The 110,683-nt window shown below is 30.0% G+C and overlaps 8 protein-coding genes across 9 annotated transcripts; 3 read left to right on the forward strand and 5 right to left on the reverse strand.

The window, feature by feature from the left end:
- Window positions 1-13,732: 13,732 nt before the first annotated feature.
- SdhBL (Succinate dehydrogenase, subunit B (iron-sulfur)-like) lies at window positions 13,733-15,029 on the reverse strand. Its single transcript, XM_065508814.1, has one exon. The coding sequence runs from the start codon at window positions 14,938-14,940 to the stop codon at window positions 13,996-13,998; it is 945 nt and encodes a 314-aa protein (XP_065364886.1). The 5' UTR covers window positions 14,941-15,029; the 3' UTR covers window positions 13,733-13,995.
- Window positions 15,030-39,078: 24,049 nt separating this feature from the next.
- On the forward strand, window positions 39,079-40,374 carry LOC135956920 (rab-like protein 3). Of its 2 annotated transcripts, none has more exons than XM_065507530.1 (3): window positions 39,079-39,216; window positions 39,271-39,762; window positions 39,985-40,374. In XM_065507530.1, the coding sequence occupies exons 1-3, from the start codon at window positions 39,168-39,170 to the stop codon at window positions 40,320-40,322; spliced, it is 879 nt and encodes a 292-aa protein (XP_065363602.1). In that variant the 5' UTR covers window positions 39,079-39,167; the 3' UTR covers window positions 40,323-40,374. The 2 variants fall into 2 exon arrangements, with proteins under 2 accessions (XP_065363602.1, XP_065363603.1); XM_065507531.1 differs by having other exon boundaries at window positions 39,271-39,756.
- A 3,017-nt stretch (window positions 40,375-43,391) lies between these two features.
- HINT1 (histidine triad nucleotide binding protein 1) lies at window positions 43,392-44,075 on the reverse strand. The gene is made up of 2 exons (XM_065507293.1): window positions 43,973-44,075; window positions 43,392-43,906 (listed from the first exon to the last, which is right to left on the reverse strand). Exons 1-2 carry the CDS (start codon window positions 44,023-44,025, stop codon window positions 43,492-43,494), a joined length of 468 nt encoding a protein of 155 aa, XP_065363365.1. The 5' UTR covers window positions 44,026-44,075; the 3' UTR covers window positions 43,392-43,491.
- Window positions 44,076-44,920: 845 nt separating this feature from the next.
- On the forward strand, window positions 44,921-47,351 carry LOC135959034 (uncharacterized). The gene is made up of 3 exons (XM_065510027.1): window positions 44,921-45,485; window positions 45,550-46,651; window positions 46,722-47,351. Exons 1-3 carry the CDS (start codon window positions 45,024-45,026, stop codon window positions 47,114-47,116), a joined length of 1,959 nt encoding a protein of 652 aa, XP_065366099.1. The 5' UTR covers window positions 44,921-45,023; the 3' UTR covers window positions 47,117-47,351.
- A 3,204-nt stretch (window positions 47,352-50,555) lies between these two features.
- LOC135959035 (uncharacterized) lies at window positions 50,556-53,059 on the forward strand. The gene is made up of 3 exons (XM_065510028.1): window positions 50,556-51,146; window positions 51,254-52,358; window positions 52,459-53,059. Exons 1-3 carry the CDS (start codon window positions 50,688-50,690, stop codon window positions 52,851-52,853), a joined length of 1,959 nt encoding a protein of 652 aa, XP_065366100.1. The 5' UTR covers window positions 50,556-50,687; the 3' UTR covers window positions 52,854-53,059.
- An 826-nt stretch (window positions 53,060-53,885) lies between these two features.
- Window positions 53,886-70,116, reverse strand: Peritrophin-A (Peritrophin A). The gene is made up of 4 exons (XM_065507850.1): window positions 69,775-70,116; window positions 54,777-54,992; window positions 54,507-54,701; window positions 53,886-54,402 (listed from the first exon to the last, which is right to left on the reverse strand). Exons 1-4 carry the CDS (start codon window positions 69,815-69,817, stop codon window positions 54,176-54,178), a joined length of 681 nt encoding a protein of 226 aa, XP_065363922.1. The 5' UTR covers window positions 69,818-70,116; the 3' UTR covers window positions 53,886-54,175.
- An 11,877-nt stretch (window positions 70,117-81,993) lies between these two features.
- obst-A (obstructor-A) lies at window positions 81,994-89,642 on the reverse strand. Its single transcript, XM_065508604.1, has 4 exons — window positions 89,456-89,642; window positions 84,113-84,307; window positions 83,839-84,042; window positions 81,994-83,768 (listed from the first exon to the last, which is right to left on the reverse strand). The coding sequence occupies exons 1-4, from the start codon at window positions 89,508-89,510 to the stop codon at window positions 83,512-83,514; spliced, it is 711 nt and encodes a 236-aa protein (XP_065364676.1). The 5' UTR covers window positions 89,511-89,642; the 3' UTR covers window positions 81,994-83,511.
- Window positions 89,643-106,022: 16,380 nt separating this feature from the next.
- On the reverse strand, window positions 106,023-109,915 carry mmm (missing minor mitochondria). The gene is made up of 7 exons (XM_065509268.1): window positions 109,851-109,915; window positions 108,980-109,782; window positions 108,750-108,915; window positions 108,354-108,544; window positions 107,182-108,282; window positions 106,745-107,123; window positions 106,023-106,662 (listed from the first exon to the last, which is right to left on the reverse strand). The coding sequence occupies exons 1-7, from the start codon at window positions 109,913-109,915 to the stop codon at window positions 106,023-106,025; spliced, it is 3,345 nt and encodes a 1,114-aa protein (XP_065365340.1).
- Between the last annotated feature and the right edge of the window lie 768 nt (window positions 109,916-110,683).

Raw genomic sequence — 110,683 nt, forward strand, 5'->3', positions numbered from 1 at the left:
ACAATTCGTGATTTACAATAGATGGCGTATCTGTTGAACGCTGTTTCTTTTTTGCTTCGAAAATTTCGAATTTTATACCCACAAAGCGTCATATGCGAGAAGTTTTGCTTTACTTCTTTATTAAAAAACAATTTGGAAAAAAAAATTTAAAACATTAAAACAAAATTTTGATTTTGTTTAAATAAAAATATTTAAAAAAAAAAATATTTTTAAGTATAATTTGGTGAAGGATATATAAGATTCGGCACAGCCGAATATAGCTCGCTTACTTGTTTTTTTGTCCAGTTGTTTTTAATTTTTCGAGAAAATGTTTTTCCAATTGTTTTTTTAAATTTTTTTTTACATTTTTTAAATTTAAAATTTTTTTGTTTTTTCATTTTTTTTTAATATTTAACAAAAAAAAACTTTTGGTGAAAAAAAAATTCGGGTTAAAAAATATGTTTTCCGATTTTGACCCATTGTAGGTCCAACTACTATGTTCTTATATACGTCACTGCAAAGGTCTTTGAAATATCTATCATTAGATATCCATATTGTCTATATTAATGACTTAGTAATCCAGATATAGGTCAAAAATAAGTTTGTGTTTTTTTCTCGATTTTAAATAGCAACCGAGCCGGAAGAATTTCGGAGATATTGATATATGAATCGTGTATGTAAGTTATTTGGGGGCCTCGGAAATTGATTTTAACAGACAGACAGACGGACATGGCTTAATCCACTCTGCTATCTATAAGCATCCAGAATATATAAACTTTATAGGGTCGGAAATGAAAAATGTAGAAATTACAAACGGAATGACAAACTTATATTTACCCTTCTCACGAAGGGTATATATGGTGTGGTGAGCACACCGATAGCTCACCAAATCTTATGGTGAATGACTTCCACCGATGCATCGGTGTGATTTTGACACGGAAGACAAAAATCGCCCTGGCCAGCCAAACAAGTTTGGAAACCAATAATTGGAGGCAAAATTATTGGAAGCTACTCATTTTTAAAACGTTTGCGAGCAGCTGGATTCATCCAAAAGCAGGGAAATTTGGTGTCATACGAATTAAAGCCGAGAGACCTTGAAATACGATTTGAATGATGTTTGAACGCTATCAAGAGAAAATCATTTTTGCATTGAATCATTACTTGCGATGAAAAATGGATCCATTACGATATCCCAACCCGTCGAATCGATACCAAAGTCAAATATCCATGCACCTAAGGTATTTATCTATATTTGGTGGAAACAAAAGGGTCCCATGTATTATGAGCTGCTGATATCTGGCCAGACCTTCACAGGGAACCTGTACCGATCGCAACTGATCCGCTTTATAGCCCAGACCTTGCCCCGTCCGACTACTATTTGTTTCTATCGATGCAGAACGCTCTCTCTGGGATACGCTTCACTTTGGAACAGAGTATCCGATATTGGCTTGATTCGTTATTGACCTCAAAAGATGAGCTAGTTCTTTTGGCTCGGAATCCATATGTTGAGAAAATGTCATAGCTAACAATGGGCAATATTTTGAATAAATTTTTATTGTACAAATGTTTCAAAAAAAAGCTTAAAATTTTAAAAAATCCCGCATTTTTAAGTCATACACCCAACATTTTCCACAAAATTGTAAAATTTCACATTATTTTTATAGCCATCATCATTCCGTTTCTAACATATCGAAATATTGGTCGTAGAAACAAAAAGTATATATAATCTGGGTCCTCAAAAGATTCTAAGACGATCTAGCTATGCCCGTGCGTCTGATGAAAACACGATAGGACCCAAACAAAAATTCTCTCTGTTGATATGGTTTGTTTGGTACTGAAAATGAGGTTTTAGGTTTTTGACAACTGCGTTTGACAGGAGAGTTTCTAATCTATGTGTAATTATCTATAGTTTTTCAGTGGTGTTTCTGAATCAGACTCTTAATTTAAAAATGTCTGACATTTATTCCCTAAAACCATCCCCAACAAAACAAATTCTTCATCTTAATCTTTATTCTAAGTTTTTTAGTTTTTTGTTAATATGCAAACTTTGAATGTCTAATTTTTTTCTAATTCAAATCTAATTCCAACTGAATGCAAATATTTTATCTATTAATTCGTTATGAATTGTTTAATTGAATGGTGAAGAGATACAATTAAATTTTGAAAATACATACATATACATATGTATGTAATTTAAAATAAATCCATTCGAATGTTTGTTACAATTTTCAACACCAAAAATTCAATGAAGACTTGAATTTGCCGACATTTTCGCAGTAAAGTACAATTTGACAGCTGACAAAAATGGAGCATTACATGAGAGAACAAATTGTTGAGCAATATTTCAAACATAATGAAAGCTTGGCGGGAAATTTTCTTGCTAAATAATCCTAAGCACATCTTTACCTTAATGGCTTCGTTAATCGTCAAAATTTCCGCATTTGAGTTTTCCGATTGGATTTGGTTTCAAGAAGATGGTGCCAAATTTTATTCAGTTACTGCATTAGTTTCGGTGCTCGATATCGCGACATCATAACATACTTTATTCTGCCTAAATTACATGATATTGATGTGGTTTCATCAAAACGATGATACATGCCATACACTCCTGATGCAATTCAATTACTGCATGAGTAACTTCCTGGTCGTGTTCTCTCTAGTTTTTGTGATCTAAATTTATTCCCTAATTTATATCTGGTTATTTGTAGTGAAAAGTATATGGCAACAAAACCAAGGGTATATACATATGTTTAAGTTTGTAATTTCTACATTTTTCATTTGCGACCCCACAAAGTATATATGTATATTCTGGATCGTTATAGATAGCGGAGTCGATATAGCCATGTCCGTCTGTGTGTTGAAATCAACTTTCCGAAGACCCTAAATAACTTACATACACGATCAATATCTCCGTAATTCTTTCGGCTTCGTCATTAATATAGACAATATGGATATCTAATGATAGATATTTCAAATACCTTTGCCACGACATCAAAATCGGAAAAAAATATCTTTTTGCCCGAATTTTTTTTTTTCACCAACAATTTTTTTTCACTAAATATTTAACAAAAAAAATTTTTTTTTTAATTTAAAAAAAAAATAAAATTGAAAAACAATTTGGAAAAAAACTATTTCCAAAAAATTAAAAAAATTTTAATTTTGTTTACCTAAAAATATTTAAAATTTTTATTTTAAAGTGTAATTTGGTGAAGGGTATATAAGATTCGGCACAGCCGAATATAGCTCTCTTAATTGTTTTTATTGAGTTTTCTAAAGAAATTAAATAATTTAAATAATATCGCTGCAAATTTTTAATGGTTACCTAAAACTTGTACAATATTTAAAGTGACTAGTTTTTGACATTTTAAATAAAAATGTGACTATCATTAATATTTTAATTAAACAAAAATAATATGATTAGATTAAACTAAATATTATATAGATACAGTTTAAGAAAACAAAAATAATTTTCAAAAAAAAAGTTATACAAATTTAAATGGTTACTTAAACGATTTCAAAAAGCCATCATTCCATATAATCCAATTAAAAGTAGCTGTTGAATTAGTTTGAAGAAATCTGTAATTGATTTCAAAACGGTTTTTTAAAAAGTAACCAATACCACAAACTAAAATTCTATCATACTAGAATCTGTGTGTTATTCTTCATTTTGATTATTTTGATAAATAATCATTTCTTAATTCAATTATGTTTTAAATAAAAATGTTTACTTAAATTCTCTTAAAAAGGAATCGGTTAATAACCAATTGTTTACAAAAACTGATCCTTTAAAAAAAAAAAATGATTTCTAGAAATTTTATATTAGTTTTTAGAAGACACATGTTTAATACATATCTACTGTTTTCAATATTTTTATTAATAAGAAATACTTTTCATTATTGAATACTGTCTTTAACAATATTTATTGTTAGTTTTAACACGGTTACTTTAAATGTAACCATTTAAAAAGATTAATATTAACATTATTTCTAATATATTTTCATTTTCTTGGTTTTATTAAATACAATTACATTATAAAGAAATCGTTTGAAGAAATTTCCAATTTATTTCGAAACGGTTACTTGAAAAGTAACCTATACCAACAACTAAAATTCTATCCTTGCTGTGAGACATTCTTAATTTTGTGTATTTTTTGTAAAGATAATAAAACGTTTAATCAATTTATGCCTTAAATATAAATGGTTACTTAATTTTTTTTTGAAAAAAGTAACCAATTTTTTAAGAAAAATAATTTTAAGACATTTCATATAAGCTTTAAGGTGGTTACTTTGAAAGTAACCGTTTAGAAAACATAATTTGAATACATTTTTCAATATATTTGATGAAATGAAATAATTTTAATTATAAAACAGTGGTTTTAAAAACATTTATTATTAGTTTTAAAGTAACCATTTAAAAAACCTACAATTAACATTGTTTCTAATATTTTTTTATTTAATTTCATTTGGTTTTATTAAATAATGAATACTATTTATATTCATTATTTAAATTTCGCTAATTTCGAAATTATTGAAAATTATGAAATCAAAAAGTTCTACCAAACCACTGTTGCCATAAATGTTTTGTTTCATTTCGAACACAATCTCGTACAGAGGAGTTTGATTTTGTTTTTTTTTTTGCACACAAAAATTGTGACGTAGTTTGTTTATGGAAAAAGCTTTTTTTCATTCACTTCTCACACTCTCATCTAATTGTTGCTTGTTTCTGTTTCAGTTTATTATATATTTTGTTTTTTTGCAACATTTAGTATACATCCACGTGTTTTAGCTTTCCATTAGTAAAATAGCTTTTTCTATCACAACAAGAAAAAAGAGCTTTAAATACCAAGCATTTGACAATTCGGCATTAAACTAAATAAAGCTTTTATTAAACAAAATTTCTTTCAGACATTTCAATACAAACGTTTATAATAATAATAAACACTGTAGGCGTCATAATCCACAGTGAAGAGCATTTTATTTTCCATTTTCTTTTTTAAACAAATAATGTTACTCATACGTCACACTGACTGTACTCGTACAAGGTTCTTGGTTGTTGTGGTTCATGTTTTGTTGCCTCATAATAAGTATTTTGATTTTTTTCGTTTATTTATTTCATTTATAATGATTCACATTTATTTCATTTTAAATACTGTCGTGGTTTTGTTTTTCTTTTTCTTTTTTTGTAAATTTTGTTTTAGAATATTGTTTTAATTTGCTTTTCATGGTCATCATTCATGAATTTTCATTCCATTTTCATTTAATGTCCTTCGTTTTCTATGTTCTGCTCTCTTTCTCTTTTTGGAGGTTCTTTCTCCATGTTTTGTTTGTGGTCCGTGTGAATTTGATTGTCTATGTATTTTGTTTGCCAAAAATGTTGGTGTTGTAGTTGCAGTTGTTGTTATATTGATTTAGTTTCTACCAGATTACGGCGTCAACGAGTTGTGCCACTGACATTGTTTTCTTTATCTTCTTTAAACTATCATTCGTTCATTCGTATGCGTGTGATAGTGTTGGCATAGGTCTGCTCTTAAAATGCACCTTCTTATGCTGAGAAGTTCAAGTATCAAATATTTTATCTTCTCATTTTATATATGACATTTTTTTTTTTGTTAATTATGATGATAATTTAAACAGATATGGTGAAAAATATAAGGATAGTTTGTGGCATAGCATCAATTCCATAAGACATAACAAATAAATTGATCTAGAGTCTTTCGATTTTTATCATATGCAGTAGACTGGTACTATTTACAGTCATTTGGGTATTTTCATTTAAATTTTTAAAATTAAAAACAACTGTAAAATTTTAAATATTCGTATCTTGTGAAGCTGTAGTCTGATTTTATTGATTTGAAAAATCATTATGTTCTCTTTGAATCACATTTAAAGAAAAATATTATTTAATGCATTTACTATACAAATGCAGTTTTGTAGAGAAATGTTTAAAGATGAAATAGTTTTAAGAAAAATTTTATTTTATTTTTAAAAAATTGAAGGGTGTTATATGTATAATTTTCCTAATAATACCATTTACCTTTAACATATTTGAAAAATATAACATTTCACCATAAATACTTTTCGGAAGTTTTCGGAACAGGATGAAAACTTAACATTTGTTGTCGAATAATATACGAAATATCCAAAAAATTCTTATCTATGTATGGGTTTCGTGGGCGGTGGGCGTGACCGATTTTACTGAAACTCGGCATGCGATCCTTTTTTGTTTCAATAAATGTATGTAACTAATTTCTAGACTTTTGCTTGGATATAAACAATTTTATGCGAAAAAATCGATTTGGATTGTATGGGCAGTGGGCGTTGGGCGTGGACGATTTTGATAAAATTTAATTTTTTTCTTAATTTAGTGCATATAATTCTCGGTGCCAAAATTCAATGCTTTACGACCACTCCTTATAATTTTTGCAGAAAAATGTATTGCATTTGGATTGCATGGGCGGTATGCGGTGGGCATGACCGATTTTAATAAAACTTAGCATACGTTCTTCTTTTGTTTCAGAAAATATATGTACCAAATTTCTAGACTTTTACTTGGATAGGAAAACATTTTATGTGAAAAAATCTGTTTGGATTGTATGGTCAGTGGGCGTTGGGCGTGGTCGATTGTGATAAAATTTATAATTTTTGCAAAAAAAATGTATGAAGCTATCCCTCTGTGCGACGCACAGTGGTATAGAAAAACAAGTAACAAAGCTATATTCGCCTGTGTAGAATCGTATATACCCTTCAACAAAGTATACCTACAAATATTTTTGCAGAAAAAAATGTTTCAGAAAATCAACATTCCCACGACAGCCGGTTCTAAGCACCGGAATGACCCGAGTTCACTCGGCCAAGGGCTGTCAACTCAGCAATCACTGCTGCTACAACAACAACAACAGAAAATCAACAAAATTTTCTATAAAAAATATTGTGTATAACAACAACATCTAATACGGAACAAAAATTCAATTTTCTATACCTATAAATTTAAAAAAAATAGAAAATCTTAAAACAAGAGAACACAATTTTATAAAAAAAAAACTCAAATCGTCAATTTCTTTACAATAAATTTGTGCATTTTTATGGTTAAAGCTCGATATAACCCTTCATAAACCCTACATAGTAGCAACAACAACAAGAAAAGTATAATCTCATAGTAGATGTAATTGCAATACACCCGCGAATAAAATACATTGACTTTTCGGTTTTTTGCTTATATCTCGGCCTTATGCTTATATTTCGTTTTTCTCGATTTCAAATATAAACGCAGCCGGGAGAATTCTGGAGATATTGATGTATCAATCATGTTTGTAAGCTATTTAGGGGATTTGGAAAGTTGATTTCAACATTCAGACGGACATGGCTATATCGACTCCGCTATCTATAACGATTCAAAATACTTTATGGGGTCGCAAATGAAAAATGTAGAAATTACAAACGCAATGACAAACTTATGTTTATATACCCTTGTCACTGTCATGGAGAAGGGTATAAAAACTTTTTATCTCTTTTATCCCTCTTTATTAAAAAGAGGGAAACAAATCTGTAACCTAAGCCCTTAGTCAGAAATTTGACATGCGCAAAAAAGAAGTGGTGTCGAGTTTAATTTTTGAATTTGGATCTCATGGGCTCACTTGCGGCACGGTCAGGGGTCACCAAAGTCGGACACCTCTGATATGTTACATTTTTAAAACGATCCTATTTCTTCGTTTGTGTTCCGATTTCAAAAAAATAAAACCTCGCATATATTCTTCATAAGGTAATTTGGTGGTCCTTAAATAGATTTATTTTATTTAATTTTTAAAACTTTTTTTATAAAAACTTGTAATTCATATATTAAATTGTATTTAGAATTATTTATGACACTAAAATATAAATTTTAAAATGTTTTGTTTTGTTTATCCATTCGAATAATGATCATTCGATTAATCAAACAATTTCTTAATAATAATTCTAATTATTGTGTAATCTAATTATTCGAACAAGTTGAAATCTCTTGTTCGAATTATTCGTTTTATTTGAACAAAAGAAAAATCGAATAATTTGGATATCGTAGAATATACCCAGCAAATGCAAAGTCAAACGTTTGAAAAACTATACTATGGCTTTTTCATTTGATAACAAATGTAATTTCAAACATCACATCAAATTTATAGGAAAATTTCAGATAATCCACATCTAATAGTTAGGAAAGACGTAATTTTGAAAGCATTTTCAAACGTTTACATTTGATTTAAAATCATTCTCAATTTTCAAATAATCCCAATTTTACGGGGTATTTAAAACTTAAAAAAAATAGGTCATTAAAGACAACTTTAAATCTTCTTTTTATATTTTGTCTTTCAAAATATAGCATTTTAACTACAATTTTATGAAATGTGTTTGTGTATGTCAAATTTTACAATTTTGTGCAGCAATAAATACCTAGCAGTTCTGTGTGACTACTGGTTACAGAAACTAGTTATTTTTATAAGAGTTAGGCTGAAGTAAATTGACCCCTCCTAGATTACAAACAGACTGTCTGATAGCTGCTCCAAAGTAGTCAGCATAGGGGATTTCAAATACCAGTTACTGTATTAGTTACCTAACTGGTTACTATATAACTAGTTATTTAAAAATGTATGTGTCCTAGGCGAACTCCTAATATTCCATCTAAAGAACAGACCAACCTCACAGCTACAAATAGTCTAATAGTCTGTTCTTAGTAGTTGACTCATTCTTGAACTCACATATTAGTTACATAGAGACAGTCTAATAGCCAGTATCTTAAAAACAACTTATGGGCAAAAGTAATACATTGACTACTTGCTAAACTGTTGGGTATTTAAAAAGAAAATACCTAATTTAACTAGTAAATTAATGAACTGGCAATTTCCATGCTCATCATTGTCTCTATAGCGGTCGGTCACTGGATTAAAAACAATTACTACTTTTTCTTTTTTCTAAATAAAATATCTAACAAACAAGCAAGAAACCGTAGGAAAATGTCTTAAAAAAAATAAAAAAAATTAATTTTCTTTTTCGATTTCCTGTTTCCAAATGTTTTTTTTCTTAATTTTTTGCTGCTTAGGCATCTAAAAACAATTGAAAAAGACTCCATAAAATAATAAAAATAAAAAAGAAAAAAAAATTGGCCACAAATCGTAAACAATTCCACATTATCAAAGATCACGATATTCATTGGATTTTTTCTTGATTTTTTTCAGTTTTACGTTCATGATTTTAGCAAATTAAAGAAATAAAACTTATTTATTGTTAAAGTAAAGTTTGGTTTGGTTGGTGGGTTAGTTGGATAGATGCTTTTCTCATTTGTTTTTTTTTATTTTTTTTTTCGGTTTGTGACTATTGGTCGTTCATTTGTTGTTTGGCCTCATCAGCATGAGCATCATCATCCTTTGCCACAATTTTACTTTAAAAAAAACGAGTATGTAACTGAAAGATTCTTCTACTCTCCCTCATAACTTTAACGTAATTTATGGCCAGACAATTGAGCTCTTGTTGTTGGGTCATGAACGCGAAATAATAGTCAAAGAGGAAATATCGAAAAAAAAAACAAAATAATAATAAAAATAAAACTAACTGCAAATGAATTTAGAATAAAACTAAAGTATTTACACATACATCCCAGCAGTTCTAGGAGACTGTCCCGAATTAGTGATTTCTCCTATCATTTAGGGTGACAACTAGATACATAACTGTCTACGTGCATGTCCTAAACATGGGGTCAATTGGCCCTTTTGGATTACAGTGAGACTGTCGGATAGCTGGTCCTAAGTAGTCAATGCATTGGATTCACATACCGGTTACATAGAGTCAGTTACCTAACTGGTTACTTGATCAGCTACACTTGGCTGACTACTTTGGACTAGCTGTCAGACAGTGTCATTGTAATCATTGTAACTGGACACGCAGCTAGTTATGTAACTAACTGTCACCCAAAATGATAGGTAAATTTACTAGTTCGGGAAAGTATGTCTCCTAGAACAGCTGATAAAGTATGCAAATAAAAAATCTCTATTGAAAAAAGTAGTAGGCCAAAATATTAGTCCATAAATTGAAGTTCGTAGAGGACTAATATTTTGTCTTCTTTAGGATTATAGACTAAGTGTAGTCTATGAGATATTCAACACACTGTATTTCCTCAATATAAGTACCAATGGCAGTCACCACTAAAACTGAAAACAAAATTCCCAAAAACTACTAATACATTTTGTATATATTGTACTTTGTTCCATAGACTGTGCGAAATTTTAAGTTGTGGGTAAATCTAAATTGTTAATAATAAGAAAATTCAAACAACAAAAAAAGAACATAAACCACAATTTGTTATTTGCACTGATAACCATGAAAAGAAGGAATAAGTATCTTCTACGAATTAAAAGCGAATGCTTCTTACTGTGCCACCAGAAATGGCGGGAAGACTTATGAGCAGACATGGGAAATAGAGATTTTGAAATCATACTAGACAATAATGGCACATTTTTTAATTCTTTTTGGAGAATTTACTTTTCCAAATGGCAGGAAAGAATTAATAAAAAGTTTACAATTCTAAGGTTAAATGAATTTTATTATGAATTAATTCAATTATGAATAAATTTTATTCACTGCTTTTGATGGATGTTAAAGCTTTAGTTTTTTCTTCTTCTTGGATCAGCACTCAGGGGATGACCCCTACTCATGCAAAAAATTGTGTTGAAGCTAGGGAAATAGGTTAAGGAAGGGAGGAAAGAGGGAGTAGTGTCTGTGGGCATTCAATTTGAAGTTTCCTACATTAAAAATTACAGGATCATTTTCAGCGTGTAATTTGTTACATCTTCGGACAGTATAGATAATCGACCACAAAATGATGTGTTCTTGAACACATTCCATTGTAGTACCGATAGAAGAGTGAAACTCCACGTACATTACGTTGGTGCTCCAGCGAATCAATAGAGTTTGATATCCTAATGTCACAAATAATCACCTTCTCCCTCTCCTGTACGCAGTCGAGAAGCTCCAAAGTAGACGTTGAAGCACCGGCCCATACGTGGGAGTTGTATACCATTTTCGGTCCGATATAGGTGGTGTAAAATTCCTACACTTAAATACTTCTTTCGACACTTGAAAAATGTGTTTAGACCAGCAGACATCACCTTGTATTCTCATGCCCAGAACATCAAGAGCGTCTGATTCCACAATATCAACACCACCCATAAATACAAGATGAAACGACATGGTCTGTCGTTCGTTTCTGTAATAACATGCGACACTGAGTCTTGCGAGCGTTGAAAGCGACCCAATTCGCACAGAGATTGTCACAAGGGCCCGATTAAGGGAATCATTCGTGTTTTGCCTCATTGAAGTGAATGAATATGAATGGCAAATATAGCTGTCATTTGCAAATGAATATGAATGTGTGTAGATAGGGTTGGAAGTTTGACATAGAAGGTCGGTTAGAAAAATAAGGAATAGAATAGGAGAAAGAATGGAGCTTGCGGTTCTCCTGAATTTATCTTGAAATCGTATGATGATATCCCATCTATAACTGAATGAATATGAATGGCAAATGTTGCTGTCATCTGCAAAAGAATATATAGGATTGGCAGTTTGACGTAGAAGGTCATTTAGAAAAATCGGAGAGAGATCGGAGCTTGCGGTACCCCTGAATTTATCTTGCAATCTTGAAATTAATCTGAATCTATCTTGAAATCATATAACAACTCGTTTAGTGCGATCTCTGAGAAATCCCGATATAAATCGAGAGAAGCAATAAGTTTTGATAAAAGTGCACCATGCCACACTTTATCGAACGCCTTGGAAATATCTAGAGTCACCACTTTACTTTCGCCAAAAAGGTGAATTGAACAATACCATATTTCTGATAGGAAGGTTAGCAAGTCTCCCGTAGAGCGTCCTCTACGAACTGCCGGTCGCTGATTAGATTGTTGAACTCTAAATATTTCACAAGATGGTAGTAAAACATACTCTCCAAAACATGAAAAAACCACCCCATTCCAATGGTTTTTGTGGAGTGAAGTGAAGTGGTTAGTTTACTAACCACCGTGGTGGTTGGCATTAAAAATAACTATGATACAAATGTTTGTTTCGTATAAATTTTTTTGAAACCGAATATTTTTGACTAAATTTTCTGACCAAACAACTGAAATATCAAAGTCATAGAGAACATAGAGCGGAAACTAGAAAAAAACTCAAACAAAAAAATTACTCAAAATAATCACACATACGAGTGTTGTTTTTGTTTTCACATATTTTTTTCTACTACTACATTCTCACCACTTAGGTTTCTGACAACTGAGTTAGGTCTTTGACAGGAGAGTTTCCGCTCTATGTCTATTCTCTATGATCAAAGTCACACTGAATTCGATAAACATTTCGTGCCATAGAGAATAGACATAGAGCGGAAACTCTCCTGTCAAAGACCTAACTCAGTTGTCAGAAACCTAAGTGGTGAGAATGTAGTAGTAGAAAAAAATATGTGAAAACAAAAACAACACTCGTATGTGTGATTATTTTGAGTAATTTTTTTGTTTGAGTTTTTTCTAGTTTCCGCTCTATGTTCTCTATGCTTTTTATACCCTACACCACCATAGTGGGGAGGGTATAATGCGTTTGTGCAGATGTTTGTAACGCCCAAAAATATTAGTCTAACACCCACCTTAAAATATACCGATCGACTTAGAATCCCTTTCTGAGTCGATTAAACGATGTCCGTCCGTCCGTCTGGTCGGCTGGTTGGCTGGCTGTCCATGTAAACGATGAAAATATACATAATTGTTTAGCAAAATGGCAATAGATGAAAATAAACTAACTATTTTAAAGACTATAGAAAATGTGGTTAGTATACTAACTACCAAACAGCAAAGAGTTAACATCATTCCAACATATAGGAAATTTGCCGGACAAGCTAGCGCCGAAGAATATTGCTTTAAGAAAAGTGCTGGTTTACCATCTGGCCCAGAGGACTTATTTACGTTGAGATCCGATAAATCCCATTTAGCAGTACGAGCTCGAAAGAATATACTTGGCATAGTCATTAATACTCTTTCGAGTTCGGGCACTGAGAATTACTTGCGAATAATTCAGCTAAAAGGTTAGCTTTATCAACCGGGTCAGTGAATGTTTGGTCATCCTTTAAAAGAGTCAGAATTGAGGAACTAGCACTATCGTTTACTCTTTTAACGAATGACCAAAAGCTTTTACTACCCCGGGAGCAGTAAGAACTTTAGTACGAAAAAGCTCTCGTATGGAACTTTTTCGCACCTTAGTACTTTAGCAGCGAATCAGTTTCTGAGTTTTGTTTATTGCGCCAAGTTCTGAATGCTTCCTCTCTGGATATGATTGCTGTTTTGCACGTCTGATTGAATCAAGATTTTTGTCTAGGCCTAATCGAAGATTTCTTTGATGTAATGAAAGTCTTTATTCCCAACATGATTACTTTCTCAATAGTGCATAATTTTCCATCTCTGTTACTGAGTGCTTATGTCTCTTCTTCTTTTTGTTCTGAAATGAAAAACCAGAAAACATTATTATGACAATAAGTACCGTTAAGTAGAGAAATTAATTTTGGCCTCATGATTGTTTTCATGCTCTCTCTTTCTTCCTCGCTGGATATTTCACCAAAATAAAACAAATGAATTTAGAGTGATTGTTTTAATTTATTTATTTTCTAAAGTAATTGCATTAATATTGTTCAAAAATACAGTTTTTGGTTTAGATAATTTGATGAGATTTTGCAGTAAGATATTTAGGGCACCTCTGCAATTATATTTAATTTTTTGGTTCAGGATTGTTAATATTTTTCGAAAAAAAAAAATTTCTTTCGTAAGTTGGAAATATAAGCTTTAAATGGAAATAGTATCATAACCTAACTCTACTGCAGAAGCTACTTCTTATTAAAATTCCATAAAATTGTACCAAAATTTACTAAAATCCCTTCAAACTGGATTATTTCACAACCAAAATCTTTATTTAAAATATAAAAAAGTCCAACCCAAACCTTAACCAACCCAAACCAAACTTAGGACTTGAACAATTTTCCCGTCTCCAACTTGGGCTTCTCTTTGCTCTTCAAGCCGGCCAACAACTGCTTCAACTTAACAATGGCCTTGGCCGGATTCAAATTCTTCGGACAAGTATTGGTACAATTTAATATAGTATGACAACGGTATAGTTTATATGGATCCATCAAATGTTTCAAACGTTTTTCGGTGGCCTCATCACGTGAATCGATGACCCAACGATAGGCTTGCATTAAAATAGCCGGTCCCAAGTAACGATCACTATTCCACCAGTATGAAGGACAGGCGGTTTGACAACATGCACACAAAATACACTCATACAAACCATCCAAAACATCGCGATCTTCGGGATGTTGCAAATATTGGGCACAACCCTTAATTTCATTCTTGGTATCTTTGCGCTGCAACCATGGCTGTATGGAACGATATTGCTCGTAGAATTGTGAGAAATCTGTTACCAAATCCCTGATAACATACATATGCGGTAAAGGGTAAATTCTTAAAGGTTTTGAGAGATTCGTATCAGTTTTATAGATACAGGCCAAAGTGTTAATGCCTCCAATATTCATTGCACACGAACCACAAATACCTTCACGACACGAGCGTCGAAAAGTTAGAGTTTGATCCATATCGTTTTTGATTTTGAGCAACACGTCTAAAACCATGGGATTTATGCTGCTCAAGTCCACTTTATAGGTTTGCATTTTGGGTTTATCACCCGGTTTCCAGCGATATATTTGTACGGTTTTAATTTGTGGTTTCTTTTCTTTGGGTGGTGCATCCTTGCCGGGGACTTGCTTTTCCTTTTTAGTGGGAGTGGCGGGTTTGGCTGGTGGAGGTCTTGAAGTGGGTTTTCCAGTTTTAGTAGCAGCCAAATGGCGTTTTAAAAGGTTTCTTAAAATTCCAGAGGGTTGGTTTCGAGGTTTCGTAATTAATTGAAACATTTTTGTTCTGTTCCTTTAATAGAGTCTTGGATATTTAGATTTGTTTATTTAAAATAAAAAAAATATTTTTTTAAAAATTGACATTTATGAATTTTCTTTGTGGAAATGTTTATTTAAAAGCTAAGTTTAAATAAAATTGTAACGGTACCGTATTTCCTTATGTTTACTCATTTTTAATTATATTCAAAAAAATATATTAATTAAAAGGAAGAATGCGTGACAGAATTCAAGCATATGATCGTTTTTACATCATTCTTGGTTGTTTTCTTTTTTAATTGTCACTCATGGTTATAAAAACAACAACTAAAATAACAAGCTAGAACCCAACCAACCAGTCAGCCCAAAACATTCAGTCCATCATCAGTCATTTTGCCCGTTACGAAAGATAAAACTTGATTTTTTGTGTTGTTCTTTCTATCCTTGTTTTCTTTAGCGCCCAACTTGAAGACAAGTGACGCGTGTCAATTTCAATACGAATTGTCATCAAAAAAACAACACCAACAATAACAAATAACAACCAGCCTATATGCCTCTAAAGAATTTCTGCTGCTCCTAAGAAACAAAAACAATATTGGAATTTTATATGTATGTTTGTTCTCAATAAGAGATAAAACGAGACGAGTTTTGAATTTGACATTTGTAGCACTTTATCCAATTGCAGTTCTACATTCAAACATAAATATGCGAAATGTCTCTAGAGAGTCTGGAACGATGCCGCTGATACTCCCTGTGTATTAACATGGATACACAATAAATGCATTGGTATGTGTGTTCTTGTTTTTATTAACTTTTTTTTTGTTCCTTTTATTCGCTCTTAATACATCATTAACACTGAATTTGTAGCATGGTGCTGTTGTAGCATTTTGCTGTTTGGCAAAAGGCCCTTTAGTGGCATGAATGTAATGAACAACGATTTGTAATTTACGACATCTTTCAACAAACTGATATTGATGTTTTCCTGTTGTTTTTTGCGCCCAACTGTAATTTTGGAATGTTGTCGCAGAAATTGTTTAGTTCGATGTGTTTTTTTTTTGTTCCTTGTATTTAGTATGCAAAAAATTTAAGGAGTAGTTAGTTTGAGAATTTATTGGAAGAATTTAGTTGCCCTACAACCGACTTTTTTAACACATACATGGTTCCCACCTACCCAGCCAGCATAGGCTGTTTGTTAGACGATTGTGTTTAATATACAACTCTTGAAAGAATTCTAAAAGGTGACCTGACGAGTAACAATAACATATACTTTTATTACTGTGTTGTGAAAGAATCTAACAGAAGTATAAGCTCGTGAAACATCTTCTCTCGTGCGCTCGTCGACGATCAAAAACGATTCCCAGTAGACTTTTCAATGATTGGGGTATTGTAGATTATATAGCAATTAGCGTTCTTCAGTATGATTAATTGCAAATTAAGTAGTTGTATATAATTTTTAGGATGGATTAAATAAATAGGATATATAGGAAAGATAGGATAGATAGGATAGATAGGATAGATAGGATAGATAGGATAGATGGGATAGATAGGATAGATAGGATAGATAGGATAGATAGGATAGATAGGATAGATAAGATAGATAGGATAGATAGGATAGATAGGATAGATAGGATAGATAGGATAGATAGGATAGATAGGATAGATAGGATAGATAGGATAGATAGGATAGATAGGATAGATAGGATAGATAGGATAGATAGGATAGATAGGATAGATAGGATAGATAGGATAGATAGGATAGATAGGATAGATAGGATAGATAGGATAGATAGGATAGATAGGATAGATAGGATAGATAGGATAGATAGGATAGATGGACATACAGGATAAATAGGATAGATAGACATACAGGATAAATAGGATAGATAGGACAGATAGGATAGATAGGAAATTATTTAAATGTTACTTAATGTACAATAGGCTTTTGGCTATTACTTTAAAATAACTTTTAAAACCACCCTCTCATGCATACACATTCACCAATGCTATTACACACAAAAAGCACATCAATGTGTGCCAATTAAAGATTTTGATTAATTTCTGTTAAACGTTTTCTGTAGTAACGTGTCACTTTGTGTTACATGTCAAATCGTCAAAGAACCTAAGCAACGAATGCAAAGTACATGCTAATTTTACTACATACAAATTAAAATTAATTGATTTTGAAGTATTTTTAAATATTTTTGGTCACAAATTAAATAAATGCTAATACGTACAATACGCCTTCGTAAATGAATTCCTGAGAAAACACAGGAAATATGGGTATTATGTTAATATTTTTTTTAATTTTTTAGCTAAAAACAATTTTCACAATAGAAAGAAAAACAAAATAAAACACACATATACTTAACTTCGAAGGAAATATATTGTCTTCGTAAAACATGACAGGCGAATGACAATAAAAAAATGTATTTTTATGTCGCCCTAATTCCAGCACAAATTGAACAGTACAACTTGTCTTGTGTCTTCTTTTTTAAGCACCCTTCTTTAGCACCGCCACTTAGATATGAAATTCCATTCGTACATCCATCTATTGTAGAATCTAGACTTCAATGAAAACAATAGTAGCAACAGCAATAATAATCTTCACACAAATTATGTCAACATGTGGAAAAAATAATAATTACACGTGACATTCAAATGGATGGACAGACAAATCCCTAACAGAAAAAACAATTTACATTAACATCATTTATTTGTTTCCCCTTAGTCTGGCTGTGCGTCTACTTTATAATTTACACTATACTTTTTTTTTTGGTTGGGATTTATTTATTTAGCTGTAGCATAAATGTTTTTAAATCATGAACTACTACATAGTATGTATGCAATTGCTGGCTTTGTATTTTAGGATACTGCTCCAACAATTTGATGTCTTTCAAATATTTTTATTGACAATTTAAATTAACGCTTCATTTAAACAGAGGCCTTAACTCTGCACACATGTTTAACAATGACACTTTGCGTATGTTTTTATACCCTACAAGAGTATAAGTAGGTAGGATATTGTGCGTTAGTAATGATGATTATAACGTTTTGAAATTATGTTTCCACAACTAGTACTCGAATAATTTGTAGTTTTTGAGGTTTTTTTTCAAAAAAAATATGACCAGTATTACAGTAACGAACTCTGAACACAATTAGATGAGATACCTGTAAAATACAATACATTCTAAATGCAGATAGGATAGATAAGATAGATAGGATAGATAGGATAGATAGGATAGATAGGATAGATAGGATAGATAGGATAGATAGGATAGATAGGATAGATAGGATAGATAGGATAGATAGGATAGATAGGATAGATATGATAGATAGGATAGATAGGATACATAGGATAGATATAGATAGGATAGATAGGATAGATAGGATAGATAGGATAGATAGGATAGATAGGATAGATAGGATAGATAGGATAGATAGGATAGATAGGATAGATATGATAGATAGGATAGATAGGATAGATAGGATAGATAGGATAGATAGGATAGATAGGATAGATAGGATAGATAGGATAGATAGGATAGATAGGATAGATAGGATAGATAGGATAGATAGGATAGATAGGATAGATAGGATAGATAGGATAGATAGGATAGATAGGATAGATAGGATAGATAGGATAGATAGGATAGATAGGATAGATAGGATAGATAGGATAGATAGGATAGATAGGATAGATAGGATAGATAGGATAGATAGGATAGATAGGATAGATAGGATAGATAGGATAGATAGGATAGATAGGATAGATAGGATAGATAGGATAGATAGGATAGATAGGGTAGATAGGATAGATAGGATAGATAGGATAGATAGGATAGATAGGATAGATAGGATAGATAGGATAGATAGGATAGATAGGATAGATAGTATCAATACGATGGGTTGGATCTATAGCAGCCAAATTTAATTTCTATATTAATCACAAAGTATCGAAATATATAAGTTTCCACCTCTAGCACACAAGTGTTAAGAATTGCTTCTATTTAACACTCTACTTTTTAAAGTGTAGGGTATATTTTGTTTGCTATAGATTAGACTGTAACATTCTTACATTTCTTGTTACAAATCAAATGTTGTATTGAGTTTTATTTTTATTATTGTGCGAGATTTGTAGATGTTTTTACAATCTGTCACCAAGACACGTACTATTTGTTTCACTCACTCACAGTTGATGCAACATTCTCCTTCATGCTGCATGTTCTATTGAATGCCACACATGTAAGTGGAGATTAACGTTGAAATTGTAAATCAATTTTAATCGATAAGTATTTGAAGCATGTTTTAGTTAATGTTCTATGTTTTTATTTTAGAGAACTGCTGAATAAATAGTTTTATTTCATTAAATTCTTAAAATCATGTTGGTATTAAGCCATTCAGCTGCGTGCAAAATCAAAAGATAATAAATATGTACATATATTCTAAACTACTGGTCTCAAAGATAAATAATATGTGGAAAATTGTAAAAAATAACTTTCGATATTTACAGATGTTTTTAAATGTAATATATTGAAACACAAAGAACTATGTAGACAATAGACCTTTTGATATTTGAAACATAGGATGTGGAATGTAACAAATAAAATTTTCTGATAGTCTGCTGATAAACTCTTTTGCATATAAGCCCTTGATGTATTATAAAACAGTTGATATAATTTCCAACAAAAGTAAATCTTTTATAAAACATAAAAGCTACTCTTCCATAAACGAAAATCTGCAAAAAATCCCTTGTTAAACCTTTTACATCCTCATGGATTAAACACTTCAAACGAATTTATCGTTTTCAACAAAACAACAGTGCAACTGGAAGCAATAAAAGATCAAGAAATTATTATTGTATAAGTAAATTTAAACATCTTTTTGAAAACATGAATTTAGAAAAAGACTATTTATTTAAAAATAGAAGAGGAACAAAACATAAAATCCATTTTATGGAAATAAAAACTGTCTCCGTCTCCTATATTGAAGATAAACATAATTGGGTATTAAAATTGACATGTGGTCTATGTTTTCTACATAACGACAGACAGAAAAGACATTCTGTCATTACTACATTCATTCACTCTATTCATTCATTCATTCAATCATTCATTCAAAGGTGGCACGTTGCCATCATCATAATTGGTTGGTGTAAATTTAAAATAAAGCTGGTTTCTTTTTTTAGGAGCAATAAAAGAAAACTGTTGGCAGTTTTTTTTTTTTTGGTTTATTGTTTGAAATTGAAATTTTAACAGCAGGTGTTTGGAAAATTCTTAAATTCTTTTTTATTTAAGGTGTTTATGACTATTTCGTTTAACGACTGTCATGGCATAAATGCATCAATCAACAATGAATTTTAGTATTCTTATCAAGTTGTAAAAACAAATTTGGTTGCAGTGGAAATTGTGTGGTTTTGACATAAAATGCAAACAGAAATTATCCTTAAACTCAAACAGAAGTTCTGCTAAATAACTCAATTCCCTTTAGAAGTCCTGTAACAGCTGTTTTATTTCCGTAATAATTCTCGTACATTAGGTTTATTTAACAGGAAGTTTATATATTCAACAGTCTGTTAAATAAATTTCTCCTTTATACAGCCAGGATATGTTTAACAGATCTGTTGCTAATGTTTTGAACAGTTTCTGCATAACTATGTTAGAAGTGTTTCCAGAACTGTAAAAAAATAACTGTTAAGTACAAATGTCTGTCATTTCATCCCCAATTTATATTTTAGCTCAAATTCTGTTCTGCAAACAAATGAGTTCTTTGCAAGTTCTCCTTCAATACTTTAATATCATGCTATAGAAAATGTTCGTGAGACTTCCTACAGAATTGGGTGGAGAAAATTATTTTAGACATACATAGTTTGTGAAACCAGTAGCAATAAATGTTTACCAATATCCAGCTATATCTGTGATAAAATAGCAATTATTACGCTGATAACAATTTGACTTCTAAATGAGGAGGTCCATAAAAAAAACGAAATAATTCCACTACTTAATAGAAATGTTGCGTTTTGGTCCGATACACAGTACACGTATTTATTTAATTTTTTTATGAACCTGATTTGTGAACTATTTTCATATATAACATACAACTTTAGGACATCCGGTAAATTACATTGTATAACTATTAAGTACTTATATTTACATGCATTCATATTTTAAATAATAGTAATAATTGTTTATCAAAAGTCTGGCTCCATATTAATAATATTATTTTTATTCGTAAACATATAAAAATGAACACAGTTACATTAATTTTATGCAACTCAAATGTTTATGACTTTGGACACCATATAACTCTGTATTCAAATTTAAAATGTTGCCTCTAAGAGTCACCCACCCATCAACATCAACCAACCATCATTATTGTACTTGAATTGCACTGCAGCGTTGATTAATTTAAAAACCATAAATCTTATTTAAAATAAATAATGAAAAAAAAAAATTTAAATGCAGCTCAGAAATATGTGAAGCGTCCGTCCATTCATATAAAATTACTCCAGTTTAAAAGGAAGCATTCTGGCATCATTAATGCATGACAAAATGATGTGATTTTTGGTTTTGAGATTTTTATTTGTGATGGTTTTATTTTCACACTTGTACTTATTACAGCTTTTTTGAAAGAATGTCATTGAATGAGAAAAAAGTGTATGGGGATATGATGTTTATCGTGTGTTTGTAAATGACCTAGGAACATACTGACCACACCAAACAAAATATAAGTAATGCCTAATAGACCCTCTGCAGAGTGGCTACAAGTGGAAGAAACTGTGGAACTAGCTCTAAAGATTTTTCTTCTTTTTAAAGTATTTTGAAGAAAAAAGATATTTCAAAAACTATTTAGAGCAAAATCATCCCTTTGATTACTTTGCTAATCACCAAAAATTGGCACATTTGGAGTTCACATGAGTGCCTAAAAACAAATGCATCAATAACGTAAATTCCCCTTGCTCCCTATACATATAAAAAATTAATGAATTTTTAAAATCTTCCTGAATTCTCTATTGAATTAGGACGCAATTAGCAACATGACACATAGTGGGATCAATCGCAAAGAAGTGATTTTAAATCTAAGTCTTCTAAACTAGGGGTCCGATTGCAAAATGATGTATGAACGAATCGTAGAGTAAGACATAGGATTTAAGAAAATAAAATTTTTGACCACCCTGTTAGAATACAAGATGAGATACAGTTAACCTCCTCGGGTTTGGAAAACTTTTGATGTCAAGTGAAATTTAAAAATTGTACCAATCAGCATTAAAAATTATACTTTTTGGAAACATATTGTACCAAATCAATTTTTTTCTTAAACTTTATATGCAGTTTTAAAAATATTAATGTGCTTTAAAATGATATTGAAACCGAAAAATCGAATGTTCATTGAATATTTCTTTTTTATTAACATTACATATTTAGATATCACAGAATATTGTTGTGAAGTTTCATAAAAATTCGTCCAACAAATTTAATGCTGGGTATACACGATACTATTTTTCGTACTAATCGTAGTATGTGTTGAAGTACGATTTTGTGATAGACGTTACTACAAATCGTACTATTTCCTTTGAAAAAAATGACAATTAATAAAAATATCACAAAAATCAAAAATTTTTGATTTTCATACTTCGTTAGTACGACAACATGATACACGTTACTAATTTCATACTTATACGATTTATCGTACTACTTATCGTAACGTGTATACCTAGCATAAGGGCTTTTATTTGAACATATCCACTCTCGTATGTTTAAATAAAGTTTTAAAATTTTCAATAAGTCCGTGACTTGTGGATTTCTCTCCTATTAACTGAAAGGGCAACACTGCTCCTGTCAATATTTGTCAGTTGACTCCTGTCAAAATTTGAGGAGAAATTGGAAAAAAATTAATTTCGTGTGCTGAATAAGCATTATTTTTTTGGGAAAATTGAATCAATAGAGTTGGATACCCTACTATCACCTTCGCCCTCTCCTGTTCGCGGTCGAGAAGCTCCAAAACAGACTTTGAAGCACCGGCCCATACATGAGAGAAATTGTGAGGAGATCAGTTGGAGTGAAGTAATTCCTACACCGTTTCAGAAATCCGAGACACTTGAATGCTTCTTTCGACACTTGGAAAATGTGTTTAGACCAACTTACATCACATTGTATTTTCATGGCGAGAACATCAAGGGCGTCTGATTCCACAATATTTACACCATCCATAAATACAGATGAAGCAACATAATCTGTCGTTCGTTTTTGTGTCAACATGCAACACTCAGTCTTGCGAGCGTTGAAAGCGACCGTATTCGACCCCATTCAGAGAACGTCACAACGTCCCGATTGTGGGAATCATTGATGTTTTGCCTCATTGCCCTAATCTCCGACAGGCTTGGTCTATAACTGAATGAATAAGAATGGCAAATGTTGCTGTCATCTGCAAAAGAATAGATAGGGTTGGAAGTTTGACGTAGAAGGTCGTTTAGAAAAATAAGAAATAGAGTAGGAGAAAGAACGGATATTGAAAGTGCGAGAGATTGTGGAAACCATAGACATCTCACATGGCTAAGTGGTTTCAATCGTGTGACAACTTTGCAGGAGTGTTTGGCGTTGTACAACCGCAATATGGACGAGTTTTTGCGCCATTTCATAACCTTGGATCCACCACAATACACCAGCGAACAAACAGCAGTAAAAACAGTGGATTTGTAGGGGTGAATCGGCGCCAAAGAGGGCCAATGTGGGTTTGTCAAGGTGACCGTTTTTTGAGATGCAAGCGGTGTAATATATATTGAATACCTTTAATGGCGAATGCCATTGATTGTTTTACCCGCATTTGGCCAATGTCATTACTGCCATTCTTAGCTATGGCCTTTTCCCATCTTTCTGGAAATATATGGATTCCGAGCCAATAGAACTGCTCATCTTTTGAGGCCAAGAACGAATCAAGCCAATTTCGGATACTCCGTTCCAAAGAGAGTGTTCTACATCGATCCAAACAAATAATAGTCGGACATGGCAAGGTCTGCTTTTGGATGAATCCTGATGCTCGCAAGTGTTTTGAAAATGCAGCTTGAGTAGCTCCCAATTATCTTGTTGAGTTTGACAACAATCTTCATAAAGTAATGCCTTCAATTCATGGTATTCAAACTTTCTTGGCTGGACTCTTTCGTGTCAAAATTCCCACTTCTGAACCGAACATATCATCTCTCGCTCGTAATTAACCGATGGAACACATTCATATAAGCTTTGATGAGCAATCGGTTTGCTTTAGCGGCACTTTTTTCAAATTAAAGAACTCAAGTAAAACTTCCCGCACAAAATTCAACATTTTCGAAGCAAAAAAAACGTTGTTGTTTACTATAATGATCAATAACTAAGTGAAAACAAATGACAGATATGTATCCTTCAAAATGACATATAAGTTATTAAAAACACCCAATATTTTTGATCCGCGGCTGTCCTTACCACTCTTGGTGAAAGGTATATATAAATTTTTGATTTCAATAATTGAGTTTTTTGAAATCTTTCATATTTAAAATATAAAAACTTCCACCTTTATCAACTTATTTTCTATTACTGTAAATTTTATTAATAATTGTTTAATACGGGATGACCATTAACATTAAAATACCCATACCGAAATAATAGCAATTACTGTTACAGTTACTGAAATAACCGTGAAATTACCGTTACCGTCGAAATACCGTTATTGAAATAATAAAAATTAGCGTTGCCGTTACGTTACGTTTTAACAGTTTGGAATCGGTAGCCAACTTTGCTTTGAATTAATTCTTAATGAATTCTTTAATGGAATGATTGGGAGATCAAATTTAATTTGATTTTGAAAATTGTGTAAGGAATTAGGAATTAATTCTGTCGAACCTTTGACCACATAATTATTTTGATGTGAAACGTAAACGATTTTCCATAGATAAAATTAATGCCAACAATTTTCCCAAAATCCGCAGAATTCAAGTTATGAAAGATATACCATAATTAAGGTGGACCTTATTTTTTATTTTCGATTTTTCAAAAACGAAGGGCAGTTTTGTGTTAGGTTAGGATACAAAAATGTTGACAAAAGTTTGAGCTCGATCGGTTAAAAATTGGCGTGCCGCACGAGGGTTAAAGTTCGTGAAAACATTTACAAGGGTAAAAAATGCTTTTTTTTAGTTTTTGTAAAAATTTTGCCACTAAGTAATTACTTTTGCAATTTAATATAAAAGAATCAAAATGTGTACGTAATTTTCGTTGTAATGAGGTATAAAAAACAAAAATTGGTTAAAAAATTTTAAAGTTATTAAAAATTCACCAGGCCATTAATGTGTCTCAGGCCACTGGAACAAGAAATGTATGAACAAAATTAACATATTTTGAGAAATATTAAAATAAAAGGTAATTTTTACTTAAAATATATCCGTAGTTACTTGTATATGAGTTTTTGCCTTAGTAGGATACCGTTAACCTATTCACAAGGTATGACCAACCAAATTTAATTTTTCTAACGCAGCTTCAAAACTGCATTTTCAAATTTTTAATAATTTTATTAAACAAATTTCAGAATTTGTTGATCATTGCAAAGCGATTTATTGAGAATATAATAGGGAATAAAAATATGAAAAAAACATGTCAATACCTCCCACAGCTTTTCCGTACCTGCGATTTAAATTTTGGGATTTTCGGGAAAAACTAATTTGTTCTCCATATTTTGACTAATGATACCAATTTACTTACTGTTATGAATTTTAAGTAAAACCTATACATAATATTATATGCAAGATAATTATAAATATACTCTGAAAGTTTTACTAAAACTGGGCAACGTTAACCCTTAATCGTGAAGGTCAAAAGTAAAATTTTGCAATATTTGGAATTTCTAAATGAATGATAGCGAAATATTATATGTTTTTGTGGCGATTTTAATGAAAGTTGCGAAAAATATACCTTAAGGTCTCAGGTTTATAATAAGAGTGGAAACATAGAAATTAACTATTAAGAGTACTAGGAGTCAAAATTATCCTCAATTTGAAAACATTAAATTTATTAAAGTTTTATAAAACACATTTTGTATGTAAAACTTTATAATTTCAAATTATATTTACAATTTTCACTATATTAAAACATACATATTTAAATGATCAAACAACACAGGTTAGTTATACCTACATAGATATAGCTCATGACATGAAATCAAAAGGTCCGCTTTAGCCTTTAAAAGATTACCTCATATGAATAAATATCCTGTCCAACAATAAAAAATATACAAAACATTCATTTGTAAACTAGCAGTATCGCAAAACAAGTAAACCAACAAAATATCGCATTACTTTGTATTTCCGATTCAGTTCTTCAAGTCTTCTTCCCTATTCGTCGTCATCCTTGTCTGTCCCTTTATCGGTGTATTATTCCCAAAAGGTAATTACTGTGAAATCGATATCGCTGTTTTTGAAAATACTCGTAAGTATAGTTTGTTTTACGTTTTAGCGATTTTCACATACCAAATGCTTTGAATGAATGAAAAATAAAACTACAAAAACTAATTCCGGGTTAATTACCTTTGTAAGCATTAAGTTTTGTATTTTTTTTCCAAATTTTATTAATACTCGTACAATAAAGGTATAAAATGTGAATGAATTTAATTCTTTTGTAGGTTTTCAATCATAAGTATTTTTTTTTTGTTTTCATAATACTACTTTGAAATATGATCAGTTTGTTCGTGATAGTTGTAGTAAATCCTTATAAAACAAATTAAGTGTATTAAAGAAAAGGTTTTCTTTAAGAAAATTTTGAATTTTTTTTTAAGATAATTAGGAAAAAAGAATAAAGAATGATTTATGTAGATATGTATATAAAAATAAACACCATTTTCTGGTTAGTACTAGTAGTACTTATGTAATAAATAATAATAAATCTTTTTATATATAAAAACACACAAAGAAGTCTACCCCCTTTTTACGAATTACAGCTGCATTTGGAAAAACGCCCTTTTTTATTTTGCATTCAATCAAATTAAATGCAAATTTGTTGAAAAAAAAACCAACATGAATTCAAAGAAACCATATCAATTTATTTTGTACAAGTACGATTGAGAAGAGTATTAATGCACCAAAAAAACCCTTTTAAAAAAATTCATCATTTACAAAATATCGTATAGTAAATTAGCTTTAAGTTTATTGAATGACTTTACAATTCTTTAGTGATTGGTATGACAAATTATGTATGAGTTTTTTTTTGTGCATTCGTGGTGCTTTTTACTAAAGGGTCTTCCAATAGGATTTCCAAGCTTTGACAGTTAAAAGCGGCCATATTGTAAAAGTTTCATCTGTCAAATTGGCTGTCATTTAATCAGTTTGTTTTGCCAAATCACCATTGACAGATATAAAATTGTTTTATCAAAATGGTTGTTATGTTCAGGCAACTTTCCGGGCGATTCGCCCATTTAACAAACAAAATTATAGAATTTGCGACGATACCAAGCCACATGAAATAGTCACTGTTTGGTGGTGATTTTGGGCGTATTCGGTCCATATTTCTTTGAGAGCGACGTTGGCCAGGTCATCATCGTCAACTGCGAGCGCTATACGTGGATAATTACCAATTTCTTTTGAACTGAATTCTATGATATGGACACCAACGACTTGTGGCAAATCTGAAACTTCTAAACGGTTAGTCCGGTTTAATTGAAATTTGATTTACGACAAAATCTTACCCCCTATATTTTTGAAGTTATTAACAATTTTGATATTCTGAGAACGCTGAAATAAAATCTTAATTTCTGCAATAAAAAAAAAGTTGAAAATGTCGCTTACGATAATTTGGCGCTAAGGGCTCGATATAAAGAATCTCATCGTCGAGCACTAAAAATATAACATATTTTATAGCTTAGGAGATATTCGCATTTGAAAATTAAATTTTCAACATTTTTACCCACCCTACTCCAGTTTTTTGATAACAGCTGGTCCAAATATTTCCCGATTTTCTTTTTATTGGACTAACAACAAATGTACATGTCAAACAAAAAATAATTGTTTAAAAATCATGACTGACTTAAGAACTAGCGATTTTCGCCAGTTTTCAGCCTGATTTATGCGGCAGAGTCATGGAAAATTGAACATTTCTGAAGCCGCTGGGCATTTCAAACGAATAAAAAATTTCAATGACACATTGTTTTACTTCAATTTAAAGATAAATAGAAAGCGCTTAATGAAAGACCCTTTTTTTAAATTTTTAAAAAAAAATTTATTTTTTTTTTGTTGAGTCCTTTAGTTTTTGTGTGTGGGCTAATTTGTCCACCCCAAAAATATAGTTGACAAAGAAAACCAAAGGTTGTCAAACATTTCATATTGTAATGATTATTAAATTCAGCTATATTGATTTCAGTTTTAAAGGGTTTTGTTTTGAAAACGCCCTATTCTAAGTAGCTTGTGTCCGTTACCGATAAGCTGCCGTTAACACTAAGATACCCTTTCAGCTCGACTACCGTTAAATATCAGACCGAAGTTACTGTCATCATTAAAATACAGTTATCGCTCAAATTAGCATTACCGTTACATTTAAAATTTCGAATCGGTAGCCCAACAGGCAAGAAACGTATTTAAGTTCTATTTAAATTTTGAAAAGTCCCCTGGTATAATAGTTCTTCAATAAACATTATACGTAACTTTATGCACTGCTTTACATTGTTTTATATTATTTCGATACATTTTCGGAGGCCAATATCGAAAATGTATCGAAATAATATAAAACAATGTAAAGCAGTGCATAAATTTACATATTAAGGGTACTCATTTAAACGCTTAAGTTTCCCATTTGTGCTAATGTGCAAAATTTGCGCGACGTGTTTCATGAACTCACCTTTTCAATTTTGTGCAAGTTTATACAGAAAATTTATATTTGATAAAAATGTCAAATAAAAATAAATTCAACAAAAGCTTTTAAAAAAATTTGTTCAAATTGCATACATTTTAATTTGAAAAATGTTGAATGAAAGTTAAATCTTTGGAACAAATGGTGGTATACATAGTTTGGAAGATTTTGTTTATATTCTATTTGTTGGTTAATGTTTTCAGACACAATGCCATTTAATCCAATCATTCTGTTCCAAAGTTACACAATTTTCACATGCACACAATTTTTATATTTTTTGATTTTTATTTCTTATACATAAATAAAAATAAACAAAAGCAGCTGATTCATCAAATGCACAATAAATTCAAGTTTGACGCGCAAACTTATCGGAGTTGTGCAAAAGAATTTCCATACATTTTTTGACAGTTCATTTGCGAGAGTGTAAAAATGCACAGATTGCACAGTTTGCGAGACATATAAGCGTTTACATGAGGACCCTTATTATGTTCTCAATTATTCTAAAGAGATAGCTTATTTGTATACCGATATTGAAAACGAAATACTGCAAACTGAATTCATAATATAAAAATATTATTCCTTAAAACCATTCCCAAATAACTAAATCTTAAGCATTTATTTGAACATAATTCATTCATTGTTAAATTCATTAAAATCATGATTTAATTCACAATAAAATTCAATCTTTGATCTTCAAAACCAAATTCAATTAAAATATTTTTGTCTTTATTCATTTATTACCCAATAAGCATTTTTACTGGAATTCAAGTTGAAAGCAAGTGCAATTCAAGCCTTTAATTATAGTCAAGCAATTGAATTATAGTTGTATTACACTTTTTATTAATAGCATATATTTTTTATTTGAAAAATATTTAATTTTATCAAATATTTTTCAAGTTAAAAACACAATTATATTTGCATTCAAGTTAAATTCCAACAAAATGTTCAAGTGCTTGAATTTTTGGGGCTTTAGTGCTTAAAATTAATAAAAAAAATTATTTGAATTACAGAAACATTTAACGATTCACTAAAGAATTAGTTCTTAAATAAATTAATTCAAATTGTTTAAAATACTAAGAAATTACGAATCAAAATAAGTGTTGAATGCTATAGTGGAATAGTTTATTTGATTTTGAAAATAGAATTATTAATATTTTCGATCAGTTGATTGAAAATGTGCTCGCTATAATTTCTGATTATAATGATCTAGAACAAAATAAATGTAAACTCAACCTTTCATTTTACAGGTCAAACTTGGGAGTTTCTTAAAAATATTATTATAAAAAATCAGACAGAAATTATTGGGTGTATGACTTAAAAATGCGGAATATTTTAAAATGTTTTGCTTTTATTTTGAAAAATTTGTACAATATAAATTTATTCAAAGTATTGGTCATTGTTAGCAATGACCATTTCCCCTCTTTCCGAGTCAATGCTCATCTTTTGAGTCCAAGAAATAATCAAGCCAATATCGGACACTCCGCTCCAAAGTGAAGCGTATTCAGAGTGAGCGTTCTGCATCGATCGATACAAATAGTTGAAGGTCTGGACTAGGGTTTTTAATTTCCCGAACTTTTTTGATTCCCGGGAATCGGGAAATTTTTTTCTACATTCCCGGGTACCCTGCTATTCTCGAAATATATAATCATACTGTAAATTAGGAATATTAAAGCCAAATTTCATATAAATACTTAGTGTTATAATTATTAAATATCAGAGCTTCGAATTAATTAATAAAATTTGAACTTAATTCACTAGAATCTTAAGCCGTAATTAAAGAATGTCAGCCTTTCATTCCATAAATCCATTCCTAGTATTTAATTTTTTAGATTCATTCCAAAGCCTTTGTTTAAACTGAATTAATTTTAAAGTTAATTAATAACTTTGAAAGATTAAATTTTTTGTTAAATCAAATCATTTACAAAATTAATTGAAAAAATTGTCTTAAGCCTTTTTGTACTAGATTTGAATTGAAGAAAAATTGAATCACTTAATAAATTGTTGAAGCTATTTTGTTATGGATTTGAAGAAGAAATTTAAAGAAATTAGAATGATTCAATAAGAAATAAATTCTATAAATAATAAATTCTCTTTTTAAATTTTCATACGAAAAACCCTAAATAATAATAATTAACGATCTATTATAAACTTTTCACTGTTTTTTTGGTGAAAAAAATAGAGTTCTAACTTCTTTTCTATGTATTTTCGTCAGTTTTTAATTCTCGGGATTCTCGACTAAAAATCCCGGAAATCGGGTAGTGAAAAATTGGCAAAATTCCCGGGAAATTTATACCGGGAATTCCCGGGATAAAAACCCTAGTCTGGACTATAAAGCGGGTGAGGCAAAAGTTCGCCACCACTTCATTTTGAACAGTTGTCATAATGGAATATTACGGTTTCATATCTGACCGCATATCCTGGGTGTTTTTGGCCAATTCTTGCTTCAAACGAATCATTTGTGTTCGGTACAGGTTCCCTGTGATGGTCTGGTCAGATTTCAGCAGCTCATGATAGATAGGACCCTTTTGTTCCTATCAAATACAGAGAATTACCTTAGTGCCATGGCCATTTGGATTTGGAGTCGATTCGGCTGGTTGGCCGGGCTTTACATACGATCTCTTATGCTTCGGGTTATTGTAAAGAATCCATTTTTCATTCGGTGCAAAAATTATTTTCTTTTATAGCGTTCAAGTTTCATTTCGGACATGCAAGGGCGTCTTTCATGGTATATCGGCTTCAATTCGTATGGTACCCAATTTCCCTGCTTTTGGATGAATCCTGCTGCACGCAAACGTTTTGAGTAGCTCCCAATAATTTTGCAAGCTATTGTTGAGTTTTACTTCAATCTTCATGGTGTAATCATTACACTGTAATGCCACCAATTATTATTCAACCTGGGCGATCTTTGTCTTTCGTGTTAAAAACGCACAAACCATCTATCTCGCACGTTGAAACCGATGGAACACATTCATCATAAGCTTTGACGAGAAATCGGTGTGCTTCAGCGGCACTTTTATTAAAATAAGAGAAATAAAGCAAAACTTCCCACATATGACGATTTGTTGGTACAAAATTCGACATTTTCGAAGCAAAAAAAAAATAAATCTCGCATTTTTAAGTCACAAACCAAATAAAAAATGCAACATCTGTGAGGTTCAATTACGAAGAATTATATCCCTTACCATATTTTGTGAAAATAATGACAATAATATGGGTATAAATTTGCTTATATACATAAATACATACATTCTGATTTGAAAACGAAACCAATTACGCATTTTTCAAAGATTTTACTTTTTCGGACCTCTTAAATTCTTGAATAAAACTTGACTGGACTGGTCATATCCGGGATTATTTTTATTTGGTCAATTCACAAGGTCTCTCTCTTATCATGTCATAATGTCCTAATATTTCACAATGGATTTTATTGTTTTCCAAGTAAAAAGTTTCCAAAAATAATAGTACTCTGTGTTATCGTAACCAACCAGACCTTCGCCGAATGCCTAAGTGTCGGTTAAGCCGAGCTGCCGAGTCGAAGAAGTCCTAAGTAAATTAAATTATTTTTATCCGATTTTATTCATGTTATATCTTGTAAAGTTAATTCGTTAATAAATGAATCTGTTAAGTTCAAAATTTATATTGAAAGCGAGATAAAATTCGTTAATAGATGAATCTGTGGAGTTGAAAATTGAAAAACGAGATAAAATTAAATCAACGCTGATCCCAAATTGTTGGTACCACAACATTTATATCATCAAGTAATTATGGTGAAAATAAAGATTTTTTTGGCTACATACAAATGCGGCCACTCTATTAAAATATATCTACTTGCACCCCCATCTTCTTAAAAAATAATATCTTCTTTATTACATTGCATTACAAAGAAGAACGCTTTTTTTCATATTTAATCGTAATTGCATTTAAATTCTGTTGTTGACGTCGTTCAAATTAAATGAAACGATTTGTCACAAATATTGACATGAATATCACACCTTTAAATATCATTTCATATCCTTAAAATATACAAATTGTAAACTTAAACGTTTTCTTACCATGCAAAAGAAATCTACGCACATATGCAAATACTTTGAGAAAGGCCTTCACTTGTAAGGCCTTCTTTTCCAAGCGAGTCAACTGTTGTATTTGTAATTTAAACTGATTTTCTTAATTGCACCCGCTAAAGTCTAAATTCTATAAATGTTCATCCTAATAAATCTAAAGCTAAATTTCAACTTACCTTTTTTGAGAAAGCAAAGCTGTCTCTTTTTAGTCTTCTTCAAAATGGTGCTTTATAAGGATGTCATATCAAAGTTAGGAGGCCCTGTGACTGCAAAGGCCTTACTTTGATACTTCATGCATATTTGCATTAAACATATGTATGCATATCCCTTTTGCTCGCGCAATGTTAATTCTTCTCACTCTCACGCAACGTACATATTTACAATAGATTGTGAACTGCATTAAAATCATACTCTGCTATTTTTGACGCTGCCTTCTGCATTTGAATGCAGAAAATCTAGAATAAATTCATAAAACAAATCATTCCATACAGAAATACATACATTCAGGCAAACAAAGCACAGCGACTGACTATAATTTGAATTATTGCATTTGTCAGGAAATGACAGCTTAGGAGACACAACAACAAACACATTATCAGCGACAACATCTTATTGCAGAGGAGTTCAGCTATATACGGCAATTAAACCGAATTCAGAGCAAAATTACTAACAAGAAGATTAAGTATAAACATGGGTTCGTTGGTAAACTTTTAAAATGCTAGTGTGAACTATCAGTTTACAATGTAAACTGATTTGACCCATTTTGCCCATGCAAGCAAACAGTTTAAATTTTTATATGAAAAATGGATTTTTGTCAGAAATATGAGTGATACCAGATTAAACCCTGGGGGTGATCACAGATGGAGACAAAGTTATTGAGGATTTAAAGTTTTTGATGTTTTTTATATGAAAAATCGATTTTTGGTACTAAATATGAGTGATCACAGATGGAGCTCCTTTTCTCGATTCAACGCTTATAGACAAAGCTATTAAGGATTTTAGGTTTTTGAAGTTTTTCATATGAAAAATCGATTTTTGGTAAAAAATGTGAGTGATCACAGATGGAGCTCCTTTTATCGATTAAACCCTTATAGACAAAGTAATTGAGGATTTTAGGTTTTTGGTGTTTTTCATATGAAAAATCGATTTTTGGTACTAAATATGAGTGATCACAGATGGAGCTCCATTTTTCGATTAAACGCTTACAGACAAAGTTATTGAGGATTTTAGGTTTTTGAAGTTTTTCATATGAAAAATCGATTTTTGGTACAAAATATGAGGGATCACTGATGGAGGTCCTTTTCTCGATTAAACGCTTATAGACAAAGTTATTGAGGATTTTAGGTTTTTGAAGTTTTTCATATGAAAAATAGATTTTTGGTACGAATTATGAGTGATCACAGATGGAGGTTCTTTTCTCGATTAAACGCTTATAGACAAAGTTATTGAGGATTTTAAATTTTTTATGTTTTTCATATGAAAAATCGATTTTTGGTACTAAATATGAGTGATCACAGATGGAGGTCCTTTTCTCGATTAAACGCTTATAGACAAAGTTATTGAGGATTTAAAGTTTTTGAAGATTTTCGTATGAAAAATCGATTTTTGGTATGAAATATGAGTGATCACAGATGGAGGTCCTTTTCTCGATTAAACGCTTATAGACAAAGTTATTGACGATTTTTGGTACTAAATATGAGTGATCACAGATGGAGGTCCTTTTCTCGATTAAACGCTTATAGACAAAGTTATTGAGGATTTAAAGTTTTTGAAGATTTTCGTATGAAAAATCGATTTTTGGTACTAAATATGAGTGATCACAGATGGAGGTCCTTTTCTCGATTAAACGTTTATAGACAAAGTTATTGAGGATTTTAAGTTTTTGGTGTTTTTTATATCAAAAATCGATTTTGGTACTAAATATGAGTGATCACAGATGGAGGTCCTTTTCTCGATTAAACGCTTATATACAAAGTTATTGAGGATTTTAAGTTTTTGGTGTTTTTCATATCAAAAATCGATTTTTGGTACAAAATATGAGTGATCACAGATGGAGGTCCTTTTCTCGATTAAACGCTTGTAGTTATTGAGGATTTTAAGTTTTTTATGTTTTTCATATGAAAAATCTATTTTTGGTACAAAATATGAGTGATCACAGATGGAGGTCCTTTTCTCGATTAAACGCTTATAGACAAAGTTATTGAGGATTTTAAGTTTTTTATGTTTTTCATATGAAATATGAGTGATCACAGATGGAGGTCCTTTTCTCGATTAAACGCTTATAGATAAAGTTATTAAGGATCTTAGGTTTTTCATATGAAAAATCGATTTTTTTTACGAAATCTGAGTGATCACAGATAGAGGTCCTTTTCTAGATTAAACTCTTATAGACAAAGTTATTGAGGATTTTAGGTTTTTGAAGTTTTTCATATGAAAAATCAATTTTTGGTACGAAATATGAGTGATCACAGATGGAGGTCCTCTTCTCGATTAAACGTTTATAGACAAAGTTATTAAGGTTTTTAGATTTTTGAAGTTTTTCATATGAAAAATCGATTTTTGGTACGAAATATGAGTTATCACAGATGGAGTTCCTTTTCTCGATTAAACGTTTATAGACAAAGTTATTGAGGATTTTAAGTTTTTGGTGTTTTTCATATGAAAAATCGATTTTTGGTACGAAATATGAGTGATCACAGATGGAGGTCCTTTTCTAGATTAAACTCTTATAGACAAAGTTATTGAAGATTTTAAATTTTTGATGTTTTTCATATGAAAAATCGATTTTTGGCACAAAATATGAGTGATCACAGATGGAGGTCCTTTTCTCGATTAAACGCTTATAGACAAAGTTATTAAGGATTTTAGATTTTTGAAGTTTTTCATATGAAAAATCGATTCTTTTTACGAAATCTGAGTGATCACAGATGGAGGTCCTTTTCTCGATTAAACGCTAATAGACAAAGTTATTGAGGATTTTAAGTTTTTTATGTTTTTCATATGAAAAATCGATTTTTGGTACAAAATATGAGTGATCACAGATGGAGGTCCTTTTCTCGATTAAACGCTTATAGACAAAGTTATTGAGGATTTTAAGTTTTTGGTGTTTTTCATATCAAAAATCGATTTTGGGTACAAAATATGAGTGATCACAGATGGAGGTCCTTTTCTCGATTAAACGCTTATAGACAAAGTTATTGAGGATTTTAAGTTTTTTATGTTTTTCATATGAAAAATCGATTTTTGGTACGAAGTATGAGTGATCAGAGATGGAGGTCCTTTTCTCGATTAAACGCTTATAGACAAAGTTATTAAGGATTTTAGGTTTTTGAAGTTTTTCACATTAAAAATCGATTTTTGGTACGAAATATGAGTGATCACAGATGGAGGTCCTTTTCTCGATTAAACGCTTTTAGACAAACTTATTGAGGATTTTAAGTTTTGTATGTTTTTCATATGAAAAATCGATTTTTGGTACAAAATATGAGTGATCACAGATGGAGGTCCTTTTCTCGATTAAACGCTTATAGACAAAGTTATTGAGGATTTTATGTTTTTGGTGTTTTTCATATCAAAAATCGATTTTTGGTACAAAATATGAGTGATCACAGATGGAGGTCCTTTTCTCGATTAAACGTTTATAGACAAAGTTATTAAGGATTTTAGGATTTTGAAGTTTTTCATATGAAAAATCGATTTTTTTTACGAAATCGTAGTGATCACAGATGGAGGTCCTTTTCTCGATTAAACGGTTATAGACAAAGTTATTGAGGATTTTAGGTTTTTGAAGTTTTTCATATGAAAAATCGAATTTTGGTACAAAATATGAGTGATCACAGATGGAGCTCCTTTTATCGATTGAAGGCTTATATACAAAGTTATTGAGGATTTTAAGTTTTTCGTGTTTTTCATATGAAAACTCGATTTTTGGTACGAAATATGAGTGATCACAGATGGAGGTCCTTTTCTCGATTAAACGCTTATAGACAAAGTTATTGAGGATTTTAGATTTTTTAAGTTTTTTCATATGAAAAATCGATTTTTGGTACTAAATACGAAGAAGTTATTGAAGATTTTAAGTTTTTGGTGTTTTTCATATGAAAAATCGATTTTTGGTACTAAATATGAGTGATCACAGATGGAGGTCCTTTTCTCGATTAAACGCTTATAGACAAAGTTATTGAGGATTTTAAGTTTTTGGTGTTTTTCATATCAAAAATCGATTTTTGATATGAAATATGAGTGATCACAGATGGAGGTCCTTTTCTCGATTAAACGTTTATAGACAAAGTTATTGAGGATTTTCAGTTTTTTATGTTTTTCATATGAAAAATCGATTTTTGGTAATAAATATGAGTGATCACAGATGAAGGTCCTTTTCTCGATTAAACGCTTATAGACAAAGTTATTGAGGATTTTAAGTTTTTGGTGTTTTTCATATCAAAAATCGATTGTTGGTACTAAATATGAGTGATCACAGATGGAGGTCCTTTTCTCGATTAAACGCTTATAGACAAAGTTATTGAGGATTTTAGGTTTTTGAAGTTTTTCATATGAAAAATCGATTTTTGGTACAAAATATGAGTGATCACAGATGGAGGTCCTTTTCTCGATTAAACGCTTATAGACAAAGTTATTAAGGTTTTTTAAATATGAGTGATCACAGATGAAGGTCCTTTTCTCGATTAAACGCTTGTAGACAAAGTTATTGAGGATTTTAAGTTTTTTATGTTTTTCATATGAAAAATTGATTTTTGGTACAAAATATGAGTGATCACAGATGGAGGTCCTTTTCTCGATTAAACGCTTATAGACAATCGATTTTTGGTATAGACAAATCGATTTTTGGTACGAAATATGAGTGATCACAGATGGAGGTCCTTTTCTCGATTAAACGCTTATAGACAAAGTTACTAAGGTTTTTAAGTTTTTTATGTTTTTCATATGAAAAATCGATTTTTGGTACAAAATATGAGTGATCACAGATGGAGATCCTTTTCTCGATTATACGTTTATAGACAAAGTTATTGAGGATTTTAGGTTTTTTAAGTTTTTCATATGAAAAATTGATTTTTGGTACGAAATATGAGTGATCACAGATGAAGGTCCTTTTCTCGATTAAACGCTTATAGACAAAGTTATTGAGGATTTTAAGTTTTTTATGTTTTTCATATGAAAAATCGATTTTTGGTACAAAATATGAGTGATCACAGATAAAGGTCCTTTTCTCGATTAAACGCTTATAGACAAAGTTATTAAGGTTTTTAGATTTTTGAAGTTTTTCTATGAAAAATCAATTTTTGGTACGAAATATGAGTGATCACAGATGGTGGTCCTTTTCTCGATTAAACGCTTATAGACAAAGTTATTGAGGATATTAAGTTTTTTATGTTTTTCATATGAAAAATCGATTTTTGGTACAAAATATGAGTGATCACAGATGTAGGTCCTTTTCTCGATTAAACGCTTATAGACAAAGTTATTGAGGATTTTAAGTTTTTTATGTTTTTCATATCAAAAATCGATTTTTGGTACAAAATATGAGTGATCACAGATGGAGGTCCTTTTCTCGATTAAACGTTTATAGACAAAGTTATTGAGGATTTTAAATTTTTTTATGTTTTTCATATGAAAAATCGATTTTTGGTACAAAATATGAGTGATCACAGATGGAGCTCCTTTTATCGATTAAACGCTTATAGACAAAGTTATTAAGGATTTTAGGTTTTTAAGTTTTTCACATTAAACATCGGTTGTTGGTACAAAATATGAGTGATCACAGATGGAGCTCCTTTTCTCGATTAAACACTTATAGACAAAGTTATTAAGGATTTTGAACTTTTGAAGTTTTGTTATTAAGGGAGTATAAAAAATGTTAAAAATAGTAGGACTTCCCGTCACATAGAAATTGTAATTGTCAATTTAAAACATCTTAATGTTATTTGAAAACATTTTTATTTTTTTGCATAGTTTATGAATTATGTAGTCTTAAGAGGACCTTAGCATCTTTCAAATGCATCTTAAATCAATAAAATCATGATATATTATAAAAAACCAATTTTACCAGTTTCAAATTAACGGATTTTTCATTTGAAACAAAAAATAATTACTAGTACCTTTAAATTAGTAAATATGGCAACTATTAATTTAGAAAATATGGCAATCATATCTGTCATCAACACCTAGTGAATGCCAAATGGTGTTGTTGTAAACAAGAAGAAGTCATTGTTTACATTTTTGTTTTTGCTGTTTTCTTTATCAGACCCAGTATTAATTTATTTTTATTTTACAAAAAACATAAGAAACTAAACTTAAACTAATTGATTATACAAAAAATATGGCAAACACTATCGATAAAGTACGCATTATTATAGTGGGAGATTCTGGTGAGTAAAATATTTAAATATGTAATATTTATATATTTTTGACGCAATCCACAGGTGTGGGCAAAACTTGTCTCACACATCTTATAGCCCACGGCGAAAGTCTTACCCGGCCCGGCTGGACGGTGGGCTGCAACATCGAAATCAAACTGCACGAATTCAAAGAAGGTACGGCCCAACAGAAACCCTTTTTTATAGAATTATTCGATATTGGTGGTTCTCTGAGTCATAAGAATACACGGGGTGTGTTTTACACACCAACTCATGGTATTATCTTGGTGCATGATTTGACAAATCGTAAAAGTCATGGCAATTTACGTGATTGGTTGTTTGAAATTCTCAACAAGGAAGGAAAAGACACATACAAAGGCAACAGCAATAGTAGTAGCGGTCCAAGTGCTAGTTTAATGGCAGATGCCAATGGTTTTGATCCCGAGGAATTTGTAGGCGCTACTCAAATACCTATTTTGGTAATGGGCACAAAACTTGATTTGCTAGATGAGAGGAGACAACCGAAGACAGTGCAAAAAGCCGGCGGCATAGGTAAAAGTAAATATAGTTTTTCTTATTTTAACCCATATTAACAAGTAGTTTTTAAGAGGTATTGGGATTGGGTGAAGGGAGTAAAAAATTCAAGAGCATTTTGATTATTTAAATAATGCCAATAGCTCCCTTTAAAGAAATTTTTAAATTAAACTAATAACCCATACTTACAATACAATTATAGCAAATGTAGTTTCCAAATAATAAAAAAAAAATACATTTTTATAGCCGAACAGTGTGGTGCCGAAGAAATTTGGCTTAATTGTCGTGATCCCCGCAGTATCGCAGCCGGTACTACAGATGCTGTTAAACTTTCACGATTTTTTGACATGGTCATTGAAAAGAAGCAACAAACAAGAGACCAGGGTTTTTATAGTTCTGGTTCTTTAACAGATCGTCGCCGTTATAACACAGCTTCATCTTCGCCTCAAGGCAGTCCCACCATAATTTCAACGGCAAATATCTGTGGAAGTGGTAGTTTACACAGTCCTCCAATTGGAGATACCAGACCACCAGCAAGATCCATGCCAGCATATGGTAATATATTAATGGATTCCAATTCTTAGTTTTAAATAAAATATGATTTTTATTCAATAAATTTAAGATAAATTACTTTAATTGATGCCTTTTTTGTTTGTCAAAAAATATTAAAATTAAGGTGGGGGCTTTAGTTGTCGGAATCAAACCACTTTTAAATAGATAGCTAATTACTTTTAGGCGTTAATTTTGACTTAAGTTATATGAAAAAAAAAAACTAAACAGATTTCTGCGAAAGGCTGATGTAAAAAAACTCCAGACAATACAATTTTAAACAATTGAAACAGTTGTTCTGAAGATTAAAATTAACAGTTTCAGAGACCGTATCATATAGGGTGAATGCACCAGTAGTCGGCAGTTTAACTTTTTTTCAGTTTTTAAAGTGATACCATTATGAGTGCGAACATGGTATTGGGATGTAAATGGGTTATTGTTGTTTAGTAATTTGTATAGTTTTAGACTCAATTAATTCTTTTCAAGCAGTTTTTATTAAATTTGAGCAATTTACGTTTTTTTGAAAAAACACGATTTGTGCCCGAAGTCGGCACCCTTGATCCTAATGTCGGCAATTTGTGACCCAATTGTCGGCATAGCATTTTTTATTAAGAAAAGAATAAAATCATAAAAGAATTCAAGTTATTTTTTATTTAAAATATCAGCCATTTAAATAAATACTAATAAAAAACATAAATTAGTGCATTTGAGGTGAAACCACTGTGGGCAAATATCATATCCTACGTTTTTAGACCATCATCCTCAGGATCTGTGTCTAAATCCTCTTCACATGTGCCCCTAACTGGTTTTATCTTCCTTTTTTAATTTGTTTTGGTTTATTTTATTTTTCTATTATGGTCACTGTAATTATGTATATGTTTGCGGTAACCATTTATGTTTATTTTATGTTTAAGTTACCATTCACATCATTGTAGCAATCATATATACATATGATTGTAGTAAATATTTATGTGTTTGTGGCAACCATATTTATGATGTAATACTTCAACATATTGTGTTGTTCTAGGATTATGGTTATCATATTCTGAGATCAACATATTATGATAAATCATTATCATGAAAATGATTGCCATAAATATATATTTATTTACAATCATGTTAATGGTAACGTAAACATATTATGGTTACCGCAATCATATACAATATCCCAGTGACCATAATATTATTAAAGAACTTTGAACAAATTTTAAATGTACAACTACAACTTGTTGGGATTGGACTTGAACAGTTAAAAGGCTGAAACCAAGTATTTGAATAATTATTTGATAAAGTTGGAGATGAGTAGTGAACAGGTTTCAACGTTTCATTGTGATTTTCTGCAGCTAAAGTTGGCGATACTACCATATTTTCAACTTTTCCTTGTTAATTATGAACGTGCCTGCCTCTATGGTAAGATTACTCACAATTTCAATAGTTTGATAATTTATTTTTAAGTTATTGTTCTCTTCGATAATGTCATCGGAATCAATTCTACGCTCATATTAGGAGCTAGTCGGTTGACTATTTCAAAAGCTAGATCCAAATCCGTTTCTTTTCTCATTTTCAGGCCGATCACCTACTAATAACTCCAACTGATTTAGTAAAGAGCCTGTTTATTAAGGTACCTTACATGATTATTTTAGAGAGAACAGTTTAACCTTTAACTTATGAGGTGGTGGCAAATTTTACACCCTCTCTTCATTTTTTTAAAGTTTTCTCAAAAAGGCTTGCGAAATAAAGTGCCTGCATTTTTGTTTCAAATAACATTTTGCTTTCCTTTTTTAATTTTTTTAAATTGAAATTGTTGTATCTTATTGTTAAAAAGCAAATATTAACGAAAAAATGTTTTTTAAAGTAAAATTTTTTGCAAAAATTATAAGGTGTAAAATTTACACCACATCTGTGACTATGTCAAAAATTTTCACGTCATAAGTTAAAGGTTAAAAACCCCTTTATACCATTTCTTTCCGGGTAGATCATATACAAATGGTGTGGTTTGCTGCTCTTCACGATTGATTGAACCGTGTTAAGTTAATCCTCACTTTCTTTGGAATTAGATAACACTGTTTGCGGCCCCATTCTCATAGGACCTTCGGAACCGTATAATTTGTCCTATATTTTTGAACGCGGAACTCCATATTGTTTACTGGCACCTAATACAGAAATCGGGCCTTCTCTCGCATAGAAAATATTTTAAGGCTTTTTCAGGATATTGGTGCATGGGTATTTTTTCTGGATTGTCCATATTTGGAATTCTAAGATGTTAGAATTAATAATACCTACTGAATCTCTAAATATTACTCTGTTTAACGATCTCCAGTCAAATAAAAAGCTGCTGCCGAGTTCAGGATGCTTGGTCTCCTATACTCGGCAGTTCTTAAAATTCTCAATTAAAACTGTGCCGACTATTGGGTAAACTCATTGCAAACTCATTTTCTTCAACACTATTGTCAAGAGAGATGAGTAATAAACAAATTTGTAGAATTTGAGCTTAATACAAAAAATTAACAATTTTCCTGAAGTCGGCATCACTATGCCGACTATTGAAAATCATAGAAATTTTTGTTCCTAATGACGGCATCAATTAAAAATAACCAAAAAAAATATTTTTTGTGAAAACTTTCACATTGTAGGTAATATTTAAACAAAGTTTTATCTGTTAACACCACTCTGGTAAAAATATTACTGAAATTGATATGGTTACTAACTTGTTTTAGTTGGCCTTGCCACTAAAAAATTTCTTAAAAAACAGGCACTTCCGCACCAGTTGAAAGATGGTCACTTAATGAGGACAAAAATAGATGAAAATACTCATCTCACCTAAATTTAAACATTACATAAAGATAAATGAGTGTATGTTTAATTAAAGTTAAATCTTACTTTTGTATAAAATTATCGTTATTCTTATTTATTAAGCTTTTAAGTCAAAAATGCCGACTACTGGGTCATGCCGACTATAGGAGCGTTTACCCTATATTGAATCATATCATATTAAAACGTAATAAAAGTTATCTTATTGCTCATCTTATCTAAAATTTATGGAATGACGCAAAACACTAACATATTTTCTTTATCAACTATGTTTGAAATGAAACCACTTTCAATTTAAAGCTTTTTAACTCCTTTGGAGCGTTTTAGTACAATTTTTTATTTAATAAAAAATGTTATACATATTAAATCATTCACCATCAAACCATACTCCTCTTAGCCTGGTGGCCATTTCATTTGACGACCGCCCAAGAAATGCAAATGTAAATGATACACTGACTGGGCACCATGTTTGCCATTGTTGATGACAACACGATAACCATCATCCAAACCCAATTGTTTGGCTACCTTGCTGCCCACCAACATAAGGTGACCCAACAAACTGGCATCGGCTTCCTCAGCCTGAGACAGCATCAGAATGGGTTTACGTGGTATAACCAAAAAATGTGTTGGTGCCTGAGCACTGATGTCGTGGAATGCGACACATTTATCATCTTCGTAGATGAAATTACATGGGATTTCCTTGCGTAAAATTTTACCGAAAATTGTATCTTCGGCCGGTGCGGCCGATTGGGCCTTATCAACTTCACTTGCCATTCCGACTTTGTGCGTGGCTGGCAGATTATAAAGACTAGAGAAATGTATAGTTAATAATGTAATACTTCACTTATAATCCCATATTTTGTCATATCCTTACCAGTTTTTCCTTATAATTAACCGGCTTCGTGAAAGTAAATTCAATAGACTCATTTGTCAAATTGTTCTAGATTCATTGTTGCTTATTTTAGTAGTAGAAATGTATGTAAACTTTTAGGGTTGCAAACTTAGTATTGAATTGGTTATTGTCTTTGCTAGTATCAATATTTTAGTGTTGTAAAGATAATATAGACTGTTAAATTTTTTACTTTAAAAAAACGTTACATTTTTATAATTCGGACTCTTTTTATTACAATTAAACGTTTATCATACATCATAAATAAATCGAAACAGCTTGCATTACTAATTTGTTGGTGTTAAGCATACAATATTAAATTTCTCATATATTTGGAAAATAATCTGATCATAATGGGTATCATTGAATAGTGTTTCAAAATACCTTTAATATGATATATAATGCTACTGTTTATTAACATTATAAACCAAAAATTTATATGACAGTACTTCAGAAAATTTTGATATACAGAAAAAGTAATTTTAGCGAAGCCGTCCATAAACGTAACATAAAATTATAAAAATAAAAATTTTTACTGGGATCTTGATTTGTTCCGGGGTATTCACTTCCACTCGGAGACTGTAAAGTCCATTATTATTCCCTTCAAGAGTCATATACAAAAAAGGGGACATAAACTAAAGAAAGAAGTCACAACTAAGCAATAATACTAATAAATAAAATTGACAACCATTTTGAAGTTTATCGTGACAAAAACTTACCAGGCAAATGTTTCATTCCCTACAGTTTTGTTTGAACGATAATTTCAGATTGAAATTTGTCCATTTGATGCTTTTAATAATTAACTTCACCATCTGGCATTATTATATACTTTTTGCTTTGTGGCATCACTGCATTGCATTGTTTTTCTTCAATTCCTTTTTGTGATTTCGCATTTTTCTACGCATTTTGTTTTGTGTTAACAACACAGCATAAACAACACACAAAAAAAGAAAATTTTCCGTATAAATCTGAAGAAAATTTTAAGTAATAATAGATTTCAGTGCTAAAAAGTGTGTTAAAAAATAATTTATTAATAATGGAATTGGATTGGCAACATGAATTTTATGAAATAAAAGATCGTGGTCTGCATTTATTGCAGACAGAAAAATGGGCAGACTGTCGTTTCCTGGTTGGAGGTGCACCACCAAATCAAAAAATTATTGCAGGTCATAAACTAATCTTGACAATGGCTTCGCCTGTATTTGAGCGAATGTTTTATGGTCAGTTGGCCGATAAAGATGATCCGATTGTTATACCAGACGTTCAGCCAGATGCCTTTCAAGCCATGTTGGAATACATTTACTCGGACCGCATTAATATCAGTTCATTCGACAAGGCCTGTGAGTTGTGCTATGTGGCTAAGAAATACATGTTGCCGCATGTGGTGGAGCAATGTACCCGATTTTTGTGGTCTGACTTGAGTCCAAAGAACGCATGCCGAGCTTACGAATTTGCCAAACTTTTTGACGAGCCACGCTTGATGCAAAGCAGTATGGAGGTGAGTGGAAATAGGTCAAGTTTACAAGCAATATCCTTAAATTATATGTTTACAATTGAATTAGTTAATAGCTGGCCATACTAGAGAAGTTTTGGCAGATCCCAGTTTCATGGATATTGAAATGTCCACATTAATGGCTATTTTGGATCAGGACAAGTTAAATATTGACTCTGAATTGGATTTATTTAATGCCTTATTACGTTTTGCCAGTGAACGTGGCATGTTTAGAGAAGAATCCATACAGAGCAGTGGTCAAAACGTCGACCAAAGTCCAACGGTGTCTGCTAATGGTGGGGGAGGTTTGTTGCAAGTCGAAGAAATTAAAATGGAGCCTGATGTTAATGCCATGATGCAGGGTCATGATGAGGATTATAATGATGAAAGTTTCCACCACAGTGTGCCCTCTCCTGATGTTGTTGTTGTGGATAGTGATACATCTGTCACTGATGCTTCCGAAAACGAAGCAGTAGTACCAACAACGGCACGACCACATTCCGTTTCGTACGAACAACCGACCACCTCTGCCGCTGCAGCTGCTGCAGCAGCAGCAAATGCATCTAATCTCAATTATTTTATGGATACTCAACATTCAATAATAGACGAAGATATGTTGAAAAGGGCAGTCAAGAAAATTCGTTTTCTTACCATGTCACCACAACAATTTGCTGAAGGTCCAGCACGCTCTAAACTATTGCAACAACACGAAGCTTTGGCTATACTTATAAAGATTTCTAGTCCATCCATTAATGACTGCCCAATGCCTGAGGGATTTTGTAGTTCTCGTTGCAGTCGCAACTATTATGAGCAGCGCAGTAGTCAGCGTGATTTACCCGGCTTCCATCATATTCACACACCCAATAATTTCCTACAGGGCAGTGGAAACGTATGTAATTATGCTCCCATGGATGCTTCGGTGGATCATGTTCAGCCACAAGTTTTGAGCTCAAATCGAACTTGTAATTTACCAACCAATAATAATGCCCACAAAACTCGGGACAATGCCGCTGTGTCTTTGGTATCAGGTGGTGGGGATTCAGATGTTGCTACAAATGATACTCGACGTTCTTATTGTGTACGCACAGTAAATCCTCAATTTGACTATCGTAATACTAGTGTAACCGATTGTGGTTTAACATTTCAAGTTGATACAAATATTTGGATAACAGGTAACACATTAGTTAACATGAATCATTTTTTTAAATTACTAAAAAATCTTTAAATTTCTTATATATGTAGGTGTCCAAGTGCCCACTCAAGTGCTTTGTGGTGAACTCATGAACTCTGCTGGTTTTTCCGAACGTTATACCGAAATTTTGTACGCCCACATACAAGACATCCAAGGTTCACGTCTTAGCTACACCCATTGCACATCTCGCGTTCGCTATGACTCTTTGCTAGAAATCTCATTCGATCGACCGGTTTACATTTATCGTAATCAAATTTATAAGGTGTTTGTAGTCTTTAACAAAATCGGTTGGTATCCCATGTACACCTCTGTGCCGGATGTCATCTGCAATCGAGTTAAATTTCGTTTTAATGTTGGCGATCCCAGTGAGTCAGTACGTGATGGTCTAATACGCGCCATTGTCTTTTCAACACCACAAGACAATAGCAGACATGTAATTGAGTAAGAATTTGTTAACGGATTGAAAATCGAAGCACGATTTTAGATATAAAGAAGACTATATGGCAATATAAGCACAATTTGTTTAAAAAAAATAAATACATATGTATGTACAACTTATTTTTGCTTAATTTAGCTATGCTTAAAGGAAATAATGCATGTTATGTTTTAGGTTTTATTTTATAAAAAAAAGTATTATGTAATTGGAATTCTCAGAAATAAATGTTTTGTTTTAAAATGTCCATTATTATTTTTTTAATTATTTCTTTATCCGAGTGTATGGGCATTAACGCTGAACAAATATAAAGGATATGATGCGAATAACTCCAAATTAAAAACAATGTAGACTTGAAAATCTGAAATTAGTGTACCGGGATTAGGAAATATGATGGTTAATGTTTTTTGTCGCTTGGGGTATTCGTTTTCGAGTCATATACCTATGATAGAACTGTTACCCATTATTTTTAATAAAATCGAGTAAATTTAAATTTCCGGTGAAATTACACCGGAAATCATTTCAACAACAGGGTGATATATATTTGTTTAATGCAAAACTGTGGCAACACTACCATATAACAGAGTTGTCATAATAGGGGAAAATTCATAAATGGTGTGGATTTGATTACTATTCGTTTTTTTAAGTATTTTATGAGGTCCATCACAAAACGAAACAATTCCACTTTTTATTTTTTCCTTTATCCTTACATCTCCCGGGTTATACACATCATGTTAATACAATATCGACTAACTCTGGTTTTCCTTCGTCATATAAGACCTAAATCCGGAAATTGTAGATTTAAGATAAATTTCTGTTATTCCTTCTTTATCTAAAACAGTGGATCATATTATGAGTTACTATCAATTACAAATGAAGAAATTGTATGTTCTGTTGCTTCATGACTGATGAAATAAGACTCAGTTTGAATGAGGATGAGGAGACTTTAAATTCAGTAAATTATTGGATCATGATAACAAAGTTAAGAGATTTTTTGATTTGTTGATTACAACGTTTAGAGAAATATTTGCGTACTTAACTGATCGGTTTCAATTTATAGATGTTGATGGTGGTTATTCTAGTATACTTAGCCTTATACTTTGTTTTCATTTGCTGGTGATATAATGCTATCGGGGAATTGTCTTTCGGTTTATTCTACATTAAAGACAAGCTATTTTGTTTAGAGATTCTGAGAGATATATTCATGGCCTTGATATTTCTATTTTTCCTTGGACTTTTGACTTAATATTGTGTCTACTTCTTTCCAATTTGTTGCATGATTCTCATCTAATTTGTTACTTTTTTAGGTTTGTGACCAGTAAGATTTAATGTTGAGTAACCTAATTATTCTTTGAATTGTTAACTATTATTTAGGAGTATATCTTTGCAATATTAGTTTAATGGAATCAAGATGCTTTTTATATTAAAGACATCTCACATATTTTTTAAAATTCCTCAAAATGTAGGTATCTTTTTAAGATCATAATAGATGTTTTTATAGATGAAAAATTGTCAATAAAAATATACTAAAAAATGTATCAATATTTAAGAGCCTTATTTTATTAAGCCTTATTTAATTTACCCCATGTTTTTATTAAACTTTTAGTTCATTCAATTCGTCATAGCAACCAAAGAAATTTAGTTGTGTCTTTATTAAAAGAATTTAATAATTTTCAAACGAATTTCTTTGAACATTTTAAATTTTGATATAAAAAACATATGAAAAAATAAAAAAAATTTTGTGATTTATAAAAACCAAATTTGTAACAAATTCGTTTGTTAATGAAACTTTCATTTAAAAACTCTTAAATTTTATAAAAATAGCAGTAATCTTTAATTTTTTAAACTAATATGGAATTTAAAAAAACTCGTAACAACAGAGACTGTTATTTGATTATTCGGGGGATGAATGCGATGACGATAAAATTAAAATGGTTAAAATATACATTATTTCAAGCTTTAGTTTAAGTAAACTGAAAACTTAAAAACTATGTTATTTATAGAGATTTTTGCAGTGTTCATTTTCAGGTTCTTTTTAAAAAATTTTTTAAGAAAGGGTTGGTGCTTAAAAATGCGCTGGCAATACTGCATTATACCAACAAGCATTTTGCTTTGATATCAAATTGAAAATATAGGTTTCATTTAATTTATTACTGATACAACGAGATTATGCCAGTTGTACTACAACTACAAAAAAGTTTCAAAAGCAACAGGCATTTTCTTTTTTTGAAACTGTAATTCCAACAATTTTGTTGACTGAACCTTTTGGTTTATGTACAAAACAATTCAAGGATGTATTAGAGCCAATTTTTGACTTGGTATTTAAATACTAATTATCTTTAAGTTCTATTTAAATACAAAAATTAGTATTTCATTGCTTTTTTAAATGATAAATCTTAAACCTTTTATTAGTTTTATTACCTACGCAGGTAAGGATTTGTTTGGACAATTAACAGGTAAATAGCATTTTTGACATAAACATCTGTGGCTCTAGTATAAAGCTGTGTGGAAAAACCTGCAAAATTTTAGCACAAAATGACTCATATGTGTTAGTGTGAACACTATTTATTATTTTGAAGTTTTGTAGGTCCTTTAGCCACTACGTATAAACGAATGGCAACTCTATGTAATTCAAGGTTACCAACTATTCAGCTCAGAAAATTACAGGATTGGGAATTAAAAAAAGTTGAAACTTATTACATATATTTAATTTACTGAGGTCGGCTTTACTAGCGTACAAATATTTCACTGCTTAGCCGATTAAAACATGGAAATATATGTAAAAATTAGTTCCAATTTTGTTTGCGACTCCTTCCATATCTTTGATAAATTAAATATTTCTGGTTACTTATAATTTAAATTGGATCAATTTAAGTGCAACAAATGCTATATTTTTGATTGGGTATGTATAATTCTGAGATGCCTTTAATTTAAAAACAGATATACAGTCTTTTTTCATAATACCGTTACCAATATTCTATAAATTATAATTTTAAAAATACAATGTTTTGATTTCAATATTTGATATGAAGGAAATATACAAAATTTAATATATAATAAAATTCCACCTTTGTCAACTTTTTTTCGAATCGGTATGAACCAATATTGGCTTTAAAACAACATTTCACAAAAACTTGTTTTTGTTAACTTTGACATTTAACAGGTACAGTGTTATTCTGTCTTTCAAAGTCCATAAATAAAATATAAACATCTGTTCTACTGAGTATACCCTCTTTAATGTGTCCATCGATCTACTGTTAAAATTTAAAGTGAAAAACTCGATTTCACGTAATACGACTCGTTTAGGGTTATTGTGATGCCATATAAAGTAATGTTTTTAAATTAATTTAAAACAATCTGGCATTCCTTTAGCTGCCTTATATAGCATTCTGCGTGTGGCAACTTTATGTAATTGTTTTTCATCAATTCCTCTTTGTGCTTTCGCGTTCATTTATTTATATACACACATAGTAAACAATAAAGAAAAATTTTCTATTTTTGTGAAAATTTTTAAGGAAAATTGAAAATAATAATATAATATTTAATACGTATAAAGTGGAGTGAAAAATAATTAAATTTAACAATGGAATATTGGCAAAATGAATTTCATGAAATAAAAGACCGCGGTTTGAATTTGCTGCAGACAGAGAAATGGGCCGATTGTCGTTTCTTGGTTGGCGGTGCACCGCCCAATCAAAGAATTATTGCAGGCCATAAAATAATCTTGGCCATGGCCTCACCCGTATTTGAGACAATGTTTTTTGGTCCGCTCGCAGCCAAAGATGATCCGATTGTTATACCAGACGTTCAGCCAGATGCATTCCAAGCCATGTTGGAGTACATTTACTCGGACCGCATAAATATCAGTTCTTTTGATAAGGCCTGTGAGTTGTGCTATGTGGCTAAGAAGTATAAGTTGCCACATGTGGTGGAGCAGTGTACACATTTCTTGTGGTCCGACTTGAGTCCGAGGAATGCTTGTCGGGCATTTGAGTTTGCAAAACTTTTCGATGAGTCTCGTTTAATGCAAAGAAGTATGGAGGTAAGTTTATAGATATTTTGTCCAAACAATAACACTGGACAATTTAGGTTCTATATTTTAAAAATATTGTTATTAATTAATTGCTTGTATTTTTATATTTTTTTTAGTTAATTGCTGGTCATACTCGAGAAGTTTTAGCTGATCCCAGTTTCATGGATATTGAAATGTCCACATTAATGGCTATTTTGGATCAAGACAAATTGAATGTTGACACTGAATTGGATTTATTTAATGCTCTTTTGCGTTTCGCCAATGAACGTGTAATGTGTAGAGAGGAATCCCTACAACATGCTGCACAACATAGTGAACCGAGTGCTTTGGTGGTGGCCCCTAGTGATGGCGGTTTATTAAATGTTGAAGAAATTAAAATGGAACCCGATGTAAATGCAATGATGCAGGGTCATGATGAACATTACATTGATGGTAATGCGGATAATGTATCGTATCATCATAATGCACCATCTCCCGATGTGGTTGTTGTGGTGGATAGTGATGCCTCTGTGACTGATGGTTCGGAAAATGAAGAAGTAGCAGCATTAGCAGCACCTTCATCGGTTGCATATGAGCAACCTACATCATCTGCCGCTGCTGCTGTGGCCGCCAATCTCAATTATTTCATGGATGCCCAACGTTTAGTTGTAGACGAGGAAATGTTGAAAAAAGCCGTCAGAAAAATACGTTTTCTCACCATGACTCCACAACAATTTGCTGAAGGTCCAGCCCGTTCTAGACTGTTGCAACAACATGAAGCTTTGGCTATACTTATCAAAATCTCTAGTCCTTCCATTAACGACTGTCCAATGCCTGAAGGATTTTGCAGTTCTCGTTGCAGTCGCAACTTTTATGAACAGCGTAGTAATCAGCGTGATTTATCTACATTCCTCCACACACATCCGACTAACAACTTTTTTGGCGGTAGTAGTGGCGTTGTAAATGCAAATAATTTTCCTACCCTGGATGCTCCGATGGTTCATGTGCAACCACAAATTCTAAGCTCAAATCGCAATTCATTAGTTAATAATGCTCACAAAACACGAGAGAATGCTACAGTGTCATTAGTTACGGGTATGGCAGATTCCGGAGATGGTGCCACTCATGATTCGCGACGTTCGTATTGTGTTCGCACTGTTAATCCTCAGTTTGATTATCGCAATACAAGTGTTACAGATTGTGGTTTGACTTTTCAAGTGGACACTAATATTTGGATAACCGGTAAGCTTAAATTTATTATTATTGATGAAAAAAATCAGATATTTTTGAAAATTTGGCTTTGGACCTATAAAATAATCGCTGTTTTTGTTTACATTTTCAGGTGTCCAAGTACCCACTCAAGTACTTTGTGGTGAACTTATGAATTCTGCTGGTTTTACCGAGCGTTACACTGAGATTTTATACGCCCACATACAAGATGTTCAAGGATCGCGTCTTAGCTACACTCACTGTACTTCTCGCGTTCGCTATGACTCTTTGCTAGAAATCTCATTCGATCGTCCCGTTTATATCTATCGCAATCAAATCTACAAAGTTTTTGTAGTCTTCAATAAAATTGGTTGGTATCCCATGTATACCTCTGTGCCGGATGTCATTTGCAATCGTGTTAAATTTCGCTTTAATGTTGGCGATCCTGGTGAATCAGTACGCGATGGTCTAATACGCGCCATCGTCTTTTCAACCCCCCACGACAATAGTAGACAAATACTGGAGTAAGAAGGAGTTGAAAGTATGTATGCGAAATATGATTTTAGGAGTAAAGAAGACTTTATGGCAATATAAGCACAATTTGTTGGAAAAAAAAGTATTTTTCTTTATTTTACAATTTTTTTGTAATGAAAAAAATACAAATTGTATTTTAAGTTTTATTTTATAAAGTATTAATTGGGATTCTCAGAAATAAATATTTTACTTTAATGTAATTTGGTGTTTTACTTTTCTGGGGGTTTTATTATAATACATATTAGAATAAAGAACGCTATAGGTGTAACTATTTAAACATATGGATCGAATTTATTTTTTATAACCTCTTGAAGTTGAGATATTTTTACTATTTTTATTAGTATTGAGACAAAATGAAAAATTTCGATAAAAATAAATAATTTTCCTATGAATTCGATGAAATTTGGTATACACCAATACCCCTGTTTGCATCGTTTCGAAGTTGCATCTTTTTAAAATGTGATTTCGATTTGCCTCGTTAATATGAAAATATTTGTATTGAAAAATCAATTTTTTCTCGGAACCAATTAAATGAAAATCAATACAAATGTATGGAAAATCGTGCTTCGGTTTGCGTCGCGTTTTTCTGGTCGCAAATTCTGGTTCAAATTCATATACAGCCCAATTATCAATAAAAAATTTCGCGGGAGTTTATTCCCCGTGAGTTTTTTCCCATTGAATTTGAATAGGAAAAATGAGAAAAGGGAAAAACTCCCGGGGAATTTTTATTCATAATTGGGCTGATATAGATTGGATAAGGTATTACGAAGTTATATGTATATTGAAATTTGAAAATTCGTTTTTACACCAACTTCAACTCTTGTATGACAATAAAGAACCTATGTACCAAGTTTTAACTTTGCAACGGTTAAGATTCCCCCCTATTTTATATCATTTTCTAAATTAAAACAAATTTATAGTGTTACAATTTCAATTTCGATTTATTATTAATTAAATATATTGATATGATATTTATTTAACAAATCATTCAAAATTGAAATTGAAAAACACTTTTTGAAACCATAATTTTTACTAATAAATAAAACATCATTTTTTTATTATTATGTATTGCCTATTTTTTCATATTTTTTTTAAAGATTTTTTTACAATTAGAACAAATATTTCAACAAAGTAATAAAAGGGCTTAACCAATAGGAATATATTTATTTATAAAAAAAACATACAAATTATAAACAATTGATAAACTATTTACACAAAAATAAAACGGAAAATATTTAAAGGACGTGCTGTATTTGAAATTTTAGAGAAAAAAGTAAAAGTTTTCAAAATTTATTTTAAATAAAAGAATAAAAGATTTATTTTCCAAAGCCACCACCACATTTGGCGTGAGCATATTCGGGATCCTCACAGGTTAAAGTGGTTTCGTCAAACACTTTATCTTCGCCACAGGTGATAAGACGTGGATGACCTTCGACACAGGTGATTAAACGATGACAGTCGCCGGGTACAGCGAAACGTGGGAAAGGCCAGAAACGGGCAGCAGGTCCATCAACTTTGGTTGGGCACTTGAAACCAACAACAGCTGAAATTGTTAAACAATTGGATAAATAATAAATATTTAATTTTATCAAAGGTTTATAAACAATTTTTTTATGGAAATTTTATTTTAAAAGTAATAACATTTACCTTCTGGATTACAAGATTCCAACAACTGATCGGGCCAGTTGCAACCATGTATACGTTCATCATAAGCCAAACCAGCATCACATTCCTGTTCAATGGGCTCACCATGGGCACATTTAATATAAGTGGTGGAACATTCTTTCGAAACGGGATAAATGCCAAATTGATACTCACAGCCAGGTGTTGAAATGGGTGTAGCTGCATAGGAATATTTATTTTATTTCATTGTTGTTATTAAGTCTGATTTTAAAATCATCTATTTTATCAACTTACGATCCCATTGTCTGCCTTTGCAGTCCACTGCCCAATTGTAGTTGCAATGATTGTGTACAGCACCTTTGCCATCGAATAACAAACCATTTTCACATGTTTCCAAAGTTATGGTGCCATTGGTGCATAAAAAGAATTGATCGCAGTGTTCGGTATGGGCATAAGCTTGAACGCCGTGCTTCTCGGGACACTGAACGGAATCGACGGGAACACAATGTACTGAGGGGATGAAATTGAAAAATATTTTATTATAATAACTTTTAATGTGCGTGATTTTAATATAGGAATTAGAAATTAAGCTGATCAAATCATCAGCTTATCTCCAGTTAAACAAAGGTATTTTAATAGGGTAAATGGGATTTGTTTACGATTGATTTCGGACCTATTTATCGAATTTTTTACTTTTAGTTATTTATTCTCTTCTATGGAGTACTAGTGAGGTGACATGCCTTGGAGAATGCTACTCACCGGAAGGCCGTTGAACGAGTTCTAAGGACTAATGGGATACTGATTACAGGCTCTGTAAGGTCTACCTCCTCTAAAGCACCTTTTACTATTTTAAACTGGTTACCAGTTGATTTGATGGTGATACAAATGGCTCTCAATACTGCTGTGAGACTAAATGCTTGCTGCTCATGGTCTGGCAAGGACCTTGCGCACTCTAAGGTTTCTAATTACTATCGATTAATGCATCGCAAAACCAATTTTTGACATGTATTTCCATATTAAATGCCAAATATGCCAAAAGGGGTGCGAGGATGGATGAGGAGAAGATCCATCCCTTTTCTGGTATTTCCCTTGCAAAATGTAAGAAGGTTGTACATCAGAGACTATATAAGACTGAACATAACAGGTGGACTAATGAATCCAACTGAGTCGACTTGGAATTCCGTCGTGAACAAATAAGGCTAATTGTTTCCTTTATTACAGGAAACTGTATAATTTTAACACATGCTAGAAGACTGGACCTACGGTATAACGAATACTGTAGAAGCTGTCGAAACGAAGAATGGGAAGAGACTGAGTCCCACCTATTCTGTCAATGCCCGGCTCTGACAAACTTAAGGGAACGTATCAATGGTGCCCAATTCCTATCAAGGATGAATCTTAGACGTATCCACTCCTTCATCAGAGAATCTGGTTGGTTTACCTTGGAAACAACGGATGTATTATAAATATTCTGATGCTTAGTACTTGGGAATCATAATGGTCTCTGTTTTGAATGGATGGAACCTAACATATGTAACCTAACCTGTCTATTAGAGTTGGGTTGTTCATGAACGAACTAGTTCAATTGAACAATTCAGTCAAATGAACAGTGTGATCAACTTGTTCTTTTTATTCACTTCATTCCTTTTGGTCGTTCGACACTACTGTATCTTTTGAAAACTCTTTTAAATGGGATTTATGTTGTTTGAATTTTATATAATTACCTTCTTTCCTTCACTAATAAAATCATTTAATAATAGGTCAATTTTCGTTTTGTTCACAGCAAAGACATTAACCGCGCAATTGTTCATTCACTTAGTTCAGTCAAACACCACAGAATAGAAATGAACAACTGAACAAAAAGAACAAACTTGTTCATTTATTTGTTCTGAATAGGGTTCCTAATTTCCCGGACTTTATTCTTTCCTGGGAGGAAGTTAAAAAATCGTTTCATTCCCGGGAATTTTTTAACACTAAATTAAACCAAAAACCAGAAATTTTTTTCGAATAAAGAATAAAATAAATGTTGGTCCATCATAGGGTTTCTAATTTAATAGTGGCATTTTATCGATATTGTTGCAGTCGTAGTTTTAATCAGTATAAAATCCATAAATTCTTTGTCTAACTAAACAATTTCAGAATTTCGACTATGTTAAATCTATAAAACTTGCGTAGATAGACATTTTTCATATCTGATTGTAGATAAACAAATTTGAACCACTATTATTGTTATTACTTTCTCTAGATATGAATAATATTCATTGAATATCCCTAAAAGTTAGGCATCTTAATAATTCATTTAAGAGTATAAACTTTGAATTAGATTCATTCTTATAACCAAATTTTACTGATGTGGCTTAAGTTGAGTGAAAAAAAAATTTGGCCATCGAAACGAATCTGAAAATTGTAACTTTTAGAAGAAAACTTATGAAGAAATTCCCGGCAAACATTTCCCGAAAATTATCCAAAAAAATATTCCCGGGAATTCCCGTGAATTTTTTCCCGCGTAGGAACCCTAGTTCTGCACAAAAATGACCAATCAGTAAAAAGAACGATTATGACCAACTCTACTATATATACGAAAAAATTACAGCGTAACTACAAAAGCCTTAAAGTCGATTTTAAGTCCATAAAGTTGACTATTATTTTAAATTTCGTACCATAAAACAAATTTCAAATATAATTAAATCCTTTTTCATTTTCAAATTCGATTTCCATTCAAAACCTGATAAAGACCCATTGCTGAGATTTCAGAGTATTAGGAGAGTTAAACATTTGAGGAATATGTAGTGGTGATATTACTTGGATCACCGGAGAGAAACTAAATGGAGCGAATATTGTAGGTGTTAAGGGAATTTTTTATGGATTTGTCTATTAATTTAAATATTTATAATGTATAGGAGAAAACTACAAGATGAAGCTAATTACTGCGAATGGAATAGGTGGAAATATAATTATATCTGCAAAAATGTAAACAATTTTTAATAATTCAAAATTTCATAGAAAATAATTTAGAAATTTTTTTTTAAATCTATTTACAAATATTTTTTAATTAAATTTTACAGTTACATATACATACATATAGACATTTCTGACTAAAATGCAAAATAAAAAAAAAAATTGTTTTTTAGAATCCCACAATTCCAAAATTTGGCATAGTTTTCAATGTTTCATATCCCGAGATACCTCTTTTTGGGGCCTTGAGACTCCTCCATGTCTTTCGTTGAATATTTTGATGTCAGTGTCCTTCAGTCCAAACATAGATTTTAGTCCATATAAAACATACGTATCAGAAATGATTGAAGAAATCATATCGAAAACCTATGACATGTTGTAGTTGTGATGAGTATTATTCCTTAAAGGATAAATACAAATGATTTAATATTCAAAAAGCTGGATTTGCAATGTAAGGTCAAGGGCTTTTCTATTTATACAGTAAACGGATACACATGAACAACATACATACATTTTATGTCTACATAGCTATCTCTTCGTGTGGCACCAGTTGGTTAAAAAAAAAACTAACCCACTAAATACACAATTAAACTTTGTCTCCACAAACAGGAACTTAAATATATATAGTATATATTTATGTGCAAAAGTTTTACATTCAACAAAAAATATCGGAAGTATGAACTTTTTTCCATAACATACATACACCATGAACAATAAATAAAAAACTGCTAACCAAAATAACAAATCATGATGATGATCGTCATCATCATCGTCTGCATCTTTTCACATTTCTTTAGTGTGAGTTTCCTTAATAAATCTGCATGTGAAAATACACGTACAGTGGAAATGTCATTCCATTGCACACGTTCATACATATTTCACATATTTATGTATCTTGATGACAGTATATCTACACAAACACCCAGACACTCTCTTCGATCGCTAGATTTTAAACGGGTTTGACGAAACTGCTCATCTTCACAACCGCTATTATCAAGTATTAAACAGTTATTTAATTTTATGTTTACAGTTAAATGCACGAAAAAGAAACCAGTTTGTTGTTGTTTTTTTTTCGTGTATTCAAAAGTGACGTAACAATTTGAAAATGCTATGTGGATTTTAGGAGGAAAAAAAATTTAACTGAAAACCATGAATGAAATTCATAAGTTACTTTTTAAAGTGAATTCATATGTTAATGTTGAAATTTCAATTTGGGGGAGTGTTCCTGTTGTGGAAGCTATGATGCAAAAAATCAGGAAAAACAGGCTTCTATTATATTCTTAAGGTACGGTCACACATGACAAATATTTACTCAAAAAGGCGTAACCACTTTTTAGCACAAATTTGTTTGACGTGTTTACTCTTACAAGTGTTTTGTAAGATCAAACAACATCAAATAAAATAAAACTAAATATTTGTTTTGAATTGTCATAAGTAAAGCGATTTTTTGACAATAAATAAAATAATTAAATTATATTTTATTTAGCGGTTACGTCTTTTTCATCAAATATTTTCTATGTGTGACCCTAGCTTTATTCAGTTATTATAGTGGCAGTTAACGATTTCAGAAACACTTTCCTTTTTATACCCATCACAAAAAAGATGGTGATGTGGGAAAATTGATTTTGTCACTCTGTTTGTAACACATCGAAATATATATATTCTGCGATTTAGCTACGACCTATCAAATATTGTAACTTTTTAATAGGAAGTAGATATCAAACTTTTCTCTATTTTATATAAGATTGAAAATACAATCCATACCTAGGGATTGTATTTTCAATTACTATCAATATATAAAATTTATTGATTTTTGTAGGCCACTTGCTCCCATTACAATTATGAACACATATAAATAAAAACCAACTCAGAATAATTACAGCTCTGACTGTGTAAAATTTCATTATGATATCTCAAATCGTTCACGAGCTAGGGAATTAAGAATGCAATACAAGAAAGGAATGCTTTGAAACTTCTAGAAACTTTGAAATAAACTTTCAAGATTATTTTGCAAAAAAAATTAAGTATACTTTCTCTGTCAAATATTATTCCATTTGAAACAAATTTGGGATTCTCAAATGTTAAGAATTTATTGACACTTGAGAAATGTTTTGTTTTCAAATAGAATCGAAACAATTATCTAAAAATTGTGATTTAAAGAAAATAAACGTGATATTTACAATCTGAATTCCATTTGAAAATTAGTTTTGTAAAAATATTGGTTATAAAGAATAAATTATTTTTTAGGTTAGAAATTTATTATTTTCAAATGCTTACCTAAACATTCTTAAAATAATAGTTTAACCGATTCGAAACGGTTAATTTGAATTATTTCCCCCACCTGGAAAAGGGGAAATTTCTCCACCAAAACCGAAAAGTTTTACTTTTTCTAATAAAAAGTTGATATGCTAGAGTGCAAGGCGTATTTAACAAGGTGACAGCAGTGGCGAATTGAAATAAATACAGGCGAATTCACTTATTTTTTATATATAGAGTTTGACATACGGGCGTACGGACGAATATTTTTTATATATGTAGTTTGACATTTGTGCGTGCTACTTCTATAATCAGCTGTGCTGACGATGGCACCTGATTAAATGCATCTTGCTAGAGTGGATTTTTTTAAGTACTCAGGCGACTTTTTTTAGTAAAAAGTGGGTCTGACTCAGGTGGCTTTATCAAGCTGTGAGTCAGACGAATTTTTCTAGTAAAAAGTCGCTGTAAGTCATACGACTTTTTCTGGTAAACATTTTCTCTGACTCCGACTTTTTCTAGTAAAAAGTAGCTTTGACACAGAAGGTTTTTTCTAGTAAAAAAGTAGCTTTGATTCAGAAGATTTTTTCTAATAAAAAGTTAATCTGGTTCAGACGACTTTTTCTAGTAAAAAGTTGTTTTGACTCAGACGACTTTTACTAGCAAAAAGTTGCTCTGACTCAAATGACTTTTTATTTTAGTAAAAAGTTGCTCTGAATCAGACGACTTTTTCAAGTAAAAAAATTCTGTGAGTGCGACGATTTTTTCTTGGAAAAAGTTTATCTGACTCAGACGAATTCACATTATTCTCAAATTGAAACAACTTTTAAGGAGAACTAATAAAACAGTCTATTTTTATATGGAAGACATGAAAAAAATCTCATTAATCTCTTCGGAATTAATTGTTTATCAAGCCATTCTTAAATAATTGAGTTTTATGAAGGGTTTGATTTCTAATTATTCTCAACTTAATATTAATCCTGAAGGTTTACTGTGTTTAACACATGGTTATTATTGGATGTAAATATGAGATGCTGAGAATTACTTCTTATTATAATATAAATTAATATAGATCTTTTTGAAAATATTTAAAAATAACTTATAATAAATAGCAAAATACGCAATTCTCAAAAAGACACTTAAATATTGTATTCGGGAGGTTTTTAAACAATTTTATAAATATAAAAACTGAATTTTTTAAATAACTTGAATAGCGTTTATTACCGCAAAAGCAATAAAATATGCATTTTAAATGAAGGGCAAACAATTATTAGTCATGGGAATTAATTTAGTTTTATATTAAACCGTTTGCAAAAAAATAAAAAACAAATAAATAAATACAATAAGTAAAAAATAAATAAAAAATAACTAGAGAATATTTATTGCAAAATAAGCTAAGCACACAAAACAAGTAATATATTTAATATTCTACACATCAGTCTATAACGAAAAATGTCATAAAATCGAAAATCTACAATATGGTTTTCAGTTTTTTTTTTAAATAACTTTCGGCACATAAAACACACATAAACATGAATATTTCCGACCAGAACACCATTTATGGTCAAGTGAATGCTATAACCATAAAAAATTATGGTTTAATGTTTGTGGTTCGTTGGTGTCTTTATTTATTTCAAAGTCTGGTGTTTCTACTTCTAAAAGAATTTCAAAATTGTCTGCATATGGCAACAAAGTTTATGGGAAAAAGTGAAATACATATTGTCATATTGTTAACACTTTTCTTTTCAAATTCATGTCTAATAAATGTAATAAATAATTGTTACTTGCTATAATACCTTAAAAAAAAACATTTAAATAAATAAGAAGTTGCTGTCTTTTTTAAAACAGACTTTAGTGAATACATTAAGTTAAAACATTCTAATATTTATTTAGTTTGTTTTATTTTTTTAATTTTGGCTGTGATTTTAGCTGTCACTGTTTTTTTTTATTTGTTTTAAAATCGAAAGGAAAAATCAAAGAAACCAGTCTTTTAGCATTTGAAAAAATCAAAAACTAGATTAAATTTAAAACACTAGAAACACAATAAACATTTTAAATTCGCGGCTCAAATTCATTCTGTAGCAACAAGTAAAGGCCGTTTAGAAAAAAATTAAAAATAAAACACCACCACAACTAAAGCAGCAGCATTTGAAACCAGATCATTCATTATTACTTTTAAGTATAGAAAAAAGTGGTTTAACATTTTTTGTTTTTTTATTTTTTCTTCCAAAGAACAATAACCAACTCAAAAAATTATGTAAAAATATAACCGCAGCTTGTTATTTTATTTTGTTTTTTTTTTTTAAAAAAAAGAAACAAGTTTGAATTTATTATTAACTAAAAAGCTTTTTATGGTTCATATAGATCAATTTATGTATTTGTTTTAACTCAACAGGCTTTTTTTATAACTATAGAGTGCCAATAAATAGAGAGTTTGATTTAGAATTATAACATTTTGAAATTTTCATTTAGAGCAATTAATTAAAAATCAAATTCAACTACAACTCAACACCTTTCGAATTAAGGGGTTTAGCTGGGGTTTTGGTTTTGTTTAACATGTAAAATGTAAAATGGTTTGTAATATAAGACCAGCAGCTGTCTGTGGTGGCGTTATTATTTTTTAATGGTTGAGCTCAAATCATAAAATGTATTAGAGAAAACAAAATACTTAAGCAACATACATGTAGTTATTTGTTACGAATTGTTGAATCAGAAAAAACTTATCTGAAAAGACTTGCTTAATTAAACTATTATTTGTTCGTTGAATTAGCTCTTGCCTTTGCTAGACATTGCATTGATGTCAGCAAAATAGGTTAGAGGGAGTAATATTTGAATTTCATTATGCATATTGTAAATACACACAATGATCATTTCAGCTGGGGATTGGTTTTACACATGGACAGTGAAACTTAGGAATTACACAGTGATACACATATTAATGAAAAAACAGTAAAAGAGATTTATTCGGCTGTGCCGAATCTTATATACCATTCACCAAATTATACTTCAAAATAAAAATGTTAAATATTTCTAGGTAAGCAAAATTTATTTTTTTTTACAGTTTTAAATTTAAAATTTTGTTTTTTTAATATTTAGCGAAAAAAAACTTTTGGTGAAAAAAAATCGAGTTAAAAAATATTTTATCCGATTTTGACCCATTATAGGTCCAACTTACTATGGTTTAATATACGTCATTGCAAAGGTCTTTGAAATATATATCATTAAATATCCATATTGTCTATATTAATGACTTTGTAATCCAGATATAGGTCAAAATAGGTCAAAAATCAAGGTTGTCCTGGTTTTTTCCTCATATGTCAGCTATTTATGGACCGATTTTGCTGATTTTAAATAGCAAACTTCTCGAAAGCATGTCTGACATAATTATTGAAGATTTAAATCCCGAAGATATCTGGGGTCTTCAGAAATTTGATTTCAACAGACAGACGGACATGTCTTAATCGACTCCGCTATCTATAATGATCCAGAATATATATACTTTATAGGGTCGGAAATGAAAAATGTAGAAATTACAAATGGAATGACAAAACTGTATATACCTTTCTCACGAAGGTGAAGGGTATAATAACGGTATTCTTAAAGTAACAACTTTTAAACGGAATAATTGCGGCATTCCCACGGTCTACTATTTGGTCATATTGTCATAATGTCCTAATATATTATGACAGTTTTAACAAATTTTTGTTGTGTTTCAAACTAAAAAATTCTAAACTAATAAGACTATTTGAACCATAGACAACAACTAGATAGGTAACTGAGAGCCAAAAATCTAAGTCTGTTGTCAAAAACCTAATTCATGAGAATATATTGCATGTATTTTGTTATTGTATCACCCGTATGTGTGAAAGTAATTTTTCCATATATGTTACTCTCTCCTTCCGTTCTATGTGTTTATTCTATGATTTGAACTATGTTTATTGTTTTGTCATAAAATAATACTTTTTTTTTGATTAAAACACAACATGATAATATGACTAATAGCAGACCGTGTGAATACCCCAAATGTTTCTAATAATCAGTTGGAAAATGATAGCTAACAATACAGTCAGCTATGTTTTTTTGAAAAAAAGAACATTTGTATGAAAAAATCGAAAACCATGTTATCACAAATAGATTTTTATTTACTTACATGTTTTGGAAAGCTACTTTAGAATGCATTTTCACTAAAATATAACAAAAATAGAAGATGAAAAACGTTTAAAAATTTGAGTTTTTGAAGCTTAAACGACTGTAATTAAGTAAATTTCTAACCTATTCTTCTATTGGAAAGGTAAATCATATATCTTTTAAATAAAATAAACAATTTTAAAATGAATTTCAAAACAAAATACCAATCGAAGTTATCAAGAAAGACTATAAGTACTTCCGAACTTTATGGACTTCAATAAAACAGAATTGCTATACGAGAACCCATTCATATTTTTGATATAGCAAGGTGTTACACAGGTCAACAGCAAAAAAAGGCTTCACTAACGAATATATAGATTTGATGCATCATGGTTACTTACCTAAATACAAAAATGGTACAATTTTTTAATTCTATGGATAGATTTGTTTTTTAACAAAAATCCAAAAAAAATTAGAGGCTTTTTAAACCACTACACAATTTTCATATATTGTGGTTCCAGTAGTACAAATATGGTTCAAATTTTAAATTCTATGCAAATTTTTTTTTTTTAATTGCGAAGTTTTGTAGATTTTTCTCCACATAATTTATGATAACTCAAAATGTAATAAACCTGAACCATTTGCCGTTTTCGATTTTTCATGAGTTTTTTAAAACAGAAAAATTTGTTATTTTCACGTAAAAAATATAGTTTTTACTTCAATTTGTTATTATAACTCCGAAACTACTGAGCCGATTAAAACGCAATATATAAACACATTAACAGGTTATGTAAATTTTAACTTTTCCAAGTTTATTTCAGTAATATCGGACTAACCCTTTTTGAGTTATCATAAATTATGTAGAGAAAAATCTACAAAAATTCGCAATTTTAGAAAAAAAAAATTTGCATAGAATTTAAAATTTGAACCATATTTGTACTACTGGAACCACAATATATGAAAATTGTGTAGTGGTTTAAAAAGCCTCTAATTTTTTTTGGATTTTGTTGCCCTGTGTTATCAAAAGCTTTTTAAAGACGAAAATTCGAATGAAACTAAATGTAATTATTGCGCACATAACATCAAGAATTCTGGTTTATGTTTTGTAATTAAAGAGTTATAATTAGTGGTTGTTTTTTTAAAATTTCTTATAACATTTATGTCTGTACAAGGTTTTCTAGACTACTTTTCCTTAATACTGTGATATTAGTTGTTTATTTATTAAATTTGTTAGATGTTAATTGCTGTAATAGTGTAACTAATTATTTCATAAAGGTTTCAATCATAGACAAATACACATAGATCGGAAACTCTGCTTTCAAAGACCTAACTCAGTTGTCAAACACCTAAGTGATGATAATGTATTAGTAAAAAAAACTATGTGAAAACAAAAACAACACTCGTATGCAGTGTTGCCATATATTTTTTGAAGAAAACTTTTTATTTCTAAAAAAAACTTTTTTTTCAACAAAAAAACTTTTTTAAGTACATACTAAAATTACAAAACCCAATTCGTACATATACATATGTAATCAAACTGAGATAATTTATGTGAATTTAGTGCTGGAGACATATATTCAAATCAATCTCCCCCTTTAGTGAATGAATTTGGGGACTATCATTTTGAAATTATCGGTTCAACTTATTAATATCAATTTTCCAAAAAAAACTTTTTTTTAAAAAAATAAAACTTTTTGCGTTTCAAAAACCTTGAAAAAAAGGGAAAACTTGGCATATGGTAACACTGCTCGTATGTGTGATTATTCTGAGTTTTTTTCTACTTTCCGCTCTATGTGTATTTCTCTATGGTTTCAATATAGATTTTTAAAAAATTTAAATTCTCTGCGAGTTGTTAAGTTTCCCTAATATTGTATATTTTTCAAAAATATATATAACTTTTGAAAATCATAAAATTCATGGAATACTTTTTTTAAAAATATTTTTTATTATTGAGTTTTTGCAAAGATACACATTTTTCAAATTGAAATTAAATTTTTATTTATGAATATTTTTAATGATATTTACAGTTATATAGATTTTTGTATTGAAAATGGAAAAATAAAAACAAATTTTGAAATTTGCAATCAGGAATCCGGCAATTCCCAAAAAGTGAAAAATTCCAAAAATCAGATTTTTAGTTTTCTGGCTATAATAAACATACCAGGGGCGGAGTTATCGGAACCCTTAATAAAACAATTAAGAACATATTTGGCCATCTAAGATGGGTTACTATTATCGCATAGTCGATACGATTTGAGAATTTTTGCCCTATAGTTGAATTTTATATAAAAAATAGGCGTTTTGTGGATGGATCTGGTACCCTCGGAATCAACCATTTTTAAATTTGTTTTCATTTAAAATATTTAAAGTAAAGTTAGCTTTTCAAAAAGTATAAATTCCTAATACATTTTCATAGAAATGTTTTTAGATAACTTAAAAAGAAAAAAAATACTTTTTTTACCAAAAATTTGAGAAAAAAATTTTAAATTTTTAAATTCAAATGCATATAAATTTGGAGTCAGTCGGCTGTGCCAAATCTTATATACCCTTCACCAAATTATACTTCAAAATAAAAATTTTAAATAGTTTTAGGTAAACAAAATTTTTTTTCCAAAGTTGATTTTTAATTTTTTGGAAAATTTTTTTTTTCGAATAGTTTGTTTTAATTTTTAAATTTAAATTTTTTTTTTAATATTAAGCGAAAAAAAAATGTTGGTAACAAAAAAAAAATCGGGTTAAAAAATATTTTTTAACTTATGATCAAGATGATCTTATAACGTCATTGCAAAGGACTTTGAAATATCTATCATTAGATATCCATATTGTCTATATTAATGACTTAGTAATCCAGATATAGGTACAACAATAGGTCAAAAAACGAGGTTGTCCTGGTTTTTTCCTTATATCTCAGCCATTTGTGGACCAATTTTCTCGATTTTAAATAGTCGGAAGAATTCCAGAGATATTGATGTATGAATCGTGTATGTAAGTTATTTGGGGGCTTCAGAAAGTTGATTTCAACAGACAGACAGACGGACATGGTTTAATTGACTCCGCTATCTATAAGAATCCAGAATATACATATATACTTTATAGGGTCGGAAATGAAAAATGTAGAAATTACAAAAGGAATGACAAACTTACTTATATATACCCTTCTCACGAAGTGTATAATAAATGCCTGGACTTTGCAAGACGATATATTGATTCGTCAATGGAGCAGTAGGACAAAGTGTTGTGGAGCGATGAAAGCTAATTTAATTTAACCATCGCTTTACCCATACCCACCGGGTAACCATTACGGATTTAGTAGTTTAATATTTTTTTTTAATTTTGTTTCGATTTAAATGAAATTAAGACGCTCTGAACAAATTTTAGAGGTCTGTAGAATGTATTAAAATCATTTCAAACTTTTTATGAGTTTTTTTTATTTTTAAAAATTTGTTCGTCGCATATATGTATAAAAGTGCAGTACCACCCGGGTGGATATTGGTAAACCATGTACATAAAAAAACCTTTGGTAAATTGGCTCAGATGGCCACCAAAACAATGATATTCTCCTAGATGTTAATTACTAACAATCAAATAGAAATAATATTCATATAAGATCATTTATCTATCTACATATATACAAATTAAATGGTCCATGTATGTAATGGCATCACTTGAGAACGGCTGATTTTTTTTATTCGATTCGAAATATTCAGGATATGGTTTGTAAAGAAAAAAATTCAAAAATTCCGTGTAAAACAGATTTTTTTTTAGTCCAGTCAACTTTAATAAAAAAGCTCCCAAAAGTATGCAGTACAAATTTAGATATTTTATTTGCAAATAAATAAGAAAGGCAGGTGTATGTAGGTTGGAGAAACTTCAAGAACTGACATTAGTAAATAATGATCAACTAGTATTTTAATAATGATCTTTCTCCCGTATGAATGCCATTAAATATATTAAGATATTATAACAACACATGCTACCCCATTTTCGTGAAAAATGGCCCCTGGTAGTATATTTTAATACGCAATGACCCTAAACACAAGTCGCTTAGCAAGCAAAACTTTTTAAGCAACAATTATGTGCAATTTTGGATCAATCCCCCGATTTCAATCCCATAGAAAATCTATGGGAGAGATTGGGAAGTTAAGAAAAAAAACCCTCAAATTAAAAAGAATGCGAAACAATATTAAAATCAGAATGGGAAAAATATCTCTCGATACTATTATATCTCAAGATTAAAGACGGTAATTGCAAATAATGGATTTGTCAGGCATTTAAGCTAAAATTATTTTTGCAACGTTACTTGGCACACCTATGAAATTTTAACAGATTATGTAAACGATCCTCAAATATCGATTTGCATTAAAAAATTTAATCGAATATATTGTCGCTTAAGATATTTTTGCTGTTAAGGCTCGATATAAATAAAACGTTTTAAACATTTATACACACAAATGTATACATTATATCCTTTGATGGATATATCTTAAAAACAGTGTGATAAAGTAGCCGCCTAGGCCTACAACTACAATAATTTACTTTAATTTTTGTTTGTTTTCTGTAGCACAGTGTAAGTGTAACTTATATAACTTAACTGATCTTAAAAAAAATAATTATTACAAAATTTTGGGAGCAATATTGATAACGAACATCATATGTGTGCATAATTATTTTTGAATTTAGATACAAAATTAGGAAAACAAAAACAAAAGACTTAGACGGCAAACATATTAGAATTTATCAGTTGATCTTTAAACAAAAGACGTAAGCACCGAACTTGTTAGATACTAGTGTGAGTTGAAGCCAGTTTTAGAATTAGTTTAAAACCAGGGGACGGACGATGACTTAATTGATAAATTAAAGTGTGCAAATAAGATAAGATCATATTATTTATATACAGTGAGCCTCAAAAGTGAGTATACACCAAAAATTATTTGATTTTTTTAAGATAATGAAAATCCTAAAATCGGTTTGTTGGAGATTGGGTTGAATAATAGATTCGGTTTTAAAAAAAAGATTTAAGTCGGACTATAATGATTTTCATGATCTTAAAAAAATCAAAAAACTCGCTCGTGTTTACTCACTTTTGAGGCTGTGTGTACATATATTAATATTTAAGTATTTATTAATTTCGGTCAGCAATTAAATACTAGAGATGTAATATAAAACAAAGAAACTGAACAATAATTCATCTGGTTTCCTAATTAACCAATTCCAAAAAAATGTATTTTCAATTTATTAAAATTTCGATCACTAAAAAATGTCTTAATTTAATTCAGTTTGTATGCAAAGAAATCTGGAATTTCCATAAATTTTTTCGTAAATATTCATTATTTTACAATTGTAAACACAAAACAAAAAAATAGAATGTTTAATTTCAAAAAAGAAAAAAAAAACTTAAAAAATGTAAGCAGTTTTTTTTCATTATAAATACCCCGCCTTCTTGCAGTGCAGCTAACAATCTAATTTCAAACGCAAAAACCAAAAAGAATATGTAATAAATATAAAAAAATAAATGCATAATAATGTTAGCTTGAAAGTAGGTAACTTAACAATTGATATGATTCGGTAATTGATTGTTAGTACAAAAACCACAAAAAAAAACAAAACTTAAAACAAAAAAAAAAAGAATTGCTAACACAGTTAACCAATATATAGTACTACTGGCTACTACAGCAACAGTTACTGCTGGCTGCCACACAATATTGGCATAATTAAGTCATAAATATATATTTTTTTTTGAATGGAATCGTTCGTTTTGGTGCGGTGCGGTTGCTGAGCCGTCTAGTACGAGTAATTTTGAAAGTAAAACTCTAAGTCAATTGCCTTAAACCAATTGACCATAACACAACTAGTATTAAATTCTTTTTAATATTTTTCCAATCTTTTTCAATTTAATAATAAAAACTAAAGTTGCCATATAAGAGTTTCTGATTGTGTGAGTATTGATTGTACTTACCATAAGAGACCATAAGGGCCAAAACAATAAATTTAAAAGCCATATTAAGCTTGAATTCTTTTTTTTCTTTCTTTATGAAATTAAAAGTTTATTGCGTTAAACAATTGAAACCGTTTTTATAATATTTTTTGTTTGATTCAAAATTTGCATACGTTTACACGAAAAGTCAGTAACAAAATTTGTTTTAATAGTATTGGTGGTAGCAGTAGCAGCAGTTACCGTTTCTTGTTGGCGAACGTTTTTCGATAGAGCGTGTTAGTGTTGTGTGTTTTTTATTTGTTTATTTTACTTCCGTGCGAAAAAGTACGTTTTAACGGTTACACGTTCCAAACTTAACTAAACATTGTTTTTAACTAAATAAAGTTTGCAAAGCTTGTCATTTGCCTGTGTACGAGTACTTTATACGCTTTTTGTTTGTTTTTTGTTTATTTCTCTGTGTTTTTGTTGCTGTTGTTGTTATTTATTTGAATTCTCCCCTCTATAAATTCCAACGAATTATACGAAATATTTTATTGGTTTTTGTTTCAATTTAAAATTCATACTTTGCACAAATGCTCGCTAGCTAGCTGGCTGTCTTATTATTATTATTAGCGTATGTGTTTGGAAATCACATTGTTGTTTTGTGTATCTTAAATCCACAATTTAAATGTTTAGTTTAGGAAATCTGTTGGTACTTTAAGCCAAAGGTACCTTATTAAACTGTAAAGCTTTTCGATAAGGGATGAGGTGATATTAAAAACTTAAACAAATGTATAACATATCAATAAATGTAACCTCATCCTTTATCACAACTTTAAATTTTAAACCTTTAATTCTGATTTGTTAAATATTTCACAATTTATCAAAAATATTCTGCTCAAAATTAAAATAAATTCAAATTCAGTGAATCATCTAGTTTTAGTAGTTTCTAAAGCGATTTTAAATTTGAAAAAAGATATGAAAATAAAATCTTTTGGAAATTAAAATATTGTTACGTTTTAACCTTTTCAAAACGTTGGTTTATTTCCTTTAAATAAACCGAATACTTTTGATTGCAAATCAAAGCCGTTTAGTAGTTTGAAAATTGTAACAACTCTTTATTTATTTAAAATGTACAACAACCACAGAATTAAATAGTCACTCAATGTTTTTTTTAATACACGTTTATAAATTCGCAGAAATACAGACACAATTTATAATGTACACGAATTCACTTGAAAAACACAGCACACTTTAAGGCACTCAGTTGATGTTTATTCGAAAAGCGTCTCTGATAAACTCACTAACGACTGCAACCTCTGCCACTATTTATAACACTGCCATCTGCACTCTAGATTGCTCTTTAACTATCATAGCTCGTATATTCTAGAGCATTCTAATACATACGCCATCTGTGGTGTACATTCTACAATGTTCGTTAACTGAATATTCGAATTCGAATATACGGTCGCAGCAAACAGCGTTGCTATACTCACGATCAATGGTCAACTGAAAGCTTTTATTTAATAATGCCCACAGATATGTTACAGTTTGACTGCCATTTGAAAGCATTATGCAACTTTTAAGTCAGCCGTTAAAATCGTTATATTTGAATTCAAGTACAATTTCGTAACAATATTGTATAAACTAAACCGACATTGCAAAATCGAAAAGTCTTTGGGTCAGTTTGACACCTTAAGGTGTCCCATTTTTCTCTTTATGATGGAGCTATAACCGGGATCACTCATATAACTTCTGTGGATCTTATGGCCAAAAACATATGAAGCCGATGAAACTTCGGCCGTTCAACAACATTGATTACTGCACTCCTAGACCATTCTTCGACAAGGACTTTAATGTGTCGATCAAGGATGGAATTACTGATTTATATTGCACATACTGATACGTGTGTGTCTTTTAGACCACCGAAGCTGTGGTCAGTGTTCTTCAGGCTGAGATCTTTGAGTGGCCGCAAACTGACTGATATTCAGATTTACACAGACATATAGGGCGCCATGACTAACCGACATCTAATCTAGTTGTAAAATTCCATGCATCTACTACGGCATGTGGTTACAGCCATAGAGAAACATAGAGCGGAAACTAGAAAAAAACTCAAACAAAAAAATTACTTAAAATAATCACACATACGAGTGTTGTTTTTGTTTTCACATAGTTTTTTCTACTAATACATTCTCACCACTTAGGTTTCTGACAACTGAGTTAGGTCTTTGACAGCAGAGTTTCCGTTCTATGTATATTCTCTATGGTTACAGCTATCACAGGTCACTGACTGATCGGAAATTGACTTTTGTAGGAGTTGTCATGTTAAAGTATAGGATAAGACTATGAAGCATCTCCTCTACCGCTGCCCGAAGATTGGAAATTCTGGGAGAATGGTTCCTGCACGACCTTACGAATCTGGCGGTGACGGACCTCATAAGGCTGGATCATTTAATACTTACGAACCAAATTTGACTCAAATTGTCACGATCCAGGCCTTCAGTGACCCCATTGTAGTGTCAAATACGACACAAAATGTCATGTTAAAGTCACATGTCTCTTTCATAACACAGGTCAACAAAATCGAAGAATTTTTAGAGGCTTTTTAAACCACTACTACTATTGTGGTTCTAGTAGTACAAATATGGTACAAATTTTAAATTCTATGGAGAAGTTTTTTTTAAATTTTTTTTTCTAAAATTGAGAATTTTTTTAGATGTTTCTACACATAATTTATGATAACTCAAAAAGGGTTAGTCCGATAATATTGAAGTAAATTTAGAAAAGTTAAAATTTACATAACCTTCAATCAGTTTATATATTGCGTTTTAATCGGTTAAGTAGTTTCGGAGTTATAATAACAAATTGAAGCGAAAACAAGTAAGGAAGTATGGTCGGTCAAGTCCGACCATATAATACCCTACACTAAGTAAAAGGGCAAAAACATTTTTCTTTTAAAATTTCAATAATTTATATTTTTGAGTGATTTTTGGAAGTGGGCCTTATATGGGGGCTATGACCAATTACGGACTGATCACCATGAAATTAGGTCGTGTGATTTATGTCTATATTAAAGTTACCTATGTTGAATTTTGTGTGTATACTAACATTTTTAAGCGATTTATGCACGTTAAAGTGATTTTCGGAAGCTGGTCTATATGGGAGCTATGACTAATTATTGACCGATCGTAACAAAATTTGGTGACATGAGTTTTGTGTATATAAAACTTATTTGGAGCGGAATTTGTGGAGATACATATATAAATTAAACATTTATGACCGATAAAGTCCAATTTCTGAGGGACATTTGTATGGGGGCTAGGTGAAATAATGGACCGATTTCAGCCAGTTTCAATAGGCTTGGTCCTTGAGCCGAAAAAACAATATGTACCAAATTTCATCGAAATATATTCAAAATTGCGACCTGTACTCTGCGCACAAGGTTTACATGGACAGCCAGCCAGCCGACCAGACGGGCGGACGGACATCGTTTAATCGACTCAGAAAGTGATTCTAAGTCGATCGGTATACTTTAAGGTGGGTGTTAGACTAATATTTTTGGGCGTTACAAACATCTGCACAAACGCATTATACCCTCCCCACTATGGTGGTGTAGGGTATAAATATATTTTTTACGTGAAAATATTAAATGTTTGTGTTTTCAAAAACTCATGAAAAATCGAAAACGGCAGACATTTTCAGGTTTATTACTTTGTCGCAAAGCCGCATATAATAACAACAAAATGAGATATCGAAAATAAAAATCGATTGATTCTTTTTGAATTTATTCACAATTAAATGAATTCGCTCATTTTCACAAAATTTAACTTTTCTGTTTGATATACATACAGATTCGATTGATTGAATTTTGAAAACATTTTATATTACATATATATTGCATTTTAATCGGCTCAGTAGTTTCGGAGTTATAATAACAAATTGAAGCAAAAAATATATTTTTTATGTAAAAATATCCAATTTTTTTTATTTTAAAAATATTATGAAAAATTGAAAACGGCAGAAATTGTTTAGATTTATAGCTTTATCGCAAAGCCACATGTAATAGGAACAAAATGAGATATCGATCATAAAAATCCATGGATTATTTTCGAATTTATTCATAATTAAGTGAATTCACTTATTTTCAGAAAATTGTATGTGCGTACAAGAGTGTACTTTGAGTGTACATTTTACATGTGTTTTGTTTTTGTTAAAATTTTTGTTACAATAACAAAACACATGTAAATTTTACACTCAAGTACTTCGAATCGTCTTTCCTTCCTATTTGTTTTATAAGATTAACCTATACAAACATTTTAATTGAAATGTTTTAAAGAGAAAATAAATGATGCAATATCAAATTTATTGACAGATAGATGGAACAAATTTTAAATTAAATTGGTTATGATTAAACGACAATAATCGATCTGAAATTTTATAAAAATACATGAAAAAGTATTGCTCGATTTATCGAAATTTTATGTTTAACGAAAATACTGTATTTAGAAAATTTTGTAGGATTGAGGAGATCAACTTTGTAGGAGTCACCCACTGGTCCACATTCCAACCACGAACACATATAAAGTCTACTTCAACTCATACTTTTGTAAAATTTCATTAAGATATCACCCATAGAAAAACATAGAGCGGAAACTAGGAAAAAACTCAAACAAAAAAATAATCACACATACGAGTGTTGTTTTTGTTTTCACATAGTTTTTTTTACTAATACATTCTCACCACTTAGGTTTTTGACAACTGAGTTAGGTCTTTGACAGGACAGTTTCCGCTCTATGTTTATTCTCTATGATATCACCAATCGTTCACAAGCTACTGAAGTATTTCAAAAATAAAATTTTTCTAAACTAAATTTTTTCTTACGTAGACTGATTATGAATTGAATATATTGTTTTACCTCCAGTAACACGGAGGCTTTTTATGTGTTAACTAATAGTTATACTGACAGATTTCATACAAACATTATTTTAACCGACAGTATAACTATTAGTTAAGGCATTGTGTTAATGGGGGTTAAAGTATAAAATTTGTTTAAATTTTAAAATTGTAATATTTGACCTTGACTTTATTACGTTTTTTTAAAAATCTCCTCAAAAAGTACTAAGTACGTTTTAATTACCAAAAATATTAATTTGAATACAATTTTCGTACCGTCTCTTAACAACAAATACAAAACATATAAAATAAAAAGCTTAACATCCAATTGGTATGATTGAAAGTAAAAGCTTTTTAAACAATTTGAAGGTTTTCTTAACTCTGGTTGGCATTCTTGAGGTATTTCTTCTATACAGCATGTTGCATGTGCAATGAGAGTGAAAACATGTTCGATTGCTACGCATGTGTAGAAAAAAAAATGCTGTTAAAGTGTTGGAGTGGCATAATATAAGTTGCATGGTTGGTAGTAGGACGTACTGTTATTTATTACCATCAGCACACATTTTTTGTATTTCTTTTAAAGGTTGCAGTGATTATCTAGCCTGAGGTAATGGGTTGGTCGGTCGTTTTGTTTGGTTTGGTTGGCTGTCTGGTTACTCATTCATTAATTTACTCATTCACCTATTGCAAAATAATGAAATGAAATGATATCAAAGTAATGGCCAAGTTGTAGCTGCTGTTATTGTTGTTGTTGTTTGTATTTCATAGTTTCTTTGTTTTGTTTAATTTTTATTAAAGTACTACTACTGATACTTAAATATTTGCCAGTACATTGTGTTTGAACATGACTTCATATTTATGCTTGTAAATATGTTTAGCTGGAAGTTTGATTGACATATATTGTGTATTTTTATGTATCAACATTTTGTGCACAAACCCATGCACATATGTATAACGATCATGTTACATAATTTTGTTGATAAATTGGCTTTTAACTATAAAGCTTTAAATACATATTTTGCTGTACCAATAAATACATATTATAGTTTAGGTTTTTATATGTAGCTGCAATGAATGATTGCTTTACTGGCTTACACTGATTTGTAAATCGAAAGAGTAATTGATTCAAATATTATCTGCGTTTCACACATGTGTGTTTACATCCGATTTTTTATTCGTTTGTTTTTGCTTTCGTGAACATTAAAGCCAACAACAGATTAGGTTTTTGTGCAAAGCAATATTTCGAAATAAATTGTAATTGTATAGTTTAATTCAGTCATGCCCAAGCCCTATACTCTTGGTACTCTTTTGTTTTTGTAATTGCTCTTAGCTATAGGCTGTGTGTTTTGTATACTCACTAGAGCACTCAGCACTAGCATTACAAAATACACAAACAACTTTGTCTTATTATTTTTTTTGTCGTTCTTCACTGAATATACGCATGTTGAAAGCAACAACACTTTCGTATGCTTTGCTGGTAAACATTGACGACTGCGATCATCCATGTAGATTTTGTTTTTGTTTATCGTATGATATTTTAAAAATGTGTGTGTTGAAAGTGAGTTTTTTTTTCTTTTTTCTTTGTATGAATTGGTTTTAGCAACAACAAATATTGAATAAAAAGTAGCTTTTCTTTAAATGTATTGGTGTTTACTCTTCCATAAGGAACTTGTGGGCACCCCTGGTTTAATTGGTTTCAACACGACTATCCCATTTGACACATGAGCTTTTATATGGGATTTTAAATGCAGCATTAAAGCTTTAATACTATGGAGCCAAATGTATTTAGTGTGTTACAGTGAAGGCTGTTGTTATAGATATGGTTTCAATAAAAAAACACAATTATCGTTATTTCGATAGGTATAATTTGGCGGGTGTTGTATTTGCTATAATTTCGGTAATGTTAACGACATTTTTCTGTAATGTTATGTGTATTTCAATAGTTATATAACTGATTTTAAAGAACTTGTGCAAATGTCGTACATGACCTAAAAATGTATCAATTTTTATCTCTTTGTCACACTTTTCGGTTTGATGTTAGAAAAATCTGTATTTTTTGATTTTCCAAATTTAAAAAGATATTTTAGTAAAATTAAATAATTTTATAAAATTTTGGGATTTACCTTAAAAACAAAAAAAAAAATTCATATGGTGATTTTTAAAATTTGAATTAATGTAAAATTTTAACAATTAAAGATATCATAACAAAATTTGGAACCAATATAGGCTCAAATGTCCTTAAATCAATGGCATTAAAATTTTTTTCAAATACCGAAATTCCTAAAACGAGGAAAATGTGTTCCAAAAACTGAGTTTTTTCTAGAAAAGTGCCTACTGTGACGATATTTACCATGTGATAGTAAAAATACTTAGTAAGTATTTAAGAAACATACGGGTTTATACAAATATGCTACTTTTTCGTGGATCGGTGATTTGCCTTTTTAGAATTTTTTACTAAAACCAATTTTTTTTTTAAATTGGCCAAGTTTGGATTGAACTCGGGGGTGGTACGTCCGCTTAAGTGAGCAAAATTTTTCTTTACACTTTTCGGGTCATATAAAAATTCTATATAATCCCGAAGAATTTTCAAAAGAAAAAATACAGTGGTTGACAAAACAATGGAAACTTTTCTATATATTCCATATGTAGCCAAAAATTTAAAATATTTTTTTAAAATAAATTTTTTTTTTTTTAGTATTTTATTTGTATAGTTTTATTTATATAAATTAACTGAAAAACAAACAACATAATTAATTATATTCTGAAAAAAGGGAACAAAATTAAAAAAATTCAATATTTCGCTACTGATAAAACAATGGAAACTTTTAAACTTCTGCAAGAAAGATGTGTAAAACGAAAATAATATTTAAAAGAACGATGTAAAAAGCATCCTGTTTACAGTTATTTTATTTTTAAATTCTGGTAATTTTTCACAATTTATTTTTCTAAGTTTTTCGCATAATTGCTTTTTTTCAAAGTTAACGATAATGACTAAAGTTAAGATTTGTGAAGACTTAAAAAATAAAATAATTAACGATTTTAAAGCTGGTTTAAAACAAAAAAGTATCTGTGACAAATATTCAAAAAATAAATCAGCAGTTTCAAAAATTATAAAGAAATTTCGTGAGACCGGTTCTGTAAAAACTCAACATTTGTAAGACTACTCCTAAACAAGATAATTTAATAGCGATAGAGTTCAAGAAATTCCCAAAAATAACTCCTCGAGAGGTTGTTAATAGCCTAAAATTAGAAATAAGTACCCGAACAGTTAGTCGCAGGCAAATTGCTATCATCCTGTGAAAAAACCACTCATTTCTAAAAAGAACCGTTCTGCTCGTCTACAATTTGCCAGGGATCATTTAAACTGGTCGATACTGAAATGGAATACTGTCCTCTTTTCCGACGAATCCAAAGACAATTTAAGAGGCAGTGATGGGAGAACATTTGTAAGACGACCAAAGGGAAAAAGATTAGATCCAAAGTACACAAATAAGACTGTAAAGTTTGGCGGTGGCAATATTATGGTGTGGAGATGTTTTTCAGGGCAAGGTATGGGCCCAATTCATATTATAAAAGGTACAATGACAGTTATAGGATACAGAACCATATTAAAAGATGTTATGTATCCATACGCTGAGGAAAATATGCCCCTAGTTTGGAGATTACAACACGACAACGACCCGAAACACACCTCTAGGGTTGTAACCCAGTGGTTACAATCCAACGAGGTACGTGTTTTGAAGCGGCCTGCCAAATCGCCAGATCTCAATCCCATAGAAAATCTATTTGAAATTGTAGATCGTAAAATAAGGACCCAAAATTACACCAGGAAGGAAGATTTATCGGAGGCGGTTATAAGGGAATGGCAAAATATTTCAAAGGAGACCATTGACTCTTTAATTGGTTCAATGCATCGTCGATGTGTAGCAGTTATAAAAAATAAGGGATACCCAACAAAATATTGAGTTATTGCAAAGTTTAGACCATATTTGTTAAAATGATACCCAAGTTTCCATTGTTTTGTCAATGCCGTAATAAAGAAATCTTTTAATTTTGTTTTCTCATTTTTAGAATTTAATTAATTATGTCCTTTGTTTTTTGTTAAATTAAGTTAATAAAATACTACAAAAATGTTAAAATTTTTTAAAAAATTATTTCAGATTTTACGACACTAATGAATTATTTGGAAAAGTTTCCATTGTTTCGTCAACCACTGGATTTTTTGGGAAAAAACGTAATAATACGGCCCTTTTTACAAGTTCCAACTTTGGATGCGTATAACTATTTATAGGGAAGAGATAACTGTTCGCAAGTTATTTATATTTTATTTAGAATTTTATCACGAATATAGCTAATATTTTAAAAATAAATTTCGACCCTCCATAGGCCTGCCATATCTAAAAAAACATAAAAAGATCGAGCAAAATTAAAAAAAATAAATCAATAAACCTGAATATCTCTTCAACTAATAGAGATAACCTACACTTGTAAGCATATTTATATTAAAAATCAACTCGAAAACACCTCATCTCAAACCATGTGAAATTTCGTAAAAATATCTCCAATAGTTCCCAAGATACCGAATTTTTTCCAAAAAAAAAAAAGTTTTTCAACCACAGTGTGACGCTTTGTTGGCACAAAATGTTCAAAGCCTACTCTCCTCAAAGACGTAACTCAGTTGTCAGAAACTTAAGTGGTGAGAATGTATTTGTAGAAAAAAACTATGTAAAAACAAAAACAACACTCGTATGTGTAATTATTTTGAGTAATTTTTTGTTTGAGTTTTTTTCTAGTTTCCGCTCTATGTTTCTCTATGGTTCAAAGCATAGAGAAAATATAAATAAAGCGGAAACTAGAAAAAAACTCAAACAAAAATATACTCAAAAAAGTTAAACATACAATTGTTGTTTTTGTTTTCACATGAGCTTTTTGACAGGAGAGTTTCCGATCAAAGAAATAAGTTTAAAAATTATTAAATTTGTTTATGAAGTCGAAAACAAAATTTCGTTACTATGACGAAGTGAATGAAATAAAAATATGGGGTAATTGATTGATCACAGTTTTGATTAATCATACATGTTGATTAATCGATTAATTGATTAATCAGAAACTATGATTGTACGCACATTCTACTTTTTAATCGTCTAAATCCGTTTGAATATGTGATAAAATCGCAACACTGTGATCATTATGTAAGCAACAACACTGTAAACTGTTGCAGTGGGCTTTGTTTACTTTTTAAATGTGCATTTATGAATGTATGTAAGTAAGTACGTACGTATGCATCAAATTTACATTCGCCTTAAAATATGCAGCAAAATTTTAGTTAAACTTGGTTACCTCGCATTTTATAGCATTACATTAAGTTTGTGTCTCAAGTCTTTCGTTTTATACATTTATGATTATCAAAATCAAAGTTAACAATGACAATTTTGTATGGAAATGTGCGTTGAAAATCGTTTGTAATTTTATTAATCGTTTATAAATATAGATGTTACACATTGTATGTAATAGTTCATATATATTATACTTGAAAATAAATTTATACGACTATTAGCTTTACTTTAAATCGAAAAATGTTATTCAATTGAATATAGAATATATATTTTTTCCTCGATTATTCGAATGACAACTTTAGTATTAAAACACAATGCGTAGCGGATCAAGTTCATATGGATGAACCTCACATAGATGTATTTTATTTAACAATTTCTTTTGGATTATGTTCCTCTGTTCTATCACATTTCTGTTTAATTTCTATTAACAGATTTACGCCAAAATTGTATTTACAAGATTTAAATTTTAAAAATATTGATTGAAAATATTGATCATATAATAAGTCGTCCTTCATTTTGGTTATAAGTGAAAATTAATAGGATAAAACAAATTTATGTTGAATTTTGTTTTTATAGCTAAATTTTTAAGTGATTTGTGCTCGATAAAGTGATTTTCTTAAGAATATGTTATATGGTAGCTATGGTGAATTATGTAAACAAACAATTTTAAAAAGTGATTTATTATATCCTTCACGATGAGTGGCAAGGGCAGGCACAGATCCCTGGGCAAGGGTATATGTATATAAATTTGTCATTCTGTAATTCAAAATTTTTCATTTGCGAAAAAAAAAATTTTTACCATAACATATTTTTCAATAATATAATATTTTTACGTTTTAACCTTTTCAAAACGTTGGTTTATTTCCTTTAAATAAACCGGATACTTTTGATTGCAAATAAAAGCCGTTTAGTAGTTTGAAAATTGTAACAACTCTTTATTTATTTAAAAATGTACAACAACAGAATTAAATAGTCACTCAATGTTTTTTTATACACACTTTATAATGTACACGAATTCACAATACACTTTAAGGCACTCAGTTGATGTTTATTCGAAAAGCGTCTCTGATAAACTAACTAACGACTGCAACCTCTGCCACTATTTATAACACTGCCATCTGCACTCTATATTGCTCTTTAACTGTCTAGAGCTTTCTAATACATACGCCATCTGTGGTGTACATTCTACAATGTTCTTTAACTGAATAATCGAATTCGAATATACGGTCGCAGCAAACAGCGTTGCCATACTTACGATCAATGGTCAACTGAAAGCTTTTATTCAATGTTAATAATGCCCACAGATATGTCACAGTTGCTATTACAGCACTGCTATTTGAAAGCATTATTCTACTTTTAAATCAGCCGTTAAAATCGTTATATTTGAATTCAAGTACAATTTCGTAACAATATTTTCAGAGAAAAAATTATCAATCTTATCATAATATCCTCAAAATTTCGACCTGCACTTTGCTCACAAGGTTTCCATGGGCAGGCAGCCAATCAGACGTACGGTCATCGTTAAATTCACTCACATAAAAAAGTGTCAAACTATGGTTTTAACGTTTCAAAATATTTGATATAAAAGTCATCGAAAATCAAAGGTTTGGTTTGTTGACTATGAAAATACTAAAATTAATTTAAAAATTAAAAAAAAGTTACTAAGTTGATCGGCTGTTTATTTGTATATAACGCGAATGTGAACGAATCTCAATAAAAATTACTATTTGAGAGACGAAAACTTCTATCAATTTCACGTTAAATGTGACAGTTGAAGAAATTCTCATTTAAAAAGTGTGTAGATTAAATAAAAAAATATCCCAAATGTTATTACACTCATAATGTGTATGGAAAAAATGAATTTTCTTTCAGAGCAATCACACAAATAAATTTACAAATCTAACTTGTTCTCTCTCTCTATGCCTATCACGGATTTAAAAGTACCGAACAGTTACAGCAGTGTCCCGAATTGGTGTTTTTATCCATCCAAACATATCTCAATACCAAACTTATACAATTGATACATATATTGATTTAAATTTTGTTTTTTTTTATTTAAAAAATTGTATCTTAAAAAACTATGTATTTATGTAAATTAAGTTAAACTTATGTATTTGTATAGATGGGATAATATTGAGACTGTGAGGAAAATATTTCAATTATAGATAAAGAAGAAATATAGTAGATATAAAGTTAGAAAGGAAAAATAGGTAGAAGAGTTCAATAAAAATAAAAGAGGAAGTTTCAGAGAAGGAAATGGTGTCAATAATTTAGAAATTTAAAATTATGAAAAGAAACATTTTTTTTTTTGTGAAAGTAGGATAAGTAAAATATAAAGTTTTAAGAAAAATGTTGTCCGAAAGGACATTAAGAAAAACTAGATAGATTTTAATAAATGAAAACATTAAAAGAAGAAGGAATAAAAGAGATAGATCTCAAAAAATTAAGATATAAAAGGAAATAGTTTATAGAATAGAAGTAAGATGAAAGTCAGAATCTTAATAGAGTAAAAACAAAAGATTGAAACATTTTCAAATAGTAAGAAAGTAAGACAGAAAAATAGATGAAGAATTAAACAAAAGATTTCTGAATAGACGAATAAGATCGGATCTAATATGAAATGGAGTAAATGAAAATTTAGTTTAAAGTTTCAAATAGTAGAGAGAAGATAGTGAAAAAATTAAGATTTCATAACAGATTAAAGTAGAGTTCAGAATAAACAATTAAATATCAGATTTAATATGAAATTAGTTAAAATAATTTAAGGATATTCTAAAGAAAAGAGAATTTAAAGAAACTAGTAAAAAATATGAAGTAAAGTTAAGGAAAGATGACAACTTAGGCAGGAATAGAGAAAAGTTTATAAGAGAAACAGAGAAAGTATAGCAAAAAGAGGAAATAGTAGAATAGTTAAATACAAAGTGAAACGGAATAAGAAAAAAGGAACACAGTTTAAAGATAAAGATCAAAAATTACAGTTAAAAAGAAAAGTAATGAAATACTTAAAGTTTTAGCAGAAAGTTTTTTAAATAAAGAAGAACTCCGGGAAGTTCAAAGTTATAGTATAAAGTGTAAAAAGAGCCAATAAAAATAGAGATCAGTTTAGATAGTTTTTAAGGAAGTAAAGCAGATGAAAAGATAAAGACAGTTAGAATGTTAATTTTAAATAGTTTAATGATATTTTTTGTTGTTTTAAATATTTACAAAAGTTTCAAAACAAATGTTTACACAAGCTTTGACTTTTACAAAAACATCTTAATCAGTCAGAGCACAATTCAAACCATAGTATTAAAAGGATTGAATTTCGTTTAAAAAAGAAGTTATGACATTATATAAAAAAAGTACATATAATTAAAATATTTTCAATTGAAGATTGAAAACAACCTAAATGAGTTTTGAATAGATGTTGAACAAGGATGTTTTCAGTTTTGTTCAACCATTATAAACTATAGGAATAACCTAAATGACTACTAGAATTTGTTTTAAAAAAAATTAAACAGCTTAAAACTCTTCTATAAGAGAGTAAATGTTTTCGAAAAGAAATCACTTAGTTTTTCTTATCATCAGCATCCTTGTACCAGTCTTCACAACCGGGAACATTTTCGGGAGCATCGCACATTTCACTTTCGTCATTGTAAACTTCACCGGTTTGACAGCCCAAATCACGGGGATCTTCACCGTTCAAGCAAACGTAGAACTTTTGGCAATCGGTGGGATGGGGATATCTGGGATGAGTGACAACTTGGCCGCGTTTATCGGTCTTGGCTTGGTCCTTGGGGCATTCAAAACCGCTGGAAGATTTCTCTGTTAAAAAAGATAAAAAACAGTGTTAGTTTTTTGATGATTATACAAAGTTATCTTCAATAATAATTACTTATGACAGCACCACAGTTTTCACGTTTAGCAGTATCGGGCCATACACAGGTACCGCTGTATTCATCGAAGTGCAAGCCAACAGTACATTTCATTTCGATGGCATCACCATCAATGCAATTGTAGAAAATGTTGCAGACACTTTCATCGGGATGGGCAAAGAAACCATGTTTACGTGGGCAGAATTTGCTGGATTTAGGTTCCTCTGTAAATAATGAAAAGAAGGATAAATTTTTGTTTTCTGTCAAAGTGTTTTTTTTTTTTTTGTAACTTACGTAATTCAACACGATCACCACAGTCTACATTGAAGGGTTGATCACATTTGTTGAGCTTGCGGTTCAAGGGATCGAATACCAAACCATCGGGACATAATTTCTCTTTGGCAACACCATCATCACATTCATAGTATTTATCACATTGAATTTCATGTTCGAATTGTCCATTGGGTTTGGGACATTGGTAAGCAGCGCCTAGAAATTAAATAAATAAAGGAAACAATTTTAATATCATTTATATTGAAAGTAAATTTATTAAAATAGTGTTAAAAATAAAACCTTGATTTTTGTTTTAAATATTTTTCAGTTTTTTAATCGGACACATTTGAAATATATTAAATTTGAATTAAGAATTAATTCTTGTTTGCCTCCAATATAATATGAGTTAACAACTCATCAGCGCAAAAGTGGTGTCCTGTCCTTGTAATACCAACTATCAATACTAAAGTGGGTAAGCTACCTTTTGGTATTGAAAGGCAGATGGAGCTGAACAAAAGTGGTGTAAGTTGAATATACCACTAAATAAATAGATTGGAGTTACACCACTTTTACGATTACAGCCTAATATAGTCTCCATATATAAAAAAATTTACTTTATGAAACTTATTTCCAGCCCACTGTATACCACATTCAAATCTATGCAAAAAAATTTTACTTTTATTACGTCTAACTCTACTACACCACACTTCCATACAGTGCAGTTTAATAACCTCAGGCATTCCATTTCAACAGCAGCATACCACTCTCATTTAAACAGAGAAAAGCCCAGGAAAACATTAAAAAAATGTAGAAAACTAAAAAAATAATTGTGGCAGAAAAATGTAAAAAATTGCATAAATTACACGCTTTAACGCGAATCGCGAAACAAGCCAAATCAAGCCAAGCCCCAATTTATACCAACGATGACTAATAATTCCGCTTTGGCATTAATAAATAAATAAACTAGGTAACTGAATTGCTTATGGTTATTTTTCTATTTAATTACTTGTTTATTAGCACATACAACAAACATACTTAACAAACAATTATTTATTTATATTATTTTAATGTTGAACTTTAAAGGTGGGTTTTTGTTGTTAGCAAATCATGAAACTGCATACTTCAAATTGCATAATATGACAATTTGAAATAATAAAAAAAAAATAAAGCTTAAACCAGAAATCAATACAGCAACTCAAACAATATTTTGAACAAATGAAATATGCACTCGTACAAGACGTGTTTTAATATCTATAGATTTCTTAAAATTTGCTCAATAGTTGGTGGCTTGTTGTTAGGTACAGAATGTGTTGTATAGAGGAAAGATACCAGCCAGACCTGCCAGAGACACACGTTTTTTTTTCTGCAACCAGTTTCAAAATGTTAAAATTTTTAACGTGATAAAACGTTACTTGAACTATGATATTTAAGTTAAATGGCAAATGAAAAAAAAAAATACAACTCAGCAACTAATACCAACTGGTATGCAACAATATTTATTGCAGAATTTTAAAACTAGTAGGTAATTAAATCTAATAAAAAAAATACAAACTTTTACTATTTGTTTTTAATTTCTTATTAACATTAAATTAACTTTAATATTCATTTGTCTTTTACAATTTATTTTTTGAATATTAAACAATGGTTTTTGATTTTTTTTTGTTTGTTTGATATCTTATTTTAAGCTGTCTTTAATCTTTTACACATTTGAGGCCAATGTCAATTTAATTAACATAAATTTCTTTATGTGATTTTTGTTATATTCAGAAAAAAAAATTCAAGTTCATTATTAAGAAATTTGTTTTTGTGTTGATTTGTAAACAAAATTATCATAAATAGTTTAATTTGAATGTAATAAAAAAATCTAGTTTCGCAAAAGGCCGAAATTCAAGGAAATATATTTAAAAGGCTTTTAAATTTAGAATAGTTTAGGCGAATTTAAAGTAAATTAGGCCTAATTTCTCAATATTTGTTTAGGGCATTTTCAGACCACAATACTGAGTATTAATACTTGTCATTTTTTGATTTTCAAAATCTTTTTATTTTCATATATAACCGATACATGTATTTATAAATACAAATAAATAAAAGAAAAATAAAGTTTGCAGAAAAATACCCATCAACTAAAAAATAAAAAAATATTTTTATACTATCGTTTAACAAAAAATTTATTTATTGACATACCGAATGATTTCAATAATATTTTAATTTTGAAATGTAGAATTGTCGTCTCTAACTACCATAGAATAAAATATACATAGAAGCGTTACTGAGAGACAAAAAACATAAAGGTAGGGTCACACATGACAAATATTTGACGAAAAAGACGTAACCACTAAATAAAATATATTTGAATTCTTTTATTTATTCCAAAAACTTATTTTACTTTGGATGATTCAAAACAAAAAAATTAGTTTTATTTTATTTGATGCTGTTTGATCTTACAAAACAATTGTAAGAGTAAACACGTCAAACTAATTTGTGCTAAAAAAAGTGGTTACGAATATTTGCCATCTGTGACCCCTACCTTAACTATTGCAACAACAAAATATATGTAAACCAATGTATTTTGTTGTTGGGTCAGCCATAATACTTGGGAGAGAGCAATATATTTTACTCTCAGTTGCGCCTCTTTATGCTACTTCTCTTCTAAATTAACATTTAGCATAAATTGATATGCACAGAGAAAACAGTTTCGTAATAGCAACCGAATTTGTTGCCAATCGAATGATTCTGCCTTAGTGACCGAATTTCACAGTTGGGGCTACACAATTTTAGAAGTGGTAATAAAAGTTTTGTTGCTTCAACCGAAATTCTTCTTTGTCCACTGATTATCTGTAGCTAGAACCGTAAAATTCTATATGTGCAACCGAATCATTCGATTGGCAACAAAAAGTCTGCCATTCAGGAATGGAGAGTTGAAATATTGTTCGTTATCATTTGCCACCATATTTAAAAACGGTTATTAAAGATAGCCACTGATAGTTCATATAATTGTTTTTGAATCATAAATTTAAATGTTAACGGGAACTAAGCATTTTACCGGTTGAACCGATTTTATTCATTTTATGTCAAATTTTAAATATCGGACAGTTGGACATTCAGTTTTACAATTTTTTGTTTTGACCGATTTTATCTCTTTTCTGATAGACAGAGAATATTAGGTTCTTTCCCCTAGATGCTATTATGCCTTCCAATAGTCAGACAGGCTGACATAGTAAGGACCCAGAATATATACTTTTGTGGGTCTAATTTCTACAATCTTCATTTACAACCACAAAAAGCATCGTTTTTTTTTTAAAAAAAATACTTTTTCACCAAAAAAAAACCAACAATAGGGGTTTTCACCAAAAATCGATTTTTTAAAAGAAAATCAGTTTTCTACTAAATATTAAACAAAACCCGGCTTTTGATCCAAAAATTTTTAAATTTTTTATTAAGTTTTCCAAATTTTGTTTATTAAAAAAAAAATTTGTATTCAAGACGGCACAAAATACTTAAAAACGTTAAAATACTAGTTTTAGTATAAATGAAAACTTTAGGATTTGGGTATGAATATTTTATAGTAAGAATTCTATTCGATATATTTCTAAAATACCCATTTACCGTTAAAACTCTATATTTCAAGAAGTGATTTTTTTAAGAAAAAAATTAAATCAACATTTACTTATGCAAAATGATGATTTTAAAGATAAACCTTTCCCATTTTGTAATTTTAATGCCGAAATTAATAAAACGGGGAAAGTAATTTTGTTTTTTTTTTTATAAAAATAACAATTGAGGAGCCGCAGAACAAAAGGTACTTTTTCGAATTTTTTTACAAATTGATTTTTTGGTATTTTTATAATATTTGGGTTGAAATCTTCTAGAAATAATAAATTTCCCAAAATTTCTAAATTTTCAAAAAAGTACATTTTGTTCTGTGGCTCCTCAATTATTATATTTTTACAATGTCATATATTTTATTAGCTTTTGGGCACTAGAAAAGTGATATATAGTTGTTTTTGTAACCGATGCATTGTATTTTAAGACAATTCATTAAGAAGTTGGGCTTCAAAATTTGCCAATTTTCAAAAGTTTGCTTAATCGCATTTAGGTGGAATTATCTTTCGGAAGCAGGCACAAATTTTGTATGAATCTTAGGAAATTGTTAAACAGTTGCCCATTATTGGGGGAAAAATACTTAAAAACTAAAATTCCCAGAACACATCCCAGTAACGAAGCCCTAAATATGACTCTAGTCTTCTCAAAGTTAGACTTCTAAAAATTTAAATTTATTATTTTTATTTTTTTGGAATTATTTATAATTTAATTTAAAATAACGAAAATTTTATGTAATTAGTTAAATATTTTTATATATTTTGAAATAAATTTGCATTAACATTTTTTATAAAATATAATTTAATGCGAAATTTTATGAAAAAGAAAATAAATATTTAGTTTGTTTTAAAAATTTTGTAGTTTTAATCAAAGAAAATTTTTAAAATTTTGAACTTTAAAATTTGGAAAAAAAATTTAAAGTTTTCTCGATTTTGAAAGTATTTTTAAATATAATAAAAGTAAAAATCTTATTTTTTTTAAAAAATTTAATCTATAACTTATTTTTTAATAAAAATTAATATTGGTCGATACTAAATATATTTGAATTAAATTTTCAATTAATATAAATCTGTGGACTTTTGACAAAACAACTTAAGTGGAATTTTAAAATTTTTCAGGAGAACGAAAAAAACTGTTGAACTGATCGATAATTATTTATATTATTTGTCCTTAAATAAATTTTGAAAGCTCTCAAAGAATTATACCAAGCTCTCGAAATACCAAGGCGAAATAATAAAATAATTATCGATCAATTCAACAGTTTTTTTTGCTCTCCTGAAAAAATTTTAAAATTCCACTTAAGTTGTTTTGTCAAAAGTCCACAGATTTATATTATATATTAAATTTCAAAAAAAATAAGACTTTTACTTTTATTATATTTAAAAATACTTTCAAAATCGTGAAAACTTAACTTTTTTTTTCGAAATTTTTAAGTTCAAAATTTTCAAAATTTTTTGAATACAAAGTACAAAATTTTTAAAACAAACTAAATATTTATTTTCTTTTTCATAAAATTTCGCATTAAATTATATTTTATAAAAAATAAAAAATGGAAATTTATTTCAAAATATAAAAAAATTAAAATATTTAACTAATTACATATTTAAAAACAAATTTTATTACAACTTCTTGTTAACTTTAGTATTACAAAGTTTCGTTACAGTTTTCCTTTTATGGTTTTATCTTTAGTCACTCTTTTTTTTTATCACACAACTTTTATAAAAAAAGAAAAATAATAAATTAATTAATTAAAACAACACTCACTTGCGTTGGCAATACACAAAGCGGCAACGATGGCACACACTACAAATTGCCTCATTTTAATTGATTTTATTTGTATTTTTATATATATTTTTTTTAAAATTAATAATAAATCCTTAAAATTAATAGATTTATTTTAAACACTAGTAGTGGATTTTCAGTTTAAGCGACTAAACTGAGTGGTAGTTAAACTTAAACTATCGTCCAAACGAAAAAGCCTCTTACTTTTGAAGACTAAATTTTGTGCGCTGCCAACTACCATTTGCTGGCTTTTTTCTGTTGTTGTTGTGTCTGTGGCTGTTGCTGTTTCATGGATTCGGGTGTAAGTTGCTGAGGTGCGCGTGCGCTTAATGAAAACCACAAATACCGGGTTTAATTATCTGCTCTGCTGTTGTCAGTCACTATTGCCGCTGTTCAGCTTTAAGTACATATTGCGGTTTTGTTATTGTTTTTTCTACTTCAGCCGCTGTTGCTGCTGCTGCTGCTGCTTCTGCAGATATTGTTGATGTTTTTGAGCCTGGTTTAATAACAAGAAAATTATTTAGAAAGAGACAAAGAAGTGAACAATGAAAACAACAAAATTGTTTGTATGTATGTTGAAAATTTCAATATTGAAATAAGAAGAAAGATAAAAAAATAAAATAACAAATTCTGCAAAATAAACGTAAAGGTGTGTTGTGTTTGTAAATGCTAAATAATTGATCAGTATCAAAAATACTTGCACACACTGGTTATATGTGAGTTTTATTTGGAACAAATTTTAATATTTATTTTATTCAAAAACATCGATTTGTAACATTCATAAATTATTGTGTTTCAGTTTCGTTTTCATATCTAAGCCACAGGCATAATATTAATATTTTAATTATATTTTATTGTTTAAGTCTTAATTAATAAGTAAGGATTTAAGCTTGTTCAAAAATCGTTTATTTAAATTAATTTTATAAAGCCTAAATACATAAATCAAAATCAAGAAATTATTAGTTACATAAAATACTTAAATACCTATTTGAACATAACTATTTATGTGAAATAAAAACTTATTATTCTTTTCACATATAACATAGGTGTGTCAGAAATGAAAATAAATAACAATTCTCAAAATCTATGTAAATTTTTCATATATCCACTGAGTAAAAGTAAACATGTTTGAATACACTAATATGATCATGACATTTTTAATAACTTCTTCCATAACATCCAACATTCATTGGACACTTATTTGACTTTAAACTCATTACAAAACATTTAATCAGAACTTCGAATTAATTCAATTTCTGCTTAATTCATTAAAATCTTAATTCAGAATTAAAAATGTCAGTAATTTAGTCTATGAAACCATTACCAACAAACAAATTCTTTTGCTTCATTCAAAGGCTTTAATTTGAAAATAATTCATTCATTATAGTATTCATTCAATCTTTAAATTTTTGTTTTTATAGTTCAAATTTAATGAAAATATTTTGTCTTCATTCAATTTTGTTTTTCATTTAATCATTTTCAAAATGAATTGAACATAGTAAAGGCCTACGGAAAGTTGATTTTAACATACAGACGGTCAGGCGGACATATCTATATCGGGTCCGCTATCAATTATATAACGGTTTAGAATACATATACTTTATGGAGAGAAATTTAATAAAGATATTTTGTAATGGATTTGTGATAAAGGAAACTTGAAGTTACAATAACCCCCATTATCACAATATATAGTTATGTTTTAACTTAAAGTTAATGTTATGAAATTGCATTAAATTTTTAAGTTCAAAATTCCGAAATTTGTCTCAAATGAAAATTAAATTATTTTTTATTTATTATTTATCATAATTTAGAAATTATTTTGACAGCTTTAAAATATTTTCAAAGTTATTTTCGAATTTCGAATATAATATTAGGTAAGTTCGAATTTTCTAAGAGAAAAAAACCGAAGAATAACTATCGGGTTTCAGTTTTAAATTATGAAACCCACAGTTTCGGTTAAAATCCAACACTAAACGCTATCAATTATATATCAATTATAATTAAGCCTATGAACTACATAGAAATTGAATTAAGAATTAATTCCTTCGAATATTTCACAGTAATTTAAGAAACTGGTGATCCATAATTTTTTGGATAAAAAATCATTTTATTTTTCAAAATGATCTCTTTTGAGCTCTATATACTTTGTTCAACATATCTCCAATTTTTGTATCCCTTCCAAAAAATAAGATTTGTCGAGGTCATCAAAATACGTATTTGTTTGTGAGATGATTTCATCGTTGGAGTCAAAATCTAGTGATTAGGGTGGATGAGGGAGCAATTCGAAGCCGAATTCATGGATTTTTGCCGTGGAAACTGCAACATGTGTGCACCCTTTTGTGCCCCCGATTGTGAGCAAACGCGTCAGCTATTTTGCGGAAAGCTTCTCATACCGCAGTGATCATTAAAAATTTTGCTTTCGCAATCTCTCGTACTTTCAATCTCGGATCGGCCAACATCATATTGTGAATTTTTCAATTGATTCGGGTGAGAGACCTAAACTGGGTGTCCAGAACTTTCGTCATCTTCCGCGTTTGTACGGCCAAAACGAAATTCAGTAAACCACTTTTTACCATTGAAATTTATGGTGCAGAGTTCCCATAGTATTTATCAAGCTTAGCCATGGTTTTTACTTTCACGTAATTCACTTTTTTCCAATTTCTCCTCAATCACACAAACTAAATGACCCAGCTTGTTCAAATTTTCAGTTAAGTGGCGGAAAATTAAAAAAGTCATGGACTTATTGACCCACCTTCGTATTTTCAAAATAATGAATCACCAGACTTCACTTAGATATTTAACGGATAAAGAAAGAATAATAGTGATTTGTCAAATTTCTTTAGTAAGTTTCGAAACTAAAATTCGGTTGTTTATTAAAAATAAAAAAAATACAAAATATTATCGAAAACATTATATAACAAATCGAGTTATGTATGTGTATTTTGTGGGATAACGAAAAAACTTTTCTTATTTCTGTACAAGCTTGGCAGATAGTTTTTTTTTAAATCTTCCAAAATAACAGATAAAATTCGACGTCACATTTCACATATAAAGAATCCCCGAAAGTTGAATTCCTACGAAATTGCTATAATTTAAATTCATACTTAGTCATTCCAATTGATTCAAGAAAGAGAGAAATAAAGCAATTGTAGATTCAATAATTAGCTTCATAGCTTCGAATTAATTAATTAATTAAATTTGAGCTTAATTCACTAAAATTTTAATTCGGATTTAAAAATGTCATTCATTCATTCCATAAATCCATTCCTAATTATTTAGCTTCATTCAAAGGCCTTTATTCAAAAGAGACTTCATTCATCATTGAATTAATTAATAATGGAATTAATTCATAACAGAATTTATTAATTTTTTGAATGATTAAATTTTTGTTAATTCATATGTACACCATTTCCAATTGTATTTCAGAAATTTCTAAATGTATTTCAGAAATTTCTAATTATATTTCAGAAAATTCCAATTGAATTACAGAAAATTCCAATTATATTTCAGAATTTTCCAATTATATTTCAGAATTTTCTAATTGAATTTCAGAATATTCCAGTTATGTTTCAGAATTTTCCATTTATATATCAGAAATTTCTAATTGTATTTCAGAAATTTCCATTTGTATTTCAGAATTTTTAATTTATACTTAAAAGGTTTCTAATTGTATTTCAGAATTTTCCAATTATTTTTCAGAAATTTCCTTTTGTATTTCAGAAAATTCCAATAGTAATACCAATGTAAATTTCTGAAAAACAATTGGAAAATTCTGAAATACAATTAGAAACTTTTTAAGTATAAATTAAAATTTCTGAAATACAAATAGAAATTTCTGAAATACAATTAGAAATTTTTGAAATACAAATGGAAAATTCTGAAATATAATTGGAAAATGCTGAAATATAAATGGAAAAATCTGAAATATAATTGGAAATTTCTGTTATTCAATTGGAATTTTCTGAAATATAATTAGAAATTTCTGAAATACAATTAGAAATTTCTGAAATACAATTTGAAATGGTGTAATACAAATGGAATAAAAATATGTTTTCTTCATTCAGTTTTGTTGTTTGTTTTACAAAATGAACTGAAAAAAAAATTACTTAAGTCTTTTTGTAATAGATTCGAATTTAAGAAAAAATGAATCATTAAATACATTTTAAAATCTATTTTGTAATTGATTAGAATTCAAGACAATTTTAATGATTTAATAAGGAATTATGTCTATAGAGAATTAATTCTCAATACATTTAAAGTACAAAGGAATTAAGGAATGAATTCTCAAAGGAATGAATTCAATACATATTAAGTACAAAGGAATTAAGCCTATGAATTAATACATAATGATTTCTTTAACGTAATGGGTAAGAGAAGGAATTAATTTTTATTTCGAAAATGGTATTAAGAATTAATTCTTTCGAACCTTTGATTTGAGGTCATAAAAAATTACTGAAATATAAATTAATTTTGAGCTAAACATAAATATTTATATGCAGGGGATACTTAAAAATAATCCCAAAAAATGTCTGCCAAAGCGTTATTATATCTCTAATATGAAAATTACAAAAACGGAGTGTCAAACTTATCCTCATGGAATAGGCTATTATAGTAAGGACTTGACATCTTGTTATTAGATTCCTAACGACGCCATTTTTTTTCATGTCGAAAAGCTTTCTAATGTATGAGGAAATAGTTTGTCTGAATGATTTTGAAATATCTTAAACTCTTTTATTAATTAATTAAAGCAGCCAAAACACTGTTCCCATTGCATCAACTAACTAACTACTTCACTTTTATAAGTTTGTTTACACATGTAGAAGTCCAAGTGAAGAAATGAAATTGTGTGTATGTGAAATATTTACAAATGCTTCATAATATTTTATGAAAATCACGTAAGTCCAACCAAGTAATAAGTCCTTTATTACTAAGCACTTTAAGCACTAAGTTTTTTTATTTAGGAGTGTATGATGATGTCTTGTCGTCACTTTGTTTATTTAAGATCTTTTGCGATATAAATATAAAACCACATAATACTCGTTTGAATTTCTGTTTAAACTCTTTTAAAAAACTACCTCGTAATTGTTATGATTTTTTTGTTTCTTTCTTTCATTCATTTAATATTATTATCATTCAAGCTCGGAGCATGACAATTGAGTTTAAATGTCATTTCGTTGGTATTAAGTGTTTGTTACTAAATTGAATTAAATGCATTTAATAAAGTTTCCTACACATGAAATTAGTTTCTTCAATAGACCAGCAAAAAGAAAGAGATTTCTTTCCCTTCATTTCTATTACCAATGATAGCTAATTTCATTTACGATTTATATCTGAAATGCGTATGGCATTTTGTATAAGTTTTTTCAAATGTATTCGTTTAATTTCATTTTGGTTTCTTTGTAAAGTATTTAGTTTTTTTAATACAATTTATATGTTTTCTTATATAATGTTTAATGTGGGTTTGCAAAGTGTTTAAAATACTAAGTCTGGAACAAAGAAAGCTAAAACATTTTGTGGGAGCCATTGCAGTTATAAATAACCAGAGCTGTTCCCTGAACCTTTCTAATTGGTAATAAAAATGTGCTCGCATTAACTTCTTAATGAGAATTCATAAGAAATAATAAAGTTTCATCTTAATTATGGAGATTTTACCAAGTCCTTTTGTTTTAAATGTAAAAAATGTGCCAAATTTAAGAGGCCGTAAAATCAAAAATTGAGTCATTTTTGCAAACACGTTTGTTTACATTTTGTTTTGGCCAACTTTGAAAATGTTCGAACTTGCAACGATTCAGGTCACTGTTGATAACCAAAGTTTGTTGATCACAAATTTTTTTTTTTACATTCGAACTGTATCCACAAATAATTTTCATATTTTATTTAAATAGTTTTTTCTTTCACTTCTAACAGTCAGTGCATGAATAATGAATCATATCAGGTGGCACTAGAATAAAGTGCATAATAACAAGTGCAATTTTAAAGAACTATCATTTTATGCCCACGTAATTAAAATGCAAATAAAAATACACAAAATAAAGATGGAAAAATACTTCATTATGAAATACGTGCTAGGAATTTATTTTTGTCTTAATAACTATCAGATTAAAAACACTCAGTGGTTGATATTGTCGGAATAATATTAAGAATATGTACGTACATATACACATTATTTAGGTTCTAATATATTAATATGTACAGTGGTAATGAAAATTATGTATTTATGTCAAAAGAAAGTTTTTAACAAACATTTCAGTATATTTATAAACAATTAAGACACTGTATACATTTATCGTAACCTAAAACACTATAATAATACGTGGACTATAAGAATAGACTCTTAAGCGTTTAATCAGATAGAAATTTTTGGAAATTAATACTTAAAAATTTATTTATTTTTATTTAAAAATATATTTTTCTATAGATATAAATTTCAAATATTACAGATAATTTTTGATATTAAACTGAACTTGTCAAAAATTTTATGGATTTTCATTTGTACAACTCTGATAAGTTAGCGCCACTATTTAGACTCGCAAACGGAGTTGAACGGAGTTCTTTTGTTTACTTTTATTTATTTTATCTATTTATGTATATAAAAATGAAATGGTCCATGTATATTATCGCATCACGTGAGAACGGCTAGAGCGATTTGGGTTATTTTTTAATTCGATTAGAAATTTTCTGTTTGTAAAGAAAAAAAATTAAAAAATTCCAGGTAAAACTCGGAAATTTAAAGTTTTTAATATATTGCCTCCATTTCACTTCTTAATAAGATACATTTTTTTGAGAAACTTTAAGAGCTAACAATACTGCCTCCTTTTCACTACTCAAGAAATTTCGGTATAATTATATTCATTTATTATAACCTTCACCTTCGTGAGAAGTTTGTCATTCCGTTTGTAATTTCCACAATATAATATTCCGACCCTATAAAGTATATATATTCTGGATCCTTATAGATAGCGGAGTCGATTAAGCCATGTCTGTCTGTTGAAATCAACTTTCCAAAGCCCCAAAATAACTTATATACACGATTCATACATTAATACATTGCTATTTAAAATCGGTCTACAAATGGCTGAGATATAAGGAAAAATCCAGGAAAACCCTCGATTTTTGACCTATATCTGGTCAAGATTAATATAGACAATATGGATATCTAATGATTATATTTTGAAGACCTTTGCAATGGCGTATATAAGACATACTATGGTCTTGGACCTACAATGGGTCAAAATTGGAAAAAATATTTTTAACCCGATTTTTTTTCGCTAAAAAAAAAATTAAAAAAAAACAAATTTAAAAAAAATTGTATTTTGAAGTATAAATTAGTGAAAGGTGTATAAGATTCGGAAAAGCCGAATATAGCTCTATTACTTGTTCTTCCCTTCACTTTCGTGAGAAGGGTATATACAGGTAAGCCTCCATTTACGCGGTACTTTATTTACGCGAATTCGATATAACGCGAACTCAAATTAGCAACCATTTTTTCAAATACGCGACTTTTTTTACACGATTTTTATATAACGCGTCAACAAACAATCAGAAACGAAAAAACACAAGCGAATAACAGATTTCTTTGATCTCTTTTACGTATTATGCTAGGTATACACGTTACGATAAGTCGTATAAGTATGAAATTAGTAACGTGTATCATGTTGTTGTACTAACGAAGTATGAAAATCAAAAATTTTTGATTTTTGTGATATTTTTATTACTTGTCATTTTTTTCAAAGGAAATAGTACGATTTGTAGTAACGTCTATCACAAAATCGTACTTCAACTCATACTACGAGTAGTACGAAAAATAGTATCGTGTATACCCAGCATTAGAATATTTTGTTTTTTTAATTGAGATTTTTTCCTTAATTTTCGATAAGAAATATTTTTTTTAGTTGAGTTTTTTACTTTTGTTTTAAGTAAGTTTTTAAAAGTACAAATAAAATAAGTTTACTTAAAGTATATATCGTTGCCTTAAATGCAAACGGACGTAACTATATTTTTATTGTTTTTACAGGATACGTTATAAAATCAATAATAATTATTTAATCAATCAATCAAATACTCGATTTTGAATTTTTGTGTAGTTACGTCCGCTTTCATTTAAGGTGACGATATGTATGTATGTACATATGTGTTTTCTATTTAACGCGAATTTTAGGTCCCAATTTCTTTTTTGTTATGTGACTGATGTATTGTTTTACGCGATATACAAATTATTGGCCCCACAAAAGCATTGCGTTCTAAATTAGAACCTCTTTTTACGCGAATTTGATTTACACGCTATTTTTTTGGGCCCAACAAACCGCGTAAATGGAGGCCTACCTGTATAAGTTTGTCATTCAGTTTGTAATTTCCACAATATAATTTTACGAACCTATAAAGTGTAAGTATATATATTCTGGATCCTTATAGATAGCGGAGTCGATTAAGCCATGTCTGTCTGTCCGTCTGTCTGTTGAAATCAATTTTCTGAAGACCCCAGATATCTTCGAGATCCAAATCTTCAATAATTCTGTCAGACATGCTTTCGAGAAGTTTCCTATTTAAAAATCTGCAAAATCGGTCCACAAATGGCTGAGATATGAGGAAAAAACCAGGACAACCTCGATTTTTTTACCTATTTTTGACCTACATATATCTGGATTACTAAGTCATTAATATAGACAATATGGATATCTAATGATATATATTTCAAAGACCTTTGCAACGACGTATATAAGACCATAGTAAGTTGGACCTACAATGGTTCAAAATCGGAACAAATATTTTTTAATCCAAATTTTTTTTCCCAAAAAAAAAATTTAAAAAACCAAAAAAATTTTAAGATTAAAAAAAAATTTGATATTTAAAAAAAATTAAATAACAATTAAAACAAATAAATTTCCCAAAAAAGATTCGGCACAGCCGAATATACATATCTCTCTTACTTGGTAATAATGTTTCTTTAAAAACTCTGTAAATTAATCATTTTCATTATTTACTGTTTAACAATGTGTAGTTGTTAAAGAACGCATGTATAGTTTTCCTGATTATGATATCGTATACTTTCTCGGCAAAATATCAGTATCTGCTCTTTATTTTGAAATGATGAATTCCATTTAGGGTTCCTAATTTCCCGGACTTTTTTCATTCCCAGGAGGAAATTTAAAAATCGTTTCATTCCCGGGAACTTTTTAATACTAAATTAAACCAAAAACCAGACAATTTTTTCGAATAAATCGACTTATAATTTTTCCATGGTTTTAAAAGAAGTATTAAATAACTACATATATTTGGTTGTACAATGTTGGTCCAGCCTTTATAAGGGTTTCTAATTTAATAGTGGCATTTGATCGGTATTGACACAGTTTTAATCTCTAAACAAATTTGTCCATCGAAACGAATGTAAATATTGTAACTTTTAGAAGAAAACTTATGAAGAAATTCCCGAAAATTCCCGACAAACATTTCCCGAAAATTAACAAAAAATTATTCCCTTGAATTCCCAGGAAATTTTTCCCGCGTATGAACCTTAATTCCATTCCAAAATGTACCCTATTATACCTATGCTAAACATAGGGTACATATCAAAAACCACCTTTAAATTTAATTTTGAAAAACCTTTTAAGTTTTTATTTTCTCAGCTTTGTCTGTCAATATTCATTTCAAATTAATGAAGTCTAGTAAAAGACGACTACTAAGCGTGCGTGCATCTTCCAGCAGAGACAGCAACACAAAATAAAAAAACACCAACATCATCATGATCATTATAAATTGATGCATATTTACAAATATGTATAGCAACAATACAAAACAAAAAAACCTATAACTTTTACAGAAATTAGCTGATATAGTTAATAATTTTCAAGGTTTACAACTTGTACTCTCGTTTGGCAACCATAATACAACAAATGTTACAAATACACAGGTAAAAATATATACATACATTTGTATATACTGAGGTACATGAACTTAACTTTAAAGTGTGTAAAAATGTGCATAATCCAAAAACTAAAAAAAAAATATTGGGATCGAATATGTTTATTTAATTTCAAAAACCTTTACCTAAAAACTTTACACCTATGCATAAATACGAGTATATTTCTTATACGATCATAGCTATATGAATACTCGTCTGTGTTGTACTCGTTAAGATTTAATTAAATATATCATTAATATTTAAAATTTTAAAATGTATATATTCATAACAAACAAACAACATCCAAATTATGTCTGAGTGGGGGTATAAAGCCGCGCTCTATACAAACACACTAAACAACAATTAATATTTCATATTTTGCATGGTACAATTTCAATATTGATAGATGATCGATGCAGAAATGTTCATGATCGATTAGTTGCTTTGATTGATCAATACAAAAAAGTATCATTTACACAATTGTGTAAACAACAAATCTTTCCCTAGGTTATTTTATGTAATTTCTTTGATATAAGTTTTGGTGTAAATATCACAAATTTCATGACTTTGAATAAATGAATAGTATGTAAATGTTTAGTTTATTTATAGAAGTTTTAAAGAAGCCAGCTATTCACAAGATTTTGTATTACTTATTTCCTTCCTACTTCTCATTAACAAATAAATTATCATAAAATGTTTAATGAAATATGTATAATGATTGACGTTGGCGTAATATTTTTGTTTTTATTTCTATTCTGCTTTTTGCGTAAATGTCGTCTATAGATTTTAGCATTTTTAATTTTCTGTTTTAAATTAGCATCTGTTTAACTTAGAATATTCTTAGTATTCGCGAGATGTCGCTTTATATAAACACATTTTTTCACAAAACTTGTTTACTGTACCCTACAATAAGCAATTTAAAAAATATAAAATAATACAACGAAATGTTTAAAACAAAAATATCACAAAAAATTAAAATCTATACGAAAAAAAAAACTATATAAAAGTATCATAAGAAGAAAGTTACAATTTTCCGTTAGTCTTGAATTTTGAAAAGTTTCTCCAACTCCATTTGGTAACTAAAAAAAAGTGACTTAGATTGCCCTTCTCCACCAGTTTATGCTCGAGTTCTTTTTGGGACCTTTTATACCCTCCACCACACACAAGTGGTGAATGAGGGTATATATAAGTTTGTCATTCCGTGTGTAACATTGAGAAATATTCATCTGAGACCCAACAAAGTATATATTTTCTTGACCCTTATGAAATTCTAACTCGATTGTGCCATGTCCGTCTGTCTGTGTAAAACTTGTTCACATCCAAATTACAAAATTGGTAGACTTGCAAAAATTATGTTTATTGTTTGGTATTGAAAATCAGCAAAATCGGTTCTGTAGAACCAGAGCTATGAACCAAAATGTGAGACAAACTAAAAAAAAATTACAATTTTCACATATTTTTGGTTATTTGTGTAAATATATTGCAGATAATACCATAAAGGTAGACAGACATGTTATATATCAATGGATAGAGGATTTTGTCTACTTTTCAAAAATGTACATAACTTTTGACAATTAAAAAATTCATGGAATACTTTTTTGAAAAATATGACAAAAAATGCTTTTTATTGAATTTTGCATAGATACAAATTTTTCAAATTGAAATAAAATTTTATCGGAAATTTTATCGGGCTTATCGGAACCCTTTACAAGATAATTAAGAACTTATTGGGCCATCTAAAATAGGTTACTATATTTTGATATCGAGTATGCGATTTGAGAATTTTTGCCCTAAAGTTGAATTTTACATAAAAAATAGGCATTTTTTTAATGGACCTGATCCCGTCGGTATCAAAAATTATAAATGTTTTTTTCATTTAAAATATTTGGCGTAAAGTTAGATTTCAAAAAGTACAAATTCATTATACATCCTCTTAGAAATTTTTTAGATAACTTAAAAAGAATAAAAGTACTTTTTTCCAAAAAAAATTGCGAAAAATCGCCTTTTTAATTTTTTTAAATACATATATAGATCTATAGATCAAATCGGGGAATATTTGGAACCGCGGTCACCAAAAAACTGGAGTAGGGTGGGAAAAAATGTTGAAAATTAAATTTTCAAATCGAATATCTCCTAAGCTATAAGAGATAATTGATAGCTATGATTTATGTAGTGCTCGACGAAGAGATTCTATATGTGTAATTTTTTTTTCGGAACACAAACGAAGAAATAGGATCATTTTAAAAATTGAACATACCCGAGGTGTCCAACTTTGGGAACCCCTGGTCCCGCTCCTGGTGGGCTCATGAGGTCCAAATTCAAAACTCAAACTCGACTACACTTCATCTTTGCGCATGTGAAATCGGCGTAAGGGTTTAGAAGTTACAGATTTATATCCATTTTTTTTTAATCTCATACCACTGTGTGACGTTTGTTGTCAAGACAAAGTTGTCTGAGCAAAAGCACTAACAATTTTGTCATAACGAAGCAATAATACTAATAAATGGAGACTAACCTGATAATTTTTTATCTTGAAAACGATTTTGACATTTATCATGATAAAAATTTATCAGGTATAGACTAGCTCCAATTTGACTTGAGAAAAATATGTATATATTGATAACTTTGTTTTTATTGTTGCCGCTATTATTTAGTTATGACATTTCAGCGTTAAAGCTAAGCGAAAAAACACATTACGCCTTACGCTCTGATTTAGGTAGGCCTGTTAAAAATGTAAAGCGTTTTTTCATAAAATTGATATATTTTTCAAATTTTTGAAAACTTTGAATCCGTTTTTTCAATATTTTGATTTTGTGGCTTATCGAGTTACTGCAATTAGAAATATATATAACAGTAAAAGTTTCAGACATAAACCAAGGCGAATTTATACAAGGTGGAGTCAGCCAAACAGCTGATAAATTTTTTTTCGCTTTTTGGTTCTAACAATTGTCAAAGCTTGTTATACCCTTCATTAGAAATTCCGTTTGTAATTTCTACATTTTTTCATTTCCGACCCTATAAAGTATATATATTCTGGATCCTTATAGATAGCGGAGTCTATTAAGACATGTCCGTCTGTCTGTTGAAATAAATTTTCTGAAGACCCCAGATATTTTCGGGATCCAAATCTTCAATAATTCTGTCAGACATGCTTTCGAGAAGTTTGCTATTTAAAATTAGCGAAATCGGTCCACAAATGGCTGAGATATAAGGAAAAAACCAGGACAACCTCGATTTTTTACCAATTTTTGACCTGTATCTGGATTACTATGTCATTAATATAGACAATATGGATATCTAATGATAGATATTTAAAAGACCTTTGCAATGACGTATATAAAACCATAGTAAGTTGGACCTACAAAATCGGAAAAAATATTTTTGAACCCGATTTTTTTTTTCACCAACATTTTTTTCGCTAAATACTAAAAAAAAATTTCAAAATTAAATTTTTTTTTTAAAAATTTAAAAAAACAGTTCAAAAAAATTTGTTTTCCAAAAAATTTAAAAAAAATACAAAATTATTAGTTTTTTGTCATTTGTTAAGACCAATTGTTGTTATTGTAGAACTGCCACCACCTTGTATGAATTCGCCTTGACATAAACCTAGTTTTTAAAATTTCATCGCTTAATCGATCAATTTATTTATATGTGAAAAATTGGTTAACATTTTAAATCTGAACTTCATTAAGAACTCTTTAATCAATGTAGCTCATAAATAGTTCGTTTAATACCATTTATAAACATGAATTCTTTTAATATCGAGAGTAAAAGTGTTGTTTCTTTTCGTTGTGTTTTTTGTTTTGTTGTATTTTTATGCTTAATTTATTTAGTCAAACATGTTTATCTTTAAAATTTTTATTTGTTTTAAAATACACCCGTTTATCAACCTATTTAAAATTATGCCGGTTTTTTCGATTTCAAGGACATTCAGCTCTCTGTTGTTGAGGCGATTACAATTGCAACATATTGGTGTTGCTGCTGCGACGATTGTCGATGTTTTTCTGTGTTAAAAATATAATAAATTATTAAAAGCGTTAACATGCATACATATGTATTTATATATGTATCTATGTGTTTTTTATGCACTTTTCTGAATTCCGAGTAGAGTCGTTATAAAAAACAAATACTTTAAAGTTCGCATGCGTTTAACTTGATTTGAAAACAAAAAAACTGGAGAAATAACAGTGTTTAACAAAAGTTTACAGTTTTTAAAAGGAATTTGTTAAATAATTTATATGTATATGAATTACAATCTATTAGTTGTATTACTCCATACCAACAGTATTAACAAAACATTTCCTGGAATGATTAACCGCAAAAATTATTAAAAAGTTACGTTCTATTTGCGTCAAATATAAAACAAGTTATTGACATTATTCAAGAGAATATAATGGATTCTTTTCATAAAAATAACTTGTAAGAAATTGATTTAGTAACAGTTTTTATTTTTACAAAATTACTTTCTTAAGCATGTTATGACATATTTATTATGAACATTGGCTAAACAAATAAAAATATCGAATAGTACAGAATAGACTAGTGACGCAACTCAACAGTCATAAAAATAACTATAGTTTGGTTCATATCAATACAAAAATATATGTGTGAACAATGTTTTATCTTCAACTTTAAAGAAAGACTAAGATGAACTAGTGATTTTTAAAATAATAATATATATAATTGAAAAATTTAATTTATTATACCCTTCACCTTCCTGAGAAGGGTATATATAAGTTTGTCATTCCGTTTGTTGTTTCCACAATATAATTTTCCGACCCTATAAAGTATATATATTCTGGATCCTTATAGATAGCGGAGACGATTAAGTCATGTCCATCTGTTTGTCCGTCTGTCTGTCTCCAGATATCTTCGGGATCCAAATCAACAATAATTATGTCAGACATGCTTTCGAGAAGTTTCCTATTTAAAATCAGCAAAATCGGTCCACAAATCGCTGTGATATGAGGAAAAAACCAGGACAACCTCAATTTTTTACCTATTTTTTTACCTATGTATATCTGGATTACTAAGTCATTAATATAGAAAATATGGATATCTAATGATAGATATTTCAAAGACCTTTGCAATGACATATGTATATAAGACCATAGTAAGTTGGAGCTGTCAAGCGGTCAAAATCGGAAAAAAAAAATTTTACCCGAATTTTTTTATTCATCAAAAATTTTTTTGAGTTGAATATTAAAAAAATTTAAAAAAAAAATTTATTTAAAAATTATAAAAAAAATTTTAAAAAAACATTTCGAAAAAAAAATTTCGAAACTAATTTTAAATTAACATTGAAAAAAATAATTTTGTTTACCTATATATATTTCAAATTTTTATTTTGAAGTATAATTTCGTTATACACAAGATTTTCTATAGAAAATACTGTTATACACACGATTTTGTATAGAAAATGATGTAATACTGAAGATTTACTAAAGAAAATACTTTTATACACAAGATTTTCTATAGGAACTATTGTTATACACAAGATTTTTTTACTGCACTATAGGAATACTTTTATACTGAAGATTGATCTAGGAAAATACTGTTATACACACGATTTTATACAGAAAATGCTGTTATACTGGCGATTTTCTATAGGAAATACTGTTATACTGAATATTTACTATATAAAATACTGTTATACACAAGATTTTCTAAAGAAAATACTGTTATTCAAAGGATTTTCTATAGAAACTATTATTTCTATTGAAAATACTGTTATACACAAAATTTTCGATTGAAAATACTATTATACACAAGATTTTGTATAGAAAATACTGTTTTACTAAAGCTGTTCTTTATAAAAGATATTCTTAATAAAAATACACTATTATACTGTTATACACATGAGTTTTCTATATAAAATAGCTATAACAGAAAAATATTCTGACAGCCATATGCATAAACATTTACAAACGGTTTATAAACCAATTATAGGAAAATTTTCATAAAGTTGTATTCATAAACGATTAATAGCTTAAAATACCTTTGATAAACAATTGTTAAATGTAAAAATTTTATAGTAGATTCGACCCTACTTTAAACCTACTTTAAGGAATTCTTTTTGCTTTTTATCTTAAAAAAGAGGATTTTAAAGATAAATTTGGAATAATAGATGATACTATTGCAATTGCTAAACACAATTTCCACTCCGCTGGCGATTAAGTTCCATTTTAATAGTATATGATTTTGTTTGATATTCCTCCGGCAGTGAACTATATGAGGTTCACAAGTGAGTTTGATTGGCATTTTTGTCATTTACTTTTAACCTGCAACGCCATATAGTAATAAAATGTGTAAACATTGTGGAAGAAGGTCCACTGAATCTAATATACCCACTTCGGAATTAAAACTATGTGTTTCCACATAGAAATTGATTTCTGTCTACACTAATCAGAGCACAAATGTGTCAAATTACCCTAAAATATATAAATTGGAGTCAGCTAAGTGGTCAGACATTAATGACAATTACTTGAATACTTGTAAAGTTGCTGGGAACGTAAATTTTGAAACATTTTTCGAATTAACAGTTTATTAAATACAACCTATAGTTTAAGTAATGAATAATATTAAGAAACATATCGATTAAATTACAAAATTGTCCTTTCCATATGCCAAAAAATATTGAATTAATCATTATTAATCCCCTTCACCATCCGCTTGATTAGCTTCATCTTCCTCTTTTCGAAGCAGACTCAATTCCGATGGCGGCAATGATCCCACATCGGTATTTTGCAAAAGATCAGCAAATGTTTCTAAACCCCAATCGCAATCACCAATTAAATTCTCCTCGGCCATAGTTTCATACCAATACCAACGTTCTGTATTGCCACCCAATGATTTATTGAGATGTTTGCGTCGTTGTTGGCCACGATGTAAGAATTCTGCATAATCGATATTATCGAAACTATCAAATCCATTAAGGATGTCATTAGCTTCGCTTTCAATTAATTGATAGGTTTCCACAGACTGCATAATGCTCTCCACCGATGATTGTATCATGTCGTTGCGTTGTAAATCTGGTATCTCTTGTGGGTAAATACGCGAACGTACTGCGGCCACTTCGTCGCCCACACGTTTGAGAACTTCTGCTAGGGATACTTTTTTGGCCAATTCATAGGCTAGACGTTCTTTTTCCAAGGCAGTTTGTTCATTCAATTGTTTTTCATTAACTCGTTTGCGTGACATCAAAATACCCAGGAGACGATTGAGATTTAATTCGTACCATTGTTTTTTCATGCGCTCCGTGTATGTCGTATGAGCGGCTGGCTCAGCAGCTCTTAAATAGATTAGAGACATTTTCTAATTAATATATGTATGTATGTATGTATATTTAAACATTTAATTAAAAATTTTAATACTTTTTGGCATCTTCTTCCTCTTTGGCTTTACGATTGGCCATTAGTAAAGCCTCCTTTTCCATGCGTTCCATTTCTTTATGGGTATCACGTTCTGCTTGTAGTTTTGCTTCTATGAAATCTTTATTCTTTTCATAGTATTTTTGTTCAAAAGCTTGTATGTCTTTTTTGCGAGATTCTTCTTTTAAAATGTATTGTTTCATGTCCTCTACTTCTTGGTCCATAGCCTGATAAAGACTTTTGGGTAATTTTACCATACGCAAACTACTATTGTAGTCGCCAATACCCAATAACTTTTCCGGCTCCGAAGGTTTGTGTTCGCAAATGTTGGTAACTATACCACCACCCAAAGTATCATTTAAACAGGCATCATCGTCCCGAGCTAAAATTATGGCTGATTAAAATTATATTAAAACAAATTTATTTAACTCTCCTCTTACACAATATATCCCAAGCCTCAAGACTGCCATCAATACGCGTGAGAAAGAATACCGATGGTCTTGATTCACTCCATGCTACTGCGGTCAAATCACACTGACGTTTACGCCAAAATATCGGAGAATAATTGTAGTCCTCTTTCCACACAGCAAACACGGTACGACCAATCGATACAAAAAGCCAAGGAAAAAATGGATTTCTTTTCATAGATATGACCGGCCCATCATGAACACGAGCAAAATTTAACGAAGTAGTAACAACTTCACGACCATCAGCATCGGCGTAGAGACCCGACCATGTTAAACGTTCTATGCGGCCATAAAATGAAGCTGTTATACACGATTGCCTCACTTCAGGTACATCAATTTCCACCGATTCTATGGCATAATTATACTGATTTTTGGCGGTTTTTGCTTCTCTATCTTTTATATGACATTTAAATACTGGAGTATCGGCTATTACCGCAGTTATTGGCTCATTAAAGACCACTGTAAAGATCGGCATCAAAACTTTGCCCTTATACGAAGATTCACTCTGTGTCAGTGCCTTTGGCAGATCACGCCGTAAGCCGCTGCTTACTTTTTTACCCGCCTGAGCATCTAAATTCCAAAATGCTATAGTACCATCCAACGATGTGGTTATAAAATAACGATATTTTGTTAATTCACTAGCATCGGTGTAAACTTTGCCAAACGAGTTAATAAAGCAATGACTGCTAAGCCAATGTATAGATGTTATGGTGCCCTTTTGAGAATTCTCCAAACTTGACACCGTAGCCGGTGCTACTAATATATCCTCGTTGATTTGTACAGTCCACTTAAGGAATTCATTCATTAGCACACGATAGCGATTTTGAGAGGACGACAACATTTCTTCGTTGTCTAGTTTTTCGGCACGATTTTGTAAATCCCACAAGATAATTTGACCATTAGTAGCACCGCCCAACAGCACATTGGGCTCATATGGACAAAAGGATAATGTTATTACCTCTAAGGGGGATTCAAATTCCAGTTTATAATTCAGATTATCACTAAAGCTCCACATTAATATGGGTTTCGGTTCCAAGACGGTTCGTTGTATCACATCATATTGGCTGTTAACTGCTCTGAAACAATTGATGGCGATTAAAAAGACAATTTCAATAATTTATTGTTGAGGGTTTCACTGGCATTACCCGATTCTATGGTGGCCGCTGTACTAAATATATAAGAGGTTACAATAAGTCCAGCCAGAGCGGGATACCAATCGTAACCGCTTACATATCTTTGTTGACTTTTAGCAATGTTGGCAAAACACAAGGTCTCTTCCAGACACGGTGAGGTATAGTGCATGACGCATTTATCCGATATATAGGGATAGTCATTACTGAAAGTAGAATATGAAGTACATATTAGCTAAAATGTTTGGTGAGTGAGGTTGATTTGAGTAATAAATATTTAAATTATAGGAAATCCTATATATTTTAAAATTTTATTCCCCCGAAATTAAAAGTGTTAAAGGTCAGTGCAAATTTGTAAAATCTTGTGTGCTCTACAATTGTTATATTAGTTTATAATTCTGAATCTCTTACCGATACATATCTATTTGATTAAACTCCAAGGTCTTCAGCAATAACTTAACACTATCTGAAACTTCTGGAGGTGGTTTGGATTCTTTTGGAGGCTCTGGTGTTGCAGGTTTACTTACAGTCTTTTCTTTAGGTTCCTCTTCCTCAGATTCCTCATCCAGACCGTCATCTTTATAAGAAACATTGCAAATATTTAAAAGCGTAATTATAGTAATAGAAGCAACTTCACCCACCATCTTCATTTATCTCATACAGATACTGAGCCCAAGCATTTGTGGGAAATGTTGGATCGGTTTGTTGTTCTATATCGATGCGTGGAAATGATGATTGTATGCCCACTGTGATGCGACGACGAGAAACATTTTCAAAGCGAGCATTTTCCGAAGGTATCAATTCGACATAACCATCTCTAACGTCTTTCGTCAAACGAAATGCAAATTCTTTGTCAGCTGGTATGGTCAAGGGATAGACACTTTGTATTTCAACATCCACTGGCTCGTGATAACGCTGAGCAATGGTTAAATTCACCTCGTCTTCACTGCCCAGCGAAATCCATTTACGCGGTTGTCTCAACAAACGTTTGTTAATAATTAAACGTTCAAATGTCTCCAGATTGCGTATTATGGCCAGAGCCAATTTTGCATCGGCCGGATTTACATATAAAACAAAAGGATCTCCCGAAGGTGTTTCTTCCATGTCTTGTGTAATTAATGGCACATATCCCACCAGAATATGACTGTCCAGATCATATCCCTGAAAAGCATTGTGCAACAATTGGCCATTTGACAGGTCATCAAAGAGATTGTCGCGTAAATTTCTATAGGGAATTTGTTTCCAGGGAAATTCTTGTGTAACATTAACACCCACTACTAGATTAAGAAGTTTTTGATTTGAATCTTTGATCATCATCTCCTGGCAACTGGGTAAAGTTAACAAGGCCTCCCAAGCTAGATTGCTATCAAAGGAAGTTTCCGTCAGTTCATATTCATTTTCCGGCGGCGTCCACTGTAAAACTTTACGATTTGTTCGCATGAATCTTTATTCAAAGAAAGATTCTGTTAGTTACAAATATTTAGTTTTTAATGAATTTTAAGACATTTATACTTAGTTCTTTCATCTTCCACTGGTTCTGGTGGCTCCTCCTCGGTGTTTGTAATAATATCTGCCATATTGATTAATTATTCAATTATTTTCTTTGATTTTTTTTATAAATATGTGTTTTGTATTAATTTGTTTATTTTCACTATTTACAACTGGCTTTTTTGATAGATTATAATAAACAAATTAAATCACCTTGCCAACATAGATAAATTATTATAGGCATTCATTCATATTTCCGTTTCCTTTCTACTATTCCCTGTGCTTCTTCTAATTGCTCAAAAATAGACCCAATATTATTTGTAATTATTTATTTTGTTTATTAAATGTACGATTCTTAATTTTAAAGAATTTTTAATATTTGAAATATAAAAAATTTGCGATGAGATGAGTGTTTGAGAAAATGAAATTGTAAAGAATTCAAAGTTTAAAAATAAAAAAAGTTTTTCAACCATTTATTTTCTAGTTGACTAGAGATCTATATGAGGTGATTTATAAGCTCATATACAGTGAGCCTCAGAAGTGAGTATGCACCAAAAATTATTTGATTTTTTTTAAGATAATGAAAATCCTAAAATTTATTCATCGATTAAAATTTTAATGTTTAGGTTTGTTGGAGATGGAGTTGAATAATAGATTCGGTTGTGAAAAAAAAAAGATTTAAGTCGGACTATAATGTTTTTCATGATCCTAAAAAAATCAAAAAATTCGCGGGTGTTTACTCACTTTTGATGCTCACTGTATCTATATGAGCTCAAAAAAGAAAGAGCCATCCGCGCTTCAAACCTATTCAACTACTCCTTTTCTCTTCTTCATCTGTTTTACAGTAGCGGCCAACC

This window comes from Calliphora vicina, chromosome 4 (genome assembly GCF_958450345.1).
Source record: "Calliphora vicina chromosome 4, idCalVici1.1, whole genome shotgun sequence".
NCBI lineage: Eukaryota > Metazoa > Arthropoda > Insecta > Diptera > Calliphoridae > Calliphora > Calliphora vicina.

Bases quoted from the DNA above. Each gene is read 5' to 3' on its own strand.
- Peritrophin-A (XM_065507850.1), bottom strand. From the start codon at position 69,817: ATGGCTTTTAAATTTATTGTTTTGGCCCTTATGGTCTCTTATG. The intron at 54,702-54,776 runs GTAAGTTGATAA...ATTCCTATGCAG, and splicing joins CAAAGGCAGACAATGGGATC to CTACACCCATTTCAACACCT. The intron at 54,403-54,506 runs GTAAATGTTATT...TAACAATTTCAG, and splicing joins GGAATCTTGTAATCCAGAAG to CTGTTGTTGGTTTCAAGTGC.
- HINT1 (XM_065507293.1), bottom strand. From the start codon at position 44,025: ATGAGTCTATTGAATTTACTTTCACGAAGCCGGTTAATTATAAGGAAA. The intron at 43,907-43,972 runs GTAAGGATATGA...ACATTTCTCTAG, and splicing joins TTAATTATAAGGAAAAACTG to TCTTTATAATCTGCCAGCCA.
- LOC135959034 (XM_065510027.1), top strand. From the start codon at position 45,024: ATGGAATTGGATTGGCAACATGAATTTTATGAAATAAAAGATCGTGGT. The intron at 45,486-45,549 runs GTGAGTGGAAAT...CAATTGAATTAG, and splicing joins TGATGCAAAGCAGTATGGAG to TTAATAGCTGGCCATACTAG. The intron at 46,652-46,721 runs GTAACACATTAG...TTATATATGTAG, and splicing joins TACAAATATTTGGATAACAG to GTGTCCAAGTGCCCACTCAA.
- mmm (XM_065509268.1), bottom strand. From the start codon at position 109,915: ATGGCAGATATTATTACAAACACCGAGGAGGAGCCACCAGAACCAGTG. The intron at 108,916-108,979 runs GTGGGTGAAGTT...TTTCTTATAAAG, and splicing joins GTATGAGATAAATGAAGATG to ATGACGGTCTGGATGAGGAA. The intron at 106,663-106,744 runs GTATTAAAATTT...AATCTATTTAAG, and splicing joins GAGGAAGAAGATGCCAAAAA to AGCTGCTGAGCCAGCCGCTC.
- LOC135956920 (XM_065507530.1), top strand. From the start codon at position 39,168: ATGGCAAACACTATCGATAAAGTACGCATTATTATAGTGGGAGATTCT. The intron at 39,217-39,270 runs GTGAGTAAAATA...CGCAATCCACAG, and splicing joins TATTATAGTGGGAGATTCTG to GTGTGGGCAAAACTTGTCTC. The intron at 39,763-39,984 runs GTAAATATAGTT...ACATTTTTATAG, and splicing joins AGCCGGCGGCATAGGTAAAA to CCGAACAGTGTGGTGCCGAA.
- LOC135959035 (XM_065510028.1), top strand. From the start codon at position 50,688: ATGGAATATTGGCAAAATGAATTTCATGAAATAAAAGACCGCGGTTTG. The intron at 51,147-51,253 runs GTAAGTTTATAG...TATTTTTTTTAG, and splicing joins TAATGCAAAGAAGTATGGAG to TTAATTGCTGGTCATACTCG. The intron at 52,359-52,458 runs GTAAGCTTAAAT...TTACATTTTCAG, and splicing joins CACTAATATTTGGATAACCG to GTGTCCAAGTACCCACTCAA.
- SdhBL (XM_065508814.1), bottom strand. From the start codon at position 14,940: ATGTTTCAATTAATTACGAAACCTCGAAACCAACCCTCTGGAATTTTA.
- obst-A (XM_065508604.1), bottom strand. From the start codon at position 89,510: ATGAGGCAATTTGTAGTGTGTGCCATCGTTGCCGCTTTGTGTATTGCC. The intron at 84,308-89,455 runs GTGAGTGTTGTT...TTTAATTTCTAG, and splicing joins TTTGTGTATTGCCAACGCAA to GCGCTGCTTACCAATGTCCC. The intron at 83,769-83,838 runs GTAATTATTATT...CTTTTTTAACAG, and splicing joins AAACTGTGGTGCTGTCATAA to AGAAATCTTCCAGCGGTTTT.